At 39.6% G+C, this 144,179-nt stretch overlaps 9 protein-coding genes and 2 pseudogenes across 10 annotated transcripts in view; 9 read left to right on the forward strand and 2 right to left on the reverse strand.

The window, feature by feature from the left end:
• Positions 1–9,105, reverse strand: part of smarcc1a (SWI/SNF related, matrix associated, actin dependent regulator of chromatin, subfamily c, member 1a) — an 18,743-nt gene extending 9,638 nt beyond the window's left edge. Inside the window, exons 1-19 of one of the 2 annotated variants that reach the window (XM_026371048.1) lie at positions 8,874–9,105; positions 7,528–7,647; positions 7,297–7,382; positions 6,898–6,979; positions 6,408–6,500; positions 6,212–6,281; positions 5,914–5,983; positions 5,558–5,633; positions 5,038–5,163; positions 3,809–3,927; positions 3,452–3,582; positions 2,838–2,891; positions 2,670–2,707; positions 2,357–2,478; positions 1,938–2,009; positions 1,693–1,806; positions 1,320–1,473; positions 257–364; positions 92–151 (exon numbers count right to left, since the gene is read on the reverse strand). In XM_026371048.1, the coding sequence (XP_026226833.1) occupies positions 92–151; positions 257–364; positions 1,320–1,473; positions 1,693–1,806; positions 1,938–2,009; positions 2,357–2,478; positions 2,670–2,707; positions 2,838–2,891; positions 3,452–3,582; positions 3,809–3,927; positions 5,038–5,163; positions 5,558–5,633; positions 5,914–5,983; positions 6,212–6,281; positions 6,408–6,500; positions 6,898–6,979; positions 7,297–7,382; positions 7,528–7,647; positions 8,874–9,059 (1,881 nt within the window). In that variant the 5' untranslated portion in view covers positions 9,060–9,105. The remainder of the gene's footprint in view (positions 1–91; positions 152–256; positions 365–1,319; positions 1,474–1,692; positions 1,807–1,937; positions 2,010–2,356; positions 2,479–2,669; positions 2,708–2,837; positions 2,892–3,451; positions 3,583–3,808; positions 3,928–5,037; positions 5,164–5,557; positions 5,634–5,913; positions 5,984–6,211; positions 6,282–6,407; positions 6,501–6,897; positions 6,980–7,296; positions 7,383–7,527; positions 7,648–8,873) is intronic. The other variant, XM_026371049.1, reaches the window with a different exon arrangement.
• A 2,471-nt stretch (positions 9,106–11,576) lies between these two features.
• LOC113169433 (fucolectin-1-like) lies at positions 11,577–14,050 on the forward strand. The gene is made up of 5 exons (XM_026370827.1): positions 11,577–11,634; positions 12,217–12,502; positions 12,672–12,826; positions 13,289–13,568; positions 13,893–14,050. The coding sequence occupies exons 1-5, from the start codon at positions 11,577–11,579 to the stop codon at positions 14,041–14,043; spliced, it is 930 nt and encodes a 309-aa protein (XP_026226612.1). The 3' UTR covers positions 14,044–14,050.
• Positions 14,051–17,148: 3,098 nt separating this feature from the next.
• Positions 17,149–27,272, forward strand: LOC113169434 (fucolectin-4-like). The gene is given in 7 exon segments (XM_026370828.1): positions 17,149–17,206; positions 17,688–17,973; positions 18,490–18,644; positions 19,075–19,215; positions 19,218–19,323; positions 19,533–19,683; positions 27,122–27,272. Coding segments are annotated over 6 exon segments (897 nt in total). The 3' UTR covers positions 27,122–27,272.
• On the forward strand, positions 24,062–32,366 carry LOC113168995 (annotated as a pseudogene).
• Positions 32,367–42,401: 10,035 nt separating this feature from the next.
• On the forward strand, positions 42,402–44,578 carry LOC113169430 (annotated as a pseudogene).
• Positions 44,579–45,855: 1,277 nt separating this feature from the next.
• LOC113169432 (fucolectin-4-like) lies at positions 45,856–53,138 on the forward strand. Its single transcript, XM_026370826.1, has 6 exons — positions 45,856–45,913; positions 46,044–46,338; positions 46,875–47,029; positions 48,166–48,445; positions 48,721–48,871; positions 53,116–53,138. The coding sequence occupies exons 1-5, from the start codon at positions 45,856–45,858 to the stop codon at positions 48,869–48,871; spliced, it is 939 nt and encodes a 312-aa protein (XP_026226611.1). The 3' UTR covers positions 53,116–53,138.
• Positions 53,139–55,912: 2,774 nt separating this feature from the next.
• On the forward strand, positions 55,913–58,638 carry LOC113169431 (fucolectin-4-like). Its single transcript, XM_026370825.1, has 5 exons — positions 55,913–55,970; positions 56,443–56,728; positions 57,171–57,325; positions 57,771–58,050; positions 58,333–58,638. Exons 1-5 carry the CDS (start codon positions 55,913–55,915, stop codon positions 58,481–58,483), a joined length of 930 nt encoding a protein of 309 aa, XP_026226610.1. The 3' UTR covers positions 58,484–58,638.
• Positions 58,639–62,780: 4,142 nt separating this feature from the next.
• LOC113169428 (fucolectin-5-like) lies at positions 62,781–65,694 on the forward strand. The gene is made up of 6 exons (XM_026370823.1): positions 62,781–62,856; positions 63,241–63,305; positions 63,830–64,115; positions 64,487–64,641; positions 64,745–65,018; positions 65,191–65,694. Exons 2-6 carry the CDS (start codon positions 63,242–63,244, stop codon positions 65,351–65,353), a joined length of 942 nt encoding a protein of 313 aa, XP_026226608.1. The 5' UTR covers positions 62,781–62,856; position 63,241; the 3' UTR covers positions 65,354–65,694.
• Positions 65,695–66,429: 735 nt separating this feature from the next.
• On the forward strand, positions 66,430–70,555 carry LOC113169429 (fucolectin-3-like). The gene is made up of 6 exons (XM_026370824.1): positions 66,430–66,529; positions 66,782–66,843; positions 67,241–67,526; positions 69,361–69,515; positions 69,619–69,892; positions 70,062–70,555. The coding sequence occupies exons 2-6, from the start codon at positions 66,783–66,785 to the stop codon at positions 70,219–70,221; spliced, it is 936 nt and encodes a 311-aa protein (XP_026226609.1). The 5' UTR covers positions 66,430–66,529; position 66,782; the 3' UTR covers positions 70,222–70,555.
• Positions 70,556–70,897: 342 nt separating this feature from the next.
• Positions 70,898–88,035, reverse strand: dpy19l1l (dpy-19-like 1, like (H. sapiens)). The gene is made up of 22 exons (XM_026372750.1): positions 87,813–88,035; positions 87,395–87,419; positions 87,211–87,298; positions 85,309–85,446; positions 84,545–84,665; positions 82,977–83,070; positions 82,672–82,729; positions 81,876–81,967; positions 81,075–81,174; positions 79,588–79,665; positions 78,487–78,573; positions 78,190–78,249; positions 77,571–77,651; positions 76,876–76,977; positions 76,444–76,515; positions 75,703–75,779; positions 75,602–75,617; positions 74,594–74,713; positions 74,205–74,379; positions 73,988–74,087; positions 73,407–73,532; positions 70,898–73,201 (listed from the first exon to the last, which is right to left on the reverse strand). The coding sequence occupies exons 1-22, from the start codon at positions 88,033–88,035 to the stop codon at positions 73,039–73,041; spliced, it is 2,196 nt and encodes a 731-aa protein (XP_026228535.1). The 3' UTR covers positions 70,898–73,038.
• Positions 88,036–138,519: 50,484 nt separating this feature from the next.
• tbx20 (T-box transcription factor 20) overlaps positions 138,520–144,179 on the forward strand; it is a 6,965-nt gene continuing 1,305 nt past the window's right edge. Inside the window, exons 1-6 of the mRNA XM_026372430.1 lie at positions 138,520–138,649; positions 139,670–139,904; positions 140,596–140,760; positions 141,121–141,229; positions 142,825–142,983; positions 143,324–143,400. Of these exons, the coding sequence (XP_026228215.1) occupies positions 138,520–138,649; positions 139,670–139,904; positions 140,596–140,760; positions 141,121–141,229; positions 142,825–142,983; positions 143,324–143,400 (875 nt within the window). The remainder of the gene's footprint in view (positions 138,650–139,669; positions 139,905–140,595; positions 140,761–141,120; positions 141,230–142,824; positions 142,984–143,323; positions 143,401–144,179) is intronic.

A 144,179-nucleotide genomic window follows, 5' to 3' on the forward strand; every position in this document is an offset into this window, starting at 1 on the left:
GGAAGAGACTGCATTTCAGTGCTCAGCAGTCAAATATTGCAGGATTCAGTATTTAACAGGTTGATCCTCTCTTTTGTTCATCAAGACTCACCTCTAGCAGCAGCAGAGTCTCCTGCTCTGTCCATTCCCTGGTGGAGGCGGCAGCTTTGGCCTGTTGAAAACCAAAAACAAATGACCAAAAATGTAGACAGGAAAGTGGATTAGTAGTATTTGAAGTCAAAACAAGGCTTTTATTCTTTTTTATGCATGTGCTGACCTTGGCACTTTTCTTGTAGAGGTCAGAGCGAAGGCCAAAGTTCTGCAGATCAATAGGCTTTTCTTTACCCTTGTCGGCAAAGTTGGGCATTGCCTGTGGAGGAGGAATCTGGAGGGATGACAGACGGATCATTTTCAAGTTGTGTTTTAAAATTAAGCTCATCATAAAAATACTAGAAAAGGCAGCTGCAGTCCTGTTGGAATTCATCAACATCAAAGCAAACTATGCGACAGGTGTACAATATGTTTTTTTTCTTTCCTGGATTGCATCATCCTGATTCTTTATATTGATCTGACCTCAACTGAAATAAAGAATAATTCCCCAGGCCATAGTTAAATGCAGTCAAGTCCTGTCTAGCAGATGTTCAAAACCAACTCTCTTAAATTCATCATCCTATGTTCAGATTCCTCCAGTCATTACATTATAAAGGAATCTGTATTAAAAACAGTGCAGAAATTTCATTTTTGACAGATGCACTTTTGTAATATTTGAACAATGAAACCTGTCTTGGGTGTGAAGAACCTGGAAACAGTCATTCATTTTTATTGCATCTCTTTAAATTACTTTAAATTCACTCAAAAACAACCAATAAAATTGTCACTTTATTCTTCCTACGCTGATCACCTGTCTAGTTCATAAGGCCTATGGAGTCAGGGCTCCTTGACTCTGAATGACCTCCCGGAAAAGATCAGACAAACCCACTCTGTTAAATTTATAAATCTCTCTTTAAACCAACTTATAGAAAATGTTGTGTAGTTTAAAGCGTAGTTATTTTTAAGTGGTCTATATAAATAAAGTCATTATTATTGATAAGCATTGTGTGGACCTCGACCAGTTTTGCAGAAATGTAATGAAACATGATTAAATATTTTTTGCTATTAAATCTTGTCTCTTTGTAAATAATGTAAATTAATTTTCAGTGTTTCTGGGGCTGCTAATCCTTCATACTCATTAATCTATTACTTCAATGAGCCTTACTAGATCACATTTCATCATCTTAGCTGTGGCCTGAAACAACAACGATGCACCCCCACCAGGTTTAAGTTATTGGCGCTTTCCTTACCGCTGGGGGGCGGTGGTTCAATGGCATGAGTCCAGATGGCGTGTCAGCCAGCACAGTGAAGTGGGGTGTGGGTGGAGGTCCCATAGGTAACGGGCGATTTTCGGCATCAACCTGGTAGTTCACCAACCCCCACTGTTCCAAGAATGCATGAACCCTAAAGAGAAGAAGCAAATGCATTTAATATACTTTCACTTTGACCATTATTAAATGTATAGAGCTAAAGAGTTTTCTCAATAACTGTTACCCAAACTAAGGGTAGTTACCTGCGAGTTAAATTGTTTCTGCATTATGTCTTTATACCAAATTATATTTCCTAGTACCACACACGTTCTGAGGATAGTACAGTTAGAGATCCTCGTAGATCTTAGCTTACCTCATGATAGCACAAACATCCCCAGCCAAGTTTCTGCGACAAGAGGTGGAGGTGAGATACTCTTGAGGATTTAGCCGATAGGTGTCAATCATGAAGTTTCGGTAGGCCAGATATCTGTTTAAGAGTAGAAAAGAAACACAAAAATATTAGCAGGACAGTAAATGTGCCTCACACACGCAAAATCAATCTAGAGGTGTAAATTAAGGTAATGTGTGGCTGATGGATGTGTGTGTATGTAAGCTCACATTTCTGGAGTTTTGGATTTGTTCTTTCCGTTGAAAAACTCAGGCAGTGCTCGTCTCTCAATTTCATGGATGCTGATAAAAGAAGAAAAATATTATTTACAAACAGAACGTAGAGAATTATCATTTATCACTTAAATAATGAAAACTTGACCGTGGAACCTAAATTCATCTGCTGATTTAGAACACGATTAGCTGCAATATTCTCAAATCCTCAAGTAACTGATCGCAGTGAAAGTTTTTTCAGGTACAGTCAACCTAATGAAAAAGAGCCAACTAACAGGACATCTTCCAAGTAAACAAAGCATCTTAGTATCTCACATATTATTATTCTTAAAATTAAATTGATTTACAGTACTATAGCTCACAGTTACTGGGGCAGAGGTTACACTATTATTTGTCTCCAGTGTCCCAGCTCTTACCAGTTGTAGTCAAACCAAGCAGCGTAGCTGGGAATAATGATGTGATGAGTCTGTTCGGTGACGTTGTCTTCACCAGCATCTATCAGCCGATTGATATCACCTTTGCCCTGTTCCTCATCATCCTGGTAAGAGAATGAGACAAGTCAACACATCACAAAAGGCTTTTACAGCTTTAGTGTTTGTGCCATTTTATACACAGAATTATTGATCAACATTTCTATTGAACAATATGTAACCAGTTGAAGCTGCCCTGAAATTTAAGCACTAGTCACTCAGTTTGTGAGTTTGAGACATACAGAGTCAATGATCTTACCTTTCCACCAGAAATCAAAGAGTCATCCTCCATGTCATCTTGAGAGAAAAATAAAAAGGTATTTTAGTTGAGCTACATCATATAATTAACAAAATAAAAAAACGGATTGTAGTTATAAAGTGATTAAAGCAATTCACAACAAACTAAACAAATTCAGACTGTACATACCCAAGTCAGCCACATTTCCTCCTTTCACTGGAGTATTTTCACTGTCTTTCTTTGCTGTATGAGAAAAAGGCAAATAAAATTAGCTACGGAAAATATATAAAGAAGAAGAAAGATGTATTAACCAGTATTCTGGTTTGCAAAAGAGGACACTAAACTAGATGGAGAATGACTGTGTGTCTGTTGAAAAGAAAATGGAGATTTTTGTAGAAGTGGGAGATTCCAGATGAGACTGGTCTACAACAGCCATGTTTTGTGAGGATTATGCATTTGTTGTTGAAAGGAAAATTTTAGGAGAATACAGATCATGCTCCATTCATCTTCGATTATCTAAAAAGAAAAAAGGATAAGTTGCCCTCAGGTCGTTTCCCTTCTTTTCTGACTGTAACTGTGTGTATGTGTGTATAATTGTTGGAGTCAGAGTTCTTGTCTCCTTTATGCCCCATCGATTTAAAAAAATAAAAAAAAACAAAAAAAAAAACAAAACAATGAATAGCAAATGAATGAAAGCTAATAAAGGATTAAAGCTGATAAAAGACTGACTTTGACCGAGATCAGATCTTAATAATACTACAGCTAGGCTGAGTGTCCAGCTGTGCCCTACTCGTGTCAAATACCATTCTTAGACATGCTGCCCTCCTCCATGCTGGCACCAGCCGATGAGTCGTCCATGTCTTTGGTGATGTCCTCCTCTGTGTCCTCCTCTTCGCCTCTGTGACCCCGTCGCTTCCAGTGAGGCCCTGGGTTCCTGGTGCACAGATGGGTAAGTTAGTTGAAAAAGACTGGAAACATTACCCTGTGAGTTTGTATTTTATGTGGACAGTTCAAGATCTTTTATGTCTTTTGTCATATTGCTAGAGAACACAGATAAGATTGTACATCTCCTTAAGTTCAGTTGGACAAACATTTATTTCCTCTTCTACATCACAAGTTTCTCGCTCTCCCTGATGAATATTCAAATTGGGCCTCCTTACCCCTTCTTTCCTCCCTTCTTGCGGGATTCAGCAGGAGTGATGGGTGGTGAGGGTGAGCGCCTCCTCTTCTTTCCGGCAGAGTTAGCCTTACGCTCCTTGCGATCAGGTGTACGGGAAGACTGATCAGATAAACCCCGTGCAGCGCAGGGAGCGAGGGATGGAGGATGAGAGAAAGAGCCGCAGAATGAGAGGATGGAACGGTTGCACACACAAGGAGGGGAAGCAGTGGGAGAACGACAACAGGGAAGGGAGAGGATGCCGTGGCGGTGAAGGAGACGACCAGGGTTCCCGTACACTGTGTTTACTCAGAGATTCTCAATAGCAATACTGTAGATTCTCTTTCACACCAACTGTCATTTAAATTGTGGTGAAATATTTATCTGGCAAAAAATTATCTTTGCAGACAAATTGCCAACTAACTATTGTAAGGTTTGCTTTTCTGAGTTCATTATTTTTAATTGTTTTAACTATTTTTGACCATTGCACACTGAAAATGTAAGTAAGGCAACAAACAGATTTTAATTAACTGAATATTCTACCAGTATCTTAATCAGTGGAAGCACTAAAACAGCTGCATGGCCAGGTAAAGTGAGCAAAAACTGTGCTGCAAACCAAGACAAAACCATATACTTTAATAAAATGAAATAGCAAAATGACTATAAACTGACTATAAGTTTTCCCTCATGTCATTCACATTGTATTTTAATTGCTGTCATATGATTTTGGTGTGTTGATAAGTTAGCAAAGATGCTTTCTGTTAACCATCCCTGAGGTTTAAAATAATGAAGAAAATAATTTTCTAAACATCAACAAGAACCCTGTTATTAATTAGGAGACAAAGAGTGAGGAAAAGTTTGGAAAGGATGTGCAACAAACAGGCTAAACGCAGACAAAGAAAATAACAACACACAGACCACAGGGCAAAGCGCAGGCAACACACACTTGCAGCAACAAAACACTCCTACACAACCACTAACACTTTATTTTGACAACACCGACTTCACCACATCATTACAGAATTTATGGCCAATATCTGACCAGTTTTCTTTTTAGACAGTACAGTGTCTTTTGTAAATGATGCCAATTAGCATAACATTCACAATATTGGATTTAATCTGAAAAGTAGTTTGAATTAACTGCTTCGATGCACCAGTGAAAGAAAATCTACCATCAGTACTTTTTTTTTTTTTATTAACTTCATAACCACTAACACATACAGCAAAACCTACCTCCTCCTCCTTGGGGAAGATTCTCTGGCGGAAGTTAACTGGCTTTTTGTTCTCATCCACCTCATAGTCTTCTTCATTCATCCACTCATTGAAGGCATCAGTGTCTAAAACCCACTTGACATGGACCTGATGGAAAGTCAAGAGGGTTGAAGCAGTTTGTTCCCCACGACTGAGCAGCTGAAAAGTACTGATCATTCTTTGTTGGTAGTTTATCTGAACCCTTCCTGCTACTGTCTTGATTTATTTTTAAAATCTACCATTGGAACGGACTCTGTGTTGACTGTTAGGATCTCAGAATTACTATTATGCAAGAACAAAAACAACATATAAAAATTATATTACATTTAATATTCAATTATAATTTCAACATGCTAAACTTTTTAATACTTTATTCTATACAACAGCAAAAAAATTTAATAAAAATGTATGGCCTGACCTGACACCGGCTGCTAGTTTATCTTTTTTCAATGCTAAATACTATTTTTAAGTTAAAAATGCTTGTTTCTTTCTTATAGCTCACCTTCCAGGGTCTGTCAGTGCTGGGTGGATCCTCTACGTCACCATCCACCTCGCTGGCTGATACCCAGGTATCATAGCTAAAATAACAAAACAGCCATGACTCAGTAATCACAACAAAGAACCAGCATATAATATAAACCTAGATAAGTTACCCAAATATTATCAGCAACAAAATTCACAGATTAGATTCACATCAGGCCTAGATCTGGTTTAAAGAGGCTTTGTCTCGAAAATATCCCTTACCTGAAAGAGTTATTGTTATTATGTATGACAGATTATTTGTTATATATTATGTGTGTTTTAATTAATATTCCTATCAGGTATTTCATAACATTTTCCAATCTACTTCCTGCTCACCTGTCTGGGTAGAGTCCCCAGTGCACTAGCACCTGTTTGTCTTTCCTCATGACAGGACGAAGCCACTCCTCTGCAACAGACAAAAATCAATGATCACATAGATTCATAAACACTGACCAATAATTTTATGAATAAGAACAACTACTACTACACATTGATACAGATTCACATAATTTTCTCAATACATTTTAGATCAACTTTAAAATTTACTGATTTTTTAATTGTTACAACAAAGACTAATTTCTTTGTGGAATAAAGTTCTGACCTAATTTGAATGATACTGCTAATTCTACCCTACCTTCTTCTTGTTGAGACGGGGAGGGGTATATGTGGTGGGTGGCCTTTGATTTATCATCAGTTATGGAGCCCTGGAGGAGAAAGGGGTAAAACAATAATAAACTAAAAATGTAAATATAAAACAGAGAGTTGAAACACCTCAACTTTTCTCAGAAATCTTTTCATTTGCTAGTTTGTACTTATAAGCTGGAGCTCACCTGATGCCTTTTGATGATGTCTTTGAGCTTACTGGCCTGTTTCTGCTCAATGTCAGGCGACAGGAAGACGATTGGTCGAGTCAAGCAGTTATTCTACAAGTACAGAACCATGACGTCAACGCCAAAAACAACATTTTATTTCCCAAAAAATTATGCAAAAGACAATCACGGTTCACTTATTAATTAATTCAGTGGTTGTACAAAATCAAAACACCAACCATGTCTGTGTAACCTAAAACACGTAAGCTAGAGCTAATAGTCATATAAAAAAAAAAAAAAGAATGCTGGTTAACTAAAACACACATACAAAGAAGCCTACCTACAACTAGTTTTCAACATTAAGGTCTTTCTGAAAAGACAGGGTTATATAAAATAAAATCAAAGCAATTAAATTTGTTTCAGTAATTATGTGAGGAACATCTACAGGTATCTAACTGTAGACACCAACATATTCAACCGCTTTCTTGTGTGTGAAGAATACGAGTCATACCTGGACCAAGTTCTTCTCTACGTTTAAGAACATTTCCACATTCCTGTCCATCCGTGAAGGATTCTGGAGGTCAAACCGACGCCTAGGAATGGTGGGCACAAAACGTGAAAATAAATAATGTGATGCTGTTGCACCATTCTACCAGAGCATAATAGCAAGTCAAGTCACATTTCTGTATATTTATCCAGTGACTTCATCAATATCTGTTCTGAGGTTTTTCACGTAGTTAATTTATGGTTAAAAAATGAATTTAAGGTCTATTCATTTATTTTGCCTTCAAAATTTACAGGAGTCAAAACCAAAACCTTGCAACAAAAGAAGGAACCGACTGGTTCAGGAGATTATGGTGTAAGTTGGGGTCAACACCATTTGTATCTGTGGAGTTTAAAGTCAACTCACCAGCCCTGTTCGCTCTTAAACTTGTAGACGGACCCCAAGATGTGACAGAGAGCCCCTCCTGCCTTGAAATCCAGGAAGCACTTGGCCTGAAAACAGAAGAGGAAGAATAAGGATCTGACAGCATGTCTGCATTCAGGGTAAACCATATGTAGAAATGCATTACAGCAAAAACACTGCAAAATGTAAGTAGTTTAAATATAAATGTAATGTGTATGTGTGTGCTGTGCTTACAGGTAGCTTGGTAAGGGCAGGATTGTTGACCCTACGACCAAATGCATCTTCCTGGAACTGCAGAAGTTGGATCACCAGCCCCACCAATGATTTACTGGATGGGGAGTCATTCTGGACATACTGAAAGAAGACAAAGATAAATGTTTACCACCACGTGTAAAATCATCACATTAGTGAAGCTAGAAAAGGCATTACATTTGATTTTTTTTCCTTTAAAAAATAAGAACTATCATGCACTATCAAAATAGTTGCATATAGCATCATTTTCATTTTATTTTAATAAACGTGATCTCTATGCATTTATTTTAATGTGGTTACAAGAATGTTTTCACTTGCATCCATGGTGAGGTCACAAGGTCAGGCTCAATAACAAGAAATCCAGGGTCATCATACATTAAGGACATTATAGCAGACTGCATTCCTGTTGTTGTCCTTTTATCTACCAAATTACAAGCATACTTGATCATTTCTCTACCCTCCGATAAATGGTCACTCTTGCCGTGGCAAAAAACGATAATGCTACACAAATAAGCAATCAACGTAAAGAAAATAGAGCAACTAAACTAAACTAAACGATACGATCTAAATATAATATTGTCCCACTTAAAGCCTGTATTTGCTTCGATTCAACCGAGCTAAGTGTGTCAGTAGGTTGAGGTGAAAGCACGACACGACAGGAAGACGACTCTTTGTTTGGCTAACTTGGTGGGAGCCTGCACAGTGTGGCAACGTTGACAGAACTCAACACTGCCTAACGTGACCCTGCATCACAAAACACGACTGTGGCCTCAAAGTGTACACGGCTATGATTATTATTCTCTGACTGCAGTTACATAAACACATTAGAGGGGTTTTGAAAGACAGGCTAGACATAATCTAACGTCAACGCTAGCTAACAGTACGAGTTGTTTGCATGGTGTCCCGTGGCTAACGCTTGCTTAGTTAGCTATTAAGGTCCCTTGTAGTGGTAATAAACTGAATTCTTGCGAACAGAGAAATGCTGTCAGTGTGAGCTGCATAGCTTCTGTAGCCTGAACGTCCATCTGCAGCTCGTCTGTAAACAGTTTCCCTCTTGATTAGCTCCCCTCACTGAATGGACGGTTGGTGGCTAACAGCTAGCTAGCTAATAAACACTTCGCTCAAGTAAAATTAGAGCCCATGAGCTTGGAGGTACAATTCACAGGTTTTCACGAGAAGCTACTCGCAGACAAATGAAGACAGCAGAAGCCCAAGTTACAGTTTGTGTGTGTATAGTGTGTGGCTGCAGCTAGCTAGAACATCAGCGCTCCATTGTGCCAGCGGGACGCGGGCCTTCGTAGAAATCAATGGAGGAGCAGCTAGCTCACCTTCTTGTAGTGCTTTCCGATCCACAGCCGCACCGTCTCCAACTGGGATATCGTCTCTGAGCTTTCCCAGAATTTCGTGGACGGGCCGCCGTCTTTCTTTCGTCCCACCATAGTCCCACCGCCGACCAGGCCGGTAGCCGGTCCGCCTGAGCCCGTTCCGCCTGCCGTTGTCGCCGCCGTCGCCATTTGCGTGTTTTGTTCGCTGCGTTTTCTTTCTGCTCCGCGGCGGCGCTCACCGTGCAAGTTTTCGAATGATATTGCGCAGGCGCAAACGTGTTGCCGCTTTTCAATTCTCGCGAGTCTCGACTTCGTAGGGATTGTGGGAAATGTATGCTTGAATAGTTTTTTGTAGTTTTTTCTGTTTGTGCTTGTTTGCTTTTGAATCTGCTCCAGAAAGTCGGATGAATAGATGTTTTTGAAATGAAAGTTTTAATTAACGTTTTACATAATAAAATTTAAGGATTTACATAATTAAAAAACACAACAACGAGTCTGCCGAGTATTAGATTTAAGCAGTCTTTAAATTCTTTTTTCTCAAGCAAACCAGTGTGCAAAAAATGGTATCTTTGGTGCGTCGAGTGTACAGTAAAAGCAAAAGGAATTAAACTCTGAATGCTTTAGTTTCACTTATGTATCTTCTAAACTTTCTAAAAGTAATAAAGGCATTTATTACAGCTACTTAGTTGTGAGTCCTGGGGAAACTAATTCTATTTCTTGCAATAAAAATACTACAAATAAATAGTCACACAAATTCACACATACATATATAAGTATATATACACATAATATTAATAATGAATGATAATATTGACATACTTAATACTGATCCCCTTGGAGAAATTGTAAAACGCATAAAAGTGCATAATGTAAATGTAATTTAAAATAATGTCACTGTGAAAACCAAAAAGATACAAACAGCTCTATTTTCCTAATTTGCTAAATAAGTCATATTAAACACATACCAACAAAAATCGTATCACATTCACTGTGTGAGTGTGAAGATGGCGCCATCCGATGGCAATACCAGGAGATGGTGTAAACCTGCTCTACGGTTCACAGAATCTCCTCTTCTGAGGAAAGCATGCATGGATACAAATGTTTCAGACATTCAAACGCCCTTTTCTGCATAACATCAGGTGAAATCTGAACTTCACTTCAACATGAGGGTTTCCCACATAAACTAATAAAGTGCTGTAGAGTTGACATGCAACTCATGATTAGTGAATAGCTACTGACAAACAGACCTGACATGCTGAGCACCACAGAGTTACTAGAATTTCTAGCCTAAATTCTACAGTGTCTTTGGTAATACTGTAGAAAACAGGCCTGTAACCATTCAGTACTACAGTATAATCCTTCTGCTGGTCAGAAGGTCTGTGATCCACCTGCACAGTGAGTCTGGCACATTCAGCTGGAAGAGTCCACAAACAGTATCCTAGCACAGACCTGGGGAGTCAAGATGCTGGAAATGAGGTGGAGGAACAAGTTTACAGCATCGTCTGCAGATCCATTGGCTCTGTCGGTGAACTGCATCGGATCCAGAGGCGAGTCTGTAATGTCCCTGAGGTGGGACAAGACAAGGTGCTCAAAACATTTCATGACCACAGAAGTCAGGACAAAGTTTGATGTTTTAGTAAAACATTTTTGTCTATTTCCTGTACAACAGTAGTGTTCCAGTGTTCTGTTTTTACCTCTGTCAACTTTACTTCTATGAATGTACTGTATTACAGAGTAAATTCAAGAAATGAGCCAAAGCTATTGGCAAAACCATAATCCAGTCACGTGTACAGCAATTAAACTAATAATGAATGACTTTATAGCTTTGTTGTTTTTTCTATTATGGTTTTTATTTACTCAGCCTTTGTCCTCACGTGGCTTCACACTTTATTTCCTTTTCATCATTCAGGGTTTGATTTCTGAGAATACACATGATCTAATCGAGAAATTTGACTTTTATGATCTATGTGTCAGCATTAGCAAAATAATCTAATTGCTCTAGTTTTATGGCTGTTTATTGTTTTTTTTTTAGTGTTTTAGGTTCCTACAGAAATTTGTCCAGCACATTTATGATGGAGAACAATCACACTTGCATAAAGTAGATGTTACTTAAGAAACTCGCAGCTAAAGGCTTTTGCTAAGTCATCTCCTATATCTTACTTGCTCAGTTTTGAATCAAATTTCCTGTCTAGAAACAGTGCTACTGCGTTATTCATTGAGTTTATGTTGCATGTACAACTTATTACTTTACTTATGTATGGTTTTGTGCTTTAATGACCCAATAAGATCATTTACTGTCACCCCTGACAATAAAGTACTGCATGTTAAAAAGTATTCGAAGTTGCAGACCCTTGATCTGATTTATATATGAAACAAGCCTTATCTAAATCATTTAAATTGAAGGACAAAGTTATCTGTGGTATATTTGACTGAACAAAAGCACGTGCCTTGATAAGATGAGCACATAAATACCCCCACATCAAGACACAGCATAAACAGCGGTGCTGAGTCTTCCTCTGAATGGGAAGGTAGGAGACTGTAGTTAAACTGTAATATTATTTTAAAGTTATTTAATTTTCATGTGCTTACATTTAGAATTAAGGCTACACACATCCCACATTGTGAGTCGAGGTTAATGTTCAGTAGAGCCGTTCAGTATAAATGTAAATGTTATTATTGACTTTCTTCTTTGTCTCAACCAGAAAAATGAAGCAAACTTGGGTTCTGCTGTTGCTGCTTCTTCTCGGGACGGCATACAGCTACCGTAAGAATAATATCTTTATTATAAAATATATTAAAGCTGCAATGTCACGCAATCTCTAGTTACAGTGTGTGTAAACAATAAAAGGTGGTAGAGTGACAATACAGATCAATGTGGCATTAGCAAGTAGAGTAAATTTCTTTAAAACACTATGCAATGGCTTAGCTCCAATTCTAAATGCAAAATCTCATTGTAATGTAAGGCCACTTACAGTGGCAAGAAAAATTAATTTCTTGGTTTTATACATTCATTTGTCATTAAATGTTAATTAACAAATATAATGTTCATGAAATAGTAAAAGCTTGCTCTCAATTTAGACATAAACATAAAACTTGGAGTTGTCAGGTGGGATAAAGAGAGAACAGCTGTAGTCAACACATAGAAAATAATTCCCTATTTTGGGAGTAATCCTGTCTTTGCATCTCCATTGCTCCTGGTGTTACTTTCATTTGCAGTAAAGCAGGTGATTTGATGCTGATTCACAATCACTTGCACTTCCTAAATGGACAAACTGATATCCCTGAAGTTTAACTCACTTGGTGTTATACTGTAATGATTGTTTCCTTAATTGTGTCTTGTTCATAGAAAATGTGGCCTTGCGAGGAAAAGCAACCCAGTCACAGAGACTTGGTCATATACTTGGAGCTGCCTACAATGCTATCGATGGAAACCGTAACTCTGACTTTGGAGCTGGATCCTGTACCCACACTACTGAACAGACCAACCCTTGGTGGAGAGTGGACTTGTTGGAGTCCTACATTGTCACCTCTGTTATCATCACAAACCGAGGAGACTGCTGTGCAGAAAGGTTTAACGGGGCAGAGGTTCACATAGGTGACTCTTTACTAGACAATGGTGCTGCTAACCCAGTGTAAGTGTATAAAACAACTTATTAAAAACAAGATTTCCCAGGAAATATTTAGCAGATGTTGCAAACCAACTAGATCCTGATGCATCTCATCCGATGATCTACTGTAATAACTAGTACTAGTACAGTACTAACTCGCCTCTCTCTCTGTTTCTCTCTCGCTCTCTCTTAGGGTTGGTGTGATACCCAGCATCCCAGCAGGCAGGTCATTAACACTGACTTTTACCAGACTAGTGAAGGGACGTTATGTGACTGTGGTTCTGCCTGGTTTAAACAGGGTCCTTACACTCTGTGAAGTTGAAGTCTATGGATACCGTGCTCCAACTGGTGAGAAATGAAAACAAGAGTTAAACCACACAACATGAGAGATGATTCATGATTTTGTTTTTAATTTTAAATATAGTGACAGAACGTGATCCAAGATTTCATCCTCATTCATTTCAGAGAAGAAAAGGGAAAAATGCATGCTCTTTTTTGCAAAGTGGTCTCTATTTCAGCTAAATTTGTCCGAACTCTAACTTACAATATTGTGAAACTCAGCCATACCATAGATGGTTTATGTATATTTGAGATCTTAAGAATTGTTCAGAGGTCATAAAATGCCCAATTATAATAAAAACATCTAAACAACTGAGTGTGAAATGTTTGTACAGTATATAGTACCATTCAACACAATTTATATTACTGCTTACTAAACATATTTATCTTTTTTTTTCAAAATGCACACATATTGGTGAGAGATTTTAAAAGGTGTGAGTGCTGATGTTTGCTGATGTGTCTTTTGTGCAGGAGAGAATTTAGCTCTACAAGGAAAAGCAACACAGTCCTCACTACATAGCATAGGCATTCCATATAATGCCATTGATGGGAATCGTGCCAGCAACTGGGACCAGGCTTCTTGCAGTCACACCAACTATGACTTCAGCCCCTGGTGGCGACTGGACCTGCGCAAAACCCACAAAGTATTTTCTGTTAACATAACCAACAGAGATGTTCTCTCAGAACGACTGAATGGAGCCGAGATCCGCATTGGAGATTCTCTTGAGAACAATGGCAACAACAATCCCAGGTATGTCACAGGGCATTAATTAAAACTCTTTTGTTAATTAAATGTTATTTAAATTAATGTATCTGTACTGTATCTATTGTAATTTAAAATACAATAGAATGAGTGGGTACTACAGCATTAATATAATTAGTACTTGTAAATTCCTTTACAGCTAAATAGCAGCAAACCCTTAGGAAATTATTAGGAAAGCTTCCAAGAAATTACTTGGAATCCATAAGAACTTGTTACCTTTACCTCTATCTAATTTAAATCTAATATAAATGATTCATTGTTCATTGTTTTACACTATCAATGATTCAACAAAATACATTTATCTCCTGACAGATGTGCTGTGATCTCAAGCATCCATGCAGGTTTCACTCAGAGCTTCCAGTGTAATGGGATGGATGGTCGTTATGTTAACGTTGTCATTCCTGGAAGGGCAGAATACCTGACCCTGTGTGAGGTGGAGGTGTATGGCTCCACACTGGATTAGGTCTGGATAAGATCCACATTAATAATTATGACTTTTTAAAATGCAGATGTTTGGCAGATGTTCTGGTACCAACAATAGAGGGATTCTCACCAGGCAAGGTGGACAACAATTTCTGAAAACCCCCATGAAGAAATACTACTTATTATTTTAGTAAAAATAATTTAATTAATTGCAAATTTGTCAGAAAGTTGCACCACTGAAGACATCCACTAGAAAGGAAAAATATTTATAATAAACAAATAACAAATAAGTCCTTAATTATTAATCTATTTTCTTTTATCAAATTGTTTAGACTTTTATTTGTACTGTATTTTAGATTCCACATATTGTATGTTTTTGTCCGGCCAATGTCAAAAGTCCAAAGATGTTGGATTTAATGTCCTAGAAAACAAAGTAAACTAGAAAAACAGATGTAGCCTATGACCGAAATATACTGAATATACAGTAATACATGCAATGCACAAAGCACAAAGTGTTTACATATACAATTGCTTCATGTAGTATTTAAACCCTTTTTGCACATTTCAGCATACTGTAAATTTATTTTTACACATTTTATGAATATTTTTTCCACTATGTATTTTTCTTTAAAACATTGTTATATATTCACTGCAAAATGCTGTGTCACTGTTCTTTTTTTCACCTCTGTTGTACTGCGTCAAAGTTTCATATTACTAGGAAAGAAATTTAAATATATATTAAAGCAAATACGTCCACACATTACTGCTGACTACTACTGATGTTTCAAGAAACTACTCAAAGCTATTTAGGAAAACTGTAACTGAAATTAAGCATTAAAATGCACAACAAAAAACACAAGATCATGGATTCTCTAGTTTTGCAGTTTTGTTATGATCCTGTTCACTCAGTTTTGTCCTCACATGTTAACACACTTAATCTTTTCCTTTTCAGTTTCCTTGTTCAATTCCTCCAAATACCTTTATGGCAACCCTGTGCAGATGTGAGTCTACTTGTGAATAAATGAATATTTCAGTTTTTCTGTGGAAATACTTTATTTAATCACGGTGGTTTCCTGACTAACACCTGGAGCACATAAATGTCCCTTGGTGTTCCACAGCACAAACAGCAGATCTGAGTCTTGTTGTTGTACTTCACAGTTTTGATATGTTCTTATGTTTACAATGAACTTAAATTGCGAGTCGAAGGATAATTGTAGTAGATTCCTTCAGTAGAAATGTTTACACACTTCCAGTAAATGTCTAAGTGCTTCATTGCACCAGATAAAAACTATAACCCACATTCTGAGAAACTTTTTACTTTGAACAGGATCATTGACACTAACACCTTATTTTCAAACATGAACTAAACATTTGGTGTGAGTTATATCCTTTTGCTGATGAGTTACAAATACATTAAAAGTGATTTATGTTTTCAAGAAATGAGCCAAAGCTTTTGGGAAAACTATAATTCAGACATGTTTACAGCAATAAAACTAATACTGGTCGATTATCTAACTTTGTCACATTTTTTATTATGGCTCTATTTATTTTGCCTTTGAACAGAGCTCGGTTTCTGAGAACCTGTAAGGTAACCATGGTTAGATATTAATTAAATATCTGTATGCCTGGAAACACACGTCTAATGAGTCAAGTTGACTTTTATTATCTATGTGGCACCGTTAGCAATTAGCATTAGCAAAAACCAGCACATTTATGATGGAGAACAATCACACATATATAGATGTTACTTAGAAACTAACAGCTAAAGGCGTTTGCTGAGTCATCTATATCTTACTGTGTACTCACATGTAAGTTTTGAATCACGTTTCCTGTCTAGTAACCGTGCCACTGTGTTATTCATGGACTTTATCCATCTGTTGTCATCTCTGACAATAACGTAATGTATGTTAAACGTTATCAAAATAAATTTTATTATTGACTTTCTTCTTTGTGTCAATCAGAAACATGAAGCAAACTTCGGTTCTACTCTTGCTGCTTCTTCTAGGCACGGCATACAGCTACCGTAAGAATAATATTATTATAAAACACATTACAGCTGCATCTAATAAAACAATAAGATATGAGCACCAGTGACAGTCCACAAACAGAATTGACAACTTTAGCAGTTCTCTAGTGGATGTCAACCACAGAAGGCCTTTTAGAGGACATCAGGACCTCATGTCACCCTCATAGAGTCTGTTTCTGACAGTTTGCTCAGAACAACACACTTCCTGTTGTTCCTCCTGGCATAAAGGAGCTGCTACAGGTCTACCGCCTTGTCTAATTCTCCTGTTGTAACAGTCTCCAGTTACATCCTTCATGCTCTTAAGACTGTCTGAGAGATATTTCATCTCAAAGTATGTGGAACACCTGCAACCTGTTTTCTCTATAATTCTGTAAACACTTGACCATGACGTCTGTTGTATCTGTTCTATCTGAAGTTGAACTAACTTGGTCTTACAGTATACTGTAATGATCATTTCCTTAATTTTTGGAACGTGTGTTTTTTGACTTGTTCATAGAAAATGTGGCCTTGCGAGGAAAAGCAACCCAGTCACAGAGACTTGACACTTCATTTGGAGCTGCCTACAATGCTATCGATGGAAACCGTAACTCTGAATATGGAGCTGGATCCTGTACCCACACTACTGAACAGACAAATCTTTGGTGGTCGTTGAAACATTATTGTATATTCACTGCAAAATGCTGTGCCAGTGTTGTGTTTTTCACCTGTGTTGTACTGCATCCAAGTTTCATTTTACTGGGAAATGAATATAAATATATATTTAAGCAAATGAGAGTCTACTTGTTAATGAATAAATATTTGAGTTTTTCTGTGGACATATTATTATTATTAATTATTCATCATTCAAATAATCATTATTATTTAATTAAGGTGGTTTGAACAACACCTGGAGCCTTCATAAGATGTGCATATAAATATCCCTTGGTGTCCCACATCAAGACACAGTACAAATAGCATCTCTGAGACTTTCTCTAAGCGTCAAGGTAAGAAGTTGTACTTCACTGTTTGGATATGTTCTTACATTTACAATGAACTTATATTGTGAGTCGAGAAAAATTTTAGTAGATTCCTTCAGTAGAAATGTTATTATTGTTTCTCTTGTTTCTCTCCATCAGAAACATGGAGCACAGTTCTGTTCTGCTCTTGCTACTTCTCCTGGGGTCGACTTACACCTACGGTAGCAACGATACCTGTTTTATCAAATACATTACAGATGCTTTATACAGTTTGTTACGACAAAGCAAATCAATCACTGTTACATGATCTGCACAGTTGTGGTCATAAATAGGATTTTTACTGTGAAAGGTTTTGACTGTACAGTTTAAAAAGGAAAAAATATAATAGTTGAAACATGCATTCTGTTTAAAGCAGCAATGATGTAAAAACATTGAGACTGCGTGATAAAAGGCTGCTTCCAGAGATCAACCTACAGTACATTTATAGTACTATACAGTGGGTTGTTGTTCAACTATTAACTATTTGAAACATCACCTTGATCTGAGAACTCATTGCACTGCAAATGAAAAATGCAAAAACACAAATACAGTAAAACAACGTGTCTTCACAAATCTAACACCAGTTTAAAAAAGAAACAGCTAAGAAAAAGTTTTATTCAGATTTATTAAATGTTTAATGTATTTCAACTACCTAATTTATAGAAAATGTGGCCTTGCGTGGAAAAGCAACCCAGTCAAAGAGATTCGATCATCCATTAGCAGCTGCCTACAATGCTATCGATGGAAACCGCAACTCTGACTTTGGAGCTGGATCCTGTACCCACACTACTGAACAGACCAATCCTTGGTGGAGAGTGGACCTGTTGGAGTCCTACATTGTCACCTCTGTTATCATCACAAACCGAGGAGACTGCTGTGCAGAAAGGATCAACGGGGCAGAGGTTCACATCGGCGACTCTTTACAAGATGATGGTGCTGCTAACCCAGTGTAAGTGTATAAAATAACTTATTAAAAACAAGATTTTCCCAGGACATTGTTTGGCAGGTGTTTTAATGCAGTGAAAAATACTCGTGATGGGTCAGGGAACATACTATAACCACTTCACTATTGCAGGCTGGTGAACAGTGCACTCTGCAGGGAGCAACATCAGGAAATAGTCACTTTCTCACCACTAGAGGCAAACAGGGTTTACGCTGCAGGGTTGAAAGGGGAAGCACTTGAGCACACTAGATAACCCACACAATATCTAACCACCCTTAGCATTTAAACATGTTCTCAGGGACATAGATGTCCACCATGTCTTGGTGAGGTTGTACAACATTAAAATTATTTCTTCAGATGCTTGGGATGGGAAGGTATTTTCTACTATTCAGGTTGATATGGTGGCTGTTTCTGACTGTCATGCTAAATTTTTATGAAAGGGGCTTGATGATGTTTTATGCTGGCAGAGGAGAAAATTATAGTAAAAAAATACCCGTCTGTCTCTCTTGCTCTCTCTAACAGGGCTGGTGTAATTCCTAATATCCCAGCAGGCAGGTCATTAACACTGACTTTAACCAGCCTATTGAAAGGACGTTATGTGACTGTGGTTCTGCCTGGTTTCAAAAGGGTCCTTACACTCTGCGAAGTTGAAGTCTATGGATACCGTGCCCCAACTGGTAAGAACTGCATATGAGGCTGAAGCCAAACAAAATGTCAACTGCCTTATACTCTGGACAGCTAAGGTCACAGAAATAGGAAAATACTCCAAATGCATACAGTTAGTAACAGTTCTCTCTTTGTAGTATCTACTGTATCTGGGCTAAACATGTCTTAATTGTAACAAGCAGAAAAGGTATCAAATGTTAAGAAACATGTTGAAATCATACACAACACCATTTACAAACGTGGCTGCTAATTCCTGATGCATCACTCTAGTACAGGTATAACTTTCCATTAGGACAGTTACATCCTAAGGGGCAACAGTGTGCAAACAGTTGTAAGGTTCAGATTCAAGACATGTACATACTACAGACATCTGGATCCACATGTAGCATCAAGTAAAGCCAGGTGTGAGTGCTGATGTTTGCAACTGTGTCTTTTGTGCAGGAGAGAATTTAGCTCTACAAGGAAAAGCAACACAGTCCTCACTATATGGCATAGGCATTCCATATAATGCCATTGATGGGAATTGTGCCAGCCACTGGGAGCAGGCTTCTTGCACTTACACAAACAATGACTTCAGCCCCTGGTGTTTTCTGTTAGCTTAACCAACAGAGATGTTGTCTCAGAACGACTGAACGGAGCCGAGATCTGCATTGGAGATTCTCTTGATAACAATGGCAACAACAATCCCAGGTAGAACATTCATTAAATTAAACTACTACTATCAATTAACGGGTGATTAATTCAAGATTCCAGAAACTTTAATAATCCCAGAAGGAAATTGTTTTGCAGTGTTACAGTTTCATATCTTTCAGTTTGGTTAGAGTTTGTTTGAAGTAACGCTATTATACTGTGAAAAAAGAGAAGGAAAAACAAAATCAAAACCTTTTTTCTCCTGACAGGTGTGCTGTGATCTCAAGCATTCCTGCAGGCCTCACTCAGAGCTTCCAGTGTAATGGGATGGATGGTCGCTATGTTAACATCGTCATTCCTGGAAGGGCAGAATACCTGACCCTGTGTGAGGTGGAGGTGTATGGCTCCACACTGGATTAAGTCTGGGGACATTCAGTTTTGTGTTTCACTGATTCTCTCGCAATACATCTGATGAGTTTGGTTAATGTTAAAATACTGTCTATCATTATTTCCTGAAGTCAGTATTGTATACCTGCTTTAGTTTAGTCTGGCTAATGTTCAGAAACTGCATTCCAACATCGTTAAGTCAGCTTCAGGTTAAGAAAAGTAACAGAAGCACTTTTGAAATCAATTTTGCTGAGAAAAAATCAAACAATAAAGAATGGATTGCATTTTCATTTTAACTGTATTAATTCCACAAAAAAAATTTTTTTAGGTAATTGAGACTCAAACCCACCCAACAAGTACCAGTAACAAATATGAATCCCTGACAATAATTGAATGTTAGAGTGTATAAATACGTCTTGATTTAAATGGTGTGGGGCACAGTAGAAAAAGGCACTGCAGCCTGCTGACTTCTTTTTAACTCTGGGGACAGACCACAGCCCTGCAAGACAAGAACGAAGAGTGCAAGGTGGAATATAAGGGTCCAGGAGATCAGACAGGTATGAAGGGTCAAGATTTTTGGCTGCCAGACTCTGAGAAATCAGACAGTTGTCAAAAGTTAAGGTTAACGGATCAAACTTTATGCTAGTGTCAAAGTGGGCAAATGACCAGCATCTCAGTTTTATCTGGATTTAGGAGAAGAAAGCAGGACTCTACTAATCTCAGAAGGGCCATTAGCCTTCACAGTAATGTAGAGCTGTGTATCATCCGCATAACACTGGAAGTTAATTCAATGACTTTGTATAGGAGCCCATCATTGAACATAGCCTTGTGGTACTCCATATTTCACATTGGTACATGCTGATGTTGTGTTGTTGTAAGAAACAATTTGTGTTCTATCATATCAGTGAAATTTTAGCCATGCAACCAACCTCCTATCCGACCTCCTATAAGGCCTCCTATCCGACCTTCCCTCTGGTCTCCTGTCTGGCTTCCAGCCCAGCCTCTGGGCCATCTGCCGTTCAGCCCGGCCTCCAAGCCGCCTGCCCAGGCCTCTCTATGCACCACCAGCCTGCTCGTTCAAGGCCCTTCAGCACATTCCACATATTGCATGTTTTTGTCTGGCCAATGTAAAAAGCCCAAAGATATGGGATTGTCATAAAAAACAAACTAAACTAGAAAATTACAATTAGTTTTACTAAAATATTTTATGAGCATGTTTACATAGTTGAAACACACAAAACACAAAACCAGCAGCATCAAACCACCCGTCCTAAAAACATGTACACAGTAATACATGCAATACAAAAACCATGTGTTAACATATACAATTGCTTTATGTAGTATTCAAACCCTCTTTTGGACATTTTAGCATGCTGTAAACTTATTTTTATGTTACATTTTTACATCTTACATTTTATGAATCTTTTAAATTCCACTATATATTTTTTGTTGACAAATTGCTGTATATTTACTATAAAATGCAGTGTTCTGTTTTTCACCTCTGTTGTACTACGTCAAAGCTCCATATTACTAGAAATAAATATAAATATATATTAAAGCAAATACTGATACCTACGTTTCAAGAAACTACCCAAAGCTATGTGGGAACATTGTAATTAAAATGTCATGTCTTTAAGCATTTATATTTATAATTAAAATATTATATATTTTACAACAACTACAACATCAGTCCTTTAAACAAGCAGCAAAAGGAAGATGAGGGAAACTCAATCACATTCATCAACGTTAACAGGAAGTCATCCTAAATAGGGAAAGGCTTGCTGGTAGAGGAATCTTTTAAGGAGAGATTTAAAGAGAGTGAGTTAATCTTATTTCCTCAGGTAATTCGTTCCAGAGTTTGGGGGCTCTAACAGCAAAAGCTGTGACACTTCTAGTTTTCATTCTAACATCAGCGACATACAGCAGATCTCTACCAGAGAACTGGTAGATATGATGTGTTCACGTTTTCAATCTTGCAGCTGAGTTCTGAACAATCTGAGCCAATTAATAGATTTATGGCTGACACAAGTAAACAAACTGCTGCAATAGTCAAGTTGTGAGGAAATAATGCAATGATAGAATTGAACATATTTTGGAGATATGTCTAAGGTGATAACAACATGTCTGAACAAGCTTAGTGACAATGATGAAGTTTAATTTACTATTGAACCAGACGCCAAGACTTTTTGCAGAGGGCTTAGAATGATTTAAAAGAGGATCTGTGCAGGGCAAAATGTGTTTGGCTACATGTGGTGGACTGATATAACAACTATTTCTGTTTTGTCAGAAGGGCGGTCTCTGTGCTGTGACGTTTGCGAAAACCAAAATGGAATTCCTCAAAAATGTTAGTTCTTAGTTATCTGCAGCTAGAAATAAGTGCGTAGATACGCACTTTTCTAAAATCCTAAATGTAAAAGGTTGCTTGGAGATTGGTCTGTAGTTTTCAAGGAAAGCAGAAACTAGTCCAGGTTTTTTTTAATTTTAAAATAATCTGGCACATTTCCAACAGACAGAGAAGTAATAAACCAGCTTAAACTGCTTTCTCTAGAGGGGTGAGAAACTATGACAGGTGAGGAGTTAGAGATAACAGAAGCTCTGAGAGAGTCTATTTTTTAATTAAAATATGTTAAGAACTTCTCACACTCTGCATCACTTTAAGCCAGAATGCTGGGAAGGGTTGGGTTTACAAAAAGATCAGGATTGTGGCTCAGGTATAGGTAGGTCCAGGTATTTAGCTTTGGCATTCTTCACCATCGTATTGTAGTGGAGCAGTGAGTCTTTCATAGCTTCATAATGCACTTGAAGTCCAGTTTTCTTCCATATCTACTCTGTTTTCCTAAACTCAGCTTTTCAGCTACACATGCTGAAATCTATCCATCTATGGTGGCTTTAAGGGAGCAGCTGCCTCTCGCGCAAAAGCAGAAATATTTTTAAAAATGCTGACAACATCATCAACATATGATGTTAATGATAGAAGACATACCTTGCTTCAACATAAAAAAGGTGCTAGTTAACTTTGCTCTAACTTGCTGTTAAATAGAACTTTAACTGTTATACTGGACTGCTGCCTACACAGCATGTAATCACCCATATGAGGATGGGTTCCCTGTTGAGTCTGGTTCCTCTCAAGGTTTCTTCCTGTTGCCTTCTCAGGGAGTTTTTCCTTGCCACTGTCGCCCTCGGCTTGCTCATCAGGGACAATCACATTATTATGACTCATACACATACACTGTTCATGTACTGTTCTTTGGTTGTGTAAAGCTGCTTTGTGACAATGTCAATTGTAAAAAGCGCTCTACAAATAAAATTGAATTGAATTGAATTGAAATAGACGGCGTTTAACTGTGATATTTTAAGGTACAGTGGTTGGATGGAGGCAAGTATCAAATAAAACACATCTATGTTCTGAGATGTCAGAGTCAAACATAGAGTGAATGTTAAATCAAGGGTGTGGCCCTGGTTATGAGTGGGGCCTTTAACGTGTTGAACAAGGTTAAAAGATTCAGTTAGACTGATACAGTCATTCAATTTATCAAATAATGTGCAAACCAAAAAACACACAAGATTAAGGATTCTCTAGTTTTACAGTTTTTTATTCTGATCCTATTCACTCAGCTTTTGTCCTCACATCTTTACACACTTAAGTGTATCCTTGTTCAATACCTTTATGGCAACCCTGTGTAGATGTGAGCCTACTTGTGAATAATTAAATAATTGAGTTTTTTTATGGACACACTTTATTTAATCAAGGTGGTTTCCTGAACAACACCTGGAGCCTTGATAAGATGTGCACATCAATATTCCTTGGTGTCCTGCAAATATCTAAGTGCTTCATTGCACTAGATAAAAACTTTAGCCCACATTTTGAGTTTGACATTTGTTTCCTTTTCACCAACAGAGTTTGGTTTCTGAGAACCTGTAAGGTAACCATGGTTAGATATGAATGAAATATCTGTATGTCTGGAAACACACGTCTAATGAGTCAAGTTGACTTTTATGATCTATGTGGCACCGTTAGCAATTAGCATTAGCAAAAACCAGCACATTTATGATGGAGAACAATCACACATGTTACTTAGAAACTAACAGCTAAAGGCGTTTGCTGAGTCATCTATATCTTACTGTGTACTCACATGTGAGTTTTGAATCACATTTCCTGTCTAGTAACCGTGCCACTGTGTTATTCATGGACTTTATCCATCTGTTGTCATCTCTGACAATAACGTAATGTATGTTAAACATTATCCTAAGTTGCAGACCATTGATCTTATTTATATATGAAACAATCCTTATCTATATCCTTTAACTTGAAGGTCAAAGTCTACTGTGGTACATTTGACTGAACAACAACACGTACTTTGATAAGATGAGCACATAAATATCTTCACATCAAAGACACAAACAGCGGTGCTGAGTCTTCCTCTGAATGGCAAGGTAGGAGACTGTAGTTACCTGTAATATTATTTTAAAGTAATTTTTCATGTGCTTACATTTACAATTAAGGCTACACACATCCCACATTGTGAGTCGAGGATAATTTTCAGTAGAGCCGTACAGTATAAATGTAAATGTTATTGACTTTCTTCTTTGTCTCAACCAGAAAAATGAAGCAAACTTCGGTTCTGCTCTTGCTGCTTCTTCTAGGCACGGCATCCAGCTACCGTAAGAAGAATATCTTTATTATAAAACACATTACAGCTGCATCTAATAAAACAATAAGATATGAGCACCAGTGACAGTCCACAAACAGAACTGACAATTTAGCAGTTTTCTAGTGGATGTCAACTACAAGATATTTTTGAGGACATCAGGACCTCATGCTGTTACGAACGAGCAAAACCCAGTTGCAGAAAAACAAAAGCAGAGTGTAATTTAAAGATTTATTAACAGAGGTAGTAACAATAAATGCTGAACAGATGTAATGTAATGCAAACAAAAGGAACAAAAACCTCAAAAAGGAGAAACAAACTAAAGAACACTGCAAACGTGATACGAAGGAAATCAAAATCACAGCTGAAGCTGGAAGTAACAAACAAAACAAAACCACAGCAAACACTAGGACTAATATACTAAAACTACCCAGCCGAAGCTGGAACTACGAGAAACAAACAACGCAGGAAAATGCTGAAACAAATTACAAAGCTAAACCTATAACTAACAAACACACTGACTACACTAACAAGACTTACGAACTGTGGTGATGAAAGCTAGAGGTCGGGGAAAAGGTGAATGGAGGAAGCAGGGAACAAACTAGGTTGACAGTTGACACACTAACAAATAACAAACACACAGACATGGACTTTAATACAAGACACACTAATGATTAACACAACACACCTGCAGCCACTCAAACCGGCTGAGACATGTCCCCGGAAGTGAGGTGAAACACAAAACAGGAAAACAAAAATACAGAGACTTCTGGGGACACTGCCTCACCTGGCCAGAGGAGGGAATCGTAAACATGTCACCCTCATACAGTCTGTTTCTGACAGTTTGCTCAGGACAAACTTGCACACTTCCTGTTGTTCCTCCTGGCATAAAGGAGCTGCTACAGGTCTACCGCCTTGTCTAATTCTCCTGTTGTAACAGTCTCCAGTTACATCCTTCATGCTCTTAAGACTGTCTGAGAGATATTTCATCTCAAAGTATGTGGAACACCTGCAACCTGTTTTCTCTATAATTCTTTAAACACTTTGCAAGGTCTTAAACCTTACGCTGTAAAGTGCCTTGAGATGACATCTGTTGTATCTGTTCTATCTGAAGTTTAACTAACTTGTTGTTATACTGTAATGATTGTTTTCTTAATTTTTGGAACGTGTGTGTCTTTTGTCTTGTTCATAGAAAATGTGGCCTTGCGAGGAAAAGCAACCCAGTCACAGAGACTTGACACTTCATTTGGAGCTGCCTACAATGCTATTGATGGAAACCGTAACTCTGAATATGGAGCTGGATCCTGTACCCACACTACTGAACAGACCAACCCTTGGTGGAGAGTGGACCTGTTGGAGTCCTACATTGTCACCTCTGTTACCATCACAAACCGAGGAGACTGCTGTGCAGAAAGGATCAACGACGCAGAGGTTCACATAGGTGACTCTTTACTAGACAATGGTGCTGCTAACCCAGTGTAAGTGTATAAAACAACTTATTAAAAACAAGATTTCCCAGGAAATATTTAGCAGATGTTGCAAACCAACTAGATCCTGATGCATCTCATCCGATGATCTACTGTAATAACTAGTACTAGTACAGTACTAACTCCCCTCTCTCTCTCTGTTTCTCTCTCGCTCTCTCTTAGGGTTGGTGTGATACCCAGCATCCCAGCAGGCAGGTCATTAACACTGACTTTTACCAGACTAGTGAAGGGACGTTATGTGACTGTGGTTCTGCCTGGTTTAAACAGGGTCCTTACACTCTGTGAAGTTGAAGTCTATGGATACCGTGCTCCAACTGGTGAGAAATGAAAACAAGAGTTAAACCACACGAAATGAGAGATGATTCATGATTTTGTTTTTAATTTTGAATATAGTGACAGAACGCGATCCAAGATTTCATTCTCATTCATTTCAAAGAAGAAAAGCTAAATTTGTCCGAACTGTAACTTACAATATTGTGAAATCAAGCCAGACTACAGATGATTTATGTCTATTTGAATGAACATCTTAAGAATTGTTAAAGAGGTCATAAAATGGCCAGTTGAAATGGAAAAGGTGTGAGTGCTGATGTTTACAACTGTGTCTTTTGTGCAGGAGAGAATTTAGCTCTACAAGGAAAAGCAACACAGTCATCACTGTATGGCATAGGCATTCCATATTATGCCATTGATGGGAACCGTAACGGCAACTGGGACCAGGCTTCTTGTATTCACACAAAAAAAGACTTCACTCCCTGGTGGCGACTGGACCTGCGCAAAACCCACAAAGTGTTTTCTGTTAACATAACCAACATTGATTCTTGCTCAGAACGACTGAATGGAGCTGAGATCCGTATTGGAAATTCTCTTGATAACAATGGCAACAACAATCCCAGGTATGCACAGGGCATTCATTAAAACTTTTTTGTTAATTAAATGATATTTAAATCACTTAATGTAATTTAAAATACAATAGAATGAGTGGGTACTACAGCATTAATATAATTAGTACTTGTAAATTCCTTTCAATGTCTGTAGTGACCAACAGCTAACAAGCAGCTAATCTTTAGAAAATTATGATGAAAGCTTCCAAGAAATTACTTGGAATACACATGAACTTGTTACCTTTACCCCTATGTAATCTAAATGATTCATTGTTTTACTCTATCAATGATATCTCTTGACAGGTGTGCTGTGATCTCAAGCATCCATGCAGGTTTCACTCAGAGCTTCCAGTGTAATGGGATGGATGGTCGCTATGTTAACGTTGTCATTCCTGGAAGGGCAGAATACCTGACCCTGTGTGAGGTGGAGGTGTATGGCTCCACACTGGATTAGGTCTGGATAAGATCCACATTAATAACTATGACTTTTTGAAATGCAGATGTTTGGCAGATGTTCTGGTACCAACAATAGGGGGATTCTCACCATGCAAGGTAGACAGCATTTTCTGAAACCCCCCATGAAGAAATACTTTATTTTAGTAAAAATAATTTAAGTAACCCAAAACTGAACTTCTAGTCTTCCCTGCCAGACCTTCAACTCAACACAACATCAGCATTAACATTGGATCTGCGGTGATTGTCCCTACTAAGTCAGCCAGAAACCTGGGGGTCATCATTGATGACCAGCTGACCTTCACAGATCACATCGCCACAGTCTCTAGGTCGTGTAGATATGCCCTCCACAATATCAGAAAGATCAGACCCTATCTGACGGAGTACACAACCCAACTCATTGTACAGGCGTTGATCTTATCTCGCCTGGATTATTGCAATGCACTACTGATGGGTTTACCGGCATCCACGACCATACCCCTCCAGAGGATCCAAAATGCGGCAGCACGCCTCATTTTTAATCAACCTAAAAGGTCTCATGTCACATCGCTCTTCAGATCTTTGCACTGGCTTCCTGTGGCTGCAAGGATCAGGTTCAAAGCTCTGTCTCTTGCCTACAGAGTGGTCGACTCCACAGCTCCATCTTATCTCAATTCAATCATTCAGGTCTACATCCCCTCCCGTCCACTGCGCTCAACCAGGGAACGTCGTCTGGTGGTACCAGCTCCACACAGTCGACACCAAGGAAAACTGTTCAGCTCAGTGATTCCACGATGGTGGAATGAGCTGCCTATCTCTGCACGCTCAGCCACCTCACTTGCAATCTTTAAAAATCTTCCGCATCTTCCTTTGCACTTAAAAAAAAAAAAAAAAAAAAAGTTCTACCCTTTCATTCTCACATCTCTTGAAACAGAAACACTTTTTCGATAGCACTTTGCTTTGATGTTGTTTCTTCTTGACTTAGATTTTATTTGCTTGCCTTGTTCCTCACTTGTAAGTCGCTTTGGATAAAAGTGTCTGATAAATGACTAAATGTAAATGTAAAGTAATTGCAAATTTGTCAGAAAGTTTCATCACTGAAGACATCCACTAGAAAGGAAAAATATTTTTAAGTCCTTAATTATTTAGCTATTTTAGCTATTGTTTAAATTTCTTTCATTCTTTTATTTGTACTGTATTTTAGATTCCAAATATTGTATGTATGTCAAAAGTCCAAAGATGTTGGATTTAATGTCCTAGAAAACAAAGTAAACTAGAAAAACAGATGTAGCCTATAACCTAAATATACTGAATATACAGTAATACATGCAATGCACAAAGCACAAAGTGTTTACATATACAATTGCTTCATGTAGTATTTAAACCCTTTTTGCACATTTCAGCATGCTGTAAATTTATTTTTACACATTTTATGAATATTTTTTCCACTATGTAGTTTTCTTTAAAACATTGTTATATATTCACTGCAAAATGCTGTGTCACTGTTCTTTTTTTTACCTCTGTTGTACTGCGTCAAAGTTTCAGGTTACTGGGAAATAAATATAAATATATATTAAAGCAAATACGTCCACACATTACTGCTGACTTCTACTGATGTTTCAATAAACTACCCAAAGCTATTTAGGAAAACTGTAACTGAAATTAAGCATTAAAATGCACAACAAAAAGGTTTTACAGTTTTTTTTTTCACTATGATCCTGTTCACTCAGCTTTTGTCCTCACATGTTAACACACTTAATCTTTTCCTTTTCAGTATCCTTGTTCAATTCCTCCGAATACCTTTATGGCAACCCTGTGCAGATCTGAGTCTACTTGTGAATAATTAAATAATAGAGTTTTTTATGGACACACTTTATTTAATCAAGGAGGTTTTACTGAACAACACCTGGAACCTTGATAAGATGTGTACATAAATATCCTTTGGTGTCCCACATCAAGACACAGCACAAAGAGCAGCTCTGAGACTTTCTCTAAGCGTCAAGGTAAGAAGTTGTACTTAATATGTATTTTGATATGTTCTTACGTTTACCATGAACTTATATTGTGAGTCGAGGATAATTTTAGTAGATTCCTTCAGTAGAAATTTTATTATTGTCTCTCTTGTTTCTCTCCTTCAGAAACATGGAGCACAGTTCTGTTCTGCTCTTGGTACTTCTCCTGGGGTCGGCTTACACCTACGGTAGCAACGATACCTGTTTTATCAAACACATTACAGCTGCTTTATGCAGAAAACGATGAGATTTCAAAAGGTTCACGTTTATCTCAATTTTATCTTCAATTTTATTTTCATGTTCAATGTATTTCAACTACCTTTTTTATAGAAAATGTGGCCTTGCGAGGAAAAGCAACGCAGTCGCACAGGCTTGATACTTCACTTGGAGCTGCCTACAATGCTATCGATGGAAACCGTAACTCTGACTTTGGAGCTGGATCCTGTACCCACACTACTGAACAGACCAATCCTTGGTGGAGAGTGGACCTGTTGCATTCCTACATTGTCACCTCTGTTATCATCACAAACCGAGGAGACTGCTGTGCAGAAAGGATCAACGGGGCAGAGGTTCACATCGGCGACTCTTTACAAGACAATGGTGCTGCTAACCCAGTGTAAGTGTATAAAACAACTTATTAAAAACAAGATTTTCCCAGGACATTGGTTGGTGGGTGTTTTGAACATTCTGTAAATCACATCACTCCCACTGGGAAGATGTAAAAATGTTGTGAAAAATACTCGTGATGGGTCAGGGAACATACTATAACCACTTCACTATTGCAGGCTGGTGAACAGTGCACTCTGCAGGGAGCAACATCAGGGAATAGTCAATTTCTCACCAATAGAGGCAAACAGGGTTTACACTGCAGGGTTGAAAGAGGAAGCGCTAGAGCACACTAGATTACACACACAATATCTAACCACCCTTAGCATTAAAACATGTTCTCTGTTACATAAAGGTCCACTATGTCTTGGTCAGGTTGAACAACAATAAAATTATTTCTTTATATGCTTTGGATGGGATGTATTGTTGCTGTTTCTGTCTTAAATTTGCCAAACCCTTGGTCTTTATATGAAAGGTGCTTGATGACTGTTTTATGGTGACAGAGGAGAAAAATATAGTCCGAAAATATCTGTCTGTCTTTGTCGCTCTTTCTGATAGGGTTGGTGTAATTCCTAATATCCCAGCAGGCAAGTCATTCACACTGACTTTTACCAAGCTCGTGAAAGGACGTTATGTTATTGTGGTTCTGCCTGGTTTAAAAAGGATCCTTATACTCTGCGAAGTTGAAGTCTATGGATACCGTGCCCCAACTGGTAAGAACTGTCACCGTTTCAGCCTGGCACCTGCCCAAAAGTGGGTTTTTCTCCTCTCTCCCTCTGGTCTCCGCCCACCATCCACTTCTCCCAGTAATTATTTGCACATTGGCTTCACCTGTGTTCCCCTGTCCCTAAAAAAACTCTCCTCAGTCCTCTCGCCTCTGTCAGATTGTTGTCATTCACCTTCCTGCCACCTGCCTGCCTGCCATCATTCCTCAACCTGCTACCTGCCTGTTACAAACCAGCTTCCAACCTGCTTCCGGCCTGCTCCTAGCCCTGCTCCTACTCCTAGCCCTGCTCCTTGCCTTGCTCCTAGTCATCTTTCTCAACCCTGTTTTCTTCCCACCTAGATTCTCTGGACTTCTTGAGTTGTCTGCCTGCCATTGAGCAGTGGTTTTCTGTTGTACTTTGTTTCTTGTTTTGTTACTTTGTTCCCCGACACGTTGGTAGTTTATTGTTGTTACTTTGTCATCGTGTAGTGTCTGTTTACACCCCCCTTAGTTCCCTGTTTTGTGTACTTTTGTATAAATAAATCTGGTTATCAGTTCATCCCTGCATTGTCCCTTTCCCCTTTAATTGTGACAAGAACTGCATATGAGGCTGAAGTCACACAAAACGTCAATTGCCTTATACTCTGGACAGCCAAGGTCACAGAAATTGCTAAATACTTAAAATGCATACAGTTACTAACAGATCAGTTAGTAACATTTCTCTCTTTGTAATATCTACTGTATTTGGGCTAAACATGTCTTAATTCTAACAAGTAAAAAAGGTTAAATGTCAAGAAACATGTTGAAATCATACACAACACCATTTACAAACTTAGTTGCAAATTCCTGATGCTTCACTCTAGTACAGGTATAACTTTCCATTAGATCTCCATCTTTTGCTACAGTTAAGGGGCAACAGTGTGCAAACAGTTGTAAAGTTGAGATTTAGGACATCTGCATACTAGAGACATCAGGATTCACAGGTAGCATCAAGTAAAGCCAGGTATGAGTGCTGATGTCTGTCAGACCACAGACGATTTATGTCTATTTGAATGAACATCTTAAGAATTGTTAAAGAGGTCATAAAATTGCAAGTTGAAATGGAAAAGGTGTGAGTGCTGATGTTTGCAACTGTGTTTTGTGCAGGAGAGAATTTGGCACTACAAGGAAAAGCAACACAGTCATCACTGCATAGCCTTAGGCATTCCATATAATGCCATCGACGGGAATCGTGCCAGCACTGCGGAGCAGGCTTCTTGCAGTCACACAAACAAAGAACTTAGCCCCTGGTGGCGACTGGACCTGCGCAAAACCCACAAAGTGTTTTCTGTTAACATAACCAACTGGAAGTTTTTCTCAGAACAACTGAACGGAGCCGAGATCCGTATTGGAGATTCTCTTGATAACAATGGCAACAACAATCCCAGGTAGAACAACAATTAAATTAAACTACTACTATCAATAAGCGGGTGATTAATTCAAGATTCCAGAAACTTTAATAATCACAGAGGGAAATAATTTTGTCTTGTTACAGTTTAAGCCATATCTGTCAGTTTGTTTAGAGTTTGTTTGAAGTAAAGCTATTATACTGTGAAAAAAGTGAAGGAAAAACAAAATCAAAGACTATTAATTTGAAACATCTCAACATTAACTTCCATTCATTCAACTCAATGGTTTAACAAAATAGTTTTTCTCCTGACAGGTGTGCTGTGATCTCAAGCATTCCTGCAGGCCTCACTCAGAGCTTCCAGTGTAATGGGATGGATGGTCGCTATGTTAACGTCGTCATTCCTGGAAGGGCAGAATACCTGACCCTGTGTGAGGTGGAGGTGTATGGCTCCACACTGGATTAAGTCTGGGGACATTCAGTTTTGTGTTTCACTGATTCTCTCGCAATACGTCTGATGATTTTGGTTAATATTAAAATACTGTCTATCATTATTTCCTGAAGTCAGTATTGTATACCTGCTTTAGTTTAGTCTGGCTAATGTTCAGAAACTGGATTCCAACATTGTTAAGTCAGCTTCAGGTTAAGAAAATAATAGAAGCACTTTTCTATATGTATGTCTTCTTTTAAATCTCTTGCTGATTTATTGTGACTTGATTGATTTGAAATCAACTTTGCTGAGAAAAAATCAAGCAATAAAGGATCATTTGCATTTTATTTTAACTGTATTCATTCCATAAAAAACAGTTTTTAGGTAATTGAGACTCAAACCCACCCAACAATGAAGTACCAATAACAAAAATGAATCCCTGACAATAATTGAATGTTAGAGTGTATAAATGCTTGTTGATTTAACAAGTTTTGATTTAAATGATGTGGGGCACAGTAGGAAAAGGTCCTGCAGCCTGCTGACTTCTTTTTAACTCTGGGGACAGACCAGAGTCCTGCAAGACAAGAACGAAGAGTGCAAGGTGGAATATAAGGGTTCAGGAAATTAGACAGGTATGAAGGGGCACAGATATTTAAGATTTCATCAGAAGCACCTTAAAATCTGATTGGACTTTTTTAGAGAGACAGTGGAGGGAACTGGTGTAATATGGTCAAATTTCTTAGATTTAAATTCAAATTCTAGCAGCAGCATTGTGGACCGTTTGTGACTGGATAACACAAAGGCATGAATTAAGGTCTTATGGACAGAGAAGGTTGAATTTTAGTGATGTTACGCAGGTGAAAGAAGACAATCATAGTGATCTCTTTAGTGTGGTGTTAAAAAAACAGGCAAGAATCAAATATGATGCATGAAAAAAATGAAGATTTTTTTAGCCATGCAACCAACCTCCTATAAGGCCTCCTATCCGCCTTCCCTCTGGTCTCCTGTCTGGCTTCCAGCCTGGCCTCCAAGCCACCTGCCCAGGCCTCTCTCGGCACCACCAGCCTTCCCCTTCAGAGCCCTTCAGCATATTCCACATGTTTTTGTCTGGCCAATGTAAAAAGCCCAAAGATGTTGGATTACCATAAAAAACAAACTAAACTAGAAAAGTACATTTAGTTTTATTAAAATATGATCTCTTGAAAAACAGATGTAGCCTATAAGAGAAAAGAGCATGTTTGCATAGTTGGAACACACAAAACATAAAACCAGCAGCATCAAACCACCAGACATATAAAAACATGTATACAGAAATGTACATTTTAGCATCCTGTAAATTTAGTTTTACACATTTTATGAATATTTTAAATTTTACAATCTATTTTTTGTTGACAAATTACTGTATATTTACCGCAAAATGCTGTGCCAGTGTTCTGTTTTTCACCTCTGTTGTACTGCATCAAAGGTCCGTATTACTGGAAATAAATATAAATAAGTATTAAAGCAATTACTACTACTTATGTTTTAAGAAACTACCCAAAGCTATTTGGGAACACTGTAATTAAAATGCCATGTCATTAAACATTTATATTTAATATATGCCTCGACTGGTTGGGGTGCAGGAAACAATACACAATAAAACAATAAACAAATAATAAAACTTTTTACATCAACTAAAACATCAGTCCTTTAGACAAGCAGCAAAGGGTGGATGAGGGAAGCTTAATCATATTTATCAAAGTTAATAGGAAGTCGTCCTAAATAGGGAAAGGCTCACCGGTAGAGGTATGTTTTTAAAGAATGTTACTGAGTCTAATGATCTTATTTCCTCAGATAATTCATTCCAGAGTTTGGGGGCTCGAACTGCAAAAGCTGTGTCACCTCTAGTTTTCATTCTAACATCAGGGACATACAGCAGATATCTACCAGAGAACTGGTAGATATGACATGTTCATATTTTCTTTTTCTAGTTAAGAGTCTTGCAGCTGAGTTCTGAACAATCTGGAGCCAATTAATAGATTTATGGCTGAGACAAGTAAACAAACTGTTGCAATAGTCAAGGCGTGAGGAAATAAATTCATGTAAGATCACTCATGTATCACAAAATGATAGAATTGAACGTATTTTAGAGACATGTCTGGGGTGATAACAACATTTCTGAACAAGCTTAGTGACATGATGCTCAAAGTTTAATTTACTATTGAACCAGATGCCAAGACTTTTGATGTTGTGGACTGATAAGAACTCTTTCTGTTTTGTTAGAAGGGCGGTCTCTGTGCTGTGATGTTTGCGAAAACCAGATTGGAATTCCTTAAAACTGTTATTTCTTAGTTATCTGCAGCTAGAAATCAGTGTTTAGACACATACTTTTCTAAAAATCTTGTTGTAAAAGGTTGCTTGGAGATTGGTCTGTAGTTTTCAAGGAAAGAAGGATCTACTCCAGGTTTTTTCAATTTAAAATAATCTGGTACATATCCAGCAGACGGAGATGTTTTGAAAATATTCAGAAGAGAGGGAGCAAGTGAATCAATAATAGAGATTTAGAATTTAGTTGAAATGACATCAACTGGGCTGAAAGATGGTTTCATACCTGGGACACTTTGTAGTAACTCAGAGAAGAACATGGGAAGAAACCAGCTTATACTGCTTTCTCTAGAGGGGTGAGAAACATTGACTGGTGAAGAGTTAGGGATAACAGAAGCTCTGATGGAGTCTATATCTTAATTAAAATATGTTAAGAACTCCTCACACTTAGGTTTACTAAAAGATCAGTCTGAAATAGAAACTTAGGATTGTAGAGATAAGTAGTGATCAGGTCTGAGAAGTATTTAGCTCTGACATTCTTCACCATCGTAATGTAGTGGAGCAGTGAGTCTTTCATAGCTTCATAATGCACTTGAAGTCCAGTTTTCTTCCATATCTGCTCTGTTTTCCTAAACTAAGCTTTACAGCTACGAATGCTGAAATCTATCCAAGGCTGTTTGGTGGCTTTAAGGGAGCAGCTGCCTCTCGCGCAAAGGTAGAAATATTTTTGAAAAGGCTGACGATATCATCAACATACGATGTTAATGATAGAAGACATACCTTGCTTCAACATAAAAAAGGTGCTAGAGAAGTTTGCTTCTGACTGGCTGTTAAATAGACGGTGTTTAACTGTGATATTTTAAGATACAGTGGTTGAATGGAGGCAAGCAGCAAATAAAACACATCTATGTTCTGAGATGTCAGAGTCAAACATAGAGTGAATGTTTGGTGCAAACCAAAAACACACAAGATCAAGGATTCCCTGGTTTTACAGTTCAATTCACTCAGTTTTTGTCCTCACATCTTTACACACTTCATTGTATCCTTGTTCAGTTCCTTTGAATACCTTTATGGCAACCCTGTGTAGATGTGAGTCTACTTGTGAATAATTAAATATTAGAGTCTTTTTATGGACACACTTTATTTAATCAAGGTGGTTTCCTGAACAACACCTGGAGCCTTGATAAGATGTGCACATCAATATTCCTTGGTGTCCTGCAAATATCTAAGTGCTTCATTGCAATAGATAAAAACTTTAGCCCACATTTTGAGTTTGACAGCGTTTCCTTTTCACCAACAGAGTTCGGTTTCTGAGAACCTGTAAGGTAACCATGGTTAGATATTAATTAAATATCTGTATGCCTGGAAACACACATCTAATGAGTCAAGTTGACTTTTATGATCTATGTGGCACCGTTAGCAATTAGAATTAGCAAAAAACAGCACATTTATGATGGAGAACAATCACACATGTTACTTAGAAACTAACAGCTAAAGGCGTTTGCTGAGCCATCTCCTATATCTTACTGTGTACTCACATGTAAGCTTTGAATCAAATTTCCTGTCTAGTAACCGTGCCACTGTGTTATTCATGGACTTTATCCATCTGTTGTCATCTCTGACAATAACGTAATGTATGTTAAACATAAGTTGCAGACCATTGATCTGATTTATGTATGAAACAATCCTTTAAATTGAGGTCAAAGTCTACTGTGGTATATTTGACTGAACAACAACATGTACTTTGATAAGATGAGCACATAAATATCTTCACATCAAGACACAACATAAACAGCAGTGCTGAGTCTTCCTCTGAATGGCAAGGTAGGAAACTGTAGTTAAACTGTAATATTATTTTAAAGTTATTTAATTTTCACATGCTTACATTTAGTATTTAAGACTACACACATACCACATTGTGAGTCGAGGATAATCTTAAGTAGAGTTCTTCAGTATAAATGTTATTATTGACTTTCTTCTTTGTCTCAACCAGAAACATGAAGCAAACTTCAGTTCTATTCTTGCTGCTTCTTCTAGGGACGACATACAGCTATCGTAAGAATAATATCTTTATTATAAAACACATTACAGCTGCATCTAATAAAACAAGATATAAGATAAGATAAGATAAGATATTCTTTATTGATCCCACATTGGGGAAATTCAATTGCTACAGCAGGTCAGTGCAAAAAGAACAACAGAACAACAGTAATGTGCAAAAAGAATGAAAGGGTGTGCAAAAATACAAAAGTAATAAACATTTAACGAGAATCTACAACTATATACACTATTACGACTTAACATATATAATATGTTATACGTAATAATAAAATAAATAAAGTAAAAAAACAATACAGTCAAGTGGGCTATGGATGCATGATAACCGGTTTTGTACATGTATATTTAAACTGTGGCATTGTACAGTCTGACAGCTGTTGGAATGAATGACCTGCGGAACCGCTCCTTCCTACATGGAGGGTGTAACAGTCTGCAACTGAAGGAGCTGCTCAGTGCCTCCACTGTCCGATGTAGTGGGTGAGAGGTGTTGTCCATGATGGATGTTAGCTTGGCCAACATCCTCCTTTCACCCACTTCCTCCACAGAGTCCAGTGGACAGCCCAGGACAGAACTGGCCCTCCTGACCAGCTTGTTGAGCCTCTTTCTGTCCCGGTCTGTGCTGCCTGCTCCCCAGCAGACCACGCCGTAGTGGATAGCGGAGGCTACCACAGAGTCATAAAAAGTCCTTAAGAGAGGCCTGCACACTCCAAAGGACCTCAGTGTCCTCAGAAGGTGGAGGCGACTTTGGCCCTTCTTGTACAAGGCATCAGTGTTGTGAGTCCAGTCCAATTTTTTGTTGAGGTGAACACCTTAACTTAAAACTGTCCACTACCTCAATGTCCAGACCCTGGATGCTCACCGGTGTGTGTTGTGGTGTTCTCCTCCTGAAGTCAATCACCATCTCCTTTGTCTTACTGGTGTTCAAGCACAAGTGGTTGCGCTCACACCAGTCCACAAAGTCCACAATGACTGACCTGTACTCCAGCTCGTTCTCCCCCGACACACAGCCAACAATGGCCGAGTCGTCAGAGAACTTCTGGAGGTGACAACTGCTAGTGTCGTATGTAAAGTCTGATGTGTAAAGGGTGAAAAGGAACGGTGAGAGCACCGTCCCCTGAGGAGCCCCAGTGCTGGAAACCACCACCTCTGACACACAGTTGTGTAGCCTCACATACTGTGGCCTGTTGGTGAGGTAGTCGGTTGTCCATGCAGCCAGTCGTCCGTCCACTCCTGCCCCTTCCAGCTTCTCTCTCAGCAGAGCTGGCCGGATGGTGTTGAAGGCGCTGGAGAAGTCAAAGAACATGACCCTCACAGCGGTTCCGGCATTCTCCAGGTGAGTCAGCGCCCGGTGCAGCAGGTAGATGACAGCGTCATCCACCCCGATGTTCGGCCTGTAGGCAAACTGCAGCGGGTCCATCGCGGTGCTGACCACTGAGCGAAGGTGGCTGAGGATGAGCCTCTCCATGGTCTTCATCAAGTGGGAGGTCAAGGCTACTGGTCTGTAGTGGTTTGGCTCCTTAGCGTGCACCATCTTAGGAACCGGAACCACACAGGAGGTCTTCCACAGGACCGGGACCGTCTCCAGACTCAGGCTCAGGTTGAAGATGTAACTGACCACCTCACAGAGCTGGTCAGCACAGTCCCTGAGCAGTCCGGGTCCGATGCCGTCTGGACCTGCAGCTTTCCTGGTCTTAAGTCGCCTCAGTTCTCTCCTCACCTGATTAGAAGTGAGGCAAAGGGGGGTGGAGGTGGGGGGCAGAGATGGGATGGTTGTGGATGGGGGTGGTGTGAAATGGTGAGAGTGCGTGGGAGTGGGTGTAGCTGCTGTACTGGAGATGTGTGAAGTGGGAGGGGGAGGGCTGGAATCAAACCTGTTGAAGAACAGGTTTAACTCGTTGGCCAAGCCCTGGTCTTCATCAGATGCCACCGTGCCTGCTCTCTGTCCGTGGCCAGTGATGGTCTTTAGGCCTCTCCACACATCTCGAGTGTTAGAGAAACACCGCACCCTCCGAGTTGGTACAGTGTTCTCTACACAGAAGTTGATGTAGTCAGTGATGCAGTGGGTCAGGCTGTCGATGTCATCTCCATGAGAGCTGCAGAGTGTCTCCCAGTCCGTGGTCTGGAAACAGTCTCTCAATCTCTCACTGGCCTCATCAGTCCACACTCTCACTGACTTCTTCTGGGGTGGTTCTCTTCTCACCCTGGATTTGTATTCAGGAAGCAGATGCACCAGGTTGTGATCAGAGCGGCCGAGTGGAGGGAGGGGGTTGGAGTCGTATGCGTCCTTAACGTTCGCATACAGTAAGTCCAGCGTCTTGTTCTCCCTGGTGTGGCACTTAACATACTGAGTGAAAGTGGGGAGAATGGAGGAGAGCGAGGCGTGGTTGAAGTCCCCGCTGATGAGAAGCAGCGCCTGTGGGTGCCGGGTCTGCATGCGCGTCACCGCTCCGTGGAGTCGCTCGCAGGCTGCCGCTGCGTCGGCCGATGGAGGGATGTACACGTTAAACACTATAACATGAGAAAACTCCCTCAGGATGTAAAACGGCCGAATGCCCACAGCGAGAACCTCGATGTCACGGGTGCAAAGCTGTTCCTTAACAGAGACGTGCGCCGGGTTGCACCATCTCTTGTTAATAAACACCACCAGTCCTCCTCCTTTCTACTTACCACTGTCTCCCGAACTCCTGTCCGCCCGAACCAGTTTGAATCCATCCAGGGCGACCACAGAGTCCGGTGTCGATTCGTTCAGCCACGTCTCAGTGAAACACATGAGGCTACACTCGCTGTACTCCTGCTGTAGCTGGGTCAGCGCAGTCAGCTCATCCATCTTGTTGGAGAGGGAACGGACGTTTCCCATAATGATGGATGGAACGTATGGTTTGTACCTCCGTCTCCTCTCCCGAAGCCTTCGTCCTGCTCTGCAGCCTCTCCGTTTCCTCCGTTTTTCAGGTGGAACCTCAGGTCTTTCGTTGTAGAGAGGTGCAGGGCCGCGCAGAGTTAACAGCTGATCCCTGGAGTAAACAATGGAGCCATGTGCGAAGCTGAGGGGATCCGCCGACGCACTCCCAAAAAAGTTAAAAAACAATGAAAAACAGAACACAAAAGTAATAAAAATGAAATAAATACGAGCACCAGTAACTGTCCACAAACACGTCACCCTTATAGAGTCTGTTTCTGATAGTTTGCTCAGAAACATGCACACTTCCTGTTGTTCCTCCTGGCATAAAGGAGCTGCTACAGGTCTACCGCCTTGTCTAGTTCTCCTGTTGTAACAGTCTCCCGATACATCCATCATGCTCTTAAGACTGTCTGAGAGATATTTCATTTCAAAATATGTGGAACACCTACAACCTGTTTTCTCTATAATTTTGTAAACACTTACACTGTAAAATGCCTTGAGATGGCATCTGTTCTATATGAAGTTTACTAACTTGTTATACTGTAATGATTGTTTCCTTAATTTTTGGAACGTGTGTGTCTTTTGTCTTGTTTATAGAAAATGTGGCTTTGCGAGGAAAAGCAACCCAGTCACAGACACTTGACACTTTATTTGGAGCTGACTACAAGAGGAGGGTGTGTTCCAACTATAGGGGGATCACACTCCTCAATCTCCCTGGGAAAGTCTATGCCAGAGTGCTGGAGAGGAGAATTAGGCCGCTAATCGAACCTCGGATTCAGGAGGAACAATGCGGTTTTCGTCCTGGCCGTGGAACACTGGACCAGCTCCATACTCTTGCTAGGGTGCTCGAGGGTTCATGGGAGTCCGCCAATCCAGTCTACACGTGTTTTGTGGACTTAAAAAGGCGTTTGACCATGTCTCTCGTGGTATCCTGTGGGAGGTACTTCGGGAATACGGGATTCGGGACCCTCTGTTAAGGGCCGTTCGGTCCTTGTATGACCGGAGTAGGAGCTTGGTTCGCATTGCCGGCATTAAGTCAGACTTGATCCCGGTGCATGTTGGACTATGATGCCCTTTGTCACCGATCCTGTTCATTACTTTTATGGACAGGATTTTTAGGCGCAGCCAGGGGTCGGAGGGAATCTGGTTTGGGAATCACAGGATTTCATCTCTGCTTTTTGCAGATGATGTTGTCCTGTTGGCCTCATCAGACCGGGACCTCCAGGAGGCACTGGGGCGTTTGCAGCTGAGTGTGAAGGGGCTGGGATGAGAATCAGCACCTCCAAGTCCGAGGCCATGGTTCTCAACCGGAAAAAGGTGGCCTGCACCCTCCAGGTTGGAGCGAAGATCCTCCCTCAAGTTGAGGAGTTTAAGTATCTTGCGGTCTTGTTCACGAGTGAAGGAAAAAGGGAATGTGAGAGACATTGACAGACGGATTGGTGCATCGGCAGCAGTAATGCGGTCAGTGTACCGGTCCGTCGTGGTGAAAAAGGAGCTGAGCCGAAAGGAAAAGCTCTCGATTTACCGGTCAGTCTACGTTCCTACCCTCACCTATGGCCATGAGCTTTGGGTCATGACCGAAAAGACGAGGTCGCGGACACAAGCGGCCGAAATGAGTTTCCTCCGCAGAGTGGCTGGGCGCACCCTTAGTGATAGGGTGAGGAGCTCAGTCACCCGGGAGGAGCTCGGAGTAGAGCCGCTGCTCCTCTGCATCAAGAGGGGCCAGTTGAGGTGGCTTGGGCATCTGTTCCGGATGCCTCCGGGACACCTCGCATGGGAGGTTTTCCGGACATGTCCCCCCCGGCGGAGGCCCCGGGGAAGACCCAGGACACGTTGGAGGGACTATGTCTCTCGGCTGGCCTGGGAATGCCTCGGTGTTCCCAGGCCAGTCGAAGAAAATGAATGAATGAAAAGATCCACGTTAATAATAATGACCTTTTGAAATGCAGATGTTCTGCTACCAACAACGGTGGGATTCCCATCAGGCAAGGTGGACAACAATTTCTGAAACCCCCATGAAGATATTACTGGGAAAGAAATATAAATATATATTAAAGCAAATACGTCCACACATTACTGCTGACTACTATGGATGTTTCAATAAACTACCCAAAGCTATTTAAGAAAACTGTAATTAAAATTAAGCATTAAAATGCACATTAAAAAAACACAAGATCAAGGATTTTTAGGAGTTTTACAGTTTTTTATTATGATCCTGTTCACTCAGTTTTGTCCTCACATGTTAACACACTTAATCTTTTCCTTTTCAGTTTCCTTGTTCCTTTGAATACCTTTATGACAACCCTGTGTAGATGTGAGTCTACTTGTGAGTAATTAAATATTTTAGTTTTTTTATGGACACACATTATTTAATCAAGGTGGTTTCCTGATCAACACCTGGAACCTTGATAAGATGTGCACATCAATATCCCTTGGTGTCCCAAGGTGTCCTGCAAATGTCTAAGTGCTTCATTGCACTAGATAAAAACTATAGCCCACATTTTGAGAACATTTTACTTTGAAAAGGATTATTGACACTAAGACCTTATTTTCAAACACACAGTATATCCTTTTGCTGATGAGTTATGTTTGGACAAATGTGCATGAAGCATTAAAAGTTATCGAAAAACAAACAAAACAAAAACATGTACTTTGATAAGATGAGCACATAAATATCTCCACATCAAGACACAAACAGCAGCGCTGAGTCTTCCTCTGAATGGCAACGTAGGAGACTGTAGTTAAACTGTAATATTATTTTAAAGTTATTTAATTTTCATGTGCTTACATTTAGTATTTAAGGATACACACATCCCACATTGTGAGTCGAGGATAATCTTCAGTAGAGTTCTTCAGTATAAATGTTATTATTGACTTTCTTCTTTGTCTCAACCAGAAACATGAAGCAAACTTCGGTTCTACTCTTGCTGCTTCTTCTAGGCACGGCATACAGCTACTGTAAGAATAATATTATTATAAAACACATTACAGCTGCATCTAATAAAACAATAAGATATGAGCACCAGTGACAGTCCACAAACAGAATTGACAATGTCGCAGTTTTCTAGTGGATGTCAACCACAGAAGGCCTTTTAGAGGACATCAGGACTTCATGTCACCCTCATAGAGTCTGTTTCTGACAGTTTGCTCAGGACAACACACTTCCTGTTGTTCCTCCTGGCATAAAGGAGCTGCTACAGGTCTACCGCCTTGTCTAGTTCTCCTGTTGTAACAGTCTCCTGGTACATCCTTCATGCTCTTAAGACTGTCTGAGAGATATTTCATCTCAGAGTATGTGGAACAACTGCAACCTGTTTTCTCTATAATTCTGTAAACACTTGACCATGACATGTGTTGTATCTGTTCTATCTGAAGTTGATCTAACTTGTTGTTATACTGTAATGATCATTTCCTTAATTTTTGGAACGTGTGTTTTTTGACTTGTTCATAGAAAATGTGGCCTTGCGAGGAAAAGCAACCCAGTCACAGACACTTGACAATTCATTTGGAGCTGCCTACAATGCTATCGATGGAAACCGTAACTCTGAATATGGAGCTGGATCCTGTACCCACACTACTGAACAGACCAATCCTTGGTGGAGAGTGGACCTGTTGGAGTCCTACATTGTCACCTCTGTTATCATCACAAACTGAGGAGACTGCTGTGCAGGAAAGATCAACGACGCAGAGGTTCACATAGGTGACTCTTTACTAGACAATGGTGCTGCTAACCCAGTGTAAGTGTATAAAACAACTTATTAAAAACAAGATTTCCCAGGAAATATTTAGCAGATGTTGCAAACCAACTAGATCCTGATGTATCTCATCCGATGATCTACTGTAATAACTAGTACTAGTACAGTACTAACTACCCTCTCTCTCTGTTTCTCTCTCGCTCTCTTAGGGTTGGTGTGATACCCAGCATCCCAGCAGGCAGGTCATTAACACTGACTTTTACCAGACTAGTGAAGGGACGTTATGTGACTGTGGTTCTGCCTGGTTTAAACAGGGTCCTTACACTCTGTGAAGTTGAAGTCTATGGATACCGTGCTCCAACTGGTGAGAAATGAAAACAAGCGTTAAACCACACGAAATGAGAGATGATTCATGATTTTACTTTTCATTTGAAATATAGTGACAGAACGTGATCCAAGATTTCATCCTCATTCATTTCAAAGAAGAAAAGCTAAATTTGTCCAAACTGTAATTTACAATATTGTGGAACTCAACCAGACCAATGACAGTTTATGTCTATTTGAATGAACATCTTAAGAATTATTAAAGAGGTCATAAAATTGCAAGTTGAAATGGAAAAGGTGTGAGTGCTGATGTTTGCAACTGTGTTTTTTGTGCAGGAGAGAATTTAGCTCTACAAGGAAAAGCAACACAGTCATCACTGTATGGCATAGGCATTCCATATAATGCCATCAATGGGAATCGTGCCAGCAACTGGGTCCAGGCTTCTTGTATTCACACAAAAAAAGACTTCACTCCCTGGTGGCGACTGGACCTGCGCAAAACCCACAAAGTATTTTCTGTTAACATAACCAACATTGATTCTTGCTCAGATCGACTGAATGGAGCCGAGATCCGTATTGGAGATTCTCTTGATAACAATGGCAACAACAATCCCAGGTATGCACAGGGCATTCATTAAAACTTTTTTGTTAATTAAATGATATTTAAATTACTTCATGTAATTTAAAATACAATAGAATGAGTGGGTACTACAGCATTAATATAATTAGTACTTTTAAATTCCTTTCAATGTCTGTAGTGACCAACAGCTAACAAGCAGCTAATCTTTAGAAAATTATGATGAAAGCTTCAAAGAAATTACTTGGAATACACATGAACTTGTTACCTTTACCCCTATGTAATCTAAATGAATCATTGTTTTACTCTATCAATGATATCTCCTGACAGATGTGCTGTGATCTCAAGCATCCATGCAGGTTTCACTCAGAGCTTCCAGTGTAATGGGATGGATGGTCGATCTGTTAACGTTGTCATTCCTGGAAGGGCAGAATACCTGACCCTGTGTGAGGTGGAGGTGTATGGCTCCATACTGGATTAGGTCTGGAGAAGATCCACATTAATAATTATGACTTTTTAAAATGCAGATGTTTGGCAGATGTTCTGGTACCAACAATAGGGGGATTCTCACCAGGCAAGGTGGACAACAATTTCTGAAACCCCCCATGAAGAAATACTACTTATTATTTTAGTAACATTATTTAATTAATTGCAAATTTGTCAGAAAGTTTCATCACTGAAGACATCCACTAGGAAGGAAAAACATTTTTAAGTCCTTAATTATTTAGCTATTTTAGCTATTGTTTAAATGTCATTTATCAAATTGTTTAGACTTTTATTTGTACTGTATTTTAGATTCCACATATTGTATGTTTTTGTCCAGCCAATGTCAAAAGTCCAAAGATGTTGGATTTAATGTCCTAGAAAACAAAGTAAACTAGAAAAACAGATGTAGCCTATGACCGAAATATACTGAATATACAGTAATACATGCAATGCACAAAGCACAAAGTGTTTACATATACAATTGCTTCATGTAGTATTTAAACCCTTTTTGCACATTTCAGCATGCTGTAAATTTATTTTTACACATTTTATGAATATTTTTTCCACTATGTAGTTTTCTTTAAAACATTGTTATATATTCACTGCAAAATGCTGTGTCACTGTTCTTTTTTTCACCTCTGTTGTACTTCGTCAAAGTTTCATATTACTGGGAAATAAATATAAATATATATTAAAGCAAATACGTCCACACATTACTGCTGACTACTACTACTACTACTGATGTGTCAATAAATCACTCAAAGCTATTTAAGTGTAATTAACTGTAATTAAAATTAAGCATTAAACAACAAAAAACACAAGATCAAGGATTCTCAAATTTTTTTATTATGATCCTGTTCACTCAGCTTTTGTCCTCACATGTTAACACACTTAATCTTTTCCTTTCCAGTATCCTTGTTCAATTCCTCCGAATACCTTTATGGCAACCCTGTGCAGATCTGAGTCTACTTGTGAATAATTAAATAATAGAGTTTTTTATGGACACACTTTATTTAATCAAGGAGGTTTTACTGAACAACACCTGGAACCTTGATAAGATGTGCACATAAATATCCTTTGGTGTCCCACATCAAGACACAGCACAAAGAGCAGCTCTGAGACTGTTTCTAAGCGTCAAGGTAGGAAGTTGTAGTTCACTGTTTTGATATGTTCTTACATTTACAATTAACTTATATTGTGAGTTGAGGATAATTTTAGTAGATTCCTTCAGTAGAAATGTTATTGTCTCTCTAATTTATCTCCATCAGAAACATGGAGCACAGTTCTGTTCTGCTCTTGGTACTTCTCCTGGGGTCAGCTTACACCTACGGTAGCAACGATACCTGTTTTATCAAACACATTACAGCTGCTTTATGCAGAAAACGATGAGATTTCAAAAGGTTCACGTTTATCTCAATTTTATTTTCATGTTTAATGTATTTCAACTACCTTTTTTATAGAAAATGTGGCCTTGCGAGGAAAAGCAACGCAGTCGGACAGGCTTGATGTTTCATTTGGAGCTGCCTACAATGCTATCGATGGAAACCGTAACTCTGACCTTGGAGCTGGATCCTGTACCAACTCTGACTTTTTTAGTGAAGAGCCCAATCCTTGGTGGAGAGTGGACCTGTTGGAGTCCTACATTGTCACCTCTGTTATCATCACAAACACAGGAGACTGCTGTGCAGAATGGATCAACGGGGCAGAGGTTCACATCGGCGACTCTTTACAAGACAATGGTGCTGCTAACCCAGTGTAAGTGTATAAAACAACTTATTAAAAACAAGATTTTCCCAGGAGATTGGTTGGTGGGTGTTTTGAACATTCTGTAAATCACATCACTCCCACTGGGAAGATGTACAAATACTCGTGATGGGTCAGGGCACATACTACAACCACTTCACTATTGCAGGCTGGTGAACAGTGCACTCTGCAGGGAGCAACATCAGGGAATAGTCAATTTCTCACCAATAGAGGCAAACAGGGTTTACACTGCAGGGTTGAAAGAGGAAGCACTAGAGCACACTAGATTACACACACAATATCTAACCACCCTTAGCATTAAAACACGTTCTCTGTTACATAAAGGTCCACTATGTCTTGGTCAGGTTGAACAACAATAAAATTATTTCTTTATATGCTTTGGATGGGATGTATTGTTGCTGTTTCTGTCTTAAATTTGCCAAACCCTTGGTCTTTATATGAAAGGTGCTTGATGACTGTTTTATGGTGACAGAGGTGAAAAATATAGTCCAAAAATATCTGTCTGTCTCTGTCGCTCTTTCTGATAGGGTTGGTGTAATTCCTAATATCCCAGCAGACAAGTCATTCACACTGACTTTTACCAAGCTCGTGAAAGGACGTTATGTTATTGTGGTTCTGCCTGGTTTAAAAAGGATCCTTATACTCTGCGAAGTTGAAGTCTATGGATACCGTGCCCCAACTGGTAAGAACTGTCACCGTCTCAGCCTGGCACCTTCCCAACTGTGGGTTTTTCTCCTCTCTCCCTCTGGTCTCCGCCCACCATCCACTTCTCCCAGTAATTATTTGCACATTGGCTTCACCTGTGTTCCCCTGTCCCTAAAAAAACTCTCCTCAGTCCTCTCGCCTCTGTCAGATTGTTGTCATTCACCTTCCTGCCACCTGCCTGCCTGCCATCATTCCTTAACCTGCTACCTGCCTGCTACAAACCAGCTTCCAACCTGCTTCCGGCCTGCTCCTACTCCTAGCCCTGCTCCTTGCCTTGCTCCTAGTCATCTTTCTCAACCCTGTTTTCTTCCCACCTAGATTCTCTGGACTTCTTGAGTTGTCTGCCTGCCATTGAGCAGTGGTTTTCTGTTGTACTTTGTTTCTTGTTTTGTTACTTTGTTCCCCGACACGTTGGTAGTTTATTGTTGTTACTTTGTCATCGTGTAGTGTCTGTTTACACCCCCCTTAGTTCCCTGTTTTGTGTACTTTTGTATAAATAAATCTGGTTTTCAGTTCATCCCTGCATTGTCCCTTTCCCCTTTAATTGTGACAAGAACTGCATATGAGGCTGAAGTCACACAAAACGTCAATTGCCTTATACTCTGGACAGCCAAGGTCACAGAAATTGCTAAATACTTAAAATGCATATAGTTACTAATAGATCAGTTAGTAACAGTTTTCTCTTTGTAGTATCTACTGTATTTGGGCTAAACATGTCTTAATTCTAACAAGTAAAAAAGGTATCAAATGTTAAGAAACACGTAGAAGTTGTACACAACACCATTTACAAAGTTAGTTGCAAATTCCTGATGCTTCACTCTAGTACAGGTATAACTTTCCATTAGATCTCCATCTTTTGCTGCAGTTACTTCCTAAGGGGCAACAGTGTGCAAACAGTTGTAAAGTTGAGATTCAGGACATGTACATACTACAGACATCAGGATTCACAGGTAGCATCAAGTAAAGCCAGGTATGAGTGCTGATGTCTGTCAGACCACAGACGATTTATGTCTATTTGAATGAACATCTTAAGAATTGTTAAAGAGGTCATAAAATTGCAAGTTGAAATGGAAAAGGTGTGAGTGCTGATGTTTGCAACTGTGTTTTGTGCAGGAGAGAATTTGGCACTACAAGGAAAAGCAACACAGTCATCACTGCATAGCACAGGCATTCCATATAATGCCATCGATGGGAATCGTGCCAGCAACTGGGACAAGGCTTCTTGCACTTACACAAACAATGACTTTAGCCCCTGGTGGCGACTGGACCTGCGCAAAACCCACAAAGTGTTTTCTGTTAACATAACCAACAGAGATGTTCTCTCAGAACGACTGAATGGAGCCGAGATTCGCATTGGAGATTCTCTTGATAACAATGGCAACAACAATCCCAGGTAGAACAACAATTAAATTAAACTACTACTATCAATAAGCGGGTGATTAATTCAAGATTCCAGAAACTTTAATAATCACAGAGGGAAATAATTTTGTCTTGTTACAGTTTAAGCCATATCTGTCAGTTTGTTTAGAGTTTGTTTGAAGTAAAGCTATTATACTGTGAAAAAAGTGAAGGAAAAACAAAATCAAAGACTATTAATTTGAAACATCTCAACATTAACTTCCATTAATTCAGCTCAATTATTTAACAAAACCTTTTTTCTCCTGACAGGTGTGCTGTGATCTCAAGCATTCCTGCAGGCCTCACTCAGAGCTTCCAGTGTAATGGGATGGATGGTCGCTATGTTAACATTGTCATTCCTGGAAGGGCAGAATACCTGACCCTGTGTGAGGTGGAGGTGTATGGCTCCACACTGGATTAAGTCTGGGGACATTCAGTTTTGTGTTTCACTGATTCTCTCGCAAAACATCTGATGATTTTGGTTAATATTAAAATACTGTCTATCATTATTTCCTGAAGTCAGTATTGTATACCTGCTTTAGTTTAGTCTGACTACTATTCAGAAACTGCTTTCCAACATCGTTAAGTCAGCTTCAGGTTAAGAAAAGTAACCGAAGCACTTTTCTATATGTATGTCTTCTTGTAAATCTCTTGCTGATTTATTGTGACTTGATTGATTTGAAATCATCTTTGCTGAGAAAAAAATGAAACAATAAAGAATAGATTGCATTTTCATTTTAACTGTATTAATTCCACAAAAAAACATTTTTTAGGTAATTGAGACTCAAACCCTCCTAATAATCAAGTACTAGTAACAAATATGAATCCCTGCCAGTAATTAAATGTTAGAGTGTATAAATACGTCTTGCTTTAAATGGTGTGGGGCACAGTAGAAAAAGGCACTGCAACCTGCTGAGTACTTTTTAACTCTGGGGACAGACCAGAGCCCTGCAAGACAAGAGCGAAGACTGAAAGGTGGAATATAAGGGTTCAGGAGATCAGACAGGTATGAAGGGTCAAGATTTTTGGCTGCCAGACTCTGAGAAATCAGACAGTTGTCAAGAGTTAAGGTTAACGGATCAAACTTTATGCCGGTGTCAAAGTGGGCAAGTGACCAGCATCTCAGTTTTATCTGGATTTAGGAGAAGAAAGCAGGACTCTACTAACCTCAGAAGGGCCATCAGTCTTCACAGTAATGTAGAGCTGCGTATCATACGCATAACAGTGGAAGTTAATTCAATGACTTTGTATAATTTGGCCCATCGATGAACATACCCTTGTGGTACTCCATATTTCACATTGGTACAGGTTGACGTTGTGTTGTTGTAAGAAACAAATTGTGTTCTATCATATCAGTGGAATTTTAGCCATGCAACCAACCTCCTACCAGGCCTCCTATAAGGCCTCCTATCCGACCTTCCCTCTGGTCTCCTGTCTGGCTTCCAGCCCAGCCTCTGGGCCATCTGCCGGTCAGCCCCGCCTCCAGGCCGCCTACCCAGGCCTCTCTCAGGACCACCAGCCTTCCCGTTCAGAGCCCTTCAGCATATTCCACATATTGCATGTTTTTGTCTGGCCAATGTAAAAAGCCCAAAGATATGGGATTGTCATAAAAAACAAACTAAACTAAAAAATTACATTTAGTTTTACTAAAATATTTTAAAAAATAGCCTATAAGAGAAAAGAGCATGTTTACATAGTTGAAACACACAAAACACAAAACCTGCAGCATCAAACCACCAGTCCTAAAAACATGTACACAGTAATACATGCAATACAAAAAACATTTCTTAACATATACAATTGCTTTATGTAGTATTCAAACCCCTTTTTGGACATTTTAGCATGCTGTAAACTTATTTTTACACATTTTATTAATCTTTTAAATTCCACTATATATTTTTTGTTGACAAATTACTGTATATTTACTATAAAATGCAGTGTTCTGTTTTTCACCTTTGTTGTACTACTTCAAAGCTCCATATTACTAGAAATAAATATAAATATATATTAAAGCAAATACTGATACCTACGTTTCAAGAAACTACCCAAAGCTATGTGGGAACATTGTGATTAAAATGCCATGTCATTAAGCATTTATATTTGATATATTTTACAACAACTACAACATCAGTCCTATAGACAAGCAGCAAAAGAAAACTCAATCACATTCATCAACGTTAACACACACAAGATTAAGGATTCTCTAGTTTTACAGTTTTTTATTCTGATCCTACTCACTCAGCTTTTGTCCTCACATCTTTACACACTTCATTGTATCCTTGTTCAGTTCCTTTTAATACCTTTATGGCAACCCTGTTTAGATGTGAGTCTATTTGTGAATAATTAAATAATTGAGTTTTTTTATGGACACACTTTATTTAATCAAGGTGGTTTCCTGAAGAACACCTGGAACCTTGATAAGATGTGCACATCAATATTCCTTGGTGTCCCAAGGTGTCCTGCAAATATCTAAGTGCTTCATTGCACTAGATAAAAACTTTAGCCCACATTTTGAGTTTGACAGTGTTTCCTTTTCACCAACAGAGTTCGGTTTCTGAGAACCTGTAAGGCAACCATGGTTAGATATAAATGAAATATCTGTACTCACTCAATGCTGTGTACTCACATGTAAGTTTTGAATCACGTTTCCTGTTTTCCTGTGTAACCATGCCACTGTGTTATTTATGGACTTTATCCATCTATTGTCGTCTCTGACAATAACGTAATGTATGTTAAACATTATCCTAAGTTGCAGACCTGATTTATATATGAACCAATCCAAATCCAAGCCAAAGTCTACTGTGGTATATTTGACTGAACAACAACACGTACTTTGATAAGATGAGCACATAAATATCTCCACATCAAGACACAACATAAACAGCAGTGCTGAGTCTTCCTCTGAATGGCAGGGTAGGAGACTGTAGTTAAACTGTAATATTATTTTAAAGTTATTTAATTTTCACATGCTTACATTTACAATTAAGGCTACACACATCCCACATTGTGAGTCGAGGATCATTTTCAGTAGAGCCGTACAGTATAAATGTAAATGTTATTGACTTTCTTCTTTGTCTCAACCAGAAAAATGAAGCAAACTTGGGTTCTGCTCTTGCTGCTTCTTCTAGGGACGGCATACAGCTACCGTAGGAATAATATCTTTATTGTAAAACACATTACAGCTGTATCTAATAAAACATTAAGATATGAGCACCAGTGACAGTCCAACAGAACTGACAACTTTGCAGTTCTCTAGTGGATGTCAACCACAGAAGGCCTTTTAGATGACATCAGGACCTCATGTCACCCTCATAGAGTCTGTTTCTGACAGTTTGCTCAGAAACATGCACACTTTCCCAGGAAATATTTAGCAGATGTTGCAAACCAACTAGATCCTGATGCATCTCATCCGATGATCTACTGTAATAACTAGTACTAGTACAGTACTAACTCCCCTCTCTCTCTGTTTCTCTCTCGCTCTCTTAGGGTTGGTTTGATACCCAGCATCCCAGCAGGCAGGTCATTAACACTGACTTTTACCAGACTAGTGAAGGGACGTTATGTGACTGTGGTTCTGCCTGGTTTAAACAGGGTCCTTACACTCTGTGAAGTTGAAGTCTATGGATACCGTGCTCCAACTGGTGAGAAATGAAAACAAGAGTTAAACCGCACAACATGAGAGATGATTAATGATTTAGTTTTTAATTTTGAATATAGTGACAGAACGCGATCCAAGATTTCATCCTCATTCATTTCAAAGAAGAAAAGCTAAATTTGTCCAAACTGTAATTTACAATATTGTGGAACTCAACCAGACCAATGACAGTTTATGTCTATTTGAATGAACATCTTAAGAATTATTAAAGAGGTCATAAAATGGCCAGTTGAAATGGAAAAGATGTGAGTGCTGATGTTTTCAACTGTGTCTTTTGTGCAGGAGAGAATTTAGGCTCTACAAGGAAAAGCAACACAGTCCTCACTGTATGGCATAGGCATTCCATATAATGCCATCGATGGGAACCGTAACGGCAACTGGGACCAGGCTTCTTGCATTCACACAAAAAAAGACTTCACTCCCTGGTGGCGACTGGACCAGCGCAAAACCCACAAAGTGTTTTCTGTTAACATAACCAACAGAGATGTTCTTGCTCAGAACGACTGAATGGAGCTGAGATCCGTGTTGGAGATTCTCTTGATAACAATGGCAACAACAATCCCAGGTATGCACAGGGAATTAATTAAAACTTTTTTGTTAATTCAATTATATTTAAATTACTTAATGTAATTTAAAATACAATAGAATGAGTGGGTACTACAGCATTAATATAATTAGTACTTGTAAATTCCTTTTAATGTCTGTAGTGACCAACAGCTAACAAGCAGCTAATCTTTAGAAAATTATGATGAAAGCTTCCAAGAAATTACTTGGAATACACATTTACCTCTATCTAATCTACATTATTCATTGTTTTACACTATCAATGATTCAACAAAATACATTTATCTCCTGACAGGTGTGATGTGATCTCAAGCATCCATGCAGGTTTCACTCAGAGCTTCCAGTGTAATGGGATGGATGGTCGATATGTTAACGTTGTCATTCCTGGAAGGGCAGAATACCTGACCCTGTGTGAGGTGGAGGTGTATGGCTCCACACTGGATTAGGTCTGGATAAGATCCACATTAATAATTATGACTTTTTAAAATGCAGATGTTTGGCAGATGTTCTGGTACCAACAATGGTGGGATTCTCACCAGGCAAGGTGGACAACAATTTCTGAAATCCCCCATGAAGAAATACTACTTATTATTCTGTTAAAAAAAATGTAATTGATTGCAAATTTGTCAGAAAGTTGCATCACTGAAGACATCCTCTAGAAAGGAAAAATATATTTTAAGCCCTTAATTATTTATCTATTTTAGCTATTGTTTAAATTTCTTTTATGAAATAGTTTTGACTTTTATTTGTACTGTATTTTATATTCCACATATTGTATGTATGTCAAAAGTCCAAAGATGTTGGATTTAATGTCCTAGAAAACAAAGTAAACTAGAAAAACAGATGTAGCCTACAACCGAAATATACTATATATACAGTAATACATGCAATGCACAAAGCAAGTGTTAACATATACAATTGCTTCATGTAGTATTCAAACCAGTTTTTGCACATTTTAGCATGCTGTAAATTTATTTTTACAGATTTTATGAATATTTTATTTCCACTATGTATTTTTCTTTAACACATTGTTGTATATTCACTGCAAAATGCTGTGTCACTGTTCTTTTTTTCACCTCTGTTGTACTGCGTCAAAGTTTCATATTACTGGGGAAGAAATATAAATATATATTAAAGCAAATATACTTCACCACATTGCTGCTGACTACTACTGATGTTTCAAGAAACTACCCAAAGCTATTTAGGAAAACTGTAACTGAAATTAAGCATTAAAATGCACAACAAAAAACACAAGATCAAGGATTCTCTAGTTTTGCAGTTTTTTTTGTTATGATTCTGTTCACTCAGCTTTTGTCCTCACATGCTTACACACTTAATCTTTTCCTTTTCAGTATCCTTGTTCAATTCCTCCAAATACCTTTATGGCAACCCTGTGCAGATGTCTACAGAGACTCTACACATGAGGACAGTAAGTTTTGAATCAAATTTCCTGTCTAGTAACCATGCCACTGACTTTATCCATCTATTGCCATCTCTGACAATAAAGTACTGTAAGTTAAACATTATCCATATAAATTTTATTATTGACTTCTTTGTCTCAACCAGAAACATGAAGCAAACTTCAGTTCTATTCTTGCTGCTTCTTCTAGGGATGGCATACAGCTATCGTAAGAATAATATCTTTATTATAAAACACATTACAGCTGCATCTAATAAAACAAGATATGAGCACCAGTGACTGTCCACAAACAGAACTGACAATGTTGCAGTTCTCTGGTGGATGTCAACCACATAAGGCCTTTTAGATGACATCAGGACCTCATGACACCCTCATAGAGTCTGTTTCTGATAGTTGCTCAGAAACATGCACAACAGTAACTTGCTGGTTGTTTTCTCTATTATTCTTTAAACCTTACACGTGCCTTGAGATGACATCTGTTGTATCTGTTCTATCTGAAGTTGAACTAACTTGTTGTTATGCTGTAATGATTGTTTTCTTAATTTTTGGAACGTGTGTGTCTTTTGTCTTGTTCATAGAAAATGTGGCCTAGCAAGAAAAGCAACCCAGTCACAGAGACTTGACACTTCATTTGGAGCTGCCTACAATGCTATTGATGGAAACCGTAACTCTGAATATGGAGCTGGATCCTGTACCCACACTACCGAACAGACCAACCCTTGGTGGAGAGTGGACCTGTTGGAGTCCTACATTGTCACCTCTGTTATCATCACAAACCGAGGAGACTGCTGTGCAGAAAGGATCAACAGGGCAGAGGTTCACATTGGTGACTCTTTACAAGACAATGGTGCTGCTAACCCAGTGTAAGTGTATAAAACAACTTATTAAAAACAAGATTTTCCCAGGAAATGTTTAGTTGATTACTTATTCATTTCACCTGTTAGACTTTGTTTCTTTATAAGCAGCCCCCTGTCTTCTGTCAGTGCTGGTTTGTTGACTTAATACTTGGTGTTCATTGCACCCTCACTCATTAGTTCATTTGTTTGCTGGATTTCTTTGGACTTTGTTTGTTGGCCTTGTGTCCCCGTTTGTAAGTTGCCTACCTTTTGCAGTGTATTTTTCCTTGTTTCTTTGTCTTGTTTGCTTCGTATGTTTGTTCGCATTTTGCCTGCCTTCCGCAGTGATTTTGTTACTTTGTAGTTCTTATTCATGAGTTTGTTTGGGTTGTATTAATGTTTGTGCCATGTCTTGTTTTGTGATAGTTTGTTAGTTCCTAGTTCGTATTTTTGCCTGTGTTACCGCAGTGTTTTCAGTTGTCACTTTGTATGTCTGTCTACAGTTTTGTTTGTATTTTTCCACCGTGTTTCTCTTTAAGTTGATACTTGGTAGTTCCTTGTGTCCCCTGACCTCTTGTTAATAAATAACCTTTTGTTTTGTACTTGTTCTCCCTTGTCCGTTTCGCCAGTTCGTAACAGAAATTAATATAAATATATATTAAAGCAAACGAGAGTCTACTTGTTAATGAATAAATATTTAATAGTTTTTCTGTGGACACACTTCATTTAATCAAGGTGGTTTCCTGAACAACACCTGGAGCCTTCATAAGAAGTGCATATAAATATCCCTTGGTGTCCCACATCAAGACACAGCACAAACAGCATCTCTGAGACTTTCACTAAGTGTCAACGTAGGAAGTTGTACTTCACTGTTTGGATATGTTCTTACATTTACAATGAACTTATATTGTGAGTCGGGGATAATTTTAGTACATGCCTTCAGTAGAAATTTTATTATTGTTTCTCTTGTTTGTCTTCATCACAAACATGGAGCACAGTTCTGTTCTGCTCTTGCTACTTCTCCTGGGGTCGACTTACACCTACGGTGGCAACGATATCTGTATTATCAAATACATTACAGATGCTTTATAAAGTTTGTTACGACAAAGCAAATCAATCACTGTTACATGATCTGCACAGTTGTGGTCATAAATAGGATTTTTACTGTGAAAGGTTTTGACTGTACAGTTTAAAAAGGAAAAAATATAATAGTTGAAACATGCATTCTGTTTAAAGCAGCAATGATGTAAAAACATTGAGACTGTGTGATAAAAGGCTGCTTCCAGAGATCAACCTACAGTACAGTGGGTTTCAGCTAATTGTTTAGCTATTAACTATTTGAAACATCACCTTGATCTGAGAACTCATTGCACTGCAAATGAAAAATGGAAAAAGACAAATACAGTAAAACAACGTGTCTTCACAAATCTAACACCAGTTTAAAAAAGAAACAGATAAGAAAAAGTTTTATTCAGATTTATTAAATGTTTAATGTATTTCAACTACCTAATTTATAGAAAATGTGGCCTTGCGTGGAAAAGCAACCCAGTCGCACAGGTTTATGCATCCATTAGCAGCTGCCAACAATGCTATCGATGGAAACCGTAACTCTGACTTTGGAGCTGGATCCTGTACCCACACTACTGAACAGACCAACCCTTGGTGGAGAGTGGACCTGTTGGAGTCCTACATTGTCACCTCTGTTACCATCACAAACCGAGGAGACAGCTGTGCAGAAAGGATCAACGGGGCAGAGGTTCACATTGGCGAGTCTTTACAAGACAATGGTGCTGCTAACCCAGTGTAAGTGTATAAAACAACTTATTAAAAACAAGATTTTCCCAGGACATTGTTTGGCAGGTGTTTTAATGCAGTGAAAAATACTCGTGATGGGTCAGGGAACATACTATAACCACTTCACTATTGCAGGCTGGTGAACAGTGCACTCTGCAGGGAGCAACATCAGGAAATAGTCACTTTCTCACCACTAGAGGCAAACAGGGTTTACGCTGCAGGGTTGAAAGAGGAAGCACTTGAGCACACTAGATTACACACACAATATCTAACCACCCTTAGCATTAAAACATGTCCTCTGTTACAGAAAGGTCCACCATGTCTTGGTGAGGTTGTACAACATTAAAATGATTTCTTCAGATGCTTTGGATGGGAAGGTGTTTTATGGTGGCAGAGGAGAAAATGATAGTCAAAAAATGTCTCTGTCTGTCTCTCTCGCTCTCTCTAACAGGGCTGGTGTAATTCCTAATATCCCAGCAGGCAGGTCATTAACACTGACTTTTACCAGCCTATTGAAAGGACGTTATGTGACTGTGGTTCTGCCTGGTTTAAACAGGGTCCTTACACTCTGTGAAGTTGAAGTCTATGGATACCGTGCCCCAACTGGTAAGAACTGCATATAAGGCTGAAGCCACACAAAACGCCAATTTATACTCTTGAGAGCTAAGGTCACAGAAATAGGAAAATACTCCAAATGCATACAGTTAGTAACAGATCTCTCTTTGTAGTATCTACTGTATTTGGGCTAAACATGTCTTAATTCTCACAAGTAGAAAAGGTATCAAATGTTAAGAAACATGTAGAAATCATACACAACACCATTTTCAAACTTAGTTGCTAATTCCTGATTCCATTAGATCTCCAACCTTTGCTGCAGTTACGTCCTAAGGGGCAACAGTGTGCAAACAGTTGTAAAGTTGAGATTCACAACATGCCTCTAGTACATGTCTAGTAATGTCTCTAGTGCATACGAGAGACATCAGGATTCACAGGTAGCATCAAGTAAAGCCAGGTATGAGTGCTGATGTTTGCAACTGTGTCTTTTGTGCAGGAGAGAATTTGGCACTACAAGGAAAAGCAACACAGTCCTCACTACATGGCATAGGCATTCCATATAATGCCATCGATGGGAATCGTGCCAGCAACTGGGAGCAGGCTTCTTGCAGTCACACCAACTATGACTTCAGCCCCTGGTGGCGACTGGACCTGCGCAAAACCCACAAAGTATTTTCTGTTAGCTTAACCAACAGAGATGTTGTCTCAGAACGACTGAACGGACCCGAGATCCGTATTGGAGATTCTCTTGATAACAATGGCAACAACAATCCCAGGTATGTCACAGGGCATTAATTAAATTAAACTACTACTATCAATAAGCGGGTGATTAATTCAAGATTCGAGAAACTTTAATAATTAAAGAGGGAAATCATTTTGCCGTGTTACAGTTTAAGCCATATCTGTCAGTTTGTTTAGAGTTTGTTTGAAGTAACGCTATTATACTGTGAAAAAAGAGAAGGAAAAACAAAATCAAAGACTATTGATTTGAAACATCTCAACATTAACTTCCATTCATTCAACTCAATTGTTTAACAAAACCCTTTTTCTCCTGACAGGTGTGCTGTGATCTCAAGCATTCCTGCAGGCCTTACTCAGAGCTTCCAGTGTAATGGGATGGATGGTCGCTATGTTAACATCGTCATTCCTGGAAGGGCAGAATACCTGACCCTGTGTGAGGTGGAGGTGTATGGCTCCACACTGGATTAAGTCTGGGGACATTCAGTTTTGTGTTTCACTGATTCTCTCGCAATACGTCTGATGATTTTGGTTAATATTAAAATACTGTCTATCATTATTTCCTGAAGTCAGTATTGTATACCTGCTTTAGTTTAGTCTGACTATTGTTCAGAAACTGCATTCCAACATTGTTAAGTCAGCTTCAGGTTAAGAAACTTTTCTATATGTATGTCTTCTTTTAAATCTCTTGCTGATTGATTGTGACTTGATTGATATGAAATCAACTTTGCTGAGACAAAATCAAACAATAAAAAAATGCTTTGCATTTTCATTTTAACTGTATTAATTCCATAAAAAAACTGTTTTTAGGTAATTGAGACTCAAAACTACCCAACAATCTCTGCCTATAATTAAATGTTAGAGTGTATAAATATTTGAGTTGAGTTTTGATTTAAATGGTGTGGGGCAAGTAGGAAAAGGCACTGCAGCCTGCTGACTTCTTTTTAACTCTGGAGACAGACCCGAGCCCTGCAAGACAAGAGCGAAGAGTGAAAGGTGGAATATAAGGGTTCAGGAGAGAGGTATGATGGGTCAAAATTTTTGGCTGCCAGACGCTATCATCCGCCTAACAGTGGAAGTTAATTCCATGACTTTGTATATATTTGGCCTATCGTTGAACATACTGTAGCCCTGTGGTACATATTTCACATTGGTACTTGTTGATGTTGTATTGTTGTAAGAAACAATTTGTGTTCTATCAAATAAGTAGCATTTTAGCCATGCAACAGCCGTTCCAGAGACACGAAATGTATTTTCAAGTTGATCTAGGAGTATACAATAACATATGGGGTGAAAAGCTATACAGAGGTCCAGTGAGAGTAGAAAAGACGTTGACTTGATAATAATTACTAATTAACCATAAATATAATTACTTAATGACTCTGGATCAAGGTGTGGTTTCTTCAATAGAGGCTTAACCACAGCAGCTTTAAAGGTAGTGGGGACAATACCTGCTGAAGGTGATAAGTTAACAATATTCAACATGGTGGATACCAAGACTTGCCAGAGATCTTTACACAGTGTAGCTGATAGAGGATCAAGAGTACAAGTTAGATAATAATTAATGTGATGTGGCCTCAAATTGCATTGGATGGAAGTTGAGGTGCAGCAAAATGTCATATATTTTACTGCAGGAAAAGTCAAGGAAGTCAAGACAATCCTGAGCTGTAAGGGGGGAGGAGTTAAGCACAGGGTTTTTTTTGAAGCCATTTGCCCACAGAGTCAAAAATAAATCTTTGATTATGTTTGTTTTCACTAATTAAGTGAGAATAATACGACGTTTTTGCTGAAGATTGAGAATACCTCTACTTCAGCACAGACTTATTCCACTGAAGATAAGAGATTCAGAGTTCAAAGTCTGTCACTTATGTCCCAATCTCCTGCAGGCTTGTTTAAGAGCAAGGGTTTCTGCAGTAAACCAAGATGTAGATCGCTTTAACCTTCTGATTTTGGTAATAAGAGGAACCACTGAGTCTAAAAGATGAGAGACTTTGTTCAAGTCATTAGTATAATTTTCAACTGAGTATAAACTGATGGCAGTTGCTCAGTAAAAGACATTAAGGTTGCAGGGCTGAGTTGTTGGGGAGTAAAGACAGTTGCATTATTACTCTGGGGGCAAGTTATTAATGTTTCAACTTTGAATTAGAATCTTAAAATTGTGAGTAGGGGCCAGGTGGTCTGTACAAAACCACAATGTGAAAAGATCTCTCAAACAGGGCTGTTAATCATTAAAGTAGAATGTTTTAGTAGGATATCTTCAAATGAACTGAAGGTAATATCACATTTAGGAGTTAAGTTGAAAATAGATTTATAAATGAAGGCTACAACATCACCATGCTTAGTTGCTCGGGCAATATGGGTACTTGTGTACTCAGGTGAGGAGGCCTAATTTATTGAAAGATAAGCGTTTGGTTTAAGCCAGGTTTCACAAAGAGATGAGTTCTACACTGTTGTAATGGTACTACAGATTCCACAGCACAGTTCTCAGCTCTATACTCTCCGTCATTACTGACAATGCTTTTTGTTCTTAATTTGTTTAAGTTGCTATACTGTAATGTCAAAAAGTCACCCTAATAATCATTAGATCCATATATTAAATACCATAACTGGAGAGAATTTGTACTGTGTGCGTGTTTTGTGTAAATCTGTGTTTTTTGTATGTAGAATGCGTGAGTAAAACAGAGAAGTAGCATTTCAAGTGTTGAAAGACCTGAACATTCAAGTAATGCTGACATAAAACAAACGTTTCAGGAGGTGTTCATATTGCGCAAAAAAAAAATTAAAACTAAGCATTTTCATTAAATACAGTTCCTGAATTTTTTTTTACATAAACGCTTGCGGCCAAATACTGAGCACCAACTTAACCTCTTGCTTTCTCTCTCAACCTTCTAATGAACCACAGAGAGTGAAGAGGAACTAAGATTGAGGAAGGGCGGAAATGTGGAAACATTTGACGTTCAAGTGATGGTGAGAATGAAATCAAGCACTTTTTCAGTGGAGACAGTTACTTAAAGAGCTCATAAAGCAAAACATCAAGCCGCAAACTTAATACGTGTTGAGAAATTGACATGTATCATGTCAATCATATCATATCACAGTGAGGGCCAGTACCCTCTAATGGAGAAGGCTTGGAACAGTGGTGAACCTTACCAGCAGTGGCCAGCCTACCGTAATTACTCTAAGAGCACTAAACTACTCATCTAGTAGGTCACAAAAGAACCGAGAAAAACATCTAAAGAACTGCGGGTCTCACATGTTTCAGTTAAGGTCAATGTTCATGATTTAACAACAAGAAAGGGCACAAATTACATCCATGAAAGAGTTTCAAGTTGACCAAAAAGAACACGGTCGCGCCTCACATTTGCCAAAAACATCTTGATTAACCCCAGAACTTTTCGCGCAAATATTTTGTGGACTAAAGAGAAAAAAGTGGAGCCTTTTGGAAGGAGTGTGTCCTGTTACAGCGTTTCATAAAAAGAACATCATAACAACAATCAAACGTGGTGGTAGTGTGATAGTCTGGGGCTGCTTTGCAACTTGACCTGGACGACTTGCATTCATTGATGGAATTCTGTTTTCTACCAGAAAATCCAGAAGGAGAATGTCTGGCCATCAAGTGCACTTTGTTTATGTAGCAGGACATTGATTTAAAACACACACAAAAAAAGTCCACGTCTCAATGGCTTAAGATGAATAAATAAATAAAGGTTTTGCTTTTGGTGTGGCCTTGATGTAAATCTAATTGAGATACTGTAGCATGACTTTAAACATGCTTGAAACCCTCTAATGTGGATTAAACTATTCTGCAAGGAAGAGTGGGCCAAAAATCCACAGGGGTGTGAAAGACTTATTGCATTTTGGCTTTACTCTGGTTACCTTTGTGGAATATTAAAATGTGTTGTGTGACAAATATGCAGAAAAGGTGTTTGTCGTCTATGTTTGTGTGTGTATGAGCAGGATTTGCAGGGAAAGCAGAAAAGTAGCATCCAAAGTGTTGAGATTTATTAACCACTTTAAGTAAATACAGTTGCTGAAAACATGTTGTAATGTGTTTAAATGCCTCCAAACATAAATATAAATACATAAAATAAATGAACATTTTATTTAAAACTTAATTTTTTTCTTTCTTCTTGGGATCCTTAATTCAGTGCTTATTAGAACTGAACAAACTAGGTGCCCATTTGGCAGTAGTCTACATCAGTAGTCATGTAGCTCTTGCAAAAAAACACAAAACTGCTTTAACTGCCCTTCTTCAGCTTCAGGTACACACTTATTTTATGCACAGTAATTGTCCTTTTCCCCAATACTGGACAAACAAAAGAGGTCTAAAAAAGTTTTTCCTGACGTTTATGAAGGGGCACTGCTGTAGACCTCTCAAAAATCACACAAACCTCTTTCATACCCTTCTCTGTTTCACATTGAGTAATTTAATACTAAGCATCAGGTTGCTGGTTTCTCGGTTGGTAGCCAGAGTTTCTTTACACTGAAGTGGTTGATTAAAATGCTGTATTATTCTTATTTTACCAATTTATTAAATTCACCCATTATCAACAATCATCTTCAACTTTTCTGAATTCCAGCTGCCGCTATTATCAGTTCTATTATTTTCTCCAAAGCTCAATCAATAATCTCCATTTCCCTTCAGTTACAGCAGCCTGGCTGTAACATTTGCTTTAATTCTGTGAATAAGGAGGTGGGTGGTATGTGATTGGATAGTCCTGAAGATGAATATGGTCTGACTTCTGATGATTGGTTCAACAGATGTTGGGGAGAATAGAAAGAGACATATAAAAAGAACAGGAAGAACTTCGAAGTACAGTGCATCGTTTGTTTGGTTCTCACAGGTAACACATTTGACTTCTGTGTTGTGTTGGATATCTGCTTCTCTGTTTCCAGCTTTTTACTGCGTAGGATTGGTGCTTTACAAAAGATTTCATTTTGCATGTAGACAAACACTCAGTGATGAGCAGTGAGGCCAGTTTGTTTATTTTTGAGTTTGACATCAAAAGATGAAAGATCAAGATTTCAGCTTTTATTTCCGGGTGTTTATGTCTGGACCCGATACAAAACTTAGAAGATAGTACCTTTTATTTGAACCCACCCATTTTTCATGAGAGCAATACCCAGTACATGTTGATGATGTTTGTATATATTTTAAAAAGGATTAAAACATACTTTATATATTTATTACATAGGGTCTATTAATGACTGTTAACTTTCTCTACCAGAATGATGAAACTCACCATTTTCCTTCTGCTGCTGCTGCTGGGGATGAGCTCGGCTTCCAATTATCGTACGTATGGTCTCAGATATCTTCATTGTCAAACACCAGTAGATGCAGTAACATAGATTTCTAAGAGAAAAAGAGTATTTTAAGAAAGAAAGAGGTGGATGTCTTCTAAGTCTTTAGGACTCACTATAAACCAAATTGTGTAGTGACTCTGAGAGCTGATTGTACAATATTGAAATTAAGTGTCTTCATAAATTCAACAATTAATTAATTTTCTTTGAAAATTTTCCAATAAATATACACTGGCAAGAAAAAGTATATGAACCTTTGGAATAATGCCCTCACAAAAAAGCTAGAGTCAGGTGTTAGCATAAGTTGTGTGGACTAGAGCTCTACTCTACTCGACTGACAAAAAACACTCTTGTTAATACAAATACAAATACTCTTGAGTTAGATGAAGATCAAATCACATTTAATGACAAATCAAAGTAGAAAACCATGAAATTTCAAAACGTTCACATTTATCTCCATAAAGTTCAATTTTATTTTTATGTTTAATAAATGAATAACAAATACCTCATTTATAGCAAATCTCGCCTTGCGTGGAAAAGCAACCCAGTCGGACAGGATCATGCATCCATTTGGAGCTGCCAACAATGCAAATGATGGAAACCGCAACTCTGATGCCAATGCTGGGTCCTGTACCCACACTATAGAACAGACCAAACCCTGGTGGAGAGTGGACCTGCTGGACAGCTACATCATTACTTCTATGACCATCACCAACAGAGGAGACTGCTGTGGGGAAAGACTGAACAGGCTGCAGATCCATGTAGGCAACTCTTTGGAAGATGATGGTTTAGGAAACCCAATGTGAGTGAAGATGTAGAATAAGAAAATGCAGTTAAACTTTTATTTGGCCTCTTATGTGTAAGTTTGTCAAAGTACTTTCCTTGTTTTAAACTTTGTCTGGCTAGTTACTGCGAGTTTTGACAGTCTCACAACACCTGTGTATAACTAACTAACTAACTAACTAATTGACTGTCACACAGTGACATCACTGCTTTTCTTAACTTTAAATACCTAAAATGCGACTCGCATTTCAATCTCTGCATGCATGGCAGGATACAAGTTGCTTAGGAAGAATAAATAAACACACATTTCACCCTCATGTTACCATGTTACCCTCAAACTGCAGCTATAAAATGTGATTCACGTGCTGCTTCCGTGTCTCATTTCACTAGAGCTGGTACTATTGCTAAAATTGGCCAAGGCCAGTCATTCACCCTGACCTTCACTGAACGTGTTGAGGGACGTTATGTGACGTTGGTTCTCCCAGGCACAAGACGAATCCTTACATTGTGTGAAGTGGAAGTCTATGGGTACCACGCCCCAACTGGTGAGAATCTGAACCATCACAAGAACATGTGAACAGCTACATGTACATAATGCAAATTCAAACTTGTTTTCAGAGTCATTCAACACAAATGTTCTTTTTGCAGGAGAGAACCTGGCCGTGTACGGAAAAGCCACTCAGTCGTCAGTGAATGAGTACAGCATCGCATATAACTCTATAGATGGGAATCGTGCCACCGATCATGGCCTCTGCAGTCGCACAAACAGCAACTTCAGCCCCTGGTGGCGACTGGATCTGGGAAAAACCCATAAAGTTTTTACTCTTAAGATAACCCAGTCAGAGGCCGAGGCTGAACAACTTCAAGGAGCTGAGATCCGCATTGGAGATTCTCTTGACAACAACGGCAACAACAACCCCCGGTAAGTCATGGACTATTTGCTGCAATGTTGTATTAGTGGAATTTAAAGTCCCCTATTTACATGAACTTTATGAAAACTGAATGAAACATGTATTTTGTTCTCAGCGTGTGCTGTGTTAAGAAGGTTTTAGGGTTATTTTGCTGATTTCTTCTTCTCCTTCTTCTACTTCTAGGTGTCATGTGTTCAATAGTACCCCAACAGGCTCTACTGTTGAAATCACATGTGATGAGACACCGGGTGGGATGGATGGCCGCTACATTAACATAGTGATCCCCGGAAGAGAAGCAATCATAACTCTGTGTGAGGTGGAAGTGTACGGTTCCAGGCTGGATTAGGGCTGAAGACATTAAAAATCATCCCACCAATCAGTTTAGGCTTCAATATTATTGAGAAACAGCACAATCTGTATCTTAGATTACTTCCTCATGAATTGTCTCCTAGTGACGAGTGTAGTGTAGGAGTTTGAGTAACAAGTTCAGCCGTGGGACTCTTAGGGTACAACGGAAGGAATAAACAGCATCCCAATCAAATCTCAGTTTAAATTGTAGTGAATTGTAGGGAGCACTTTTAGATACAGCTGACATTTTGTCTTGTGATTCTGTGTATAACTGCAGCTTCAGCCTTTGATACTGTACATTTCCAAACCTGAAATCCAATTAAAGCATTTTAAAACCCATGTTGCTCTTCCATCATTAGTAGTCTAGGTCAGCACCTTTATACATTTAATCATTTCAAGGCCTGCTGAAACTCAGCTAAATGTCTCGTCACTGTCAATGTCAAGGTCTGCTGATTAATTTAATGTCAAAACAGATAATACTCAATTATTTTTCAAACATATATTCAATAGAAAGCAACAGTGTCAATGGCAAATATTTATTTATTTTTTGAAATCCAGACAAAATAGACAATTATGAAAGATGTCTGAAAAACGCCTAGCCCTGTGACACAAGTGTTTTGGGGAAGTGAAACCACGGGCACCTAACGTACAGTACAAGACAACTGCTACACCTCAGTCTTCATATGTGTAGTATATAAACAGCTCTGAAATCAAAGAGGCTGTACCATTATCACCATTATGAATTATTACGATTAATTATCTGCTGTTGCAGAAGCTGGTTTTGACCTGTGAACGTTTGATTTGGTTAAGTGTCATCTCACTTATTTCATTTGTTCCTTCATCTCATTATGATGCTAATTAATGACATCTTACATCCAAAGGTGTGTTGTACCTAAATGATTTCAGTCCAGCAGCCTCTATTATCAGTTCTATTATTTTCCCCAAAGCTCAACCATTAATCTTCATTTTCCTTCAGTTACAACTGTCTGACTGTAACGTTGTATTAATCATGTGAATAAGGATGTGGGTGGTATGTGATTGGATAGTCCTGAAGATGAATAAGATCTGACTTCTGATGATTGGTTCAACAGATGTTGGGGAGGATAGAAAGAGACATATAAAAAGCACAGGAATGACTTTGAAGTACAGTGCCTGCATCGTTTGGTTCTTACAGGTAACACATTTTACTTCTGTGTTGTATGTTTTATCTGCTTCTCTGTTTCCAGCTTTTTAGTGCGTGAGATTAGTGCTTTACGAAAATGTAATTTTACATATAGATGTGTCTTTGCAGCCTAAGGAAGCAAATAATAACTCTTAATTTCTTACACTGAAGTTTTCGTGTGTTGAGGTTGGAAAAAAATTTGAATTCTGATTTGTCACAGAAAAAAAAATGGGTCTATTAATGACTGTTAACTTTCTCTACCAGAATGATGAAACTCACCATTTTCCTTCTGCTCCTGCTGGGGATGAGCTCGGCTTCCAATTATCGTACGTATGGTCTCAGACATCTTCGCTGTCAAACACCAGTAGATGCAGTAACATAGATTTCTGAGAGAAAGAGAGTATTTTAAGAAAGAAAGAGGTGGATGTCTTCTAAGTCTTTAGGACTCACTATAAACCAAATTGTGTAGTGACTCTGAGAGCTGATTGTACAATATTGTAAACTAAGTGTCTTCATAAATTCATAAATTTAAAAAAGAAACGGCAGAGAAATCAAGCACTGGGTAAAATGCTGGTTAATAAAACATGTTGCAGGACAAGAGAACTTGGAAAAAAAAACCCAGAACATTGAAATATTCACAATAACTATATCTCCATTACACCTTCACACTGTTCAGTTTTATTCATATGTTTAATTTATGTATTTCAACTACCTTATTTATAGAAAATGTGGCCTTGCGTGGAAAAGCAACCCAGTCGGATCGTTACGAGCACATCTTTTCAAATGCCTACAATGCAATTGATGGGAACCGAGTAGCTGACTTTGGTGCTGGATCATGTACGCACACTGAAGAACAGAACAAACCTTGGTGGAGAGTGGACCTGCTGGAGAGCTACATCATTACTTCTGTCACCGTCACCAACAGAGGAGACTGCTGCGGGGAAAGGCTGAACGGGCTGCAGATCCATGTAGGCAACTCTGTGCAAGATGATGGTTTAAGAAACCCAATGTGAGTGAAGATGCAGAATAAGAAAATGCAGTTAAACTTTTATTCCATATTCTATTTGGCTGTTCCCTTTCAGGAGTTGCTACAGCGAATCATCTGCCTCCATTTAACTCTATCCTCTACATCCTCTTCTCTCACAGCAACTAACTTCATGTCCTCTACATCCATAAACCTCCTCTTTGGTCTTGCTCTACACCTCCTGCCTGGCAGCTCCGACCTCAGCCTCTGTTACTGATATGATCACAATCTCTCCTCTGAACATGTCCAAACCACCTCAAACTGTCCTCTCTGACTTTATCTCTAACATCTTTCATGGTCTGTCCCTCTGGACTCATTCCTGATCCTGTCCATCCTCGTCACTCCCACAGAGAACCTCAACATCTTCAGCTCTGCTACCTCCAGCTCCACCTCCTGTCTTTTCTTCAGTACCACTGTCTCTAAGCCGTACAGCATCACTGGTCTCACCACTCTCTTGAACACCTTTCTTTTCATTCTGTCTGATCTTCTTTTATCAAGCAACATGCTTGACACTGTTCTCCTCCCATTCCATCCTGCTTGCACACACCTCTTCTCCACACTCTCTGTTGCTCTGAACCTTTGACCCTAAGTACCTAAAGTCCTGCAGCTTCTTTACCTCTGCTCCCTGTAACCTCACTGTTCCACTGGGTTACCTATCATTCACACACATGTATTCTGTTTTGCTGCAGCTAACCTTCATTTATCGGCTTTCACCTCCACCTCTCTAGTCCCCTCCTGCTCCCTGTTCTTACCACACATCACAATGTCATCTGCAAACATCATAGTCCATGGTGATTGATGTCCACACCGCTGTCTTACAGCTCTCTTACATGTCCTGCACTACTCTAACATATTTCTCTGCCACTCCAGACTCCCTCATCCAACCACAGCTCTTCTATCGGCACCCTGTCAGTTGCTTTCTCTAGATCTGCAAAGACAGAGTACAGCTTCCTTTGCCCATTTTTACTTTGCTCATTTTGATCTTTGTTTAGCTAGTTATAGAGAGTTTTGACAGTCTTACTTGTCATCACCACAACTGTACAAATTTCAATTTGACTATAACACAGTCACATCACTTCTTTTCTCAACTTTACTCCAACTATCTAAAATGTGACTCATATCAATCTCTGCATGCATGGCAGATTGAGACCCCAACAGTGTTCACACTGCAGCAGGATACAGTTGATAAGGAGGAGTCATTAAATAAATAAACATAGATGGGAATAAAGAAAATAGCATCTGACTAAGGGAAACAACATTGAGCAATACAGTCTGTAGTTAACGGGAGCTTTTGATGACTCAACAGGCGTTATAAATACTCAGAGGCTCAAATCTTTGATGTGGTTTTCTCCACTCACCCCAACCAGTCGAGGCAGATGGCCGCCCACCCTGAGCCTGGTTCTGTTGGAGGTTTCTTCCTCTAAAGGGAGTTTTTCCTCTCCACTGTCTCCTGGTGCTGCTCAAGTGGGGTTGTTGGGTTTTCTATATAATTCTGTATACAGTTATATTTTGTAAGGTCTGGAACCGTAAACGCTGTAAAGTGCCTTGAGATGACTGGTTTTGATTTGGCACTCTACAAATAAAATTGACTTGAATTTTCACAGACAAGTCTCAGATCAAACAGAACAGCTGTCGTGTCATTGTAGTTTAGTTCCTGACATAAAGCGTGAGGCAAAATCAATTTACAGTCCAACTACACAAGCAGATCTTCAATAACCAATCCCAGTCCTGTTCATTTCACCCTCATGTTACCATGTTAACCTCAAACTGCAGCTATAAAATGTGATTCACGTGCTGCTTCCGTGTCTCATTTCACTAGAGCTGGTACTATTGCTAAAATTGGCCAAGGCCAGTCATTCACCCTGACCTTCACTGAACGTGTTGAGGGACGTTATGTGACGTTGGTTCTCCCAGGCACAAGACGAATCCTTACATTGTGTGAAGTGGAAGTCTATGGGTACCACGCCCCAACTGGTGAGAATCTGAACCATCACAGGAACATGTGAACAGCTACATGTACATAATGCAAATTCAAACTTGTTTTCACAATCATTCAACACAAATGTTCTTTTTGCAGGAGAGAACCTGGCCGTGTACGGAAAAGCCACTCAGTCATCAGTGAATGAGTACAGCATCGCATATAACTCTATAGATGGGAATCGTGCCACCGATCATGGCTTCTGCAGTCGCACAAACAGCAACTTCAGCCCCTGGTGGCGACTGGATCTGGGAAAAACCCATAAAGTTTTTACTCTTAAGATAACCCAGTCAGAGGCCGAGGCTGAACAACTTCAAGGAGCTGAGATCCGCATTGGAGATTCTCTTGACAACAACGGTAACAACAACCCCCGGTAAGTCATGGACTATTTGCTGCAGTGTTGTATTAGTGGAATTGAAAGTCCCTTATTTACATGAACTTTATGAAAACTGAATGAAACATGTATTTTGTTCTCAGCGTGTGCTGTGTTAAGAAGGTTTTAGGGTTATTTTGCTGATTTCTTCTTCTTCTTCTACATCTAGGTGTCATGTGTTCAATGGTACCCCAAAAGGCTCTACTGAAATCACATGTGATGAGACACCAGGTGGGATGGATGGCCGCTACATTAACATAGTGATCCCCGGAAGAGAAGCAACCCTAACTTTGTGTGAGGTGGAAGTGTACGGTTCCAGGCTGGATTAGGGCTGAAGACATTAAAAATCATCCCACTAATCAGTTTAGGCTTCAATATTATTGAGAAACAGCACAATCTGTATCTTAGATTAAATATGAATCATATGAATTGTCTCCTAGTGACTGTAGTGTAGGAGTTTGAGTAACAAGTTCAGCTGTGGGAGTTTTAGGGCACAACGTAATAAACAACATCCCAATAAAAACACAATTTAAAATGTAGAGGATTGCAGTTGCAGAGCACTTTTAGACACAGGTGAGATTTTGTCTTATGATTCAGTGTATAACTGCAATTACAAGTTTGAAGACACCTGTGATGCTAATAAGAGGGGACACCTTCATTTAACATGTCTCTATGGTCAAACTGTTTTCAATCTTTTCTAGGGGTACCATCATTTTTCTTCAGACCTGTTTCATTAGTTTGTTAAATTTTAAATTGATTCTATTGAGCCACAATTCAAAAGCAATGTCTGATTTCCATTGGTTAATTTTCAGTAAATTATGATTTATTCTTACTTTTGTCAGTTTCAAGTTATTTCCATTCCATTTAATTATTTTAAGGGCCCGCTAAAACCCAGCTAAATGTCTTGTCACTGTCAATGTCAAGGCTTGCTGATTAATTTAATGTCAAAACAGGTAATACTCAATTATTTTTCATATATTCAATAGAAAGCAACAGTGCCGATGGCAAATATTTTTATTTTTTTTTTTTAAATACAGACAAAATAGACAATTATAAAAGACATCTGAAATACGCCTAGCCCTGTGACACAATAACATCTAAATGTTAAAGTGTTTCGGGGAAGTGAAACAACAGGCACACTCCATAATAACAGGCACCTGACTTACAGTACAAGACCACTGCTACACCATCAACCCTCAGTCTTCATATGTGTATTATATAAACAGCTCTGAAAACATAGAGGCTGTACCAGATTAATTATCTGCTGTTGCAGAAGCTGGTTTTGACCTGTGAATGTTTGGTTAAGTGTCATCTCACGTATCTCATTTGTTCCTTCATCTCATTATGATGCTAATTAATGACATCTTTCATCCGAAGGTGTGTTGTACCTAAAAGATTTTAGAAACATTACGAGCTGTTGCACAAAGAAGAGATAGAAGCTGAGAGAATCACAGTCTTAACAGAACTGAAACCCATAATGAAATACTTTATAAGCAGTAACCCATAAGTCAGAGAACAGAAATCTCATTAACATGAGACTTCTGCCTCACAGACATGTGGTTTAAATTCATGTTCCCACAAGACAAAGAGGAATCAGAGGCGAACAGAAGAGGTGATAACGTTCATTTTTTCCAGTAATCAACACAGGGACTAATATCTTTTATATGAATAGAGAACATTAAAACCCATTCACACTGGCTGTAGCTTTGCATTTACTGAAATAAGAGTGGTTACAATATTTTCATCCAACTCTTAATATAAAAAAGGGAACAACGGATGGTTTGAAAACTTCAAACAATACTTTTAAAGACGAACAGCTTTTCCAGTTTAAAGGAGTCGAGCTGTTCGCTCTGTTCACACAGCTATAATGTGATAAAGGATTCTGTGTGCTGTAAAGTCTTTAGGTCTCATTGTGAAAACCAACACCTGGATTAGAGAGCAATGTAAAGTTAAAGGAGAAAAAAATGAGATACTGTACAAACTAAACAAACAAGATCTAATGTGCTAATGAGAGACCACTGGACAGAGCTAACGATAACAAACGGTCTGTGGCCTGAATCAACGTTTGACATAAAAATCATACCTACAAAGACTTTGGATTGCCCGTTACAGTGCTCACACATTGATGGTTCTCAATTACTAAAAACACATCACTTATGTGTTACAGTTACCCGAATATGCAGCTAGAACAGCAAGATTTCCTTTGGCAACAAACAATAAATCCAGAAACATAAAGGAGCTTTTACAGACTGTACATTGGTATTTTACAAAACAACGGAGTTGGTATTTACAAAAAAGCAGGCACAGTCAGGGGAAATCTATTTATTTTGTTTGCTCTGTTTCTCATAAAAGCGTCTTTCTGCTGACGAATAACTAAAATAATAATAATGGAGAGAGAGATTTTGTTTTCTTGAGTGGTTTCCATTTAGATAGCAATGCTGAATGATGTGTTAACAAGATCTTAAAAGCTTCAAGAACAGAATCTTCCCTTATGATTCCCATGACTATAAAGACAGCTTTAAAAAAAAAAAAAAAAGGTCTTGAAGTTTGCATAAAAATACTCACAAATAAATTATAAAAATAGTCTACTACTGAAAAATCATTTCATCAACACTTAGCATAACAACAGAAGTTAGCTTTTGTCAAGTTTGCAAAAGGGTATTGCTTCACAGTAAGTGGACATCATCAATTGGTCCTGCCAGACAAAAGGTACTTTTTTAAGCACAAGTTAACAAGTACAGTAACAAGTTTTACTGATATGTGCATGAACACATTGTAATAAAATACTGTTTGTATGTAACAGAACAAATTCAACAAACCACAACACCTTTTGGCTTTCACTGGCACCTGCTGGAGAACAATGGGAATGTTGCTGGAGGAGCAGCAATAAATGTGTTTTACAAAATGTGAGGGACTAGGATTTTCTGTAGGTCACAAATTCTGAGAAGCATGGTGGAACCAAGAGTAGAAAGACTCATAGCAGATTGTTTTGGTGTGTCCAAGCAATTATTACTCCAGCGCTCAGTGAATAAAAACAAAACACAAAACACCCGAACTGTGAGAAGTAAAAAGCAGCAAAGGCAGTGACGTTTCCAAGTGGTGGAAAGAAAAAGTTTGGACAGTCTGGATCCAACTGTCTCATGATGTTATCTTTGATCTTTAGTGACTTTGAGAACTTTGTAAATCTCATTGGAAAAGACTGTGGTGAAGTGGGGTCGTGAGTTCCTGGACATGTGAGTGCAGAAGGGAATTTTACCCACATTTTGTGGATCCTCAACATCCCAGATCTCTGGCATGCTGCACCCGGGCCTGGAGGGGGAGAGATTGAAGCAAACATATTGTTAGCAAGACAGATAAAAGACAATGTTACTCAGGAACAGATACTCTCTGAATCCATTTCCTGTTTCTTTTGAAAATCACTGGTCACCAGTTGCAATTATCTGTGAATTAATAAAGTCACAGGAAACGTAGTAACAGTGTGCCCCCCCTTTAAGAGAGGGCACCGTGGTGGTACCTGGTTCGTCTGGTGCACCAGGAATCCTCCAGGATGAAGAAGTCCACTCCCAGCTTCATCAGGTTCCTCTTCACTGTTTCTCCAGACATTCGACTGTACATAGAGTAGACCAGCTTGGTTCTCTCCCTGCAAGGAACACAGGACAACTATGGTACAGTGCTTCAGCTGCGTCAGTCACATTCTTCACATATGACATACAGCAGTTAAGAGAACGGGCACTGAGCCCTCCACAAACTGGATTTAGAAAATTAAAGAAAACCTGCAAATATTTGAATCCCCTTTCAAAAAAAAAAAAAAAATCTATTTTTTTTGTGTGAATCCCTTCGTATCCCAAACGCTTTATTCATCAACAAATTCAAGAAGGACTGTATTATTTGTTATTTCTCAAAATATCTCCTGTTACCCTTAAGTTGGATTCGAAGATGCTTAGCATGTTTATAACCTACCCCCTTTCAATTCCCATTATACTGAGGAGATACTGCCAGATCAGGACTGCAACCTCCATTTGTTGAAAGACATTTCTCTCTTCATGTCTCTCATATAATCATTGGAACCATTGTGCTTCTGACAGCTCCACTGACCTGAGACCAGCATCTTCATAGTGGGGGTGGTTGACGATGGGCCGACCTGTGGAAAGCTTCACGCTGGCCATGGTGGGCATGGCCCCAGCAAACACAGAGTCTGGATTGCAGAGAAAAGTGAACGACAGTAAATATATTCCTCCAGCTCTTCATACTAAGTAGAATAATCACGATTATAATTTTCACTGTTGCCATGGAAGCTGCTGACTTCACTCACCAGGGCGAGTGTTGTCCTGGATCCAGTTCAGCAGCTCCTCCTGCGGCAGGTTGCTGAACTCTCCGATGATCCCCCACTGGGCCTGCAGGTTGGCCACTCCATTTATGGCCATGGCAGCCATTACAGCAAACACCAAAACCTGGTGCTTAAACTTCTCCCCAATCCAGCCGAACAACTGCCAACAGTCAGGGAGGATGGGGATGAAGAGCATTGTCGAAGGACAGAATCTGTGCTCCTAAAACCTCTTACAAAATAAGTGATCTACTTGGTCATGTGCTATGTACACGCAGTATTATTTAAGACAAACTAGGAAAGCAATCACTGATCTTTGTAGAATACAAACGTAGATTTCTTTTATATATTAATCTACACTGTGGTGAGACTAAGACCTGTTTGGAGCAGATCAGCGAGGCCATGATGCACATGTGGGGAGTGAGGAAGAGCTTCAGACGCATGATGAGGATGGCCAGGACAGCAAACGCTACCAGCTGCAGGCTGTGGTACACCAACTGCAGAGTGAAGTTCACACACAGTGTTAACAAAAAATAAATAAATAAATAAAAATAAAAACCAAACAGAAGCCGCACAGAGGAGACACAACCTGGCCGGGCTTTTAAAAAGACAATCAAATACCAAAAGTACCAGACCATAAACAGCCACCAACAGCTGAGGATGGTGAGAAAATGATATTGCATAGTAATGAAGCACAGTGCATATTGTTTCTCGGCTGATTGTGCAGTACAAGTAGTAGGAATTAACACAGCATTATTCTGCAACACATATTAAGAGTAGGGATTGAAGCTATGAAATTAAATAGTTTGGTTTACTGCATTAAAAATAAGCTGCAGCCCTACAGTCAGTAAAGATTTGATCTATTTAAATTAAACTCTCCTCTAATTCAAACGGGTCTAAACTCTGATCAAAAGGCACGTCTGAAGAGACTAAAATGACATCTGCATGAAGCTTTGATCTTGAGTAGTTTTTAACACAGTCATGGATGAGAACACCTTTAGATTTCTGCTGTGTTATTTATTAAACCACGCAGAGACTTAAAGTAATTATCTCAAAAACTCTGTGGCTGGTGGACGAACACCTGAATTTTCCTGCCCTGGGAGGGATGTAAGAGAAAACGACATGAAGCAGCAGCTGGGAGAGGAGAGGGCTGACAAAAGGCATTAAAGAGAGATTTCACAGCAGAAGGGAATCTGCCTTTCATTTCTTAGTAATGAGAAAAGGAATGAAAATCACTTAGGGACATAGTAACTAAGCAGATTTAACTACTCAGGAGGAATCTAATCACATGAAACAGGTTTAGAGAAAAGGAAGCCGTAGAAGTTCACACTGAGCGGTTACCATGATGAGGCTTAAACAACACAGGATGTGTTTTTTTTCCTCACCTCTCCTTTTTCAGACCTGTAATACAGAACAGAATCTCATGAGACAAAACTGGTCTGGGACAAGTAAACACAGTGCATTTAGCAGGATGTTCCACACTCACCCTACAGCTTCATCGTCGTCACTCTTGATAGGTGCCTTCCCTCTGTTCCTCAGAAAATTAACCATGTCCCGGACGGTCTGAAGAGGACAAATGGTTTGAATAATTATTTCTTAACGACAAACAGTGCAGTTCATGACAGGACCTCCCTCCCTCTACCAGCCTGCTCATGTACTTCTCACCATGCCTTGTCATATCCAATCATGTATTCTTAGCCTAGTGTGGGCAAAGCATGACAAAATGACACCATATAAAGAGCAGCGGCAGAAATACATTTCCCCTGTTAAAATGTGTCATGATCCATTAATCAGGACAAAGTGTCCTGAAAACCCTAAATATACATATTACGAAGTCAACTACACTTCCTGTGCAGAGCAAAGACAACGGAAAGCTTCAGGAAATGAATGAGTATAAGCTGAATTTTATATATTCAACAGTTCAGGGTTAGAAATGTGTGTGTCTGGTAACCAGAGCAAATAAGACGGGCAGCTCCATCGTCCCAACACAGTGAAGCATCTCAAGGTTCTGACCTGATTTGAACTTCTTTTATAACATGGGACACGTTGTACTGCAGACCTGACACATTCAGTCACACAGTTCTGTCACATTTACATCATTTCAGATTTTTTCTTTTCTCTGATAGAATATTTTTAACTTTAATTTGTTCTGCTCCTTCTTGAACCACTCATCTCACTACTTTCATTTCTGCAGTACAGTTTTTAAACACGGAACAAGAAGACTTACCCTCCCAGCAATGAGACCAACCACCAGCATGTTGAGGGGCAGCAGCAATGTTTTGAGGTAACGTATAGGGGTCTGAGGAGAGAGACAACTATTGTCTAGTGTGTTCAAAATTCAAATAACACCAATTGGGCCATTATCTAGAGAAGAACTAAACACAAAACGAGCTGCCAGATTTAGTGAACAGATGTATTTCCCCCAACATGGAGCCTTGATGTGAGACAATAGCAGCCAGTTCAATACAGAACAGCAGGGTGCTCCGATCTTCACAGGAGACTGACGTTTTAAAGTTTCACAGTGAAATAATAAAAACACAACCTGAGACATCTTATCTGTGAACAAAGCTGCAGCACAGTGAGCACTTTTTCCTTATCATTGTTTTGTGGCAGCTTTAACCTTAGAAAGGCCTGATTGTAAACAAACAAACAAACAAACCTCTGACTCCATGAAGTCAAATTCTGCAGCACATGTGTACATCAGAGTGTGGAAGTCCCTGTAGCTTGTGAACTTGGACTTGATCAGTCCACTAATATGAGCCTAGAAAAGAACAACAACATTTAAACAATATTTCAATATTTATATAGAAAAAGTTACTTTTAGGGTTAACTTTAAATAGATAATATCAAAATAACATTGTTTAGTATTAACATTATCTCTTGTTGAAATCACAATAAGACAGTAATTAGACCCCATATGACATTTAAGAAAATAAATTATCTTAAAATAACTGAACTGTTTTAATTTTATTAACCTACCTTATTTTCCGCACTATAAGGCGCACTTTCAATGAATGGCCTATTTTAAAACTTTTTATGACTTATGACTCTTATATATATATATAAGTTATATAGGTTATATCTCAAATAATTTAAGGCTATTAAAACTATTAAAACTTAAATATCCCAGGAAAGTAGTGAATTTGAAGCGGGTCAGGGTAAAATTAAGAAGCAGTGTTAAAAACAAAGACTCTTCAATAACATTCGGATCCCTTCGTTTCCATCAACGAGCTGCTGAAACGAACCCATTGATTAGTGAACGTAACATCCCCAACTGAAACTGAAATATCGTTTGTCGACTCAAAAAGTGAATTTAGTGTGAAGTAACTCTAAGTTACATTTACAGAGCCTTACATCATCAGAGGCACCGAGGATTGTGGACAGCATGAATTTAAGCAGAACTGTGGAGCCGACCCAAGCCAAACCCTGCATGACCTGAAGAGGAAGAAAGAAAAACAACTCCATTATTGGTAAGAGTTGGTAGCTTGAAAACAAAAAAAATAGGGCTTTAACATTAACGCTGCATAATCAACAGCAAAACAACACTGAAATTATACAGTTCATTTGAAAAAACTGCTTTTAAGTTTTTAAAAAGTAAAATAAATAAATAACGTTGCAGAATTATAAGTCACATAACAGGCAGAATAATTACTCGAATATGTGGAGTATAGGAATTCAATATAAACCCCTAAACTAAATAATATGAAGGACACAGACACAGTGTGATTAAAAACAGATTCAGCCTTGTGAAGTAAAAGCTAGATTCAGCAATGTGTCTGTATTGTTGTCATTTATGTGTGTGCGTTTTCTGTCTTTATACACTATGTTAATGCTAATGTTATTTTTCTTTCCTAACAGTATTTTAACAGTTATGAAATTATGAATTCAGTAGCATCACTTCTACAGAATAAAAAGTGTAGTGTTAAAAACATAAAAACATTCAAAAACAAAAGAAGCAGAAATCAATTCATACCCAAATGACAATGCCAGGTCTGAAGAGTTGAGCAAATCGATCCCTCAACGCAATGATTGCCTGAAAAATAAATTAAAACTAAATTAACAAAACATTATTCACAAAACAAGATAAACTAATCCACCCAGGGTAACAATACACAAACATCTCAACCATGCTTTTTGGCTTTAATTTCCACTTATACACTTATACAACGTAATAACTACTTCAGACCAACTTAAATTACCAGGTCCAATCAATCTCAGAACATTCAACAATCGTGCAAACAGCAAAGCCCATGTTTTAGATCCAACTCACCCAGATGGAGACAAGTGAGGAGGCGTAGAAGGATGTGAGAAGCATGGAGTTACCAAACATCAGGATAAAGCAAACACCGAGCGTTATCTGCAGGTGGGCGACAGGAAGCAGAGAAGGCGTCACTCATCGCACTCCTGTGGTGTTCACACAGTAGCTTTATGTGCATGATCTGTCTGTGTAATTAGAAATAACACTACATATGTTAGCTTGGCAGAGACGTCAGAGTCACAGCCAGCTTCTTTAGCAGTTTCATAAAAACATCCAGCTCTATTTTCACTGTCGCCTGCAAATAATAACATCTCTGTCTATAGCAGAAGGGTGGCCTGGGATAAATTGTATTAAGTGTCAACAATAAGTCTTTATGTGGGACAGTTGTAAAAAACACTCCAGAGATTTAAACCAACTCATTTGATTATAAATACACAGTCACTAGCACGGTATAATCCCATTCAATGAAGCCTTGATTCTCAATCCAACAGTGATAAGTAAAATAATGCACCACAGCATCTTATTGCTGGAAAATATATATACTATATTCACTGAATACTACAAATGAATGGTCAAATACTTAACTTACTATCATAGAAGAACCACGAAACCCAGCAAGTATTTAATTTTAAGAAGCTACAATCAGCATGAAAATATCAGTTAGCCCTACAGTACATGTTTAAATTTCCTGTAACATGTGAAACTACTCAGGTTTATAAATATTGAATTATAAAGTCATTTCCAAAAGTTTTTAAATTATGCAAAGCCATATGTCTTCCTCTGACACAAATCTCCACCATCTCACCACAAAGGGACCTTCTCCTTATCTCTGGAGCACACAGGCCCTGGCTATCCGCCTGGTACGCTCAGAGGATTAACAGGAAATAATGTGGAGGAGAGGGACCAATGTCCAGAACAACATACACACCCGAACACAAACATCTTTGCGTGTTAATGCTAAAAAAAAAGTCAGCCCAGTCTCTGCAGCTCATGTGAAATTCTTCTGACCGAGGAGCTAGGTGAGATGAGAGCTGAGGCGGAGCTGTTCTATCTGTATTTTTAATCAGAAAACACTTTGATCGACTCATTACTGTAGGATGTCATCCACTGTACCATATGAGTGACCAGGATGGACTGCATCTTGGCGGCACCAAGGTAACCCAGGATGTATGAAGCAAACAGAGAAGCCACCTGAAACAAAGAAACAAGAACAAAATAAAAATACAAGGTCACCCACACACTGCAGACAAATACTGAACATACATAAATAACTAACAATGTCTGTCTCTGAGCTTCCAATTCTCTGCTGAAACTATTTTTTTTAAAACCTGCAGCATATTCTCATTTCTTAAATCCTATTTTTCTAATTCTGTGATACACTTTTTTATTTTTTGTTATTTTGGAATAGAGGCTGTATTTTAATTTCAATCAGTTGGACTTTCATTTAATCTATTTCAAATGTTGATGCACAAAGACAAAAATATAGTGTATATAATAAGCTTACAAATCTAGACTTTAATAATCCCAATAAAATAAGTAAAAAGAAATCAACATATTTTAAAAGAGATGGAATGAGGATTGTGCCGCATCTTTGGCTTCTAGCATAATGAATGAATTAGGCAATAACATTTGTTCAATGTGCAGTGGCACGTCATTCTGTGATGTAGGTTTTGATGCAGTCCACCGACTCAGCAAACACTGTCTCAATATTGTAATAATGATATAATTAAATTAAACAAGTATATAAAACCCACTGTCAAGAGGAGACACAACTCCTTGTTCTGAGTTTGGTGGACTAAGTCTTTGTCCTCAAACTTCTGTTAACAGCTATAAATGAGTATAAATCTAAATTAATTGATTAAATTTAGTTATCTACATGATGTTAAGCAAGGAGATAATAAGTTCAACACTAGAGATTAGTATCCTACCTAAAAGGATTTTGTTGTAATGTCACCAGGTGAGTGAATAACAAAGAACTTCTCAGTATATTTACCAAACTCCTTCCAATAGTGAGGAGTGAGCAGTACAATCAGGTTTAGAGTATATGGGCTTAGACTGGGTCATGCACACAATGAAGGGGGAAAAATATGTCCAATTAACAGTGTGCAAATATAAAACAAAGAAATAATAACTGTTAAATAACTCGTCTTTTGTTTAAACCCCTGTAAGCAGCAGTGCCCTGACAGGGCTGCCAACAGTGTGGGCGAAGCTGTTACTGAGCACAGATGCTCGCAGCAGTGACCTGTTTGATCCAGAGTCATGGTTCAAACTCCAGCTCTTGTCTCTGTCAGCCTACACTGTAATATTCTACTTCTTTATTGCACAGAAACTGTAAATATTCTTAGGATTTAGATGATTATTTGTATAATGTATGTTGGTGTAAAATCTAGATGTGCATAAAAGGAATATATATTTTCACCCCCCTGTCCTTTTCTTTTTAATATTTCCTATATTTCTTTATTTCTTTGTTCTAAATTACAGTTCTTCCCTCTGCACCTTGCTTGCCGTCCTCTGTTCTTTCCAAGTCTCTATTTTCTCCCTAATCTCTTCTGCTCCTTCTCCTTTCATACCTCATTCTCTCTCAGTGTTTCTGTGTTTACCTGAGTGAGCAGCACAAACTGGGCAAACTGCCAAGGCAGCATAAAGCACAAATTGGAGACGCTCAGAGCGACCATCGCCGTCCTGCTCGGGTTCCGTGTCCTGGAAAGAGAAGAGAGACAAAGGAAGGAGGAAAAAAACGATAATAGAGTTGTATGAGAGTGGGTGAGGAGAGATAAGAGAAAATGCATTAAGACAGCAGATAAAATACACACACAAGGAAACACATTCAATTTCACTCTGAGTGTATTATATAGATCCAGTTATGTACTGAGAAATACATGAAGGGGTTCATTCTCTGTAAAAGTGGTGTACAAGTCAGTTTACTGGGTACACTCAAACAACACAAGAAGGCGTCTGATGTGCTGTGAGAAGATTACACGACTATGTGACAGGTACTTTAGCTCAACAAAGAGCCAACAACAGAAGCTAGGTTTGGTTTACCCCAGTAATTACCACATAAAGGATAAACTAACACATTTTCTAAAGCAGGCACTGCTTTGACGCCATAGGGAAACTTTTTTTCATCAAGTCTTACTGAAATATTTGTGGTTCAATGAGTCATTTAAATGAAAAGAAAACCAGTTGATTAAAGTAATGAAGCTGTAGGCTTTGTAAGATGAATACAGGGAGTTTGTGTAAAGATAGGTGAAAACACTGAGGATGTGTACAGTATGAGGATCTACTGATACACAAATAACCAACAGATGTACATACACTAATGAAAAGATGTTATTTTCATACAAAACAAAAAAAGAAAGTTCACTTTACTATTACAATAGTCTGTTGGTGCTGTAGTTTACCGTAAGATGTAGGTGAGAAGAAGCATCTGCAGGACTAAGAAAGGGTAGGCAAAGCTCTCCCTCAGCGGCGGAGTCCACATCACACGAGTGCTCTGAAGCAAAGCAACCACCCACAAATAAAAACAATGCAAAATACTCTTCATTTAGCTCTGATAAAACCCCAAACTAAAATAAAATCTCAAACTGGTTTTAAGCATGTACTGCGCTGACACACATTGCTTGTGTACACCAACTTGCATTTGTCTAACAGCAGCATTATTCTGGTGCAGTTAATAAGTAACTTTTATATGTATGACTTAATTAGCAAAAATGTACTTTTCACATATAGAACTCTACCACATTACCAACACATTTCTTCCTCTCAGAAAAGAACAAAACGAAATATCACAGATACTCCTAAAATGTCACAAACCACCACTACGCTCCAGGCAGGAAAAGAGAGCATAATGACTGAAAGGACTCAGAAACAGCTGTGAGTGTTGGTGTGACAGAAATGTCGGCATATTGATCTGGAAAAATAGAGGCCTGCTAATTGTTCTGTGGAACCTGAAGAGAAGGAGGTGGGTGGAGGGATTCTGCTTTGAGTGTCAGCCAAAACTGACTCTAAGCTCCTTTGAGGGCTGAAATTAGTCCCTATTAACCACCCACTGCTTTCTGAGTGCTTTTTTTCCTATTTTGAGTTTTACATATTTCAGAAGCTTACACCCAGAGAGACTTAAACTGACCTACAAATGTGCAGCATTGAAATAACCCTACTCACTGACATCGACGCTATGGGAACAAGCTGTGCACTCACCTCACCGTGATTGAAGAAAAAACACATTGTGGTAACAATGCCGCCCAGCCGGCTGCCACTAGAGGAAAAGAAATGGAATGAAACCGAGGAGTGAGGCAGAGCGCAACAGACAGATTCAGAAAAGTCATCATATTTTTCAAACCCGTGTTTTTAGCAGCGAGAGGAGACAAACCGCAAAACCGTTTTCCTGTTTAGCTCTGACAGCTGACTGCTAAGAGATTAGATGGACCATAAAAATGCATCCTGTCATTTCTGATAATCATCAAAGCATGACAGGGTTGAGAGCTGGGTGGGAGAGGAGGTACCTGAGGTAGCAACCATAAATGAAGAACAGGCTCATCATCACACCGTTCAGCAGGAACACGCAGGTTATGTAGAAATAGGCTGGGTCGCCCATCCCTAATGTGCACATAAACAGAGATGGCAACGTTTTTATTAACAGTTACTAATGGAAACAGGATCTGTGCAGAATGCAACTAATGCTGATAAACTAGACTAGCTTAGATAGATTAATCGTCAACAATTATTAACTGCAGCTGTAACGGAAACGCTAGAACTATTCTAACCACTAGAAAAAAAAAAGCGGAAAACCAAGTATAGCTTATATTCACAACATGTCTCTAAATGCAGCTGAGCCTTAACGCGGTTATCTTTAACGATCTGTACGTAGCAAACACAAACCACCTTCAAACTGTACTTCTTGTATTTTGGGTGCGCTATAATTTTGGGTAACTCCAAGTCGAGCCAGTGTAAGCCAGTCAGCCGAATGTAAAAATATCCTGTGAAACAGGTGATACTTCTGCAATGTCTTTGGGGCAGATGGAAAATTTATTTTTACAAAATCATCGCCGTCTCTGATTCCTTGCTGCAGGTTTGTGTGGTTTTGCATGTTGCAGTGTTGGTTTCATGAGCATAAACAGACTTTTAGTTCAGTGAACAGGCCTGAACCCTGGCTGAAACTGTATTTCTAGCACAATCCAATCATTTCCTCTCAGCAATGCTGCCAGTACAATTAGCAGGTACACAGAACAGATTGATAAAACTGTAATGACTAACAAGAGACTTGGAAGTGTGTCGACTTTACTAACAGCTGCTTCATCTCCATCCGATAATATATCTTGGAGCAAACAGAAAAGGCAGCTTGTTCGCACAACAACTCAGTCTGAAAATATAATGCAGCTCTCCACTCTCTACTGTGTCATTCGGATTTTCACAAAAATAATGTACTGGCTGACATTTACAGGGAAATGTTCCCATTTCTGTCTGTTTGTTCGTATGCGTGGCGGCTTGCGTCAGGGTTTATGTAAACACTGTGAAAACAGCCTGTGTACCACGACCCTGGGGTGCCTCACTTCACTAATAAGACTGACAGAAACACAGAGACTGCAGCTCCACACAGGAAAGCTGATAACAGCTTTCACTTGTTTACTGTCAGCAGATTTGCTGCGTGAAGTCCTATAGGTTAGAAGTGTTAGCTTTTGTTGATTTCATTTATTTTGTGGGGTCCCGAATTGCTTATGTTTTAACTACAGATGATAAATTGAGATTTAAAAAAATCAATTCATCTTTTCTTCAGAGATGACCAAGTTTACACTTCTCAGATGTTAGGGGTTGCTGATTTTCTTTATTTTATGTGATAGTAAATTGCCATAAAATGCCATCCTAGACTAAAATGTTGCATATTTAGAACGATTCATTCATTAATTAAAAAAAGAGAGAAAAGATCACAGGAGTTAGCAGAATTTTAAAAGTCAGCGTTGCTCCAGGTCACTGCTGCGATACTATATGTGTGAGTAATGTTTTGCTGTGTGTGCACAAATTAGTGTATTTGCAGATCAGACTGGAGCTCCATGGTGACAGTTTAAACATTTACCTTCACAGCTGTCCACAGGACTAAGTCCCTCGCCTCTATTGATTGACCAGCACATTTTCGTGGGAATCCCAAAGTATCCCATTACACCTGTGTAAACCCGGTACCAGCTGGCCAGGACCACCTGGAGAGAGGAATCAGAGAGCAGAAATGACAATGGGTGAAAGTTCTGTTCCAACAACATGTCTGAAAGGGTCTTTCTGTCTTGAGCCTTTGATGAGGGGACACAAACACACAGTACACACTGTAATCCATTACATTTCCAGAGCTTCTGGAGCTGAAAAATCTTTATCTTCGCTGCACTATTTTGTGGATTCTGCTATAACTGACCTAATATAATGAATGACACACACTCGCTCTCAGGTTGGGTACAAACAGCAGCTGCAGACTGCACACCTCGCAATTTTCTCACTTATAGACAAAACAATAAATTCCTAAATCAAGAAAATGTAAAATGATAATTTTTTGGAAGCCTAAACCACAGAATAACAAGGTTAATTGTTGCTCGTCACTGACTTAATGAGAAGCTGACATACAGTGCTCTTGCATAAAATATTCCAGTTTTCAGCAGAAAGGGAAATTGTTTTTCAGCACACTAGCTTGGTAAATCATGTGTTTTATCATCTATAAAAAATAAATAAAATAAAAACAAATAATTTTAAGAGATTTCAACTTTTACCAAAGAACTAAATGAATAAATAACTGCAAAATGACCAAAGAGGAATTCTGCTCTACTGCAAGTCATATAAATAATGTGTCAAAATTACCTCTGGATAGAGATTAAATCTCTTCAGTGTGTTAATAACCAGTGGGTACTCTGTGAGTCGATCGTTCATGATCATGTGGAGGCCATCCAGGAAAGAAGGAGCCTCAATAACGGTTTTGTAATATGAATAATACAGACCCTGGAACCAAAAGAAAATACACACAGCAGATTAAACTCATACAGAAAAACTCTAAATGAGAGAACTTTGCTGGGGATGGTATTACGGGAACAGTCGGGGCCGACAGACGGAAAGAAGAACAACAAGAGAAACTGGGTAAAATGCAACACTTCAACAGAAAAAGAGCAGAGTGATGCAGAGAGACAGCAAACAGACACTAAATATAACTCTACAACAGATAATTCAGGCTGATGAAACAGGAAAGAGTTACACAGGCTCAGCAGATGGCAACAGCTCACAGCACATTTGGCAGCACACAGCAGGAGTGAGGCAAGAAAAAAAATGTTTCCTTTGCATATGATTTAATTGTCGCCTTCAATGTCATTTCTAAAAAAGGGCATAAAGCCCACACCGCATGCCAAAACATCAGCAGCTCTTCCTCACTTATTTTAATGGAGCTACATTAAATAACACATATCTGCTGATTTTCCATGTGCAGTTGCTTTTGTTGTGTCCAAGACTAAAAGTGACTGACATTTTAGAAGCACCTACTCTTTTACATAATATTAGAACACCAAAGGTGATATCTGGTTGCAACTGGACCTGCTTGGAGGTTCTTCTTCTCTTCAGGACTGAAGAAACCTTTTGGATGAGAGGTCTTTAAGCAAGTCTAATTGAATCTGAGTAGCACCTCTGTGTTAACTATGACCTGAATTAGTTTATAAACAAATTGTTAGAACCAGTTTCAACTTAGAAGTGAAGCCCAAAATTGCTTTTCCTGTTCTGAGAGGAAATGATAAGTTTTCTCAGAACAGTTCTCAAACTGACAAATTCAAGTCAGCATTTTCTTCTTCTTTCTCAAGTCTGATGAATTTGCAGGCCAGAGTTCACGTTCGTTTATCTCTACTTTGCAAGTAAGAAACAGTGAATGAAAACATTTGGTAATGTTTAAGTCATTATTCTGGCACTGCGTTGTACCAGATCACAGACTACAGACCACTGCTCGCACTCTTTCGACTCTCCAATTTGTGATCACTCTGCTCAATTTTTATATATGAACCACATTTGATCCATGATGCCACCCTCTTTTGAAGTCGGTGTAAATATTTTAACCAACCTTTGCAAACATTTTAGGCACTTCAGATGTTTAGCCTCTCATCCATGACACAAGATGATCGAAATTTTATTTTCAAGTATGACAATGTGGACAGTTGGGGACTTCTCTAGAAAACCGTGACATAACCTTTATGATGCATGTCCCTTTTGGTTTGTAGAGTCAGGGTTAAATATTTAAGGGTGGAATATTTAAACAGTAATGTGCAAACACTTTGGATTTGATGATATGCATCATGCAATACCAACCAGGGGCATTAGACCGGTAGTAAATTTATTCTTGGTATGGCAATGACTCCAAATATAAAGCCAGGAACAGGAAGTCCTGCAACTGTCGGTACATGCCCCACACATCACAAATCACCGAGTATACTTGAAAAACAAAGAACGCGAAGGCACAGAGACAAGGTGAATCCACAAAAGAACTATGGCAGGTTGTGCAAGATGTCTGGCCAAAACTAACTGCCTAGTACCTTTAAACTTACCCTAAATGTAAATGTTTTAAAGTATAACCAAATAAAAAATGTTTGCAAAGAGCTAAAACGACGCACAGCTTGACTTTTTAAAACATCCTCATGTTTAGTGCCTAAAACATTTGCACAATACTATCGTCCGACAGTAGTACTAGTAGTTCATCCTCACACACACACACACACACAACAAGCTATTTACCATTTCTGTTCGGAAAGCCATTTCCTTCTCCAGGTTAGACAAGTGTGAAAAGTGTCTGTCATTCTCAAACAGCTGGAAGAGATGATACCTGACCACAGGAGCACAAACATGTAAACCAAGAGCTGCAGCCATAAATCAACACAGCAGCAATGTCTCAGTAAAAACCACCGAGGGGGCAACTTACCAGTGCAGATAACCAGACAGCGCAGCTGTGGACAGATAAGATTTACTTTACTGTGGCACAAAATACACATAAATCCATGTTAACCAGTTTAATCTCATGGGTAATGACTAGTATTATTATATGGGGAGGACCAAACCTTCGAACATTTGCTTCCACATTGTCAGAGAATGTGTTCACACATGTTGAGCTGATGTGCCACATATGCAGAAAACAACACAGGCTACTTCGGAGGGTTTTTAAATGACTAAGCAACAATAGGAAGCTAACTGAGGAGCTAGTGTTGATGAGCTAACGTTAGCCAACTGATAAGTGGCGGAGATAAGTTCATTTAGCGGCTCCGCTAGCGGCTACTCCACCGTTAGCACTCGGCGAGCTAGGAGTCCAGAGAGCAGCTAGCATGCTAACGCTCCCAACTTACCGAGGAGAAGAGTGAATCCCAGCCTCCCCGCCGCGGAGGGAGTTAGCCCCAGCTTGTGTCTGGCACCGGAGAGCCCGTTCGGATGGGAGCTAGTGAAAGCTTTCCCGTCCCTAGCTGCTCGCCTCACGGTACTTTTGCCAGGGGGAGAAACAAGCGGGTTCTTGTCGCGGTCAGCCTGGGTCGCCGGACTCTTCCCGGTCTGCTTTCTGTTTTTAGCCACCATGACGTGCAGGGAGAGTCGATGTTAGGCGGAGAAGAGCTGTAGAGAAGTCCGACAGGGCTGAGCTGAGCTGCGCAGACCCACACTGGCTCCTATCTGCCCCTCGGATCTGCCCCTTTACTACCGAGTGATGCTTTCACGGCTTCTCGGTCCGCACACCTCAGAGAGCTCACGACGCTCCGCCCCCAGCTGGACGGTCGTGGTACTGCACGGAGCTTCTGGCGGTAACTATAGCAACGAGCCGCGGTGGGTACCACGCTGTTTGAGCTGATGGAGGGATGCTGTGTCTGCACAGAGGTCACAGTTCACAGAGGGTTAATGACTGATCAGGGCTGTCCACAGTTAGTGTGCATGAAAACTTTATTAATCTCATAGGGGGATGTATTGTTTTTTTTTAACAGATGTTCTCAACACAGACAGAAGGAAGGGAATCACAACCAGAAATGATTCACACCAACATAAATACAGAATAATATATATATATATATATATATATATATATATATATATATACAGAATAATTGAGATGAATGAGAATAGATGAATGAAAATGGGTCAATAATTGTAATCCAGGGTGAAATGACAACGGATATATGACAAGAAAGTGTCAGTTCCCCGACCGCTTACAGAGGGGGGAAGGATTTGTAAAGATTGATGGCCACAGGTAGAAAGGACCTCCTGTGGCGCTCTGTGGAGCACATACTTGTATTTATATGATGGCATAAAAATGTGTTTTCTGATAAAATTAGAGCAGAAATGTAGCACATTTGGATGTATGAGTATGCATCTGTCTGTAAGTCTGCATAAGGGGGTTAAGTCCTGTGAGTTGCAAGGTCTGGCCTCCATGCTCCATGTATCTTCATCCCAGTGTGTATCCTGGTACCATCTCTTTCCCAGTGGATGACGCACATGCACTCAACTGTCCACGTGACATAAAACAATGTGTGACTAAACGGCTCAGGCCGCCTTCTTCCATTGCTCCATGGTCAACTTCTGATGCTCACAGGCACATTACAGCCACTTTCAGCAGTGGACAGAGGTCAGCATGGGGCCTCTTCTATCTCCTCACTTAGACCAGACATGTACCTACAGATATTAGCCTTAAGTGCCCATGACCCAGTCTCTGGTTCACCAATTATACCACAAGACCAAGTGTAGCCTGCACCAGCATTTTAAAACCAGTAGATGTCACTAAAGGACCATAATTTATCACAGTTCATGGATGTTGCTGATGAAGAAGTTGAATAATGTAATTGATAACGGGATTGTTTAAATTCTTCTTTTGTATATTAATTATAGTTATTTTCTTGGGAATCTTGCACACAGTTTCCAGATCAGTGGTGATGGGAGGGGTAAAATACAGTATGTGGGTGGGAAAACCAGGTGAAAGACAGGTGTTCCTCAGGGTTACATACTGAGGTCATCAGTCAAAGAATATATATATATATATATATATATATATATATATATATATATATATATATATATATATATATATATATATATATGTTGTGAGATTTTTTTTTTTTTTGTAGTTTATATTCATGATGTCAAAATGCCACACAAATTCCAAGTCAAGTTCATCATCTACTTAATTTTAATTACACTAAGACAATTCACAGTATATTATGTTAAATGCTTCCAGGAAAGAACAACTTTATATGTGATTTAATGCTGGGCAAAAAGTTAATATTCCGACACTGTGTTAAAAGCAGTTGTTGATTAAGATGAAGTAAAATTTTAATTAACTGGAAAAATGAATGCTGTTTAAGCCAAAGCACTGTACTCATCTATTTCTGAACACAACCCTCCATTTGTAAATAATATAAATGTAAATGGACAAATAACTGTTAACTGATGGCATTTCATTGACTCCATGTAGTTTGAATTTATTATTAGTATTTGCTGTATACGTAGAATAAAACTGTCTTGCTAAAAATATCAGACTGTTCCTAATGTTTTAGCTGAAAAGTAACCTCCCAGTGCCTATTTGCTTTCTATGCTATTTTATTCTGACAAACATGACTACACCCTCCACGTTCTGTTGCTTATTGCCTTGTTCAAACAGACTTTCTCTCGGCCCACACATCTGACAGGATGCTTATTGTTTTTTCACCCTACAGAAGTTGTTGTTGGAGTGATCTGCATTTGTGCCTTTCCCACTTTTCCTGCCTAAAACCATGTCTGAAAACCACCAGCACATGTGGAAACTGTATAGGATGAAGCATCTCTCATCGTCAACATCCAATTTCTAACCCAGCTGACCTTCATGGTGGTATTTTCTCAAACCCCCGGCTGAATCCTGGCTGTCATGCTCTGGCAAAAATACAATAACTGAAGCTGAGGGAAACATAGAAACTGAGATGTTGCTGTGCAGGACAATGCTGAAGGACAAGTTACTGAAACTGTTAGATCAGCTTTCAATTACACTGAGGGAATTTGTTTTTAACATACCGTGACGGAGGCACTGGCTGAGTGACAGTGCGGGTGGGTCTAGTGTTGTGGCTGGGGGTGACGACACCTTCTATCCAAGGCATTTCATGGTGTGCGTTGCTTAAGGGACCTTCTGATAATTAAAGACAGCTGGGCCGAAAAGAAAAGCCATCTGAATGAAACCACATCCACAGTATCACACCTTGAATGGCTGGATTTAGCAGATTACTGTCACCTACGCTTAGATTTACTTCTGGAACCAGCTTATTCAGAGTTTTATCTCTGCTGCACGAACTGGTCTGAGATGCCTACAATAACTGAGTAAATAGAACTGGAGGATTCATTCTTGGACAGTAAGCAGAGCCATCAATGTAACTCAGAGACAGTGAAGGCATCTGTAGGAGTTTGTCTATATTTAATTGTTGTGTTTTTGTTAATTTCATAATTGTCAAAGTACAAATCAAATGAACTAAACTTTTTATAATGTTGAAGCACACATCGTGTATATTGTTATTTCATTATTTATTTGCATGTTTATTTGATTGTAAGTGCACCCGTGCTTGTGTGTAGTTCTGTTATCTTTGTGAGGATTTTGTAGCTAGTGGCTTTGCTCCAGCGATGGCAATGTTAGCCTATTAGTCAGACTTTGGTCCAGACTAGAATTTCTCAACAACTATTTGATGGATTAAACTGAAATTTTGTAAAGATATCCACTGTCTCCAGACGCTAAATCCTACTCTTATCATTTGTCCTCAAATATCTCCAGGATGACATTCTGCTCAGGCCGTAGGACTTTCTAAAACTGCTGTGGCAGACTAACATGTTAACACCCTGAAGCCCGGCTGGATATCTCCGTGGGACTGGGGTTGGAATTTCAACTTGAACCTCACTTTGGTTTCACACATTCACTTTGGATAAAAGTGTCAAATGACTAAATGACTCTGTAGTAGCTCCTGACACGGTCCTCACAAGTATAGTAAAAACACCCATGACAGTATGTGCAGGCAGGGGGTGAGACAGGACACGGGGGAGGAATTAATTTACGAGCCAACTGGCTCTCTGTGTTGCTGTGACATGTTTATTATGGAGCAGAAACACATGCTGTCAATGATCAAGTCGTTGTTTGAGTATCAGTTATCTCAACATTAAGGCCCATTAGTATTCTCTGGAAACCAATTCAATTAGAACTCTCCAGGGGCCCCGGGGGCCGCAACACCACATCAGTCAGACCACAGGAGCCTGTGGTTGATCCAACCAGGGTGTGCATGTATGTGCATGAGAGAGAATTTAGAGGACGTTAAAAGAGAGAATCTTTTGACCCACGTGTGTTTAGATTTAGAAATTAGAATTAAAATTATGAAAAGTCACCTCAGACATTTAAAAACACTCACATAATAAGATATGGTGTGAGTGAGTTTGGTTACTTCACTTTCTCCCAAACTTGTTTGACATCATCATCTTTTAATGATTTCTATTGTTTGCAAGAAAACAACAGCAAGAATAGACAGAGCTTTACTGTAACAAAGCTAAGCACAACTCAGAACATGACGTCTTGTAGCTGTAATGCATTGTAATTTAATTCTGTGGGTAGAGATGTGGATCTGTATTTCTTTAATTTTTTGATGTAAAAAAATTTCTGCTATAAAATATTAATGTAATGGATGAAACCGAACACAATGAAAATGATAAAATGCACAGTGTCTTAACTCCAGCAGGTGCAGTACTCTTCCTCCCCTAGGTCATTGTCATGGCATCACCTGTGTTAAGTGCACAGAACGATGGCCTTGGCCTCGTCTTAATCCTGGTAACACAGCTGCCTGGATTAACAGCGCACCTTGACCTCGAGCGCCTGAATCCCTCACTTCCCGAGACAAAGCTGTCAGCCAGTTCACCTGCTGCTCAGCTGATCGAGAGATAAACCGAGGAGGAGATGTCTAGCTGAACAGACTCTGATGCTGCTTTCATTAAATGGGAAGAGCTGGCGGCTCAGCACAATGTTTCCGTTTTATTTAATGTAAAAATTATGAGCAGCTCAAGTCAGTATCAGTGAGATCTGAAGAGAAGGATATGATGCACTAGAATATATTTGAATCATCTTAAATAAAAATATGCTCTGTATAAAGACAAACTATTCACCGTTTCACATTCCTTTGAAAATATGAAGCAAAACTACCATGATTATTTATTTTTTAAAACAATAAAATAATAATTTTTCCAGCTGTGCATGAAGGGTACCTGGTCAGCTCATCAAACTTGCTGTACATTTGATGATGATTAGTCTTTGTGTTTCCTGAATTTTAATTATCCAATAATAAGTGAAAAGTTAGTATGAACCATAATTAGAATTAGAATTAGGCCAATTAGACAAAGGTTGAAAACGACGGTGAATTTCCTTTAAGATCAAACACAAAGGGCTGATTTAGCTTTAAAAAGACCAAATAAAGTTACAATTACAAGTGTGATTTTGCTGGTAACATAAAACGAGCTGAAAAAACAAAACAAAACAGTGGGAGGCCGAGCAGCGGGTTGAGAGAGAGGACATGATTGGCTTAAGCCAGTGCAGAAAGATTGTTTCCTTAGGCCCTGTGCTGCGATTTCCTGCCCTGTGATCATCTCTTCCATATGATTAGGCCGATGTGCAGAGCATGCAGTCACATGACGGGGTTTGCTCCACGCTGGCTGTGCAGACAAATGGAGCAGAGCAGCAACAAAGTGAGCAGGCTAATGGAAGATTAGCTGCACAGAGGATGACACACAGGTGATGTGGTTTAGCTACAAAGACCAGATATGTGTTAGCATCGATAGCATTAGCCCCATGCCTCCATTATAACCTCAACCCTGAAACTAAGTCTAAACTTTTACAAAGACCCCAAAGAGAAGTGCAGTTCAAAAATAACAACAAAATGTTTTCTGAATATGTCACACACACACACACACACACACACACACACACTAAACAGCCATACAAAGAGACTATGTAATATAATTAGCCAAAATCAGTGACCTCCTTTTCAGACTCTATACAGAGGGGCCCTGCTCTCCCTCAGCAATCTTCTAAACCACAAACACACACACACACACACACACACACACACACACACACACACACACACACACACACACACACACACACACACTTCTTTGCCACCACAACCACTAGTGATGGTAAAGAACAGTGAACCAGTTAGCAGAGTGAGAACTGTCTGTAAAACACACACAGGATTTCATAGATATGTCACATATGTCATGTTACAGACTGTATAAAGCCTCTTTACCGCCCTGTGTTAAGTAAGGTGATCTAAAAAGTATCTTTACTCCTTCTGTATTAAGATCATTATTTAAGACCTTTTAGTGAGAAGTTTAACTAAAGCACTGATGAAGAAAAAAATGATTCAAAGAAATAGTTTTTTAAAAAATAACAGTGGCTCCTTTTGTGTACCTGGTTTGCTTATTTGTGTATGTATTTATCTGCTTGAATTTATCTACTTGTATTTACTGCTTTTCAGTTTCTTGTTGCATTTGTTGTGGGAGAAAAAAGCACACGCAGCATAAGGAACACAAAATGCAAAAATAGAATTTTGAAAACATAATAATAAGACAGGTCAGCAATTGAATTCAAAAAGACAAATAAATGTAAACCCATGCAAAATAATATGAACAATCATGCTGTACATGTTCTCACAGAAGACTTGCCATGAATGAATCGCCTATTCATTTCCAGATATTGCCATCGCTCTCTCTTTCTGTCTCTCTCTCTTTTCCTAATCTCTTTGTCTGCCTGTGTCTGTGTTTGTTTCTCTTGCCCTCCCCTCTCCTTCAGTGCTCCCTCTCGCTCTCATTACCACAGAGATTTCTGACTAAGCCTCTTACTGTTACAGACGTACCTGATCAAGTACTGGGGAAGCAATCTGGAAAGCCAATTGCTTTAATTGAGGTGAAGAGTCCCTGGCCATTCAGAAAGGGGGGAAAACCCTGCACACAGTGTGTGAACCTATGTGTGTATGTGTGTGAAGGTGCTACACACTCGACAAGGTTCTTCTGTCACTTGTCAACACCCTGACGGTTTAATCTTTCCTGCCTGTGCAAGTATTAAAAGATTATGAGCGTTCTGCATGGCTTCATGCATGCCGCATAAGGGGCTGTTTCTCCCAGGGCCCCTCAGTTAATACTCAGGAGACGCAGGCAGAGGCCGACAAGGGGAGAGAGGTATGGAGCAGCGGCAGTGTTGGTGCTGGGTATTTACAGCTTCCTCCGGAGAGTCACTTTCCAAAACTTTCTCCATCTCTGCCAAAGTACCCTGCTGTCTTTCTTCTTTGTTTTGCAAACAGCAGTCTTCACGTGTCCCTGTGAACTGACGAGCTGAATGGTTTTCACTGTGCAATGAGCCCAATTTACATTCCATTACTACACTATTAATTTCCTCAAACCTTCGTCCTGTTTTCCATTTTTCTATGTGGTTCCAGTACATTAAATCTTCTGCCACCACTGTGCAGAATTATGACTAATCTTTAAGAAACATTTCCTCATTTCCACTCAACACCACCTTCTAACCTCATTAAAGCTCAGTATTTTCAAGAATGCATAACACTCCTGAATAAGTTGCAAGATTTTAGCATGTGTCAGCTAATAATTCATAAATATACTATTAAATATGTAAGTATTTGATTGTAATACTAGTGCAGTATTTCTTGAAGTTATTATGCTGATAATGTACATGTTCGGTGCCAATGCAGTAATTGCAGTAGTCCCTACATCCTAATGCTAACACCCACTGAACATTATTCGCAAAGACAATGACAACTAATTTCTGTTAATTAGCACAAAGCATAAAGCAAAGTTCAGCTTAGGGTGAAGGGCATGTCATCAGAGTGCTGAATGCCAGGTAGGGTGCTACAGGAATAGTCAGCCAGGAATCTCTGAGATCATCCTCTGGGGATCAGGAATTCCCGTACATGACGTGCAGGCAGTGTTTCTTTTACTGTGTGTGCTGTAGACAAACATTGACACAGTGCCTCCCTTCCTGTCTGTCCATCTGTTTGCTTGTCCAGCAGGCCATGTCAGACATAAGGACTATATGTTTCCTCTAAGCAGAGTGTGTGTGTGTGTGTGATCGTTTTCATTTACACAGTAAGAGTCCAGGTACGGAGGTGAGGTGTAATAGGCTCTTTCAGCGCCTCGGCTGGCTGGCGTGCTGCAGTGATCTTTCAGCGGTTGGGCACCCCACTAACACCTCGCCGCACTGCAGTCCTTCAATTAGCAGTTTATTATTGCAGGGGCCTTCGACTTCGGCCCCCAGGCGCTGATAGCTACATGCCAATACTGTTACTGACAGCATGTGAGTGTGTGTGTGTGGGAAGGAGACGGGGTGCCAGAGTGCAGAGTGACACCTTTCATCAGGTTAAACTGTACTGTACGTGAGTTCTGTAGAATATAGTTATTCATTTGTCCTGCATGTGTTTGTCTGGACTATGGATCCTGCCAGGTGTCGTCTGTGCTGCATGGTAAAGTAGAAACTAAATCATTTGAATGTTTTGGAGCAAAAAATAATCTTTTCAAGGTTGATATCTGCATCATGTGGTCTTTGCACATTGCTGATATTGTTCACTCATGCATGCACTGAGAGATATTTCAGTAAAATTTTCAGGAAAATGAGCTCATGTAAACTCTGATTATAATTTTACAGATATTCAATCTTCATGTTGGAGCTACATTCATCAGCAACCCCCTGAGTGGTTACATCACCAATCTTTTAACACTGATTTCCTGAGGATGGTTAGAGTCAGGTGGTGGAAATGGAAGAAAAACAGGGCAGGTGAGCAGAGAGTAGTAAAATGAATACAACTGAGGGTAAAATGATGTTTTGGCTGGTGTAGTTTTATTTAAAAACACGGTGCCAGTGTAAAATTTATATTGGAGACATGTACTCGCCCTAATGTACAATAGCCACAGTTCTCCTGACACAACGATGGATATTTAGTGTTACTGCATCAAGTTGACTATTACTGTAAACTAGTCAAAGCACCAAGTGCAAAAATGGAATTTAGAAATTTACAAGCATCAAGTCATTATTTGTTATTATCTTTATTGAATTAAATATCATCATCTATAGTCGTCAGCTGAATGAGCACTAATGGGGAGTAAAACAGGATTTATAGAGATCTGATCAACATTCACATTTCAGAAGTGAACAGGACGATATAATGGCTTTTAGGATGATTTCTACATAGAGGAAATTAAAAATAATTTCAGTGTTTACTGGTAAATGAATGTGCTACACCCACACCCTGCTGCTGCTCTGTGTGTTTCACTGGGTGGGATCGGGTTAACACACAGTACTGACAAGTTGTACACTTCTCCCTTTTGTTTTTTGCATGATCAGAAACCACACACACACACACACACACACACACACACACACAGACAAAACTGTACCCCCTCCTCGCTCTCCTCTCCTGCCAATGCGCTGCTGGTTAGATATTGTTAGCATTCCATTTGCCATTTACATTTTCTCTGCTTGACATAATTGAGGAATGGATGCTCTTATGAAAATTAAACTCGCAGTCCTCTTGGGTTACTGTAACCCTGTTAAAATGTAATGAGATTCTTTATGCGTCGTCTTGTGATTTTTTTATTAAATAGAATATCAGTATGACTAATTCCCTGGGCCCAAATGTGGACTAGGACACCGCATTATTGATAGGCCAGTGCATAAGTGGTCTCTCTTGGTCTGCCTCTAATGGCCTAATAATGCATTATACCAGTATCAGTGGGCCTGCGGCTTGCAGTGCTTATTGTCGTTATTGAAAACACCTGGGTGGACCATTCATCAAGGTTAAATCACCAGGGCCCATCCGTTCATTAGGCTGTCAGTAAACATCTTTATTTAGTTTCGGCTGCCGATACTGACAGAACAGACGCATGAGGAGCTCTGACGAGCAGCTGAGGCCCCTGAGCGTCCAGGAAGTCATGAGGACGCGGCCGTGGCAAGGCTCCCAGCCTGCGGTTGGCCCACAACTGTTGGACCAAGCCTCCACTGTCAATTGGACGGATTATGAAGCGGAACGGATTGGGGTGGCCGTTCTCGGAACTGGAGCAATTTTACTATAGCTGTGTATCGGTTGTGCATATTTATCTTCTCTGATAATTGTTTTGAGCGTAAGCAGCAGGAAAGGATGAAAAAGTTGAGCAATCTCAGAGAATTTGGAGGTTTTTTTCTCCCCATGACGGATGACTCAAGGCCCTAATGGAGAAAGATTGGCTGAGTGGAGGAGCCGGTGCAGAAATGATTAACCTCATTGACTCCCATCTTTAGTTAAGGAGCAACTTGACAAATCATCACTAGGCAGACCATGGGCAGCAGTATTAATATATTCATATGGATATTAAATAGCTCTAATTCAAAACACATATGACTTTTACAGCATGCATGCACCAAATTAATTCAAATGAGAATGGATGTTAAAAAAAGTGAAACAGATTTTATCATTAAAATCAGATAATTAGCATTCTAATGACATTAATCACTACACGCAGTATTTATATCATTATTTCTTATAATATAGACATTTCTGACTTATATCAGCTGTATTCTGGTCAGCTGTCATTGATGATTTGTTATTTGAGTTTCAGCACATTGACATGCATTAATATTTATTTATACATACATATATATACATATATATATATATATATATATATATATATATATATATATATATATATATATATATATATATATATATATATATATACATAAATGTAGCACAAAAAACTGATTTGTCTTCTTTCAGTCTTTAGTAAAATTGACAGTCTTGTTTTTTTTACTTTAGGCCCACACTAAAAAAATAACATAATTAAAACACTAAGACTATTGATAAGACTAATTTGTTTTGTTCTTAATTTATGGGTTCTTCACAATGAATTTCTCCACAACCACCAGACTCTTGTAGCAGAACTGGACAATTTAATGAATAAATTAGGCAGGTTTGAGAGAATAAGTGACGTCTGCTGCTGTGTGCTGTCACACAAATTGGACCTAATATCGTTGACCATGACTTTAACGATTAATTCAGAGAAAATTGCAACAAATTAAGCAGATGGGATAAAGTTTCAGGCCGTAATTTAACCACAAAAAGGAGAGAGAAAGAAAACACAGGACCCAGACTCTGCTTTATTGGTTTGGATTCTAATCTGGAAAATGGGCTAAAAATCAAATGCTGCCATCACTGCCTTTTAGTAGGTTCAAAATAAATGATGTGGGTCAGAATGAAGATTACAAAAGCATGGTGGTAAAAAATTGCTGACTTGTGGTTCAGTGAAACAAATGATGTGTTTCTTCTTCAGTTTATCACTGACTTGCTGCAAAATGCACATATTTACCAGAACCACCGGGGAGATTTCTTAGTAAATGCATATTTATTTTCCTCTTCATTTAATAAATCACTGTTTTCTTTAACAAATGGCAGCAAGCTGAGCGATTTATTTTAGTTGTCCTGTCCTAAATGAAACTCAGACATTTAAAATATATAACTATTTGCTGAGCACATCACCACTTTTCCAGTAACGGCTGACTGTCCCCACCATTTGAATTTTAACCAACCGTTTTTTCTTCACATGAGACAGTAAACATGTCATTGTCCTAGAAAGAATTCACTGAGACAGCCGGAAAGCAAATGCATTTACATCCACTTCTAAATAGATAAATAAATTAAGCAGGTAAGTAGTGACTACATGTAGATCTGTCCCTATTGCTGCACTATAAAACCTTCCTCTACTTCTACTTTTAGGTCTGCAGCCTCTGAATGTTGATGTCCCCTTATTTCAACTAACTGTTTCTGGAGTTGTTCACAAAATTTACAATATGAAGCTGAAAAAGAAAAGGTGTCAGGATTTGTTAGGATGATTGTGATGATGAAACCTACTTAAATGTCTACATATCTAAGTCCTGAAGCACATGTGGCACAATCTTCATCCACTAACCATCAGAACATTTTAGTCGCCATGACACCTTTCATCACTCCTGCATGATGAGTTATAGTTCTGTTAGGTCCAGTGTAAATACCCAGTTATTTTTATGTTGACATGTATTTATTTGAGCATTAAATAAACATTTTATTCTCAGCTCGGGAGAAGTTGGAGTGTGCACCTCAGCCAACAAGCTGTGAAAATGTCTTACGTAAGTGAAACACAAGTAAACATGATCGGTAGACAACACATAAGGTGTTTCAGCCTCTGGAGTCTCCGTGCATCACTATGTTGTTTCTGTCTTCTGCTCCTCTTTTCTCATGTTCTTCTTCTAGAGACGCCACACATGAAAAGGGCAACCAGTGGTGTTGATGAATTGATGAGGCGAGCACCTCTTCTCCTGCCAGCCCGGGACACAGCCCGGATTCATGGGAACCAGAAGTTCCAGGGAACCATATATCTCTCAGAGGCCGAGGGCAGAGGGGCATTAAAGAGCGGCCCACGTCTGTCACTGAGCTGGGCGGGCCACCGAGGCCTCAGACCAAACACAAACAAACTGCAACAGCTGGACCCAGGGAATTCAGAAACACACAAAGTTGTATATATAAGAGTCTCTCACACGGCTCACAACCTACATTCAGCTTATTTTCTCATATCTGAGCTGAGCTCAGGGGACATGTGAGATGATTCAACCATGGAACACCTCTGTGCACATTAAACAATAAATGGCCCAGATGTATGTGCCCAGTTCTATTTTAAGATTCAGCTGAAGTCCAAGATCTTAAGGTTCACAGATGAGAACTTGAATCTTTCCTCTGGAAGCCACACACAAAGACTATTTGAAGGTTGAATATGTCTAAATGCATTAAAGGTGCAGCAGCAGCAGAGAAATCCGACTGTAAGAAGCTTTGGGATGTGCAGATTTACAGTAAAATGTTCTGTGTGTTGGTGAGAGGAGTGTTGGCTGGCTGTGTTATTCCTTCATCAGCCTCTAGAGGGAGACAACAGCATGAAAAGCTTTCCTGACCTCAAACACATTCAGGACGAAACACTGCAGAGAGGTTTGAAATAGAAAACCTGAGCTTTCACAGAGCAGAGAAACATCATCAGAAGCATAATGATGAACAGTCAGATTTATTTTCTGGTTTTTTTTTTTATTTTGGGTCTAAAAATGCATCTCTTCTCTTCTTCCTGCTTCTCATTTGGATGCTTTTGTTTAACCAACTACAACATAAAACAGAAGTTGACATTAAGTCTGTAACTGTATAGGATCACATTCATTTTATGTTTTTGCGGCAGAATATAAACATAAAAATAAATAAAACTCAATGTGTAAAAATGTTAAAATTACACATCCTGAGTTTGATGCTCTGTCCTACACTGTGTTTTCCATTCAGTCTCTTAAGTTATATGTAGAGTTCCTGTCTGTTAAAGGTGGTGGGTGTTAGCCACCTACAGCTAGCCTCAGACTCACTGAAACCAGTTTTCCCCTCTTTCTGGGCAGTGCCAACATATTTTTCCAAGCGCCTGCAGACAGATATGAACAATTAAAGGCTGTTAAGTGACCTTGTTTGGCAGCTGCAGCACACCGGACAGCAGCGACAGCAGTCAGCTCTCCTGGCACAGATAGACTGACCCAACCGGGCCCCTGAGAAGTTCTGAATGAGTAAAATGATTTGATTATGTTGAGGCTAATGACGGGGGGCATACTTAAATCCATCTCCACAGTTTTCTTTGCTTCTGCCCCTGATTCAGCGCGCTGTCAGCAGCTTGTTAGACGGTTTTGTACTGCAGTATTTCAGCTCTCTGCCTCGTCAGATGCATACTGAGAGAGAGAGAATAAAAGACAGACAGAAAGGAGAATAAGAAAGGAAATATTTTATTTACATTCATTTAATCTAATTCAGTTAATCAGACTTTATTTGGATATCACCTCTGACATTGTGATTCAAAGAGTTTTCCAGATAACTGACAAAATAAGTACAGATAAATTGTAGTACAATTATAAATACTATAAACAATTAGTATAAACAAATAATAAACAATTTCCGACTAACACAACTAGATTTAAAATGATCAGAAATAGTAGAATCCAGCATATTAGACAAAATAATAGCAAACTTAATGGATTAAAAGGGGTGAAAAAGAGTTAATAGAATATGTTTCCTTTACTTTACTGAACATTAATACACATTATCAGATGTACACATTCTTAATGACTCAATTCTGAAACATATAATTTAAAGTTTCTACTCCCAAGGTGACATATGCATCTTCGTCTAAATACTAATAAATAAAAAAAACCATAGAAACTGAAAGAATGAGTCAAAACAGTGAAATCCCAGGGTAGGGCTGAGTTACAGCTACAGTATATACTGCAGACTGAATGTCATATTATCTACTGTTCATAAACAGCTGGTGTATGTTTTCAGTATTAAATGTAAACCACAGTATAAAATGGTGCAGTATCAGCAGCACCAACGTCTGAATTATTTAGCATGTTTTTTAATTTAACATTTAAATACTTAAACTGTACTTGGAGCTAATCCTTTGAAAAGGCCCCTAAAATGACAACTCTCCCTTGCAGACAGACATTTTACATTAGCACCGTGACTGAATTACAGCTGACGTTAGATTACTCTGGAACAGAACTGGTCTAAATAATAATAATATGTTTAGTTGATCTAAAGCCAAAATCAAAAGAAAAGAGTGAACTTAGTGTTTTAGAGTGAAAAGCAGTATTGTATGAGTACTTAAAAATGTCCTGAAGACTTTAATGTGTTGTCCTCTGCAAAAAAAAAAAAAAAAGACGATGAATCACTGTCAGTAAGAAACAGTTGGTAGAGGTCCCGTTATCCAGAAATTAGTCTGACTAACAATGGTTACAGAATTATTATTATTGTTCTAATTAGAGCAAATATTATGTAGATCTGTATGCTGTGAATGCTACAATCACCAACGTGTGTTTGCATGTGCGTCAGTCTGCTAATCACCATAGACCAGGAAACTAAAGTGATGTCAGCATACCAACGATAATTTGTGTCCTGCTGATGCAAACGTCAATAACGACCATATGGAGACATACGGTGTCTTCTCCTGTAATTGACACAATTTTAAAACCAGGACCAAAGCTCAAAGCTCAAGTCAGCTGCGTCCCGAGCTCGTCCTGTCCTGCACTTTAACTGACATATCACACAAAGCCGATGACTGGCAGACAGTGACCTCTCCTTCCTGCCCGTCAACACAACAAAGACACTGTCCATTTACAGACAGCTGCTGCTGTGCACACAGCACGAGGACACCTTCCAACCCTCTGAAACCAAACAAATGACAAATGAAAAAGAAAATCACATTAGGGTGGACGTGCAGAGGAATCACAGTGTGTTGTTCTAACATTAGTCATGCTATTGTTGTGAGTAAAGCCGAGCCTGCTGGGAGTTCTGTGAATGGTCCTAATACACAGGAACAGTTCCTCGGGACAATGATCAAAATAATTTGTGTTGTTTTGTTGTTGTGTGTCCATCCCCCAGATGCATTAGGTCCAGTCAGTGGACACACGTTATCCTGTTACTGTCTTATTTAACGTTGTATGTGTGTGTGTGTGTGCAACAAGATTAGACAAAGATTAGCTTATATTTCATAGCAGATGTTGGTCGCTGTTGTAACCGGACAACGTGACAAACATGAGACAGATTGTAAAGTCTGTAAAGCTACAGAATGCATCGCTTATATAATTATTTGAAGGAACTCATGCCTTGTCAGTTTAATATGTGTATATCAGCTTAAATCAGAGCCGCAAACACAAGAAGAATCACAATGTTTAGTTCAAATCATACCTCCAATGCACAAATAAAATCGTTTTTAATTACAGAAATTATTCTCTTTATTATTTCTGAGCCACAAAATGTTACAAAATACATCAAACAGCTCAAAACATGATGAATTCAAATTGTTCATTATGATTGACAGCAAAAAACCCAATGACATTTAATTTACAATAATACAGTTTAAAAAAGCAACAAATCTAAACAATAAAAAAAGTTAAATCACTAATCAACTGATTCATGAATGACTGAAAACAGAAGGGTTCTCTTTTGGGGGAGATTCGATGCTATTCGATCAGCTATAAAAAAAATCAGTCGTCATAAATGTCAATCAATCAACTTTTCTGCATGTACCTGCTAATGTGAAGTGTTTTTCTACGTGTCACAACCTCCATGTTATTGTCACTTAGTCGTCCACCGCCGTGCGGCCGTGGAGATCAAGACAAAGAGCGATCGCACGCTGGAAGATGTAAGAAGAAGAGCAAGGAATAAAAAAAAGAAACATTTCACCGCTTTTAGAGAGACTCCATCGGTGGGGAGCCCCCCACTCTAATCACATTACCCAAGAAAACTTTTACTTATGGCTAATGGAATTCGCTTAAAATTGAACCACTGGGGCACAAGTAGATTTGCATTGATCCAGATATGTATAGAGCCAAAGTCAGTCTATCTATTCTGTGAGGGAATTAAAGGCCGCTAAGCCTATAGAGCCAGACTGTATAATCCTATGTTAAAAGATCAATACTGCCTGGAACCCATGTGCGCTTTCGTCATTGTGTGTTTTTGTGCGACTGCCTGAACATAACCACAGTATATACAGCTGTGTTTTTATCCAGATTGTATATTTTAACTGTAAATCCTTTGGTTTGTGGGAACTGGCGCTTCTCTGCTCGTCTTTGGCCCCTGTTCAGCATGAAGGAAGGGCTCTTTGGGAACAGTTGAAGGGTGTGGTGGGGGTTTTGGAGTCAGACTGTTAACACCATACAAATAAGCCTTGCTGCCCAGCGTTTATTTAGTCTGACACCCATCGTCTAATGTACCCTCTGACAGCTTTAACCCTCGGGAAGAGCAGAAGGCGCAGACTGTGCTAGAGGATAATATGTGTAATATGTGCTGGGTGCAGCTCTGATGCAAAAGAGACATCTGCAAAAAACCCTGTCATCTAAAATGTTAACGTCCCTTTTCATAAAGTTTTCAGTTAAGTTTTAGTGAGCGTAGTCTCATTGTATGCATCAAGTTAATGGAACAAACTTGACGCTGTAAAGACGAAATCCAGCAGAGTAAAAAACATGATCAATCAGCTGAGGAAGCAGATTCTAACAAATCTGCAGCCAATGATTCAAAGGAGAAAACAACTTTTAAAAATAAAATAGAAAACACACACATTTAAAGCTAGAGTATAATAAATATATATATATATATTTATATAAATCTGTATTTCCAGACCATTTGTCACCAAACAGTAAAAAAAATGCTGATTATCATATTATTATGATATTATGACGTATAATATTATATTAATTTATAGAGGATATTGTCACATATGTGAAGCTCTAACCACAGACAGTTTATCATTTCAGCTTGAAAAATAACTAAAACAATGAATCAATCATCAAAACAGTTCCAGATTTATTTTCTGTCTATGATAAATGAACTAATCACTGAAGCTCTAGTTTTGCTCATTTGACTAAAATCTTGGCTTCTTTACAACCTGAATCACAGTTCAGACTTTCCTGTCCTTTAACCTCCTAAATCTTTGAGCCAAAGAATTCAAACCTGTGTAGAATCATCATATCACGGCTTCGGGAAAGTTTGTTTTCATTGCATGTGCTTCATGTGAGTCCAAAAGGGAGATTAGCTGAGTGGTCAAACCTAATCAAATGACAAGGTTTTAACTGGGTGACATTGATCAGCTGGGGAAAATAATTCCTCCTGTCAGTCCATCAATCTCATCCATATTCACTCTGCCCCTCGAACATCTCGATGGTTCCCCTGCAAACCCTGAGAATGTGCTAAATGACCTCACACACTGACAGTACAGCTGTGCACACACTGGATAGCGACCTCATTGATGAGCCAGCTCCTGCCAATGCTGTAACACACACACACATACAGAGGCTCATCAGTCAGGAGGTCACAGCGTCCCCATCATCATCACGCCGGCTGAATGAGCAGCAGCAGCAGCAGCAGCAACGCAGCAATGACATTGGCCATCAGCAGCGAATCTGATGACTAAGTAATCCAAATATGAGATTTGCCCCTCTGACTATCCTGATCCTAAGTGCCACTCCACACAAATGGGGCCCTAAGAACATAATAACTGCACAATTGCTTTTATAGGGCTGGAGTTATTCAATTACAAGCCTCTGGAGTGAAATGTTGCTCTGACTGTACCCCGGCCGGACACGGACTGGGAGAGGAGCCATTTTTATCATCTTCAGGAAGAAGAAATGTGAGGGTGAAAGGAAGCACGTGTTGTCATGTGTGATAATTCACAAAAACACACTACAGTGGTGGTGGAGGAAGGATTTTTTTAAATAATTATTTTGCCTGTTTATGTGACCAGAACACAACATAACAGTGACACATCATGCATGTCAGCAGTTTAATCTCCGTGCTGATTCTATTTGATGAAGACTGTAAGACAAGAGGAAGGTGCAGATGAAGCTGCAGCTGTACGTGCACCTTGAGTCTCAACTCAAACATACTTGCTGCACATGTGGTCTTAAAAATGGGATGTGATTCTCTACTATCTTGCACAAGTCACATTTGGTTTTCATTTGCATATCAGCAGTCTTTTTAACGTCACTAGATTTAATTCCGCTGGCACATTCAGACGCATATGCAAGTAATAGAAATAAACGGCCGGACAACAACTACAATCTTTCCTTAAAACCTCGCCTGCAGTATCTTTTTCTCCTTGCCTCCAACAATGAGGATTAACTGCTGCCGTACGGTGGACCAGGTCAGCTAAAATAATGAGCGTGTTTGACCATTCTTCCACAGCGTTTCGGCATCATCCACTCAGAGCTGTTGAAAGTCTTGAGGCAAGCTTGCCCTCTCCCCAACCCTCTACCTCCAACTTAATCCTGTTTGTCCCCGTTTACCAGGATTGAAGTGGAGAGGCTTCTCTGCATCCCCTCACAGCCTCCCCCATTTAAAAACATTTCCTGGACCTTATCTATGCGCCTTCATCCAGGACAACTTCTATTACTTACAAATTACGGGCTCGGTAACCCAATTAGCCAGAGTCTTTGATTCTGCTAGAAATCAACAGTGTTTTCAGGGGACAGCAGCTCAGCCAAGGGCAAACCACAACTGAGCAGGTTGTCTTTATAAAGGGAGATGTTGAGAGTTGGGACACAAGATTGTTTTTAATGGTCCTGGATTCTCCAACCTGCTGTTGCTGACATGAAGTCAGTTTTTCACAAAAAATTCATCTGTCCTTTCAAGATGAACATAAAATAAGCATTAAAATGAGCTTCCTATGGTCCTATGAGGAGCTGTGGGTCTTATTTCCATCATAATGGTCATGATGTTTAAATGACACATGATAAATAGTAAACTGTAGATAACAGATTTATAATTTCTAAGTTTATGTTAACATCCAAGCTGGGACCACACACTTTGACTGTCTGTTCCTCAGACGTGTCTGAAAGCACAAAAACAAATAACCACCGTCCATCTTTTCCTGCAGACGCAGCCTCGGTGCTGATCTTGCAGGACAATACCTGGATGCTGCTTTGTTTTCTCAGCAAACAGGCTGTGAATCAACAATAAGGTGCGAGACAGTTCGACTTCATGAGCTACACAGTTTTTACCCTCGTGCATCATTTGTGAAGATGCGATAGAAGAATCCTGAAGATTAAAGAATGCACCAGCCTGGAGGAACATCAGGAGATGAAACTGAAGCCTCTGTACTGCCTTTCACTCTGCTCTCTCTCTTTTTAAATAAGTTTTGCAGCTTCATATCTGTTGTTATTTCATAACGACTAACACCTGAAGAATAACGTAGAGCACAGCAGAGCAGGGAGCGTGAGGGCTGCGTGGGGCAGAATGGATTTATTTAGAACCTCATGTTAGCACAACGTCCACTTTGTAGCTTTAACTAAAAAAATGTTTTTTGTTTTCGCTGCACCTTTGAATGTACTTAACTTTAAGCAGCTAATAAATGTTCTGTTTCCACTCGTCCTGTGTGGAGCCAGGTATGTTCAGTGGGGTTTTGAGAGCCTGTGTGATATATGGGTCTTTGATAAGTGCAGAGGTGTGGAGATCTCAGGACAAACAGAGCTGTTAGTTTGCTGCAGTGACCCAAAGGCCTCCTACAGGAGTGGATTAGTTTAAGCTAACTCTCAGTCGTTTGCTGTTCATCATGGAGCGGCTGTTCCTGCCAACTACTTTAGAGCACTTTCAGCAGAGAAGTTGGGTCTGGGAAATTTCACTTGGATCGAGGCTTTATTGTTGCCTTTTTTAACAACACACACACACACACACACACACACACACACACACACACACACACACACACACACACACACACACACACACACACACACACACACAATGACGTACTCATACAGATGCATATTTTACAAAGACAGAGTCTCAGGTGTCAAGTGCACAGATTAAACATGAAATTATAAAAAAGTGATTCAAGGAAGCATAAGTGTCAACGTGCTTCTTGAAAAGAACATTCCTTTTAAACTGGCAATTAAGAAAATTTGTTCACTTTTCACTGACAAAACTTCATTCAAGACTGCTCCAAGGCTGTTGCACGATTCATGTACAGATAATCATCCTTACTGTGTGGGAAAGCCCTGACCTAACACTAAAAATAACTTAATATTAAAATGTATTTGTATTTTAAATCAATTGTTCCACGTAATGTGAATCTTGTGAAATTTAGATTCTGTTGTGATTCTGCAATTAAATTATTACACTTCAGAATTAACATATCTAGCGCTGTCATGACACGACACTGACAGCCATTCAGATGTTGCCTTATAAGGGTGCTAAATTTGTGCAACAGGTATATTAAAAAGAAATTTGAGAGAACTGATTATTCTAGTGCCCACATCTCACCTTCATAGAGAAAGGGAACACCCATTGAAATTTAAGTTTGTTTTGTGCAGCTGAGAAATAAAAGTGAGTTTGACAGGTTAAGGATAAAAACACAAAAGCTCCAAGTCTCAGAGTATAACAGCCAAAAAATAAGGTGTAGTAGGTGGTGAAGTCTGTGTGGAAACAGACTATTTCTAATTCTTTTCAAGGCACCATGTGTCATCCTATCAATTCCCTCCATAAAAATAAAGGAAAAACAAAACGACATCTCTCACACACTCGGCCCACATACATCCCATCAACCACACACCTGCCTTGTTATCTCCAGTTTACCTCCCTGGCATCAGGCCTTGAGGGCAACAAGCACAGTAAGTAGGTAGCTAATTAGCTAATAACCTGCTAATCAAATTGGCAGCCACCGGCTGTATAAAGGCTGGGAGGACCATCCATTAGCATCAGCCTCTGTCGTCAGAGCTCCAACCTGTGTTCAACCACAGAGCTCAACATTTCTCATCCAATGTTGCACCTTTATCTATTCACAGGCCCTGCTGATAACAGCCGTCCTGTTTGAATGGAACGTCCCCGTGAGCGTCTGCCTTTACAGTAAATGACCCAACACACACACAATGACACACACACACACAGTAACACACACACACAATGACACACATACAGTACACACCGCCTTTTGGAGCACCGAGCTCTCCTCGCCTCCGCAATTAGGCCTCTAATTTGGCTAATGGAGCATTAATGGAGAAAGAGGCTGCTGAAGACCCAAGCTCAGCACTATGTCCTCCAAACCCCACACACACACACACACACACACACACACACACATACACACACCACCCTCAGTACCCAAACCCCTCACCCCCCAACCCAATACGACACAGACAGATTAGATTTCACTAACAATAGTATCAGAATGCTGCTCTCTGGAGACAACACACACACACACACACACACACACACACACACACACACACACACACACACACACACACACACACACTTGGCATCTCCTGACTAGATCCACACAAACACATTTCTTTCTATAGTTGTGAGGACACTAATTGACATAATGCTTTCCCCAGTTCTTTACTCTTTAACCTAAACCCTAAAAACTAAATACTTGAACTAAACTCTTTTCCCTAATCATACAATATCTGAACATAGTTATGACCTTGAACATAAAATCTAATGTTAAACATTAATTGATACATTACAACAGACTGAAAAAGGCTCAAACGACCAACAAGAATCATCACTATCAAAGCGACGTTTGTGCTGGAAGCAGCAGGTTCTACCGCAGCAGACTTCATGAGCAGATGAAACAGGTCTGACCCACTAGAATATATAATGAGTCGGACTTGACTTTTAGTCCCTTTCAGATTTGATATGCTCTCATTTCCATTCATCTGACGGGATGTGAACATGGTGGGTTCATGTCTGATTGAGCACCTAGACAGTCTAGCTAGGTCAGACCTGGCAGCACCAGGATTATTATCTAAAACAAAAACTTTGGCCTTATCACGTGAAGCAGGGAGCCCAGTCAATGTCATGTAAAAAACATGGGAGCTGTGGGACTATTTCAAATTACCAGTGAAACATAAAGGCTGCAGGAAAATCAGACCGTTTAGTCTGTCTGTTTCCGACTGTAGCCCTGTCAGATAACAGTGTCTGTGGTTTAGTTATCAAAAAGAAAACCTGAATAAATCCACTGGACAGAAAAATCGGTAAAACAAACTAATCAATCAATTCACTGAGACTGGTATGCCAGTCTGATTGTGTGGCAGGTAAGCTTTCAAGGACTTCGAAACTCTGCATGTTAATATTTTGAGCTGAAATACAAAAATTAACCAGAGCGTCTGTCTGTTTTCAATTTGTTTACATAAACATGCAGGATTAACGTTTTAAACCCAGCAGGCTTTTAATGTGAAAGGATCACTACTGTCCAAAGCTGATCTGGAATAATTTTATGTTCAAACCTTCTACCAACATATGTTTCAACACTGAAGGATGGAGTTCCAGGTTTCTTGCAAAATCTGTAAAAACACTAATGATCCCATTTGCTGGTACCAAAAGCAACATGAGCGGCAGCCAGCTGCTTGTACTTTTGTGTGTTTGCAGTGACATTTTGTGCTGAAAAGGCCAAAAGGTGCAGCCTGTGGGAGAGATCCTGGATGGAGAGATGTCTAGGACTGCACAGTCTGAGGTTCAGTGTAAAACACAGACACATTTTATCTTTAAGGGGTCAGTTGGTTATAATATTTTAGCTGATGGGTGTGTGTCTGAATTATTACATTATACACTAATAATAAAAATGGGTAAAAGTGGTAAAACACATGAAATTCCACTTGGCCAAAACTCTCCCGTACACAAACTCGTGCACGATCATTAAGATGTGGGAACTACTGCAGCACTGTTGAGAGGAGGATCAACATGGCGCCATCATCCTGCTCCTTATCACGCAAACACATGCACACACACACACACACACACACACACACACACACACACACACATGCACTGGTCATGTACTGTGCACATGCATCACCCCGTCTGATGCTCTATGTCAAGTGTGACTTGTGTAGCAGGGCTCTGCTTTGACCTTCACACAGTATCTCTGTCGCATGAAGCTCGTGCGTCTGTAATTTTTACACGTTCTTGCATGTTTCTCCCTCTGTTCCTGAAAAGCTGAGACATTTTGCTGATATGAGGTCACCACCCTAAACAAGCATGTTTCAGCAGCATTAGTGAATATCTATGTGATAAGGCTGCATTGAACTACTCCCATGATGCCTTGTTGCATTGGAGTTTCCAAGGCATGATGGTGCTGGCAACAGCCATATCTGACGCCATGACCCTTTTCATGTCAGCCGCTAGCACTTCAGTCTCTCTTTCTGTTGTTCACACACACGTACACACACATACACATCCTCCCTACATCTGTAGATAGTGTTACTGCTCCAGTCTCCAGGCCTTCGATAAGGGGACCCCTAAAAAAAGAAGGGGAGCAGAGAGTGTTCATGGCGAGCAATCTGACAGCAGAGTCTGAGTGTGGAAACCCAGGGAGAGACAGAGTGTGTGTGTGCGCACACAGCCATCCTAATCTCCAGCCCGGCTCCATAAACACTGCTGTGGCCTCACAGAGCTAGATCCTGAGCAGCCAAGCGGCTCCAAGTCTGATGCAACGCTTCACACTATGTTGCCGCCACCGCTGCTGCTCAATGGCAACAACCCCAGATTAGCTCTGGCCCTATCTGATGATGTCATCAAACGCTGTTTCTGAGGACTGAGGGGAAAAGGTGCAAAGCTGTTAGTTGACTAACTAGTTGGAGGCCTTGTTCCTCTTGTTCACATGTACCTGAGCAAGAACTGAACTGAAGGTTGCATCAGTGTCACAGCAACACTGTATAGACAAAAAAATAATAAATAAAAATAGAAACAAAAACAAATACAAGCAGAAACTGAACATGTCACACAAGGGAAGAAAGACTTAAGATTACAAATGAAGGGAATAAATAAATGGACACACAGACAGATACAGACATTTGGGGACAATAGGAGCCACTGGACACAGATAAATAACCACTGACATTTCTAATGCTGTCTACAGTGATTTAAATATATGTTAATATATTTGATTATATTATTTATATATTAATTATTATATTATTGTTGTGGTTTTTATACCTTATAAATCAAGTTTTTGATTCAAATTTCCTGTGACTGCAGTGCGTTGGGCGACCATGCTGCCACTTCATGCATGCATATGGTAATCTTTATGATGAAATCTAATGGGTTATAACATTTGATCCAATAGTAATAAATTACCCTGGGACACTACAGCTCCAAAAGCAATCACATCAGATTGTTACTGTTAGGTCTTCTGTGAAATTTCAAAATGCCGACAGCTTCAAACTCCAGTGATGGTGAGTTTGTGTCCATTATTTTATCATCTTATCTCAAACTGCATTCTTATGATCATATTATTATTGTCTGTGAATGTTTCCCATTTAAAGAGAAACAAGATTAATTCCATTTTTCTGCTCTGTCTTCGTTTGGATTGGTTCCCTCAGATTAAACGAGGCTGTGATTGGTCGATACCAAACACATGGTTAGGTTATGAGACGCAGAAGCAGATAAGAACCGGAGCCAGACCAAATAAAGACCAGCAGTCTGTTAGCATTCCTCACATTGTTCGATATCCCTCAGCCACACACAGAGACATTCCTTTGCAGTTTCAGAAAAACCACAAACACAAGTTCAGAGTTTTTATTTTCCTACAGGACTCTAAATGTAACGTGTGTGTTTAATGTTCATTTCCCGTGTGTCGGCCACCGAGACATGTTGAAACCTCATTTCATATTCAAAAAATGACCTTGGATGCTGATGAGAAAACAGCAGCAGTGATATGAGACACAGTTCAAAGACATACAACGGTATCACAAACATTCACACAAAATAACTGTAACGTCAAACACAGATAACGGAAACAATAACACAAGAAACTGGAGGGCAGCAGGAAAAATGAAAGAAATGTCGGCCATAAACACAAAGTGGGATAACATCATGGGTTGTTTGGTAAGTGAATACTAGGGGGTGTGTTTGATTTAGGACATTGAGTGGGTTTTGCAGACAGTAGCTAATTAAGGTCCAACCAATACCTTTATGGTAACACCTAATTAGCCCAATAACTCACTTTACTACTTGGACATTTGCATTACGGACACTCTCTGATGCTCCATTAGTCATAAGAAAGTGTGAATGTCTGCACTAACTGCAATGACTGAAAGTGCAGTATAGGAATGGTATGTATGTAGTTTTCTAGCAAATGTCATATGTAAATGCATTTCTGTAACCTGGTTACAAATAAGCTGATTTCTGAACTGCCCTGACAAACCTGATTATTATAATCAGGGCAGGGGGATTAGAGAAAGTAGATTTTTAAGGTAGAGGGTTTAAAAGTGTGTGTGCAAGACAAAAAGGCTGCAGACAGGGAAACTAGCGAATGTCTGGATGAAAGGGGTGAGCCTCACACAGAGCAATGCATCCTGTTTCATTCCCCCCAAAGTCTGATTACAACTGAAACTAACTCAAAGTGGCCTTTAGAAGTAAATGAGTGAATTTTGACAGCTGAATATTTGAGCATTTGTTAAAGGACAGGAGCTCTGCTGTGTCCATATTTCCCTTCTCTAACTGTCTTTTTATCAGTATATGTTTGGGTTCTACCTTGTTTCATTCAACAGGAAGTTGATCATCAGTGTTTCCTGTTTGGAACAGCGGTGACGCAAACTACTGTCCTGGGTTTTTGTGTCTAGATGGATGTGAAGCTGTCAAGTTCAGGACAAAAGCTCCAGAATGGGAACTGCCATCAGCTCCGAACACGGTATTGACAAGGAAACTTTCTCTTCCTAAACAAAATACCCGGCGTCAAACACAACAATTGGTCCCAGTTATAAACGTCCATTTAACAACGTGTACGCGCTCTCACACTTTCGCTCATTCGTGCCAGGGGAAATAGGATGCTGTTCATTACGAGCTGTTGTTTTGTTTGTGTCAGATTTTAGGAGTGAATTAGGAGACGTTGACTTGGTGTTCCTCAGACCACCCAGTCCTCACAGTCTGCATTTGTAGCTTTAAACGATGAAGTAGGTGGTCAAGCCGTTTACTCAGAGATGTAAAATAAAAATGAATTAATGGAATTTTAATGAAGACAGTTTGTATCTGACATGTTGTGAAGTGAAGCCAATGAAGAATCAAAATTTTTAACACACCTACCATCCACAATCTGATGGAGACTAAAAGCTTTCTGTGAGCGTGTTAATGCCAGAGGACATGGCTAAGTGTGTAATAAAGCCTCTGTTCATAAAAGTCATTGATAAGCCACAACTTAAACCACTTGACAGTCATTATACCTTTGATCTCTCAGGTTATACCTCAGTGTTCGCACCTCCTTTGTGAGCGAACACATGTTGGTGTGGTGTTAACAGACGAGAGAGTTTTGAAGAAAGGTTGCACGGAGAAGGCCGCTGGCATCTGATGATCCGTTCACTTCATGGAGCATGAAACATATCTGTTGTATCTATGGCACAAATTGCTGTGTGTCCCATTTTGGTATTCATCCCCGCTGATCCAAATGGTGCGGTTGACAACACAACAGTACCTGTGTTGTTGAGGGTGTAACTGCAACTAGGGCCCCGGGGAATCTACTGGCTGAGAGCCTCAAAGCCACACAAGAGGAGCTAAGCCCTCGTGAAGAGAGGCTGTCATCTTCTCCAGGCTGCACCTGTGGAGACTGGTCTGCCTCTCCACTGGCCTGACTGGCAAAGAGAAGAGAGCTTTGGCAGGATTTGAGTAAGAATAGGGGATCCCGCTTTGCACCTTGACTCTGTAAAAGCTTTGAACGGGGCTGTGACATTTAGTTTCAGCCCAGAGGGGAAACGATGGAAATGATACTGGAGGCGTAGAACAGAGCATGTACAGCTGGGAAGAAACAGGGAAAGGATGATGGTGCTTCAGACAGCAAACACATGATCTCAGGAGATAAGCACATGAACTTTTCTGAGAAAGGGTATTTGTGATTAACGTTTTATATTTTTACTAATTTTTACAGGTCAAAGGTCTACTTTTTTACACTATCTTGATAGATAAGTGAAGTCTTGTTCATTGAAATGAATAATTTGACAATAACATGCTATTTCTGCTTGAGTACAGCAATCAAATGTCAAAACATTAATCTTTCTACTAAACAGCATTACATGACGCCTTTAATTAATTTAGCTTTAATTATTTCTGGACATGTTTTAAAGAATGACCATGTTTTTGTCATTTGTGTTGTTGTAGTTTGTTGTCACTGAGATGGTTTATCATCAACCTAAAGTCAGGGATCGTCATGGGAAACTGGAGTTTGAGTATTAGTTTTATCATTGTTTCTCTCATATATAAAAACATATCAGAGACAGATATATGTGGCACTAAACCTGCTTGCGTTTCCCAACTCCCTCCATCGGCAGGAGAGCATCTCACAGTCTGGTACTGAAGACGTGTTTACACACACTTAAGCCTCACTGTATTTATTACTGACAGAGTTCCTGGGTACTTATAGTCAAACCACTGTATAAGTACCTAATGCAGTTAACCACACATGCACAAACTCTGACAAATATGCTCACAGGCATTTACACACGCAAACACAAATGTGTGCTGCTCACAAGTACTTAGCACATAAGAGAAACAAAACAGATCTACCTCTCAGCACACACTTTAATCCTCAGGCATCCAGCTCTGGGACGGAGTGAAAGAGTCTGAGGCTGAGCTCTGCATCCAGGCCGGTCTGCACTGACTGAGCGCTCTCTGCCCAAGGTCACCAGGTCATACTGTATGACCCATGTTTGGACGAGCTGAGAGCAGGCACCAGAGCTATTCTACTAATCCCATCATCCTTCTTTCATACACTGTCATCAGTCCACAGAAAGCATGCTTCTGCAAAACTGTGTTTTATTCAATTATTAACAAACATGTTGGAAAATGAATTGTGCCATATCCACAGGATCTGGGTGCATTGTGCTCCGGATTACTTAGAGCTCTGTCTCTGTTTGAATATCCAGTGGAAACGTTTTGAGACCTCACTATTAACTTTCAAGAGAAGCTTCAACTTTGACCTTTGGGAAGTGCTGCAGAAGCCCAGTGAGGAGATCCTAATTGAATATGTGGAAAAAACACCACAGATTTGTAGGTAATTGCTGCAATGGGGCAAAGTTTTCGATGAAAGTGAAGTTTAACATGTTATGATGATGATTTGATAATTATTCCTTGATGTCTTTACTCTTGTAAAGCTTTTGAAAACACATTCCACACTCTCACCTTAGCTCAGGTTTGTCTTCTTCATCTAATTGTGTTGTTCTACAGCGTAATTGGCTCATTACTGCCAAGCAACCTACTTATAGTTGGTAAGACTTGCAGCAAAGGATGTTGATTCCACCTCATAAAAACAGTATGACATGCCACAATGAAAACCATCATAATGTTACGTTTGGCCAAGACTGAAAATAGACTGCTTACACATACACAGCAAGATAAAAGAATCCCCAAAAGACTGGACTAAACTAAAAGAGCTAGTGAAAGCTGCCATCAAATTTTATAACAGTTGTCTTATGTCCACTCATCATACATGTGCAGCTTAACAAGGGTGGGGTGAAAACCTACACTCTGTTAACTATAAAAAGATGTTTGCTGCAAGAAGTGGATGTGGACAGTTTGAGAAATGGAGGCGTTTATAATCTGCCCAGAAACAAATGGAGGGCTGAACGAGTGCTAGCAAAGTACCCGATCGATCACAGAGCCGAAGGGGAGGGACGAAGACGGAGGAACATGTGAGCGAGCGGCGAGATCCACAGAGAGAGAGATGGAGAAGGGGAGAGGGAGGGAAGGAGTGAAGAGGTTGGGGGTTTGTGGGTGGGTGCAGATAAAGCCAAGCTCTGGAGGATTAACTTGTCTTGAGTGTGTTTCAGAGCCGGCGTGGTTGAGGGACAGGCACTCTGCTCCGGAGCTCTGGAAGTTCTCAACAACATCCAGACACACTGTCTGCAGTCAGTTCACACACACAAACACACACAAACACAAGACACACGTAAACAGAAAAATAACATGGACACAGAAGCACATCAACATCCAAATCCAGAGAGCACGAACAGACACCAGCCTTTAAATGGTTTCTCTCCTTGTCCCTCTGTGTTTGACCTGCATTCACACCTGACACTGCTTCGGTTTTCTGCTGTATTTAAAGCGTGTCCATCACAACACGCGTGTTTTGTTGTTGCCATAGTTTCTGTTCTACTCAAAGTAAATGTAACTACACCAGCTGATTTAATTTCCATTAATCCTTCTCTTTGTTTGACTGATACCTGATGTCAGTCGACTTTATTTACACACTTCTTTTAAATTTGAATTATGAGGAATGTGTCTTTTATTTAGGACAAGTTCGAGGACAAAGACTTGAGTTAAAGGGATGTAGGGTCGAGCTACATTACACAAATATATTACTTAGGGAGTCATTGTGAAAATACTGTAAGTTCCCAGTGACAGAGTCAGAGTGCCCCTGAACAAGACACTGTTTAGTCCAATTGAAGTGAAAAAGGCATCATTGTTTTCAGAGAGCATGTTTGAAGATCAGGTCATGTTTTAAAGCCCAAATTTGCACGTGTTCCTCAGGAAGAAATCTGTTTCTATTTAAAACTAATGAATCTAATCTTAGATCTGATTTAGATAATTTGGGATTTTGTGACAAATCATTAAATATACTTCATATATTTTCACGTACATTTTGCTGAACTACCTCATCCTCAGTTAGACTAACAGACTAACATGAGCAGCAACAGATGTCAGAAAACTCACTGTCTTTCAGTTTTCTGAGTGAGAACTCGTCACTAATTACTGATTAATAGACGGGTGTTTATCTTCCCCTGTTTGCAGATGTTTCCTGGAGCGGGGACCAGATCCCTTGAATCAACCAGCGACATGAGTTAGCGGGTCTGTTTCACACCATGATGCTGCTTCGCTGGTGTCAGCTGAGAAAGGTGACAGGACTCTGGTGTGAAAGCGCTGATAGGGGCGTGCTTTCCCAGAAAGTTCCCACATGGGGCGTTTCCAGAGCCACCGACACTGACAGCGTGATGGGTGACAAGCGTGGCTGCTGTCAGTCATCCAGATCGCAGCATCACAATAGACAGACCACTGCTGGATGGATTTTCATTTCCTACGTGTTCTGTTTCATTTACAGTTTTATTACTATATAGTATTTTATTCTGTGCACTTGTTGAACTTTACTGTAAAGAAACACGTTGAATAGTTTTGATTTTTTTTTCTTTACATTCATAGAAACACACACACACACACACACACACACACACACACACTGCAGGTGCAGATGTTCAAGTGACAAAGGGCATAATCTGCAGGTGATTGACTGATTGTGTAGTAGTAGTAGACTCTGCAGTAGGACACACAAGTAGCGCTGAGGGAGAGGAGGGTTGTGTGAGGAGCCCCGGGGTGCGTCTGTGTGTCGGTGGTGCTGAGTTAATTACTCCATTATACTGATAAGACCCTCGGCCTGCCTCGCGTCTGTGTAACCAGGGTAGTGGTTAGCATTAATTAAAAAAACTAAACTAAACTAAACATTATTTCATGCACATGTGTTTCTGCAAGACAGTGTGTGCTGAGCAGGCCGTTGAGATCAAAGAGGAACTCCTCTATGGGTGACAGCTCGGTGGCTGAGGTGCTGCTTACTGTCTAGTGTTAGAAGAATAGGATGAGAGACGTTCCTGTATTTACAGCAGCCGCCACGGTGTCAATGACAAGTTGTGTTTCTTCAGAAGAACCCAGTCTCCTCCAAACAACATCCATCTATTTTGCATTATTAATTTTTTGCATGATTAAACATTTTGTGGGAAAAATCCTTTAAACAAAGCAGAAACATCATCTGCATGTTTATCACATGTGATGAGGGTTTAAGAAGGTCCTACTCCACCTTCCTGTCAGCTCATTAGACCTTTATCATGTCCCAGAACCTTTGTTGTTCGAGTCAGAAACACAGATCATAACAAGTTTAGAAATGAATTGACTTGGTTTGAGTTTAAGCACAAACAACGTGGTTAAATTTAAGGATTTTGCACCTGTTGCACACCTCATTATTATTATTACTAGTTATTAGGACATGTATGGTTTATGTGCACCTTTGGGCTGCTGCTAGGGACAGCTTGGCCCTGATGGACATACTTATGGCCATGATAACAAGTGATACACTAACAGCCATTTAAGGGAGTGATAACATGTCAGTCTGCTACGTTTTCTGGTTGAGGAAACAGAAACATTTCATTGTCTTAATTTGTGTTGAGACTTGATTTTCGGGTGCAGATATTTAAAAAAAAAGCTGTTTGGAGACATTAGTAATAAATGTTTTGCAGATTGATAAATTAAGTTTGTTTATTTTGACAACTTGAGTCGATGATGAATCAATGATCAAACTGCTTTAATGTGCATTTTATAAGAGTAAGTATTCTCCACAGGCCTTTTTTACTCTCAGTATTTGTCACTCTCCACTGTTCAAGATGGACCTACTGTGCTGGAGAAAGACCCACCTTCTTCCTTTTAAAAAACATCTTCAGCAGCATTTTCAATCAACAGAGCCTCTACAGCGACTGTTTGCTCTATTGTGTCTGTGATTTGTCATCTTCTCTTTTTGCTGCAGGAGACTTGGCCGGCGGACAGCAGCCTTTGTGCCGTCCTGGTGTTGAGCCCTGGTGAAAAGGCAACAGAGACGAGGCAATGAGCTAAGTGATATTTAGCTCTTTGCCTGCTTCAAACTGACACACACACACAACCACAAAGATGCACAGGCCTACGTACGGATCTTTAAAGTATCACACATAAAACCAAAAACACTCACATAGAAAGTCACGTCAATACACTCAGCAGCAGCCAGTGCTGCTGGTCGCAAACCCCTAAACAATCAGCACACACACACACACACACACACACACACACACACACACACACACACACACACACACATCCTCTGTCAGCCTGGAGTTGACGTTGACAGGCCGCTCTTTTGTCCATCATTCACCCACAGACGAGAGCACAAACAAGAAAGAGAGAGAGGGAGAGATAAAAGCCCTCCCCCCTGCCCGGAGTAATCCAATTACAGGCCTGCAAATTTGATTGGCGCCCCAGGAGTGTGCCTTCAGCTGTCCGTCATTAGCGACTAGAGTACAGGGGGGCTCACTGAGGGTGCTGTTAGGGTGGAGGGAGGTGTGTGTGTGTGTGTGTGTGTGAGTGAGACAGAGCAGGAGTTACACTTTATCTCTGGCTCAAAGACGTCTCCTCTGTCTTCATGTGCCAATGTCCGATGTATACCTCCCATTAGTGGCCATTAGAAAAAAATGAACCACTCTGAAAAATGCCTTTATTAGACATTTGTCAGATTATCAAACGTGCTGCAGATTCCTTTGCCAGGCTGCATTTCAGATGAAAAATACTGTACAATCACAGCAAGACTCAGTAATGGCTATAAATGAGATAAAAAAAACTAAACACTGTTATTTGTCTGAATAATCTCGAATATCCTGGTGATCTGTTCAGCTCAGCAGCAACAACACTAAAGAGGAAAAGAAGAGAGGAAATGTCAGAGATCTGGATGCTGATTGACTGAGCGTTTAAAGTGATGGAGACACAGAGAGGGTGGAGTTGATGCTGTAATCAGTAAAAGCTTCTGCGGGACTTATAACAGCCTCTAAGGAACCATTTGATCATATCTAGACTTTTATTTACAGATTTTTCAGAACACAAACAAACCAACTTTCACTGACACCTCATGTGGCACCTGTCCCACATGAGGTGGGATATTTGAAGCACCAAGAGAACAGTCAATTCCTGAAGTTGAACTGTTGGAAGCAGGAATACATGGCAAGCAAACAGATCTGAGTGACTCTGACAGGAGCCAAAATGTGATGGCTGTGGTCAGTACCCACCAAAAGAGGTCAGCAGGATCGTCAGTGCCCAAGGCTCAGTAATTAATGTGGGGAGTAACAGATAGTCCAGCACAAACAGCTGAAAAATGTAATGCCAGCCATGATAAGAGCTGTCAGATCACACTGCCCATGCTGACCCATGTTTACCGCTGAAAACACCCACAATAGGTATAAGAGAGTCAAAACTGGACAACAGAGCTCCTCTGATCAAATGTTTTTACTGACAGGACGCTGCCTTTAAGTTCTGCAATTTGAAACGGGACAAATATAGTGTGTAATGTTATTTTTTAACTATTATCTAATCAAACAGCAACGTTACATACCTGTTAAACTACCCCTGGCCGTGTAGTGCCCTGATGCTGCTCATTCAAAAACACAGACCTACAGACTTCACCTTCAACACCACAGGGTCTTTACAGGAGAACAGTGCATGAAGTTCGTCTATCCAAACACTATATTTACCACATACACATTTGTGGAATCTCGACTTTGTGATTTGAGTCTGGTGTGGGCAGATACTTCAGTGATAGTGTCCTCCTGCTTGTCAACATGACTTTGAGCAGGGCACCACTGCACTTCAACCGTTCAGGGGTCAACATCAATCCATTGGCACATTTGGGAAAACTGAGTGTGCTGATGTTGTACAGTAGAAGCTGGAAGCAGCTTTGTAGAATATAATCTGTGTTTAAAACTGACACTGATTAAACTGTGCACTTGGTTGATATCACATCTGATGGCTGCATGTCATTTGTCCTAATGGACTCTGTTATAAAGCTGTTATATACTTGAATGTTGCTATGGGAGCTGTGGGTGTTTGGTTTCTCTGTGGATGCCACCGAGACGCCAGCCATATCAGCGTGGTGCCTTGTATCTGCCGAAGGAAGATCAGTGAGGAAGTCACAGGCATGCCCCAGGTCTTATCTTTTATTGGCTGGCTCCCTGCAGGCTTATCTTTTATTGGCTGGCTCCTCCATCACGCTTATCTTTATTGGCTGGCTCCTCCTGAGGACAGCCTGTAAGCTGTGCAGGGCTGAGGTGGAGGTGGAGGAGGGCACTGCCAGGATGACTGGGACCGACACAGATAGGTCTATCACCAGTGTGGGAAAAACACACATCCCTGTTTCCACCCTCAGGTTGGAGAGACACAGACTACAGACAGAGTCAGTACTGTTTCTCATTTCCCTTCTTGTCACTTCCTTTACTTCCACCCTTCTTCTCCCCTCTTCTTCACATCTGCCATTGTTTTGACCCTAAGACCCATTTGTACATCACGTGGATGAAGATTCAGTGTGGACTGATTCAGATATTAGACATTAAGTAGACTGAGTGACAGAAAACACATGCACTGTTCATACTGGACCACACTGACCAGTTCATCTGAATCCAATCAGTCCAGGAATTGAATTGATTCAAGTTAAACTTTGATGCACACATTTCTGCCCTGATCAACCAGCTAGTTTGACAGTGATCACCTTTAACAACATCTGGAGAACCCATGATCACATTTCATTTAACTTGTACGAGTTATGGAGCCATCAAAACTGCAAATACATGTCTGGAACACTGCACACTTCAGTACAGACATTTCAGTAGAGTCACAGAAAGAATCTGCTGCAGCTAAAAAGTGAAGAGGTTTGGTGATGCCAGGTTCCTGAACAGAGAGTAGATTTGTGCAAAGCTTCTCAGCGAACAGCAGGATTCAAGATTTTTCTTTTCCTCTTTTTGTTAATATTATTTAAAACCTCCTCAGTATTCTTGTGAATCGTTTTGTTTCCCCGACCTTTCACAGACAGACACTGTGATGAACTGTTTTCAATCAACAGCCTCCTTGTTGCTCATCACATGTAGCATCACTGTCCTGTGTGCACACGTGTGTGTGAGTGTGTGTGTGTGTGTGGGTGTGTGAAGTGACAGAATAGGACGCTGCTGTTCTCAACACTTGTTTCCTGGAGTCTGGACTATCAGTGAGATAAACAGCAGATCTCCTTCGGCAGGTCTGTTACAGGAACTGCTGTTCACAGGCGTTACACAGTTTTATCATCCACAGGAAAGCAGATAACTGACCTCTGCAGACCCCAACTCAGTGTTAACAATAATTAGTGTTTTAAGAGCTACATCCAACAGGAGATGACTGAAATGGAGACACCTGCTCTGATCCACTGCTGCACAATTATCCACAAAATGATTTCTAGTCCGTGTGCTATATACATGAACAATATTATTATATTGAAATTAAAGACACGCTATGCTGAAGGTAAATCCTGCCAGACAGCAAGTTGAGCACTGCTACTGCTGTGACATTAGCTGCTTTATAATCACTGAGTTTGTAATTACTCTACTGTGCATGATGTGTAATAATGGTACTAACTACTGCATCAGTGTACCACACAAGAATATGATCCATACTCAGTCACATTTGTTGTAGTTGTGCTGATAAATTAGTCTGTGACTGTGCATTGCAAATGACTTTCCCTTACAACTAAACAGTTTCTTGTAGGGAACATAACTGGACCCTAATTATGTTTTCCAACATTTTCCATTAGTTAACATAATGACCACATGTTCACAACTGTAAACGGCCAATTATTATTATTTTATAACATTTTTAATAACACACAAAAACACAATCTTCCTCCAAGATGTATTTTTATTTTTTTCTTATTTCAGTGCCTTCAGTGTCACTTCAATTTTATTCCTGCACCTTTTTCAATTTAATTGGAAAATTAAAAAAAATCAATTTAAACTAAAGACACAAGTATGACAAAGACTAGAATGCATGAACTTGGCAACACATATTGACTTGCAAAGTTTGAGAGATTTGCATTTCTCCCATAGGCAATATGTGGTTACTCACACGTGAAGGAATTTCCTAATTTAAACATTTTTACAATCATTACAAAATATTTCAAATATGGTTCCTTGGAAGTTAAAGGTACAGGTCTGTATGCATAATATGTAGCATGATTCCCAAGATGCTTTGCTGCTCTGTATGTAGTGTTGCATTAAGTGTCCCCCCAGCTAAACTGAAACAAACACATGTTTCTGCATGTTGCATTTAGGATTTTACTAAATCAAACATCACAGTGAATCCAAATAAGAATCAGCATCTATTCACTGCCTGCTCTCTGTCTCCGTCCTGTCAGCTCAGCGTGGGGGGATGACACCCTTTCTTGCTCCCGCCACTCACGGTCCCTGGACCCCCTTATCAGCCCCCCCGCCTCCAGCCAAAAACACCCATGTCCTCCATGTCTCTAAAAATCCTGATAAGTGTGCTCATGTGTGTGTGTGTTTTATGATTGCGTCTCGCTGTGGCCCCTGTCTGTCTCCGTGCCTTAAATGACATCACTGGACCAAACAAAATAGGGAAGTGTGTCTGGAGAGGGTGTGTTGTCTTAAAGTTGCCATGACAACAGCATCATCCATCCCAAGGGAGGGAAAACTGGAGGCTTATCACTGAAAAGCTTTTAAAAGTGAAAAAAAAAAAACTGAGTTGAGGCTTCAGGAAACAGAGGCTGATGGGTAAATAAGTTAACCAGGATCCATCTCTGCCATTTACAACCAGTTCCCGTATTCCCTAATTACTAACTGAATACAGTGTAACTGTATGTTTGTGTGTCTTTGTGAGGTCGGTTTACAGTTTCAACATTTAGATGATTCAGTCATTCATTATATTTGGCTGCTGAAACACTTAATTTTCTCTTTGAGATGAATGATGTACTCAGAGGAAGGTTTGCCATTTACATGCACATTAAAAAACAAAGGTTTCCAAAAAATATTGAAATATCTCAAAAAAAACATTTTTGCACTGAGATGAAAAGTTGCAAACGTGTGTAATAGAAACGTAGTTACCCGACTTAGCACTGATGAAATAAATGATGTTTGTGTCTGTCTGAAGAGACGAAGACGGCAGCTGTTAAAATGGGAAATTCTAAATAGATCAACTCACCAAAAACATACTTTTCCAAAGAGATGTTCCAGTAGATCCAGTCGATATTGTACGACATGAGATCATGTGGACGTTCTGCTGGAGCTTGATTTCTTAGATTTTAATCTTGTACTTATTTGTTCCTTGATAAAATTCATGAATAAACAATGAGGAAAAACTTCAAAATGTCCACACACACTTGCTTTATTCTGCCCATAAAGCTGCAGAGAGAGGAATATGTTTCCATGCGATGACATAAATGACAGAAAAAAGTTGGGACATTATAAAGAAATCATCATCAAAATGTATTTTTCAAAAATCACAAATGTAACTACTGAAAAATGGAAAGCTCAAAGTGCAGAATCAGCCATTAACAATCAGTGTTATCATACAGTACATGCAGGATTTAATTTTGGAAATTGGTGCATGAACAGAAGGAGCAGCCTGATTTAGATGAAAAAGCTATAAGGTTATGAAGTTTACAATCTTCTAGAGTATAAAGTAATTTAAATTTTAATTTTAATTTTGCACCTGTGTCAGTTAATTATCTTTGTAAAGGTAAAATATTCAGACTAATAAAGTAGCCAGTGAATGTCTCTCTGTATCTTTATGTAATGAAATAATCGAGTATTTTCCCGTTCCTTCCTGTTGCCACAGTGATCGCTTGTTCTTGTCTCTTTTTCTCTGCGTCGCCTTGTGTCTTTTATCCAGTCTGATAATGAAATCAGGACTGACAGAGCGCCATGACAAGCTGCAGCTCTGTCACCTCATTGGCCGATAAACAGGAAGTCATTTATGCAGTTTTTACATAAGATAAACATGTATTGAGGGTCAGTGCTCTAATGTTGAGGTTGTAGTTCTGCAGATACACAAATGTGGGAAAAATACACACACCTAAGAAATGACACAGTAAATACCTTCTCCATGTGAACACTCACACTGTGACGCACCAACCAGACATCGTCCTTATCTCTTGGCTCCTTGGCTGCATCTTGACACACTAACCATGCACAAATATGGAACGAGCAAAGCAGTGTCAACAACATCCCAGTCATCCCAGTATGGATCACGATTCACACACATGTTGGTCTTTTTACATATGTCACCTTTAAGGCAAGTGTTCAACACGCTGTACAACACCACTAACCTATGATACAGCGTCATGTGTGTTTGCTCAAACAAACCAGACAAATACAAAACAGGGCAGATGTGCAGAAACACACACAGATGCAACAGAGACACACACTGTACACGACGTACTCCAGCAACTCACACACTCAAAATAAACACACACATGGGCCGACTCACAGTTCAGCTTTCGCTTTCCTACTTGAACGTCGAGACACTCTCACTCTCACAGTCATCACACACCCAGACCTGCCCGGTCCGCCGCCCCCTCCTCCCTGGGAAAGGCTGAGAGGACAGCAGGCTGTCACTGTTAGCGTTACATACCACTCAGAGCGCGCTCAGATAAGACAAGCAGAGGAGCTGAGTCCTTCAGAAGACCACGACCAGATCCTGACTGAGCTGCTGACATTGCTGACAACACATTTCTAAATCCTTCGAACACTTTCTTTTTATTAATTTAACATTTTGTCCCAATGTAAAATTCCAACATTACATCAGTTAGTGTGAGTTTCCTGTGAAACATCTGGATTTTAGCTAAATGTGTCTCAATCAGACAGCAGCCATGCGCCTTTAATTGCAACTTTGTCATTTCGTAAATCTTTGATTCACGTCTGATTTTATTTCGTCTTTGAGTTCAGCTGTTATCATCTTAACCACAGTCAGCTGGGACCTGACAACGGAGGGAAAGTATGAGGAGCAGAGCGATACGACGATAACGGACGAAGTGCTCAGTTCTCTTGTTCACTAATTTAAGGACTTTACTAATTATGGCTCACTAATGGGCTGTAGAGCTGCTATTAGGATTGGTGAGATAGTTTATCTATGCACAGAATACACTGATCTGAGACAGACACACACACATTCCTGCTGCCTTAGCAAGAGGGAACATGTCAGACTGTCCTGAGCAGGTACTGAATATTTATTCCAACCATTTTGAAAAGAAGAAATATATATTATTTTTATACATTATTTACATTATATTGTATTTATTGATTCTTTCAAAATGGAAATCTGAGTTAGCAACATTCAGAAACAGGAAACACGAACATAGAAACACACAAATGTTAGAACAAATATATACTATAATGTACTAGATCAGTACTTGAGTGGGTAAGAGGCACAATAATAAGGAAAAACATTTAAATATGTAAATCACATTATATTCGATTCCCACATTAATACCAGTGTCTTATTATAAGTGCAAAAAATGTTCTTCCCATGATACAGTGCTTCTGTCTCATTGGGACTAGAAACAGCAGAGTTAGTTTGATGGCTGGAGCTTCATCACCTCTCTGAGCGCTTTGAAAGTTTCACTTTGGAGGTTGGACTTCAAATTTCACTCAGAGTCTTAAATATCAAAACCACATCTACAGAAGGTGCAGGCAGTCCTCTAATATACTAAATTGGTTCCTTGAATCTTGCACTTGATAGTTGAACTCCAAGACTCACCCAGGACTGAACACACCAACTCTAAACTTCAGAGCCGTCTTCTAACAAACTGGTCGGACTCATTTTCTGAGCATTTGAGTCTCTGGCTGCTGGATTTCAAAATTCACTGAGTCTAAAAAGTAAAATTCATGGTTTAAGTAAAGTAAAGCCCCCCGACAGCCTGAACTAGCTGTAGAAACACAGTAAACTAATATTTATTAAAGGTTTTGAGTTGGGTGAAGCTATTAGGAGTTGGAATTTAGTGTAGGGCCTGACTCGGACACAACAGACTGAATAATGGGGTGGTAACAAAGTGGCCTTTCAGTCTAAATATGAGATTCTTGAGTCTGTCTCTCTGCTGATCCTGCAGCGTGGAGCTCTGAAGTTTTATCAGAGTCCTGGAGGGTGCTATGCTGTGAGGTCAGCAGGTCACAGTGGGAGGTCCGGGGTTCAGGGACAGGCTGGCTGTCTGTGAGCTAATCCTTCAGCACACACACACACACACACACACACACACACACACACACACACACACACACACACACACACACACACACACACACACAGCTGGACCTGACCTCTCTACCACCAACAACTTCACAGACTGGACCAGAAAGTCAAGTGTGTGTTTATAAGCGTGTGTCTTGATGGTGTCTGTGCATGTGTTTGTTACAGCTGAGCCCTGAAACACACGGTTTACTGTGCGCCTGCTGCAGTAGTGTCCATCACTCATCATCAGACCAGAGGCTGCTGCTGCTGACCAGCTACAGACAGGGAGGCAGGCCAGGGGTCAAAGGCCGCACTAAAACAGAAGTCGGTGGCCACATCTATCTATCATCACTCCAGCATACTGCACCTCCTTTTCAGAGTAGAGTAAAGGAATTGTCAGCACAGAAAAGCCGGAGCTATCAGCACTTATTGTTTTATTTACTTATTTATTTTATTGTTTATATCTCATTTCACGCTGCTCACATCAGGAAAACAAATACAACGATCTGGCCTCAAGCTGTATAGTTTTTATTGTAAAATATAGAATATCACCAGATGTATTTGTAATTTCCACACTCAACACACTATTTCAACATTATGAATAAAACGTCCTGCAGGACAGAGAAGAACAAAAAAACTGAATGTGTAGAACTTGGATGACAAGAGAAGTTAAACCAGTACATACACTACGGCTGAAAAGTTTAGGATCACTTAGATATTTTATTGTTTTCCAAGGAAACACACACAAACAAAACTAGCAACAGAACAGGACATGCTGTCACCTGTCAAATATAATTTCAGGATAAGCTGATCACATTTCACCCCATGCTCCGTGGAGCATCTCCCTCACGATGGCTTGGCTTAATGGAGTCTTCCTTTGTACCAAACGGTGAAGCTGCTCCCACAACAGCTCAACAGGGTTCAGATCCAGAGACTGTGCTGGCTGCTCTGCTCCAGTCGGAGTTCCTGCCGACTGCGTATTCTTCAAATGTTGGGTCATTATCCTGTAGCAGGATGCTGCTGCTACTTACCGGTTTCGTAAAATCTGTTAAAACCCGTTTTATACTGACAGAGCTCTGCACCTTTGGAAGAGTGAAGCCAGAGAAATCAATTGTGCATCTTTTAAAACCTGATCGAACATGATTTTTATGTATGTGATTGATTTTCATTCCTCACATTAGAAGTATTGGCTGACAAAATGGACGCAAATTTTTTTTGTGTCACGAGTTTGGCTGCAAGGATGTGTGACAACATGTAAGTGTTATCAGACAGATGGACTTTAAGTGTGTCTGTGTGTGTGTGTAGGCAACCATGCAGAGGTGCTACTGTCTATGGTCAGTCTACCATAGATTTTAGCAGCAGTGTGTCCACTGGGCATTACATTAAATGTGTATGAGTACATGCATGTACAGTATAGTGTGTACAGTGTATGCACAGGCACATCCCAGTCAACTGTGAGGTTTTTCTTTATCTTTTATATCAGTAGTTTCATTTTTCACACTCCAAAATGTTGCACAGTTGAAAAATACATACATTATCTATCTAAAACACACTGAATTAAACTAATGTGTTTACTATGATAGTTGGCTGGATTACAGATAAGATGGAAAATAATAATTATCCAAACAAACTAAATGTCTGTGATTCAATTTCAAAAAAGGAATTCTCATTTACCTTAATACTGACCTATTTTTATTATTAATATATTTTATTATAGGTGTTATTCTGACACCTAGTTTTAACCACTCACTTCACTGAAAAACTTATTTACTGACAAACTGGAGCTCAGACTACAAAGCCGAGTTTCACTTCTAGCTTTACTCTGCTCTGTTCTCCAGCATGATTGACCACACTCAGGCCTCTAACATCTACGATGAGAGCTCAGAACCATGATTGACATGTGACAGGTCTTTAATAACTTGTGTGACACACTGTATACTGACCAATAGTCCAGTGCTTACTTATTCACTGGAAACAAACCAACATGAATTTACATAGCTTGTCACTCATTGTAAACAGTCTGTTGTTGGGTTCTTCCACACACAGACACACACGCTGACTCAGGTCCAGTCTCTGGGGGCTGCAGCTGTTCTTAGCAGCTGCTTCATATTTCTGTGACACCTTTTCAGGAGTGCTAATGCTGGCGAGGCATATAACAGCCAACAGGCTGACTAACTGCTGCCAGGAAACAGTAATGGATGGTTGGACGGTGACTGAAGGGGCCGAGGGAGGAGGCGACGGGGTGAGGAAGGATGAGGGAAGATGTTGTTATGGAGGGGGGGGGGCGTTCATCCCGATCCCATGGCGGCATCCCCGCTGCGCTGGATGAAAGCACCCTGACCATCCGTCGTCGCGGTAACTAATTTGCTGAGATTTTCTGCTCGACTGGAGGCACGAGGAAGACCCCCCCCCCCACCTCCACCCCCAACTCCACCTGATCATCAACTCTCCCTCAACACTCAGTGTTTCCACCTCTGTCCTCCTGACTCTGTTGTTTGAATAGATCACAGTCGAGATTATGAATATTTCTTCATAACATTAAACACCAGGAGAGTTTATTAAAATAAATCTCGGCTCTTCTGCTCCTGAGTGTCCTCAGTGTTGGATGTTTCAGTGTGGACGTGACCTGCACTTCCATCCATTGTCAACTCATCATGTTGCTCGAACACACAGCAGCTAACACAACCTTTTCTCTTCATCTCCTCCCTCCTGTTATGTCCCAGCCACGTCATGTCGATAATATTGTCTAATCACTGCGGCGGTACCGTTTAGGGTTCAAACAGGTCATTGGCAAGAAGCCATAATCCTCTTCTTGAACTCTGACCCTCAATGGCCATTTTAATGGGGTCAAATAATGGAAGCGGATCACATCCCATCCTGACCAGTCTCGCAAACTGTGACGGATGTGAGAGGAAGAGGGATCTTTACTCCAGGAGATCAGCAGTCATGTACCTGGGGTGGATCAACATGAGGATTAAACACAGGATCAATAATATTGATGAGGATGCTGCAGGAGAAATTGTCGCTTACCATCCGTTCATAAAACCCCCCCGGGAGGCAACACCTGCATGTGTGTACGGATTATTAACAAATGCATGGGAACTGCAAGAAAAAGCAGTGTGTGGCTTACAGTGTCATGTTTGTATGTGCACAAGTCTCTACATGTGTTTGTGCATGTGTCTAAGTGTGTATGTGTGTGTCTAAGTGTGTGTGTGTTGTGTGCATTATGGTGTAACTAAGCGCAGATAATTCCAGGCAATAACAACACTTGGACAACAATAGACCTTTTCTTGGGGTTGTTTGGCTCTCTTCCAGTTTCCCCAGTGTTATTTTAGCAGTGATGCTAATCCCACTTCTAGCAGCGTTCGGTTGGCCCAACAGCAAAGACGAACACAGACCATGAGACTGCAAGATTACGGCTTATAGAGGGTTTTTTTCTGTCCCACACGTAGTTCATATGAGTTTATGTGGTTTGCAGGAAGCTCGTGAGTGTGTGGACCTGGTTCATGTAGGTATAAAAAGTCTTTATTAGAGCTTTTTAACTGTCTAAGTGAACCACACTGTAGTGAGGTGGCAGCCTGGAGCTACTGTGACTTGTACTGAGCCTTTAGATTTATCACATGGAATTAAGTGATCGTACATATTCCCCCAAACATCAGCAAAGGTGTATGCACCTGTGTGATGGTACAGCTATTTACACTTGTGTACGTAACGGCCTCAAATGTGTTTTGGATTATTTAGTTCGAGCTAAACCTATTTGTGTTTGTGGAAAGACGCATTTTCATACAAGTCTCTTCTGTTTGGTCTTTAGTGCGACACTGTCTTCTTCTGACTGGCTCTTTTAGACAGTTTGACTCTACTACATTACAAACAGATGCTGAGATGAGGAGGGAGATTCGAGGAGGTGATTCTGAGTTATTTGTTGTTTTGAATAAAGGTTAAAATCAGTTTTACCAACAGGAGCTCTGCACATGCGGCGCCTCTGCTTCAGACAGATTTATTGATATTAAAAAACATTAAAACATGTGGTCAGTTTGTCCTCTAAACCTTTATTTTCAGCCTGAAATTATAGCATTTCATGATCATTTAGATATGGTGTGGTACAATAAATGCAGAGGAAGGAGCTGACTTCATATGAAAGTTTAATATCTACAGTACAGTTGATGAATCTCCAGATTCACTCTGGACTTACATATGAATGAGAATTTGAAATGGGATCGTTAGTTTACAGATAACAGACATAGAACATAGAGATAATGATGGAAATGACTACAAGTTAGATTCACAGCCTCTTATGTCAACAGTGTTTTTTATCCTGGATTTATTCTGAGGGGATATTAAATCCTAATTCCAGCATCTTTAATTAATATTAATATCATCCATATCTCGTAATAGCGAGGTCGACATCTGACCTAAAGGTGTTTCAACTGATTTAATATTTACAGATTCTATTTACATGCATTTTAAGGGGTGTTACATAAGACTATTTGGATTCTCTTTAAGAAAGGGAACTTTATAAGTTGTACAATGACTTTGACTTTAACTTTTGAGCCCTGGTGTGAAGCTTCCTGTGAGCAGATCGTCTTCTCTCTTTTTGCCAGAGTGAAAATGTGTAGAGCTCAAGTGTGGACTTCTGAAGTTCAGGTCAAACTAATGGAAAGGCACAGAGGTGAAGTCCACAGTCTAACATGCAAAGATGACTCTGGCCATATTTAGAGATGTGACTCTTGGCACATTTCAGAAACAGCCTCCCCAGGGGGTCAACGGGGTCGATCCAGTCTGCAGAATCACAACACAATTACAGCACTCCTTCTTAAAGAGATGTCCGAGGAGGTTTAAGCACAGTGTGCTTGGGGTGTACTTCTAAAATCCCACTGCTAGCTTTTAGCACCACGCCCCTGCTGCTAAAATCTCACACTATGCTGCAAAAAGGATTCGGGTGTTGCAGTAAGCGTGTCATGAGCCTCTCGCTGTCTGCGTCTGTCACGCTCTCTCCCCGACAAACACTCTGAGGACACACAGCCTGTAGATGTGCTTTAATCTTCCTTTTTTTAACCACCGACCTCCTCAATTATTCAGAGGCAGTGTGGAGTCAAACATTCCCATTTAAAGGTCTGACACTTGTTTGACCAGCTCCATGTCCAATAGTCGTGTAGAGACAGACAGAGCAGATGGCTGAGGGATGGGTGAGGAGGACAGAAATGATATCATGTTAAAAGACAAACTGAGGACTTTATTCCAGAAAGAAACACGTAGGTTGAACTTCTTCTGCTGCTTGTAGATAGAATAGAGCCTACACCACATGTAAACACCACCAGTCTACCTGGTTTTCATGTGTTCCTGAAGCTCAGATTCATCACAAACAAAACCTCCACACCCCTGTTCTCCACCTTTCTACATGCTCACTATGAAGAACCTTTAAAAAAACATCCATTACTTGGCTTAAAAAATCTTCACGTGTGGCTTCATCAGTGCTATTCTTACGAATGCTGAGCTGGGCACAGACCTGCTGGTATTCCACATTAAAAGTACAGGTCTGATCATATGATCTCAAATGTCTTCATGAGCTATTTGCTGAAATGTCAAAAATATGAGGTAAATAATGTAAATATGTTATTAGACCCAAAAAGAAGATGAATCTGTTCCTACACACCATCCTATGTTTCTTTCTACCTTTTTGACAAACCTGTTTGTTAAAGCTTGTTATGCAGGATGTGAGCAGAGGAGGGACAGCGGTCTGGTAGGGGGAGGGAGGTTTGGGGGGGATGAGTGGAGACGTCGGTCCTGCATTTGAACTTAACCTGGCTGTGGCCCAGGACTGACGCAGCAATTAGCACCAGGGATCAGCTTCAAAAAGAACGGCGCAGTGTGAAGCTGGTCTAATTAGTCATATGAACGGAGGCAACAGACCGGCCACTGCATGCCTCAGGTTGGGGGAAGTGTGTGTGTGTGTGTGTGTGTGTGTGTGTGTGTGTGTGTGTGTGTGTGTGTGTGTGCTGAGAGGTGATTTAGTGCAGTCAACAGCAGGTGATTGAGAGTCCACGTTGGCGAAGACATGCTTCAGATCAAAGCTTCGTTACATCAGCTAACGTGTGATCTAATATGATGGTTCTGAAATAAAAGCAAAACATCTCCACTGGGTCTCCGTGACACCTTTCCTGTGGGATTCTGTGTTTTCCTTTTTTTTCTTATGGCTGGTGTCCTAGGACCGTCGGGTCTCGTTCATAAAGTGCCATAAAAAATGTATTTTCAGGTGTTTGAATACAAAAGGTGTCTGGAGCATTCACAGTGAGTGAGTAGGAGTCGATCCACTCACAACAATAAGGAAGATGTTTAGCTACTGTGCTTTCTGGTGTTGTACTGCGCTTAAATACTCAATGCACTGTTTCTAATCTGGCTCTGTGAACAAAACACTGTGACTTCTGCAGTGTGGTTTTTGTGTCACGTTGCCCTTCCTGCACCTTCTGCACACTGCTCTCCTGTCACGGTCCAGCTCAAAGCTGGACAACAGAGGGGACACCACATGAGTTCTAACTAAAATATGTTGTTTTACATAACTAATAAGACAAACTAACATAAAGAGAAACCAAAGAACACAACCAAACAGAGAGTCAAGGAGGAGAAAGGGGGAAAGTGTCTGACCTCCTGTGTTTATACTGCAGCCAGAACAGGTGAGCTGAATCCCACTGACGACCCCACTCCACCCACCAGGCTCCTGTGGAGGGAAAGGCTGCACAGAAAAGGTCGTCACAGCCCTCAAAAACAGTAGTTCCCAAAATGTACACACCTCACACATGCTCCTGTTGTGTGCTACCTGTGTGACATGACCACTGACGCCTGGTGAAACTTCCCTTGAAGGCGTACAAAGATATTCTGAGACGTCTGCTCTTCAGTCCTTCTTCACAGATCTACAGTAGGTTTGTGTTTCCAGTAACAGATTGATTGTAGCTGGAGTTTAATGTGTCCATCTCCTCAGATAACAGCCCTCCGTACCCCTGTCAGCCCTCAGGCGAGTGCTGCGCTGTAATATGCAGAAGTACCTGCGATAATGGGGATTTACATTGGCAACACAGAGCTACGCACATAAATTAAATGTATTCCTGTAGGCAAATAGTCGCCCCTGCTGCCTGCTCTGTAATCTGGTAAAAAATCATCTGGGAGGTGAAAGGGTAGGGTCACAACAACAGCCATTTCATTACTGTGGCGTAAATGTCCCCGGATTGAATTCAATCACAGAGCGATTATTTTTCCTCAGATTCCACTCTGCAGGGAATTGGCTGCTGTTTGCTGCTGACCTTTTCACGCCACGGCCATTTATCCCCAGGAATAATTGTTCAAATGGTTTCGCCGTCATATCCCTGAGTGCTGCGGCTTGTGGACCGTCGTCCATCCCATAATCTCCTGCTACTGACGAACACTGAACCGCTCTCATTCCCAGGTTGGTGTGAAACTCCAAAGAGAGCTCTGTTATTTCATCTTCCTGCTTTCCAACGTAAATAGATCAAGTTAACTTGAATTACTTGAAATGATTTAATTGCTTCTAGATTCTTTCTCCTGTGAACATCGCTGGTCTTTTTATTTTGACTTTGCTTTGAGTGTGAGGGCAGCTACAGTACATGGATTCATTGAGTCACAGCGTGCTCTAATCCAGCTTTGCATTTACACATCAGCACTTTAAATTAAAACTGAATTATTTAGTCCAACATTTGCTCTGATTTTATGCTTTTGATAAACTTTCTTGGACACATAGCAAAAAGACAAATAATAAAGATCAGATCATCGTGAACTGTTGTAAAATAATAAATGAGTAATTACTGTATTGTTAAAGATCTATTGTACTTTTTAATAGTCTGCTTCACTTTTGGTTTTATTTTTTAACCGTTGAACTTAAACCACTTATGTTGAAAAAGGATTTAATGAATCCTTTTGGAAAACTGAGACTATTTAATTAGTAGATTTGGAAAATAATACTTTAAAAGGCACAAATATAATTATTCATTATTATTATTATATTGTTATTTTTTTACCTACGTACATACACAACCTTTCTCAATCTTACCCACGTTTTGCAGCCAGCTGGCTTCGAACTATCACTGATTACTCAACCACCTAAAAACGATTCCTCCTTCATTTCCCTGTTTCCCTCTGGATGTGACTCATCCTGTGTTCAGCTGTGGAAGGCACCAACACCAGCAGCCTTTCTGTTTTTTTAAGGCTGCACCAGCCCCTGAAAGTGTGAATAATATTCAGTAAGGAGTAAAGGCTTAAGTGGGAAAGCTTTTAGCACATTATGCACTGGCAATTGCACGGTAATCGAATTTGCCAGTGCAGGTCTCTTATTAAATATCTGCAGCAGCGGATTTGCATTCAGGAGTCTCCTAATGGGCTTAGCTGCTCCCAGGATCTCTGGCTCGGTATTTATGTGAGCCTCCATCTCTCAGAGAGGAGAGGGAGTGACATTGAGGATGAGAGATGATCCCCACACACACACACACACACAAACACACACACACAGCTTTGAAAAAAATCTGAAGTCAGCATTTCAGGAACGTGATGCCTTCAGGTGCTCCCTGTGAACTTACGATGAGACTTTCTCACAATCAGACGTTCCAGCTTTTGAAAAATGTAAACTTTTGTGTGATGCTGCTGTAAACTGTCCAGAGCAGAGCAGTGGACAGTAACAGTGGAGAAACTGAGCCTGGAAACGTGCCGTGTGGACTGAGTCTGCACACGGATCTGTTGTCTCCATTAAAACTAGCTGAGCTGCAGCACATCATTTAATAATGTGCGATTCCTAATGTCACAGTAAAACTTGTCTGTTTCAGCTGAAGGACCTGGAAGGTGAGTGTGTAAAGGTTCCTGCTCAGTGCTGCCTCTGCAGGCTGGAGCTCTCACACACGTCATGTTGTCAAACTATCTACTGTACATTGTTCTGTTTGGAGGTTCTGATGCTGCATTTTCATGAAGCTCAGTCCAACACCTGACGTGAAGACTCAAGACAGCTCAAAAGTATTTCATCAAACTTCTCCAGGTGATAGATCACGGTCTTCAATCTGTGGATTTGAAGTCATGAAGACATTAATACTCTAAGAAATATCAGGTTCAAATTAAATCTTACAACATCTTTATCCCACATGGCCAGAGACTGTCTTCTAGTTAGGGTTAGGGTTAAATCTACTGTTTCGAGTTGTGAGGCGTGATTAGACATTTTGTCAGGTCAAAGTATCTTTATTAGCTTTTAGTATCTTTATTTAACTGTTGACATATTTTAATATGGCTTCAGTTTTAAGGTACTGACAACAGGCCGGATTTAAACCAGTCACCAAACAGCAAAACAGGATTTTATTAGTCCACACACACAGTTGTTCAAATCTTTGGTCATTATATATGATCTTAATAATAAGTAGTACAGTAGGACATGAGGACAGTATATAGTGATGTTGTATGAAATAATTTACGACAGTTCCTGTGAATGTAGTCATTTTAAATCTTTTTCTCATTTTAATTTTTGACTGTAATTTGCTGCTGTAATGAGTGACTCTAGTGCTGCAGACACTAAAGGTTAAAACCCTCCAGTAAAAACAGTCTTACTGTGACGTGAAGCTACTTTCTATAATATTTAAATTTATTTGTTTTCATATCTCAGGAGCTCCTTGACCTTAATTTATATGCGCAACGCAAAGTGCTGCTGCCAGGTGAGAGAAAAGGTTTTTACACACTTCTTACACTAATTAATAACCGGACAAAGATGTAACAGGATTAAATCATTGTGATGTATTTTACAGTTTTGCATTTTCAACAACACCAACATAAATATATATATATTTTAAGTTGGCTAAAACACTTTTATTCTAAACTGATTTCTTTTTATTTGAAAACACTGAGACCAAATCATTTGTGCGTTTCTGTTTGTATTTTAGAGACGAAAACAAATCTTAGAAAAATAGGTTTAAAACATGAATAAATAAATTAAATAAATTAATTAAAACGTGTGTCTTTCTGTTGCTGCTTATCAAACAATCAAACGGCACCATCCTGAGCAGATGTCTCCAGGAAGATCTCTGTTGTTGACATTTGGTATTTGTGGGTCTCAACATCTGTTCTGGGGTGAATCGTGTTTCTTATTTCTCTTATTTTGTGCAGTGACACTGAAGAATTCCATTTGTCTAAGTGCGTTTGTCAAATCGCTCCGTCGCTGCCTGGATGACTGGATGAAATGAAAACCACCTCCTCTCCGACCACACTCTCCGTATTTTGGTTCCTTTAAATAAAATAAAAAAACTGACGGCCTCTGGTCATTTTAATTGGCTGCTCGGGATCGGAGCTGCTCTGGGGCCGCGGGAGTGTGACGTGGAAGTGGAGGCAGTGATTGGAGGGCAGAGTGGAATTATAAGGGGAGGGCGAACCGGACTGAAGCTTCCCAAAGAGCAGCCGGCCTCAGACCTGCCACTGAAAGACGCGCACTAACCTTCGGACTTCACCATGCATCCAGGCAGACTTCCAGCTCGACAGTGACAAGTGTTTCCAGTACAGTGAGTGTCCGTCCAGAGGAGCAGCCTGTGCGTAAAACCCGGGAGAAACTGCGCGTATCGACGCCGCCTTTTGCCTCCTCCGCTGGGAGCCGAACAGGCGGACTTCAGTGTTTCTGGAGGATTTTTTTAAACTTAAAACGGAATATTTTGGTTCAAGACTTTTCACCGACATGGAGTACACATCATCCCCGAAACCGCAGCTCTCGTCCCGGGCAAATGCTTTCTCCATAGCCGCCCTGATGTCCAGTGGGAAACCCAATAAGGACAAGGAGGCGGAGGAGAACACCATCAAGCCTCTGGGTAAGAAAGGAAAGGGCCGGAGTGGAGAACATGAACGCAACACCTATCGAGTTTAATACGAGTTCATTTGTGGGTTAGATTCCAGGTAGAGATTCCACCTGGACTGGAGAATAAAGTAACACATGACGAGGTTTAATCTGTGTTTAAGTTAATATTAAAGATGTTACTGTTGGTTTAAAAAGACTTTATTTGACTTAGAAATAAATAAAGAGAGAGACAGAGGAAATAAATCTAAATGTTATAACAAGAGTGCATGAAAATAAAATTAGATCAAATATGAACCGTGATGTGAGCGAAGTAAAAAAACAAACGTTCAAATGATTTACTTATAAAAAAGGAAATAAGAATTCAAATAATCATTTAGAAAAGTTCCGAGCTGTAATTTAACGAGATTTACAAAACAGCCTGTGACCAATGTGAAGTGTTGTGAATGTACAACAGCTTTATAAACGTTATTTAAAACAGGAAATGGAGACAGTGTGTGTTTTAACCAGAGATCTAAGAATAAACAGAACATCAGTCTGCTGTGTCTCTTTTTATCTATTTATTTATTTTAACAGGAGCTTTTGTCACTTGCAGCTTTAATGAATTAATTAATAGAAACCCACTGAAAACAGGTTGTTGAGCCAAATTAAATTTGAATTAGTGTCTGTCCATCGTTTAAAAGAAAAATAAAAAGCAGACAGAAAAGTTTGTATTACTTTTATAATTTAATGGAAATTATTAAACATGTCACTGAAATTCCAAATGTAAACTGCATATATATATATATATATATATATATATATATATATATATATATATATATATTATGACAGTTATTTTGTTTTATTTATTTATTGATTATCCTGCAGAGGTTTATTTTACATTTAGCTACTACAGAAATATAAAATGCATGTATTTAAACTAGATTCTGGTTCCGTGGCTTCATCCAAACGCATCAGTTCCATTTATTCATGTAAAACTTTTATAATCCGCTGTTTTAAACATTAAATCTTCTTCTTCTATTTACTCATAAAGAACAATTCGTGGAGAAGTCCTCCTGTAACCAGCCTCTGGCCGACATGTCCTCTCTGGACGGACACGGGGACTTCAGCGGGAGCGCGCCCGCGGTGTGCACGGAGCCGCTCATCCCGACCAATACCGGCATCCCTAGCGAGGAGATGGCGAAGATCTCGTGCAGCCTGGAGACCAAAGAGCTGTGGGACAAATTTCACGAGCTCGGTACCGAGATGATCATCACCAAGTCCGGAAGGTACCGACCCGAGACAGTTTGGACACTTCGATGTTAAAATGACTGAAGTTTAACAACAACAACAACAACAGGATCTGATTATATGATAAATACCAAATAGGAAATAAAGGAACAGCAGGAAAACATGTTTTTATATCATAGACAGAAATATGGAATAAAGCCTTTTATAAAATGACATTTATAACATTATGTTTGCAGCGAGGACACTGAGGTCATGAAGGTTATTAGTACACGTCACAAGCTGTAACTGACACTTGACAATATTTAACCTACATTTAAGATAGAAGAATATTTAATACCAAATATTTTATTAGTTTTATTTCTGCAGTATATAATATATAATTAGTTATTCGTTAATTACGAATAAATAAATAAAAAAAAAGGTTAAATATATAAATACACAGTAGAAAGGTGTAAGTGTGGACCAGTAAAGATTTAACTTGTTGTCCGAGCAACAGAAATGTTTTTGCTGCCACTTTTACAATAAACATTACAACACAACCCAGGAATTATTTTATTTAGTTCAAACCCAATGAACACACCTGAAAATACTGTTAACGAATAATGAGAATAATAATATTATTATTATTATTATTATTATTATTATTATTATTATTATTATTATTAATAATAATAATAATAATAATAATAATAATAATAATAATAATAATAATTGCCGCCTCTTCCTCAGGAGGATGTTCCCCACAATCCGGGTCTCTTTCTCCGGGGTGGACCAGGACTCGAAGTACATCGTGCTAATGGACATAGTCCCGGTGGACAACAAGCGGTACCGGTACGCCTACCACCGCTCCTCCTGGCTGGTGGCCGGCAAGGCCGACCCTCCTCTGCCCGCCAGGTACGGTCCCTCAGCCCCCCCCCCCCCACACACACACACACACGTGTCTGGTGTCTAACACCTGCTGTTATTATTATTATTATTATTATTATTATTATTATTATTATTATTATTATTATTATTATTATTATTATATATTTTAAGTACAAACTTTGTGTCGGATATAAATTAGAAAATTAAAAGATCCAAATCTTCAGCATCAATTTGTCCAGTTCGTTTATTCACTGAGAGGAACTGCAGCGTGTTTCTTATCATTTTAATTCTTTTACCTGGAGACACTCGCAGCAGACTTATTGAACTGTCTAATGAGGATCCTAAGATCTACCTCCTCACCTCGCCTCTCTCCCTCTCCGCCTCCAGACTCTACGTCCACCCGGACTCTCCGTTCACCGGGGAGCAGCTCATGAAACAAATGGTTTCCTTCGAGAAAGTCAAGCTGACAAACAACGAGCTGGACCAACACGGACATGTGAGCACTTGTTTTACTCTTTTAGAGAAGAAATAAATAAATAAAAAGAGAAAACACAGGAGGCACGACCTGAGTTCATGTGGCTGAGGTTCAGATGATGCTTTCAAATCGAACTTGTGCAGAAGTTGTTTTCAGGTCAAAGGTTCTGGTTCGTATTTATTTATGGTTAATATTGAATTTAACAAGTTTTAATTCAGGGTGTTCTCCAAATGAATACTACAACCTCGGAGCTAAATGGGCCTTCTGAAGACGATGGTCGAGCTTTGTCTCTCTGACGGTAGAATTAGTTTCCTGACTCGAGCTTTGCTCCTGAAATCCTCCTTTCGCTGAAGGCATCGTGACAAGTTCAAACAGGGAAGAGGCTGAAAAACATGTGTTTGATCCATTAATGAGCGAAGAGAACATCCTGAACCTCACCCAGGTCTCACTGCTGTGTGTGTTTGTCTCTCGTTGTTTTATTTCTTCCTCTGGATGTAACTGACAGGAGGCCTCTGGGCTTCGTACACGTAGCTTTTAACCATTTTCATGAAGTTTCCTGCAGAAATAAATCTTAGTAAAACAAATCATGGCTCATACAGACGAACAACTCAAATAAAATAAATTGAATGGATTATATTTAATATTATACTGTAAAACAAATAGACTCCATGTAGTGAGAGACATGTTTTATTATTATATTTATTATTATATTATTATTAGTGCAGCTGAAGCTCTGTGATTTTGATAAATACGTTTTTACATTCAGCTTCATTCACAATGACTTAAAAACTAAATACATGATTTGCACCTTTGCGGTTTTGTTAAAGGTCACTTGACAGAAATAAAGTAGACCTGTCTCTGTTGATGAGTTGTGGTAAAAGAACTCTTTAAATGATGAAAACATGACTTTTGTTCAGTAGTAAATTAGACTTCAGTGACATAAATAAAAGTGCTGCATGGAGCCGGCAGCAGCAGCATCTGAAGCTGAATTAAATTCTATTGTTTTAGTCTCTGAATCTTTGTCACTCGCCTGAATAAATAAGAACCGAGCTCACAACGCTTCACAGTTCCATCTGTATTTCTCTTATTTGTTAATGGACAGAGGTGAGAAGGGATCATAGGCCACATTTTGCTGGGCTGATGCTGATGCTGCAGTGTTAACTTCTTTATCGGCTTCACACTCGTCTCTGAGCCATGTTCGTCCTGTCTTCCCCGTCTGTCTCTGTCTGACTCTGTTTTTCTGTCCTTTCCACTACGGTTGTTGGATGTAAGGACTTTTTATCTTAGAGTAAAGAGTCACTAATTGAACGTGTCACTGTTTCTTTATTACTGTTGTAGATTTAACATTTATTTAAATTTTTCTTGTTTATTTGTTGGCAACATTTTTATCTCTTCATAAAATTCAAACTCTTATCTCTCACACGTCCCGTTCACTGTCTCTTGTTAGTTTTCTATTTTGTTTTATTGCATTTTCTTACTCACAGGTTTCTGTAGCATGTACAGGAGGCTGCCGCTGAATTTTACTGTGCAATCCAAATTATTCTAACTGAACTGATCTGAGCCTCATCTCTACGTCTTCCTGTCTCACCTTTAATTTGTTGTCGTCCTGTCTGCAGATCATCCTCAACTCAATGCACAAATACCAGCCTCGGGTCCACATCATCAAGAAGAAAGACCACACGGCCTCGCTGCTCAACCTCAAGTCTGAAGAGTTCCGCACGTTCGTCTTCGTCGAGACCGTCTTCACAGCCGTCACAGCCTATCAGAACCAGCTGGTGAGTGACTGATGACTGACATACGCCAGAGCTTCCTCCACACCTGTAACAGACAAACTCTAGTGTTAGTTGTGAAATTATTTTCAGATACTAAGTGTAGTGGCTGTTGTGGATCAGCAGGTGGATTTGACCCAGTTCACTTTAAATCGTAGATGTTCAATTTTTTTGTTCTTTGCAGGACGACAGTGTGATTAAAAGATGATATTAGATATTATTTTATATCTTTATCGCATCTTTGTCTGTTGAGGAAACAGTGGGAAAAGATTCTGAGAGATGAGCGCGTGGTGTAAAAAGAGGAGGAAGAACTGACCTTTGTCTCTCACCTGCTGTGTTTTCCCAGATAACCAAACTGAAGATTGACAGTAACCCCTTTGCCAAAGGTTTCCGGGACTCCTCCCGGCTGACGGACATGGAGAGGTACAGGGGGTTCCTTTGTCTCACTGCTGTTTCTCCTCATTAGGACAGAAGCTGTTTCCGTTTGTGTGAAATGTTCCGCGTTAGATCCAACATCTGTAGCTGTCACCGTCACTCTTTGCTTTACTTTCTCTTCGTCCTTCATTCTTCACAGCGTTTCTTTTACCTCAGATTTTTTATTCACATCTTCTCTTTAATTCCATCTTTCATTTTTTACCTGTTTGTCCTTCTCTCCTTGTTTGTTTCCTCCTTTTCTATTCTGTCTTTTTCTTTCTACTCTCTCTTTCATCTCCTTCCTTGTCATTTCTCTTTTCTTCCTTCTAATTTTTCATTACTCTTCCCTTCATTATTACTCATTTTATTTACTTTTTGTTTTTGATTTTATTTTACTATATTGTACGAACAGACACACTTTACAGTTACATACCCCCCTCCTGGGGATTTTTATGGACGCTGCCAAAACACACTCTTCTCGTAATTCCTGATTCCGGCACGACGGCCAAAATCAGCTGACAAAATCAAACCATCTGCCCATTTCCCTCAATCAAACATCCCAAACAGAGACTGTCGAAACACAGCCAGACACTCCTCGCACCCTCCTCCTCCTCCTCCTTCTTCTTCTTCTTCTGTCTCTTTTTTTGAAGGCTGTGAATTAGGCCTGATCAATTGATCTTCAGGGAGCTGCAGAAATCACATTAGTCTGGAGTCGGCCACTGCACTAAAACACACTGTAATTCAATTGGCTGCAGTGACTGATTGAAACCAGCATGTCCCGCCTCCCC

This window comes from Anabas testudineus, chromosome 16 (genome assembly GCF_900324465.2).
Source record: "Anabas testudineus chromosome 16, fAnaTes1.2, whole genome shotgun sequence".
Lineage (NCBI taxonomy): Eukaryota > Metazoa > Chordata > Actinopteri > Anabantiformes > Anabantidae > Anabas > Anabas testudineus.

Excerpts from the sequence above, each read along its gene's own strand:
- LOC113169433 (XM_026370827.1), top strand. The coding sequence starts at position 11,577 with ATGAAGCAAACTTGGGTTCTGCTGTTGCTGCTTCTTCTCGGGACGGCA. Across the intron at positions 12,503-12,671 it reads AATGGTGCTGCTAACCCAGT|GGTTGGTGTGATACCCAGCA; the intron begins GTAAGTGTATAA and ends GCTCTCTCTTAG. Across the intron at positions 12,827-13,288 it reads TGGATACCGTGCTCCAACTG|GAGAGAATTTAGCTCTACAA; the intron begins GTGAGAAATGAA and ends TCTTTTGTGCAG.
- LOC113169432 (XM_026370826.1), top strand. The coding sequence starts at position 45,856 with ATGGAGCACAGTTCTGTTCTGCTCTTGGTACTTCTCCTGGGGTCAGCT. Across the intron at positions 45,914-46,043 it reads GGGGTCAGCTTACACCTACG|AAAATGTGGCCTTGCGAGGA; the intron begins GTAGCAACGATA and ends CCTTTTTTATAG. Across the intron at positions 46,339-46,874 it reads AATGGTGCTGCTAACCCAGT|GGTTGGTGTAATTCCTAATA; the intron begins GTAAGTGTATAA and ends TCTTTCTGATAG.
- LOC113169431 (XM_026370825.1), top strand. The coding sequence starts at position 55,913 with ATGGAGCACAGTTCTGTTCTGCTCTTGCTACTTCTCCTGGGGTCGACT. Across the intron at positions 55,971-56,442 it reads GGGGTCGACTTACACCTACG|AAAATGTGGCCTTGCGTGGA; the intron begins GTGGCAACGATA and ends CCTAATTTATAG. Across the intron at positions 56,729-57,170 it reads AATGGTGCTGCTAACCCAGT|GGCTGGTGTAATTCCTAATA; the intron begins GTAAGTGTATAA and ends TCTCTCTAACAG.
- LOC113169428 (XM_026370823.1), top strand. The coding sequence starts at position 63,242 with ATGATGAAACTCACCATTTTCCTTCTGCTGCTGCTGCTGGGGATGAGC. Across the intron at positions 63,306-63,829 it reads GAGCTCGGCTTCCAATTATC|CAAATCTCGCCTTGCGTGGA; the intron begins GTACGTATGGTC and ends CCTCATTTATAG. Across the intron at positions 64,116-64,486 it reads GATGGTTTAGGAAACCCAAT|AGCTGGTACTATTGCTAAAA; the intron begins GTGAGTGAAGAT and ends TCATTTCACTAG.
- LOC113169429 (XM_026370824.1), top strand. The coding sequence starts at position 66,783 with ATGATGAAACTCACCATTTTCCTTCTGCTCCTGCTGGGGATGAGCTCG. Across the intron at positions 66,844-67,240 it reads GAGCTCGGCTTCCAATTATC|AAAATGTGGCCTTGCGTGGA; the intron begins GTACGTATGGTC and ends CCTTATTTATAG. Across the intron at positions 69,516-69,618 it reads TGGGTACCACGCCCCAACTG|GAGAGAACCTGGCCGTGTAC; the intron begins GTGAGAATCTGA and ends TTCTTTTTGCAG.
- dpy19l1l (XM_026372750.1), bottom strand. The coding sequence starts at position 88,035 with ATGGTGGCTAAAAACAGAAAGCAGACCGGGAAGAGTCCGGCGACCCAG. Across the intron at positions 87,299-87,394 it reads CTGTCTGGTTATCTGCACTG|GTATCATCTCTTCCAGCTGT; the intron begins GTAAGTTGCCCC and ends TCCTGTGGTCAG. Across the intron at positions 73,533-73,987 it reads TATGAAGATGCTGGTCTCAG|GGAGAGAACCAAGCTGGTCT; the intron begins GTCAGTGGAGCT and ends TGTTCCTTGCAG.